Genomic DNA, 133,773 nt, shown 5'->3' with positions numbered 1-133,773 from the left:
TTTCCACGAGTCATTCTCTCTCCCTTCATCCACTGAACATCAAAAAAAAAAAAAAAAAAAGCGCCATTCAGAAAAAGTCTCCCAGACAAGCTAATTCCTTCACAGACCGATGGCCTCTTCTCTGGCCTTGCAAGTATACTACATTGTTTGTTTTCTCCTGCCAAACGGTGCATTGTTGTAGAGGAAAGTTAATTCAGAACATGGCTGCTCTGGCAAGAGATCACATCCAAAGACCTTCTAGGTCTGTCTGATCCCGCTGGACTACAAACACGCCTTTAATCCAGGAGACAGAGGCAAGCAGATCTGAGTTCAAGGCCAGCCTGGTGTAGAGCAAGTTTCAGGTTAAAAAAAAAAATCTTAAATCCAGGTGTGATGGTACATACCTTTAATCCCAAACAATGAAGTTAGTTTGTAGAAGAAAGCACCCATGTTTGAAAGTGATGTCTACTTGAGTGGCAGAAAAAAAAAAAAAAGATGAATCAGAGAAAGACGTGACAGAATAGGATATGGCCAACCCTCGTGAGAAGAGAGAAGAAAGGCTACTTAAAGGTCAATGGAGAGAAGAGAGGAGGCAGTATTACTGGGACTGTACTAGAGAGACAGGTGGCAGAGAGAGAGAACTCAGGTGAAAACCAAATGAGACAGAGAATGAGAAGGAGCCAGAAGACTAGAAAAGATTGCTGGAGTTAGTTTGAGGCCAAGCAGAGCAATTCAGGAGCCAAGAGAAAAGTCAGATTGAGTAAGTCAGCTGGGAGAGGAGTTTGAGCCAGAACAGCTCAGTTGAACCAGCCAGCACAGAGCTCAGAAAGAACAAGAAAGGGTGAGCTTATTAAGCAGTAATTCTCAGAGGCTGCAAACATTCTAAGCCATTTTATGGAGTCCAGAAGCTTCCAGGCTGGTAGAAGGAGGCGGTAAACCTCTGAGACTACAATTAAGTCAGGAGAATAAAAGTTCCTGTTCCACATTGCAGTGGGGCTGGCTCTCTCTTATCTCCATAGTCCCAGCATTCAACAGCAAGTGGGTGGACACTAAGTGGTTTTAAAATAAACTGATGTGTTTATACATTTGGAAGTGACTCTGAAGTGTTCAGGAGATTCATTCCCTTTGATTCAGATCGTTGAAGTTAACCGAAAACTTTATCTCCGCTGTAACATTTTCTTCTAACGGAATTTAAACCCCAATTAGATATTTTTCCAATCAATAGAAAGGAGTTGTTTTTTGTTTTTGTTGTTTTTTTTTTTTAAGCTTGAATCTGTACTTTCAACTGCTCTGCATAGGTAAGTCAGCACATGAAATTATATTCATGTAGGGAATCGAGGAGTAAGTGACTGTGGGCTGTCGACACGGGCACAGCTGTGTCGAGGTCCCGAGGCTCAGACCCAAGCGGGGAATGGCAGCTCCCCGAGGTGAGGTGGATATTTGTAATGCGTGTAGAAACCATCCGCCATAGTCCCCCCAACCCCTACTCCCATTTCCATGTCCTGAATACTGCCCCTCCTCCCCATGCAGAGACTGCTTCTACCAAGTTTAGGTAGCTAGGTCTCCTCGGTTCAACTGTACACCGTGAACCCTGCCTCCTTACTCCTCTGTATGGTCATAAGCCAACGCCACTGTTCAACTCGTATAGAATAAAGACGGTTAGCTCCCAGGGAGCTGCCATTCTTCCATCACAGAGCCCAGTCTGTGTGGTCCCAGCTTTTTGTCCATACCTCTGTGTGTGTTTGTCTTCTCTCCATCCCTTGTCACCCCAGGCAGGTCTATCAAGTTGCTGTGCAAGGACACAGCACCTGAGTGACAGGAAAACACAAGAATCTCTGGTCACTATAGTACTTACATTTTTTTTATGTGCATTGGTGTTTTGCCTGCATGTATATCTGTGTGAGGGTGCTAGATGCCATTGATCTGCAGTTATAGATGTTTGTGAGCTGTCATGTGAGAGCTGGGAATTGAATCTGGCTCCTCTGAAGGACCAGCCAGTGCTCTTAACCACTGAGCCATTTCTCTAGCCCTGTAGTATTTATTTTGAAATTAATATTTTATGGGAATTGAAAATGATAGTAATGAGCCTATTGGCACCTGATTAAAACAAAACTTGGAGCTGGGGAGATGGTACAGTGGTAAGGGTGCTTGAGACTCAAGGGTAGTGGCCCGAGTTCAGGACCCAGCACATAATGTTTTCTAAAAGCCAAGCATGCCCACATATCCCTGTAACTCCAGTGCTTTCCGACTAGGCAGAGACAGGCTCAGTCTTGCTTGCTGACAGCCTAACCCAAAGCAGCGAGCTCCAGGTTCAGTGAGAGAAACTGTCTCAAGGGATTAGGGGAGATGCAATTAGGGAAGATACTAGTTGTCCGTCTCTAGTCCGTATTGCACACACGCATAGGGCCCTCATGTATTCAACTGTGACTAAAAGAACAATGCTGTCAAATTCACCATAGTCAGGTCTGAGCAGTTGGAGCAGGGCTGCTCACAAGTAGTGTCTCTCCACCCCCACGTCTTTGCTTTTCATACACTGGCCTCTTCTTCTTTTGGGGGGAGTTGGGAGGTGGTTGGTTTGTGGGTTTTTTTTTTGTTTTGTTTTTGTTTTGTTTTTTTTTTTTTCAGACAGGGTCTCACTATGCAGCTCTAGCTGTCCTGGAACTCACTATGTAGACCAGGCCAGCTTTGGACTCACAGATCCTCACATCTAACTGCCTCTGGGTCCCAACACGTGTCCTCTTCTTGACATCTCTTCTCCTGTAAAATTCCTGTAGCCTCTACCACTCACTGTATGCTACCCTCCTCTACACGCTTGTGTGAATTTTTTATCACTGTGCTGTGTGCTTTTTCCACTATGCTTTAAAATTCTTACCTTATCTTTGCTTGTCCAAGACCTAGCACAAGGTTCAGCAAATACTTACTGAATATTTTTAGTAAATTTTACAAACATTTACCAAATGTCTACTATGTGCCTAATATTTTCCTTGAGCTATATAGTGCCCCAGATTTCCTGGATATTTTGTGTCAGGAATTTTTTAGATTTAATATTTTGTTTGACCAATGTATCAATTTCTTCTATTGTATCTTCTACACCTGAGAGTCTCTCTTCCATCTCATTTATTCTGTTGGTGATGCTTGAATCTGTAGTTCCTGTTCACTTACCTAGATTTTTCATATCCAGGATTTCCTCAGTTTGTATTTTCTTTCTTTTTGTTTGTTTGCTTTTGTTTTTGTTTTTCGAGACAGGGCTGTTTTTTTGGTGTTTTTTTGTTTTGTTTTGTTTTGTTTTGTTTTTGTGTGTGTGTGTGTGTGTGTTAATGTAGCCTTGACTACCCTGGACTTGCTTTGTTTGAGACTAAGCTGGCCTCGAACTCACAGGGATCCACCTGCCTCTGCCTCTCTGAGTGCTGGGATTAAAGGCTTGCACCACCTTCCCCGGCTATTTTGTATTTTCTTTACTGCTTATATTTCCATTTCAGGTCTTGAACTCTTTATTAACTTCCTTGACCTTTGTTGGTTTTCTTGGCTTTCTTTAAGGGATTTATTAATTTCCTCCCATTGTTTGTGTTTTCCTGAATTTCTTTAAGAGTTTATTCATCTCCTCTTTAAGGACCTCTGTTATCTTCATAGAGTTGGTTTTAAGGTTGTTTTCATGTGCTTCAGCTGTGTTGGAATATTCAGGGCTTGTAGTAGGATAGCTGGGCTCTGGTGGTGCCATATTGCTCTGGCAGCTGTTGATTGTGTTCTTAAGATGGCCTCTAGGCATCTAGGTTTGGGGTAATTATAGGCTTAGGAGTCGATTTCTGAGTTTATTTTTGTCGGGTGGATGTTTTCCTTTTGGTCTGTTTTCTCTTTGGCTTTCTGGCCTGAGTGGACTATGGTTCTGATGACCAGTAAATACTCAGGTCCAGTAAAGTGTATCCACTGGGGTTGCGGTGGCCTGTGTGGCCTCTGGGGTTCCAGATACCAGCATGACCTCTTGTAGAGCAGGGGCCTCCCGGGGTATGGATACCAGCATGGCCTCTGGTAGAGCAGGGGTATTCTGCTGGAGTTGTGGGCAATATATGGAGAAGACAAGACGGAAGGGGGTGCTGTTGGGAAAAGCTAGCCGGGCTCTAAGGAATGTTGGCAGGCTGTGGGTGGAGTCTTACCTGGGTCTCTAGATACCAGAGGAGGTAGCATTGCCTCTAGTAGAACAGGGGCCTTCTAATAGAGCTATGGGCTGAGATATGGAGACAAGGAGATGGCACGCTTTGGGGGGGAGGGAATCTGGGTCAGCTCTGAAGACATGTTGGATGTCTGTGAGCAGGGTCTTAGCTGGGGTTCTGTGTATCAGCAAGAACTCCAGCAGAGCAGGGAGCTTCTGCTGGAGTTATGGGCCAGGATACAGACAACTTACTGTAAATGTTAAATGGCATTTTAAGCCTGTTTCCTTCTTACATAGCTAAAACACTAAATAAGTTAGGTTAGCAACTGGTTCTTTTGTCTTGATACGTACTTTATCATGTGTGAGCTGAGCACTGTTATTGAGTGTACACTGTATTACATTTTATTATAGTGTAAAGTACTCATGGTTATGGAAAGTATTCATCTTTGGCGTTCAATGTTACATTTGTATTACTTTGTCTGAAATAAGTACCATAATTCAAACATATTTTGCTTTAATCTTAGTCAGATTTAATCTGGGAAACTACCCAGATCTTCTTTTAGCCTAGCATTGCCTGAATCTGGGGTAAATGAAATTTCATTTCACTAGTTTTTAGGGGTGAAAGTCTAAAATCTCTCTTTATTCCATCTTCTTTCAATGTGCAATGCTTCTCTTTGAACTATATATGCTATCACAATCTAAAAGTGTGTTTTGCTTATTTTGTAACTTTTCTTGGGATGGAAATAAATTTACAAGAGGGGAAAATTTAGGGATCAATGGGAAAGAAAATTTTTAAATGGGGCTGAGGATTGAGCCCCAGCCTCAAGTAGAGCTAAGGCTTCTCAGTCCTGTAACTAAGCATCTATACATGGCAATTGAAGGAAAGAAAGGTTAATTCTGCCTGCAGAGTTAAGCCATTACAACAGAGATGGTAACCTCTCTCCCCATTGACGTGTTTACTAGCAATTTACAGAAATGCTGCCCTCTGCTTAAAAAATAAAAAGTGGGCAATGTAGTTGAGAGAGTGGTAGGGCCTTCCACAGTCTAGTTGTGTATGACCCAAGGACCTAAGATGCGCTCGCATTTGTGATCATCAGAGTGACCTGGGATAGTAACTCCAAATTTGATGTTTCATGCCAATAAACATTTAAACATTTTAAATTTACATATATTTTTTTTCATTTATTAGGTATATGCGTGTGTGTGTGTGTGAAAGAGAGGTTAGGTGCATAAGCAAGAGTGCATGCATTCTGCACATGTATGCACAGGTATGCACGTGTGTGGAGAGGACAGCTTGTTGGAGTCAGACCCTGGGAGATGAACTACAATCATCACACTTAGCACTGAAGGCCTTTTCCTACTCACTCATCTTTCCAACCCAACATACCAATAAAAAGGGAGCTGATTTATGAGAAAAATCCTCTCAGTGCTCAAGAATGGAAGCACCAAGGAGCACTGAGAGCGGGTAAGACGTTAGCCTACACAGAATTGACTTAAGGGGCTGGAGAGATAACAGTTAAGAACACTTACTGCTCTTGCAGAGGACTGGGCTTCAGTTACCAGCCGACTTTCATGCAGGTGAAACACCAGTGCTCATAAAGTAGAATTGAAAAAAAAAAAAATCTTTAAGACACTTCAAAAAGCCTGGCTCAGTGGTGCATGGCTGTAATCCCAGCACATGGGGAGGCAGAGACAGGCAGATTGAGGTGAGTTAGAGGCCAGCCTGGTCTACAAAGTGAGTCCAAACAGTCAAGGCTACACAGAGAAAGCCTGTCTTGAAAAACCAAAAGGGGGAAAGAAAGACTAAGTTACTTAGAAAAATCACAAAAAAAAAAAGGAAGGAAAAAAGGCTTAGTCTATTTAACATGCTATAATAAATATACCATAGGCTGAGTGATTTTCCTTTCTCTTGAAAAATATTTTATTTATTTATGTAATTTATGTATATGGATGTTTTGTCTTTTTGTACAAATATTTGCACAACAGAAGAAGGCATTGGATCTTAGGGGACTATGGTTATAAATGGTTGTGAGCCACCATGTGGTTGTTAGGGATTGAACTCAGGACCTCTGGAAGAGCAGCCAGCATTCTTAACTGCTGAGCCATCTCTCCAGCCCCAAGCTGAGCAATTTCTAAGCAACACACACACTGCTCACTTCTGAAAATAGCATGTCTAAGAACAACACAGTGGCATATTCAGTGTCTAAAGAGGGTTCTCTCTGCGTCTCATGAACGGTGCTTCATGCTCTATGCTCCATAAGACTCCCTGCACTCTGCCAAAAGTGTGTCTGTGAGTCTCAGCATCTTCTTTGCTCCCCTGCTGGGTAGAATCTTTCAGAGGACACCTATGGTAGGCTCCTATCCTGTTCTCTCTCTTCAACCACTTCTGGCATCTGTTCTCTTTGCCCTTCTGAATGAGAATTAAGCATCCTCCTTAGAGCCCTCCTTATAATTTAGCTTCTTTAGATCTGTGGATTTTAGTATGGTTACCCTGTATTATATGGCTAATATCCGCTTATAAGTGACTATATATACCATGTGTGTCTTTCTGGTTCTGGGTTACCTCACTCAGGATAATCTTCTCTAGTTCCACCCATTTGCCTGAAAATGTCATGATTTCCTTGTTATTAATAGCTGAGCAGTATTCCATTGTGTAAATGTACCACAATTTCTTTATCCATTCTTTAGTTGAGGGATATCTAGGTTGCTTCCAGATTTTGGCTATTAATAATAAAGCTACTATGAACATTGAATGGTGGGGCATCTTTTGGGTATATATGCCCAGAAGTATAGCTGGGTCTTGGAGTAGCACTATTTTCAATTTTCTGAGAAAATGCCAGATTGATTTCCAAAGTGGTTGTACATGTTTGCACTCCCACCAGCAATGAAGGAGTGCTCCCCGACTCCACATCCTCACCAGCATGTGCTGCCACTTGAGTTTTTGTTCTTAGGCATTCTGATTGGTGTAAGGTTACCTTAATACCTAAACCAAACACCCAACAAAGAAAGAATTTCAGACCAATTTCCCTTATGAACATTGATACAGAAATATTCAATAAAATATTCACAGACGGAATCCAGGAACACATCAAAAATATCATTCACCATGACCAAGTAGGATTCATCCCAGGTATATACAGAAATCCATCAATGTAAGCCACACCATATAAGCAAACTGAAAGAACAAAACTTCATCAACTTAGATACTGAAAAAGCATTTGACAAAATCCACCCTTTCATGTTTAAAGTCTTGGAGAGATCAGGGATACAAAGCACATGCCTAAACATAGTAAAGATAATATACAGCCAGCCTATAGTCAACATCAAACAAAACAGAGAAATTTAAATCAATTCCACTGAAATCAGGGACAAGGCAAAGCCTACTCTCTCCATATCTTTTCAACATAGTACTTGAAGTCCTAGATAGAGCAATAAGTCAACTAAAGGAGATCAAGAGGATACAAATTGGAAAGGAAGAAGTCAAAGTATCACTATTCACAAATGATATGATAGTAAACATAAGTGACCCCCAAAAATTCTGCCAAGGAACTCCGACAGCTGATAAACACCTTTAGCAAGTGGCTGGATACAAAATTAACTAAAAAAAAAAAAAAAAAATTCAGAAGCCCTCCTGTATGAAAAAGACAAATGGGCTGAGAAAGCAATTAGGGAAACAACACCCTTCACAACAGCCACAAAAAAAGAAAGAAAGAAAGAAAGAAAGAAAGAAAGAAAGAAAGAGAGAGAGAGAGAGAGAGAGAGAGAGAGAGAAAGAAAGAAAGAAAGAAGGAAGGAAGGAAAGAAAAAAGAAAGAAAGAAAGAAAGAAAGAAAGAAAGAAAGAAAGAAAGAAGTATCTTGGTGTAACTCTAACTAAGCAAGTGAAAGACCTGTATGGAAAAAAAAAAAAACCTTCAAGTCTCTGAAGAAAGAAATAAAGATATCAGAAGATGGAAAGATCTCCCATGTTCATGGATCAGTAGGACTAACATAGAAAAATGGCTATCTTACCAAAAGCAATCTACAGATTCAATGCAATCCTCATCAAAACATCAACACAATATTTTACAAACCTTGAAAGAACAATTCTCAAATTCATAATGGAAAAACAAAAAATTCAGAATAGCTAAAACAATAAAAGATCTTCTGGAGATATTTCCATTCCCGATCTCAAGTTGTACTATAGAGCAACAGTAGTAAAAACTGCATGGTACTGGCATAGAAACAGAATGGTGGATCAATGGAATCGAATAGAAGACACAGAAACAAACCTACAGATACTTTATATTTGACAAAGAAGCCAAAACCATACAATGGAAAAAAGATGGCACCTTCAACAAATGGTGCTTATCTAACTGGATGTCTATATGTAGAAAAATGCAAATAGATCCATATTTATGCGGGAGGGCACTAAGGTGGGGGGTGAGGAGAAGGCTGTCAGGGTGCTCTTGCTCACATCTTGGGAGGATATGCTGGCAGAATAAAGCCAGACAGCTGCGTGGGAGTCACAGGGACTTTAAGCCCTTAAACCTGCTCAGCTGAGACCAAACCACCCTTAGACTCTTCATTTTCGCAAATCAACCCAATCTGTCACCATAAGCTAGCTGCTGTTCCTTGCAATCAAACTGATTCTTAATGCAAGGCTCACGACAAGCCTGAAGGGTGAAGGAATGGGTGGGTAGGAACACTGACGCTTGTGTGGGCTGGAGCATAGCTCAGCAGAGTGTGCGCCTACTGTGAGCAAGGCCCTGGGTTAGGGGGAAACAAAACACAACAAACTCAATTCAAATATGAAGTGGTTCTTTGACCATTGGGAGACTTCTCACTGGTCTGAAAAAGCAGCACAACCAGCTCGCCTTCTGTGCCATATAGCTGGTGATCTCAGCACTAAGAAGCCGGAAGCAGGAGCATTAACAGAGGGGGGTCAGCAGAGTGGTGCAGGAGACACTGTCTCAGAGTACAACAAATCACAGAACACCTCTGTCACCTAAAATGTCACGTTTATTATAAATAGAATATTTCTCTTGTTCTTTATTTAAAAACCCTGTTGTGTTCTGCAAAACTTTACAAATCTTGCTATTATTCCATTGCTGGAGTCTCCTTTGCAGGTATTTCTGCTACTAAGTTACAATAAAAAATTACTTTGTCTTCTGACTTCTTGAGTTTTTGAAAACAACATCACATTGCTTGTAACCTCAGCAGTGTAGAAGAGAGTAGTCCTTCTCAGGCCTGGCTCCACAGCAGAAGAGTCGGGAAGGTTTTGTTTCCCTAGAATCTGAATCGTGGCCTCTCATTCCAACCCTTACTGGAAAGAGTGAGTCAAATTATGCAAACACTGAGCAATACTCTACCAAATGAAGCAACAAAATATTCCTAAGGAGGCCATAAAGCATTGCCTCTTTGTTTTCTGCATCTAGGGGGGCACATATGAGCTCATGAACATCTTTTTTCAACTTAATAAACAGAGAAAATGCTTTCCCTCATATAAAATTTAACTATAGATGAAATGTCAGAAACATCAAAAGGAGAATGAGTGGGAAATTCTATGGTTGAAAAAGGTTAGAACTCCTGTTCATTTAATCATTCACTTAAACATACGCAGAATTCATTTGTAGCCGTCAATTATGCAATTATGTCAATTATAGAAATAAAAAAGACACCATTTATATTCAGCTCAAGTTAATACACTGCCAGGACTAAAGTCAAATTTCCAAAGGGACTCACTTGTTCCTGTTCAGCTACACGTATTCATACTCAATTTTTTTTATGTACCAGAAGGCACTGATCTGTTCTCACCCCTACCTTGTGGTCCAGACTTGGAATCCCAGCTACCCAGCAGCAGGAGGATGACAGGGGCCTGTCTGGATTACACAGTAAGTTCAAAGCTATAACAGACAACTTGGTGATACTTGGTGATATCATAACAGAAAAAAGGGTTTGTTTGTTTGTTTGTTTGTTTGTTTGTTTTTTATGTAGGGGTCTCGATGGGTACTGGCTGTAGTTTAGTAGCAATGGGTATATGTGGTATGCATGAATACTTGAGTTTGATGATAGTACTGATAAAGAAAATTATTTTCTGATACAGAAACTGTGTTCACGAGTTGGGCATGGTGGCACAAACCTTTAGTTCCGGCACTCGGGAGGCAGAGGAAGGTGGACCGCTGGGGAGTTCAAGGCCAAACTGGTCTACAAAGTGAGACCAGGACAGCCAAGGCTACACAGAGAAATCCTGTCTTGAAAAACAAAAACAAAAACAAAAAAGAAACTGCATTTCTTTAGGAATCAATTAGGAATTATCATTGAAGAACTCTGTTGTGAGCCCAGGCTGCCCTTCCAATCCCCTTTGAGCATTGACGTCTGTGGCTCAAGGTACCACCAAGGGCCATGCAGATTCCTGGAGTCTGCATTGCAGCTTGAAGCCATGGAGATGTCCATAGACTCTGCAGCCACTGGGGCCGTATGGATACAGGCTGAGAGTTCAAGGCCAGCCTGGTCTACAAAGCCATTCCAGGATAGCCAGGGTTACACAGAGAAACCCTGTCTCAAAAAACTAAACAAACAAAAAAGAAAATCCAACTTTGTTGCTACTTTTCTGTCATTTGTGGACTTTTCAAACTCCATATGCAATCTGGGATGGCACTCTCATGAAACAGTGAGCCCTAGCTTACCTTTTCCTTGGATCATACCCAGTGCCAATTCTAGTGGTCTGGTGCCTCCAGGAAGGCAAGAAACCTGTCAGCGGGTAAGTCTGTGAAAGATCCAGAGGTGTGGGCTGGAAATGAAGCCACAATGTGAACTTGAAGCATGTAAAGGGAAAGTACAGGAAAGCCAATTAGGTCAGTGTATTAGTTACATTTTTGTTGCTAAGATTAAACACTGTAACTCAAAGAAACTTCAAAGACTTTATTTTGGCTTATGGTTTCAGAAAGGTAGGTCCATAAGAGCTGGAAATGTGACATGCTGGCTGGAGCAGCACACTGGCTGATCACATCTTCATTCAGAGACAGGAAGCTGAGTGCACAGGAAGTGAGGCAAGGCTGCAAAGCCTCAGAGCCCACCCTCAGTAATACCCTTCCTCCTGCAAGGGTCACCTCTTAGAGGTTCCATAATCTACTGGCACAGCACCAACTGGAGACCAATGGTTCAAATCCACAACTATGGGGGATTGTTCATTCACACCACCACAGGCAAGGCAGAGCTTTGGTCTGGGCAGATCCAGTACGATCCTATAAACGGAAAAGGGAGGTCTAGCATGAGGCTAGCCTGAGACACAAGTTCCCTACTTGGAGGATCAGGAAAGGCTTCCACCGGGGAACCTTGGTCATTGTGAAGGGGGCAGCTTATTCTAAAACAATGATGAAAGAGATCAGCTATTGTCCTGTCCCGAACTGATCAGGGTGCAGGAATAGCCAAGGAACTGTCCTGAATAATGTTAGCCACTGCTCCCACCTCCCACCCCTCTGTGACACTTAGTTCTGCTGAAGTGTCTTTCAACATATAAGAAAATGAAATGTGAAATTCAACCATTTAGAAAGAACTAAAATAACCACAGGGGCCTATGAACTGTTGTGCTTGAAAAACCATCTTCTAATTTTTTAAAAAAAAGAGAGACTTATTTATGTGTATGAGTGTCTTGTCTGCATGTACTTATGTGTACCACATGCGTGACTGATGCCCATAGAAGTCAGATCAGTTCCAAGGAAGTTGGACTCAGCTGTTTTACAGTGACATAGTTCTACACAAGTGGTTCTCAACTTGGGGGCTGAGACCCCTGGGAGGGTCCTGCACTACCCTTTCACAGGGGTGACCTAAGACCATCAGGAAACAGAGACATTTACATTATGATTCATGACAGTAGCAAAATTAGTCATGAAGCAGCAACTTCATCTTCTGGCTGTGGGTCAGTACGACATGAGGCACTGTATCCAAGGGTCGCAACATTAGGAAGGTTGATAACCGCTCCTCAGAGAGTCAGAGCTTTTTATTCTGCTCCTCAGAGAGTCAGAGCTTTTTATTGTTTTTTTTTTGTTGTTTTTTTTTTTTTTTTTGTTGGGTGGGGTGTTGTGCTAGTGGCCTGAACTTACCTGGGACATATTCTGGGCTTGTTTCTGTGTCGGTGCTTTACAGTGGCTCTATTTCATAGAGATCTCTTCCCAAACTGATAAAATGTCCTGGGGACAAGAGCAGATTGAGCTGGGCTCAACCTAGCCAGTGGAAACAAAAAGATTACATCTCCACTATACACGGATACACTATACACTGTATACACCTGACACACCTGATCACCTGAACCCCAACTCCAGGCCCTATTTCTCTGCTCCCTGCAGTGAACATACTTCGCTTCACCTTGCTCCTCTCCACCCGCCTCTTTAAGCCTCTGACATTAGCTACTGCCTAACTCACCTACATTTACAGCAAGTTATAAGCACCACTTTTTTTTTTTTTTTTTTTGCAAACAATTCATTTCTGTGTTCAGATATGGGCAATTTCCTACAGCATGTATAGGGGTGGGGTCACACTTTTCGCACTGTATAGCTTTCTACTTCGCAGATGACATACGCCCTTTTAAGATCTCTGTCCTCTTCTACATACTGCCCTACTTGGCTAACGAGACATGTTCAGCAAGTATGTGTTCAATGTGGTTTTTAACCTTATGACTGTCAGATTTGATTCACTCTTACCCCAAATGTATTGAGTTTAAAACATCTACATTCCTATCTAGGAATAACTCAAGGTAAGCAATTTGCCTCTGGAATAAGATAATGATATGAAAAATACCTATTCAAAAAGCCAAAAAATATCAATAAATTAATGATTTAAGAGCAAATTTCCTAAACCCTCGAGGATGAGAAGGGAACTATGTTTGGCTGACTCTTCACTCCACATAGCGGTCTAGGGATTTGTTTCAAACAGTTAGTACATGAATGTTTCTTTCATATGGACAGGATTAAAAGTACAATTATAGGGCTGAAGAGATGGCTCAGGGGCTAAGAGGATTGGTTTTTCTTCCAGAGAGATCTTGAGTTCAACTCCCAGAATGCATATGGCAGCTCACCACTGTCTACAACTGTAGTTCCATAGGATCCGATGTCTTCTGGTGTGCAGACATGCAGACAAAATACCCACATACATAAACAAATAAATCTTTTTAAAAAGATACAAGTATAATCAATTCAACACACGTTTATTAGAAACCAATGTACTAAGTACTGCCTCTTATGGGCTGTGATCACCAACATGTTGCAGCATTCTGCCTATGATCAGAGGACACAGGGTACATGACTTGTAGGAGGGAGGGAAGACAGCACAGAGATGAAGACTTTTACTATTTGAACATTAAAGTAGCACAATCTTCAGGTAGAAAAGCAGATGCTGGGGGCTGGGAGGATGCCCTCAGGGCTTCTCTTTAAACATAGGGGGATATTTATTTATTTATTTATTTGATGCATGTGAGTGCTCTATCTGCATGTACACTTGCATGCCAGAAGAGGGCACCAGATCCCAGGATGGTTGTGAGACACCATGTGGTTGCTGAGAATTGAACTCTGAAAAAGCAGACAGTGCTCTTAACTGCTGAGCCATCTCTCAAGCACCAATGGCTCAGGGTTTAAGAGCACTTGCTGCTCTTGCAAAGGACTCGGAGTCAGTTACCAGTACCCACACAGCAGCTTACAATGATCCAGGGGTTCCCTCACCCTCTTCTGCCATCTAGAGGCACTGCCCACACATGGTACACACACAGCGCACACACAACACGCACAGTAAAAAACATTTTTCTTTTTTTTTAAGAAAGGCAGATGCAGGGCCTTTGAGCCAAGAACATTAGCAACGTAAGTCTATGTCACTACAACTTTGGAACAAGGCTTGCTACTGGTCAAGAGCATCCTGGGAACTCTATGCAGGTGCACAAAGATCAGTTGACTAGAAAGAGTGGGAGATGTCTTGAGGCTAAATTCATTAAGACTTACCAAGAAAAAAGAAAGAAAAAGGAAAGAGAGAGAGTTAAAGAAAAAGAGAGGAAAGAAAAAGAAAGAAAGGAAGGAAGGAAGGAAGGAAGGGAGGGAGGGAGGGAGGGAGGGAGGGAGGGAGAGAGAGAGAGAGAGAGAAAGAAAGAAAGAAAGAAAGAAAGAAAGAAAGAAAGAAAGAAAGAAAGAAAGAAAGAAAGAAAGAAAGAAAAGAAAGAGGTGAGAAAGGATTTGGTAAAGTGCCAGATATTTTGGATAATCCAGGCACCACCACCATTAAACTCCAACAGGAAGGACAGAAATTTGCTTTTTATTAGATTCAAAAGCTTCATGTTGAGTTAAATATTCGCAGGACACAGGCATCCACAACTCTGATTCTCGCCTACTCATACACATTCATCCAGTGTCCTCAAAGGTGAAGATACTATCTTGGATTTTCACTTTCCTTTTCCTAGGGAGAATGACAGGTGTATCTTACTAGACTGCAGGTCCCATGGGTATTCCCATGTATATGCCTTGCATCAATATGACAATACTTTTTAAAATAACATAACCAATCAAAAAATGCTTGGAGAGCTTTCCAGCAAGGCAGACACAGAACACTGTGGTCCTGGCCTCAAGTACTCAAGTACACGTGCCCTTTCAATTCAGCTGTTTCTCATCAGACTGCATGCTGCCTTTGTATGAATGTACTAGGGAAGAGGGGAAGAACCTTAAACACCGCCACATATTCACAGCACTTTAAACTAGTGGAGAAAAATCAGACCTATTATGGAAAGTAGAAAAGACTGCGGAGAATGACAAAGTAAAAGCAAGGGATGCGTTCATCTAGCCATCCACTGTTCCAGTGGCCAGGCCTGGAACAGCAGCTTGCCGACAGAAGACTAGAAAAGGAAGGTGTTCCGAGGACAAGCAAATGCCCTGAGAAAAAGAAACAGGTGCAAGAAAGCACACTTCCTTCCTTCCCTGCCTGGAGAGAGGCAGACAGAGCCCTCCTGCTCACTTCCTTCGCTCTTTTGGAAGCTTCAAGAATCACTCACTTTGTTAGTTACCTGACCAGTTGGTACAACCACAAAGGTCAAGGAATTCTTTATATGGTGACCTTATTAACTGTAACACTTCTAAGTTAAGCAACGTCGGACTCATGGTAACTCAAAGTCTCCAGGTCTCAATTTCTAAAGCCCAAATTCTTCCTCCCCTGCACTAGTTTTTGCTTGTTTTTGTTTTGTTTTGTCGAGATGGAGTCTCGCTTGCCATACAAACTCTGGCTATCCTGGAACTTGCTCTGAAGGGCAAGCTGGCCTCAAACTCACAGAGATCCTCCTGCCTCTGCTCCTGGTGCTGGGATTAAAGGCGTGCACCACTAGGCCCAGCTTGCCCTGCTACTCTTTAGTAAAATTTATATTTTTTTCTGTTTCAGGACTAGGGACCGAGGCCAGGCAGGAGACACCACTGAACTACATCGCCAGCCCTTTTAAGTGTGGGGGACAAGGTCTTAGTAAATTACCAGGCTGCCCTGAATGATAAATGATAATCTTCCCATGTGTTTGCCGAGTAGATGGGAGCACAGACCACATGACACCTGGCCAGGATGTGCTTCACTGAAGCATAAGCAGCCACAGCTGAGTAAAGACCACCCGCGAATGAGAAGCCTTGGTGACACCCTGCGCGCCTTGCATTCATTTGGAAACAGATGCTATTTGTTTCCATAATCTTCTAAAGAGCAGGCCTTCATACACAAATTAAAAAGAAGCACTATACAAATTAAAGTTTGCATTATCATAAAGTGCAAAGAACTCTAGTACTTATCCAATCCAAGTATACAGGGTGGTGGGAGAGCAGAATGACAACTGCTTTATTATTAAAAGTTACTCAAGATCCTTAAAGCACACAAAGTAGCCTATGTTCAACTAAGAAAATGCTGGTACATGTACTGAAAAATATATAACACAGATTTTTCTGTCTTAACATTTACATTCTATTTAAAAAGTAGTTACTTTACATATTTTTGCAATTTGTATTTATAAAATATATATATATATACCCGCCCTATTCAAATCCTCAAGCATGAGCTTCCATTCCTAATCAAAAGCACAATCACTCTTGTGATTACCGAAAGAATTATGGCAGCAGCAAAATGAACAAATTCGATTTGACCTGAACATGTACTTAATTCTTGACTACTAAGTAATTCAATAATGCACTCAAATAATTCTGTATCCTGTGCCTGGCAATTTGCATTTATCTGAAAGTTCTGATGAAGAGGCCTGAACCTCTGTGGCAACTGGCAAAAATCTCGGAATGCTTTAACAGTACTGTCTCGGGCTTTGAGACAGTGACAAGTTACGTCTCACAAACGTACAGAGTTTTCAGTATGCTTTGTCTTTGAGAAAACAACTTACATGATTGCATCTAGTTCTGAAAAATCCAGGCTAGGTAGGTGCCAAGAGAGAGCAAGAACTGACTCTTTCTCACAAGTACAACGCAGATCGGAGGGCTGGAGAAGCGTCTACTCGGAGATTCCTTGCACCAGACAAAGCAGCTCAATTCAACTTTATCAACAGAAGATTTTCAAGACAATCATATAATCACTCATCACCAAACAGAAGTTATCAATAACGAATCTGAGAACTGAAATTACAACTAATACCTCACTCCCCAGATCAACACAACTGCACAGACAGCAAAGCCTGAAACGTTCAGATTCAATGAGTCTCCAAAGATAATGATGCCTAAAACCCCATCTGAGTTAATGAGCAATTTATGTTGAGAAAAAAGTCAAATAATTTCAGTAAAATAACACATTTAAATATAAAAACAACTTAATTCACTTAAGAAATAGTAGACTCTGGAAGAGTCACTATCTAAAAGAAAACAAGTACAAATTTCTGTGTCACTACTGAAAATTTCAACCACAGTTCATAGTCAATTACTCAATATATTTAGCTACCTGCTGATGAGGTACAAAAACAAAAAGAAAAAAAGAAAAAAAAAAAGAAAAACCCACGTATCTTATTTATAGAAAGTATTTTTTAATTTCTTAATATTTTCAGATATAATTTTAACACTCACTCTCCCCTAGATCCCTTAACCTTAAACAAAAACTAAATTTCTAAGTTAGAAAAGGAAACTGGGGAAGACACTGAGCATCTATGAGGAGTAAGGAAGTGACCGAAAGAGGTGGGAGGGGGTGTCCCTAAAACCTATGAAGGACAGTTACAGAGGGTGGTGGCAGCTGCTGCAGCTGCCGCCACAGATGGCGATCATGCCGAGGCATTAGGGGTCTTGCTTGGAGCAGCACACAACTGGACTGCGGCTGGCTGGCGTGCTCTGTGGTGCAAGTGGCCTCCCAGCACAGCTGCCACTGACTGACACCCCCAGCCCTGCAGCGGGCTGATAGTGAATCCTCAGAAAGAATCTGAAGATTTCCAATGAGAACCAATTTACACGTAAATACAATTAAACATAATTATATATGTTAAGCTTTCAACTAAGATATATTAAAAAACTAATAAAAATGAGAGACAAATATAAGCAGCAGTAACCATGAAAGCTGAGACCTAGCCACACTGAAATTTTTTTTTATTAAAAAAAGAAAAAAAAAAAAGCTTTGAATACACAGTACCTCCTCTTCTACTCTACTTGTAGGAAGTTTAACAAGTTTTAAAATTCGAAATTCTCAAAAACTGTAGGCTGTAAAAATAAAATAAAATAAAAAAAGACTACATTTCCAGAAATAACACATTTACACACCATTTTCATATCACTAATCATTTCCATTACTGTCAATTTATCTTTGATGGAACAACCAGTTATTTGATAAGTTTTGGAATCTCTAGAAGTTATTATCCACAGGAGGTAAGTAATGGTGTGTGTGTGTGTGTGTGTGTGTACTTGCATATATTTAAAATTCAGAAGTAGAAAATAGTAAATCAACTATTTATATACCCACTCAAAGTAACAAGGAATACAGTCTTCCTCCAGTTGAACTGTCTCCTATAGGGCTTAAAAAATGTTTATTTCCCCACTGGCTAAAAGGAAAATTACACATTATAAGTTCTTTAGAAGTAAATATTAACTTCTTAAGAGAAGAGCCACAAAACTGGAAATAACCTACAGCATTTTGTCTGTATTCGGAAGGGCACCAAGTTCATAACTGCAGAAACAACAAACAGCATACATCACATCTTCACAAAATTTGGCAAAATAGGAATGGCCTAAAATAAATGTGGGAGAGACAGACACAGCCTCAAAGTGTGAAAATATAATGCTGTAGGTTAGTACCTATTGGAGGAATTTGCAGGGAAGATGGAATGAACAGTGAATTTCATATAAATTTCTTGCAATTCCAGTTCCCTTTCAATAATATGTTATAGAAAATATTTGTTTTATTAAAAGCCACAACTTGCCCTCACCTGAACAATGACCCAGATACACATCTTTGAATGTTAATGTCAAATAACTAAATGCAAGTGTTAAAGACTTTTCAATGACTGTTAAAAGTCAAGGGAGTAATGTTAATCTGATTCTGAATTCTTAATAGTTGATGCTCCTTATTTTAGATATATTATTTTCTTCACTTGGATCCAAAAACGAACTAAAATTGGTTTTCAACTATTTTCCATTTCATTTGTATCTATTTTATAGTAGCCGTATACAGAGAGGTATATTAAAACACTGTTACAAAAACACAACTGAAGCTATTAATCTACACTACAGCACTGTAAATGTTTGACCTGGTGTGTTAATTCCTTTGGTGAATACTGCCTCAGGCCATTTCTTATGACAGGATTTTAGTAAGAGGACTACAAACAGGTAAGAGGTTCTCCCCGTGTTCCCATCCCCCCAATCAAGTTCATTAGTATTTCAGAGCAGTGACATAAAGCTAATTTAGAGCTGTAATTTCGTATTAAAAGCAGTGAAAAGCTAAGAATTTAAAGATTTTTTTTTCATGTTAGATAGGCCAACTAATAAAACTGGTAATGAACACTGCGAGGACAAGAACAGAGTCGAGACAGAGGAAAGGGGTTTCTAGTCTTTAAGAAATGGTGATTGCTGCCTAGCAGTAGAAACAGTGTCCACAATCTGGTGGCTGGCCATGGTTTTAATTTTTTTTTCAAGTTATTTCTACAGCAGACAGAGTTTTGAAGTCTACCCGCCCCTGAGTTCAGCAGTTATAGTTTCAGAGTGTAAAATTATATGCCCTTAATCAACAACATGTACAAAGCTACAAAGTGTCATCTACACAGAGATGAAAAACAATCTTTAAAATACTCTTTACCAATTATCAATTGGATGATTTTCATGGGGTTACATATGTCAGACCTTTCAGCCAATTGGCTTTTATTTTTAAGCCCAAATTGATTAATATATTCACTGCAGGATATTCAAAAAGAGGGCAACAGTAAGGCATTAGTAAAAATAACATTGTCATAGAAACAGATCTTGCATATGTGAAAAGGTCATTTATAAAATACATTAATTGCTTCTTAAAAAGACCTAGTTATAGCATCATTAACTTACATGGTACATGGTACTTAGAATGGAACCTTTTCAACAACTGTTTTATAGATCAGAGAAATCAGATAGATAGATAGATAGATAGATAGATAGATAGATAGATAGATAGATATAGATAGAGACAGACACAGATAGATAGAAAAATTCATCTAGCTGTAAGCAAAATCTTTTCAACAAGCATAACAAATTCTTCCAAGAAAACCTATACAATGGTTATGTGAGACAAATAAGCAAACATATCATTTTATAGTGTTCATTTGCCAAATTCTTAAAATAAAAATGTCCACACTCTTTTGTTAAAACATTAAGCCTCTGTCAAAAATGTATTTCTCATTTTAGGGTACAGTATTGAAGGACAAGATGATACAAGAAAATTTACAAGAAAAGAAACTTGACAAAAGCCTTTCAATTAAAGTATTGTAACATTCAAACAACTTAAAACGTAACAAAAGAAACAAGATTACAAACAAAATGTTTACGGATTTTCCAAACATAAATAAACGAAATAGTGTTTAGGCAATAGGGCTCATGCTGATGGCTAGCAGGAAGTAACAGAGTATAATAGACTTGGATTAAAAAAAAAACAAAAAACAAAAAAAAAAACAAAAAAAAACAGGCCCAAATAATGGATGGCAGTAATTTAGTCATCACTGCCATTTTTTTTTTTTTTTTTACTTCCAAAATAAAGCCTTGGTTAAACCATTCACACCCTATATTATTCACACCTTTACTTCAGAGATTGAGGACTATATACAACAAATGAATTTATTTTCACCATAGGGATAACATATTGTACCTCTCTGCCAATGTTCCTCGAAAACCTTCCATGTCAAAACAATTTGACAGCAGATATAAACAATTAAATAAATATGCAATGATCTTTCTTACGGTCCTTGAAAGACGCATGTTATTTCATGCTGTTAGCCTCAGGATCACAGTGCATAGAATCCAAATATAAACAGTTGGGGTGACTTTCAATGTAATACTGGATCCCTCACTTTCCTTATAATCCCACAATAACCGATAAATTCATTTCACAGGCCCTATCATGCATTAATCACTGAGTGGCAGGAGCTAAGAAAACTCTTCCTGTTGCAACGTCCATTGCCGGCAATGAACACCCCCAAACCACCGAGGAAGTCACTGTTATTGCACAATACATGAGGACCTGGAACTTTTCCAAAAGCTTAAAAAAATAAAAATAAAAAATGGAATTATATTTGACATTTCCTGACACCTGCATTAATACTGTATGACTAATAAAAGCATGTCAGTTGCCTGGACTGAACCAGCGATCAACATGCGCCCAGAATGCACACGAGTAAAAATGCAGTAAAAGGAAGTAGTCTTCATTGCCTATAGGTCACTTCCAGTCAAAGGTTAAAGTTCAAAGACTGAATGATCAAAGTGCTCATTTTCTCAGTAGGACTATCTTCTGCTACGAGGATGACAACAGTGGCATCAACAAGTATCATCTTTAAGAAAAGGAGAAAAAGAAAGTTAGAAAGTTATACACGTGTAAGTAATCTACAAGTTAATCTCATGGAGAAATAATATCAAAAGGCAAGAACATGGCTGACTGAATTATATAATAAGCAAACCGACCTTTACTCTTTCAAGAAAATGATAGTTTGTTAAAAAAAAAAAGAACCTTTAAAATAATACGATTAGTATATTAGTTCAATTTAGAAAAGGAAATTGATATACTAAGGTAGCACATACTCAGGACACATCTTACAAGTTTTCCTATGAGCAATACTTACTTAAAACAGTATTGACATTTTACACTAAGTGATATAGCACATGTCTTTAGTCTACGAGGCAACTCCCTTCAACAATAACATACAGCTTTCAATTCAATCAATAGACATTTAATGCCTTTAATGTTCTTTCAGAAGACCAATTTTCAGAAAGTATGTGTATGTATACACACATACACACACACACACACACATGCAAAGTCATTTAAAACCCCAAAGAATTATTCTGTAATACCTTCTGGTTGCCCCAACATATTATTTTTTAGGTAGTACATAACTGTAGGGTCTATGACTTATTCATAAAAATGTATCTGAGGAATTTGAGAATTTGTTATTTTTCAGAAAGAAGCTTTGGACTAGCAGCAACTCCAAAGAGTTATGAAAGCTTGTAGAGGAAATCGCAGGCAATACCTGTCAAATGTTTTAGGAATAATTCCATGTCATGGCTGATGCAGTGCTAATAAAATTCTCCACTAGTAAAGACTACACGAAGTCTGTTATGGTAGGGGAATTCATGGGTATAATGTACATGATAAAATAAATGAGATTTTAAAAATAAATCATAGATTGGCGATATAGCTCAGCAGAAATACTGGGCATAGTTTAATCATTAAAACAAAGAAAAAAGGAAAGAAAAGAAAAGACAAGAAAAGAAAAGAGAAAAAGCATGTCTACAGCCATAAGCTCAATCCCCAGCATCAACAAATAGACAAAGAGCCTGGCAGATTTTGAGTAGGTAGCCAACTTGGGCTACAAGGCAAGACCGTCTATTAAAACAAAGGCTGGCAGTAGTGGCACATGCCTTTAATCCCAATGCTGGGGAGGCAGAGGCAAGTGGATCTCTGAGTCTGAGGCCAGACTGGTCTACAAAGTGTTCTCAGCATGGTAGGCTTCTGGAAAATGTGCTACTAAAAAGATTAGAAATTCCCTAAAGCTAATCTCTTATCCCAAACTCCATCTTGAATCACATGTTAAAATAAACTTAGGTCTGATATGGTTTTACCTGCCTTGAACATCTTAGTTTTGAGGAAATGCATTAAGTTCTAAAGTTTAAATTCCACAATCTCTAATAGCAGGACTCCCAGGGACTTGAAAATGGGTATGACAGGGAACAATGGAGTAACGCCCATTTTGGGTCAAGACAAATATACGACTATAAAAGATTGTGAAAGACCATAATAGTCTTCAGCTTCTTGGCTAAAATACCTGTGGCAATATAATAACTTGGAAAAAAAAAAAAAAACTCTTTTATAATAATGATTTCAATCTTCTCCAGAACTACCAAAAGCCTCTACTAAAACCACATTCTCCAATATAACACAGACTGCTGACTCCAGCTACCTCCATCACAGCTAACTTCACTGAGCTTATAGAAATGACCTAGAGAAAGGTCATTACATCCGCTACAATTATAAAAGGCACATTGCACTGAAAACTCATTTCCCCAAATATCACCAAGGACACAAGTCTAGAAGGACAACACATTAAAGCAGTTCTGTGATATGCAGTGGAAGGCTAAAAGCAAAATGGACAAAATATTCACAGTTAAACTTTATCTCCTAAGAGCTTAGGAAATTCATTTTCCTTTGCAAATGGATTCAAGAAAGGCTTTAGAGCACACAGGCAATAGAACCGTCTGTCACCCATTAGGAGGGAGAGGGTACTGCTAAACCACTCAAGTTTATTTCAGGAATTTACTGATTTTGTAGCCTTGAGCCAAAAGAGTTCACAATTAGTGTAAATTTGTGAATCTATGGACAAAGGCTATAGAGCAGGAATACAAAGAGGTGTTTTGGTTTTCATTCTTGAGACATGGCTCAATTAGCCCACACTGGCTTTGAACTGGAAATGCAGGTAAGCAATTGATACACCCCACCTCCTGAAGCTGGGTGACACGTGTGCCCCTACTCCTACTTCTATGAGGCTGGGCATGAACTCGGGGCTTCTTACATGCTATGCGAACATTCTATTTTCCGGGCCCCTAAGAGTTCCAAATCACTAATCTGAGACAATTTTATGCTCCTGTCTTCCTAAATTCTGTATAATGCTACAGGAATGCTCCAGGTAGAGCCCTAAAGAAAAGATTCTTCAATGTCTTCCCATACTAAACTCAACTTTTTGCTACACACGCTATCTAAACATTATGTTAATGCATTCATTGCCTATAAACCTATGTTTCTGATGCAAATACTCAAGTGTAAGACTTACCTAATGTTTAACTGACCACATCACCTTATGAGTGCTTTAACAATTAAGGGTCTGGACACCCCTCTGGAAAATTATTGCATGAATATTTTTAATACTGATTCCAGGAAACAAGCTCTTATTATCAATGGATTCTGGTTGTGCACTTCAGTGTAATACTTTTTGAGTTAACAAAATGATACTTTGTACCTTGGCTATGAACAATTTTTGTCTGACAAAAAAACAAAACAAAACAAAACTCTGGAGTCTACAGTGTAGCCCTGACCTCCCAGCAGCTCTGGCTATCTGCACAAGACTTGCACAAAACCAAGCCAGCCAACGTTCTGCTCAGAAGCTCTCAGCCCTCATGGAGGCGCTATCGAGAAGTGACAGCTTTCAGGAGAGAGAGAGTCAGTGCGCCTCAACAGCGTGGCCCTGGTAGATCTCCCACACTCCAGCGGCTGGCCTCACGCTGAGGAGATGAGAATCCCAAACTGGACTCAGCAGGGTATGTAAAAAGGAGAAAGAAAGAGGGCATGAGGTTGGAAGGAGGGTGAGGGTACATGGAAAGGTGGGGGTGGATCTGGGAGGAGGTGATGTGAGTGTGATCAAAATGCACTGTATGAAATTCCCAAAATCATTGTTAAAAAAAGTAACAAACAAAAAAACCCCTGAGTTCTAAATCATTCATTCATTCAGCTGGGCACACAGACACAAATCTAGATAAGGAAGATTCCATGTCTGCATCATGGCAAATTCTCAAACTCATTTGTATACTCAAGTGAATCATCTATTTCACAACCTATTTTGATTAAGCTTTCAGTTTCTGGCCCTAACTGTCTCTGCTTAATTTATTTTTCAGAGCAAATGAACCCCTGTGTTAAGTGGCAACATGGTATGCTTGCATCCAATCATACATAGCCTAATTAGAAACTAAAGAGTCTTGGAAAGTGGTCCTAATTTCAAGTAACAATAAAGAATGTATATTCACATGCCAGTACAATCTTTATATTCCAAAACTCTGCGTAATATAATTACTTTTTAAATAAAATGTCCACTCATTTTAATATATCCCAGTAGAATGAAATACATTTTTAAAGATTTATTTATTTTATGTTAATGAGTGCTCTATCTGCATGCACACCTGCTTGACATAAAAGCTCTCATTATAGATGGTTGTGAGCCACCATGTGGGTACTGGGAATTGAACTCAAAACCTCTGGAAGTGCAGACAGTGTGTCTTAACCTCTGAGCCATCTCTCTAGACACCTACCTTTTGTTTCAATAAACCACTGTGCACTAAAAGCCATCAATGTGAGGTATGGAGAATTCAAATGCAGTAGCAGGAAGCTGAGAGGACTGACTTAATCTGTAGGAGATTCTAAATAATGATGTAGACAAGTGAAATTTAAGCTAGGAGTATTTCTGTGAAGATCCGACTGTTGTCTGGTAGCTCCATTTCCTGCTCAGGGTTTTAAATGATTTCAGACTTGTAATTTTCCACTATGAGTCCCTGCACCCTGCCCACAGGAAGCCCCCTTTACAGCACACACATTATCTCGACTAGACCTCTCTGCTTACATCACATCTATACTATACAATGCTGAGCCATGCGTGCTGTTAGTGCCACACAGGGTGGCTGGAGAGCTGGATGCCTAAAACTTAGTCTCTTAAAACTGAAATGTTAAATTCAATGTATGGGTGGGCATGTTCGCATGTGCATGTGTGCAGACAGAGACTCCGTGGGCACATCTGTGTGTTGAGCCTCGGCCTCACACATATTAAACATACACGTGGACACAGAGACACATCCCACTCTTGGCCTTGAATCTTTTGGAACAACTTCAGAGGTCACATAGGGAAAACGATCTGTCCTTATAATCCTTTGAGAATTAGATAACACTAATGTCCTGACTGGCTTTTGTTTTTTGTCAACTTGAAATAAGTGAGAGTCGTTTGAGAAGAGGGAACTTCAATTGACAGAGTGCCTTCATAAGACTGGCCCCGGGACTGCTTTGATTAATGGCTGATGAGGGAGGGCCCAGCCTACTATGAACTATGTCACCAATAACCAGGTCACCCTGGATATGTAAAAGGAAGCGGGCTAAGCGAGCCACAGAGGAGCAAACCAGCAAACAGTGCTCCTCCGTGGCTTCTGCTTCTGTTCCTGCCTTGAGTCCCTACTCTGACTTCCTTCAGTGACGGACTGTGCCCTGTGTGTAAAGCTCTAATAAGCCCTTTCCTCCCCAGGCTGCCTTTGGTCATGGTGTTTTTTCACAGCAACCCCTAAGACAGCTAAGAAATAACAAAAGTCTGTAGGGTTTGATAATATGCCCATCTAGTTGCAGCTAAGTTGAAGAGGGGCCAGTACTTGGGCTCCCGAGTGCATGGTTAGCCTGGTAAACACAGGGGTTCTCCATCTCAGAGATAATGCAAAAATAAAAAAGCACAAAAATGAATACATATACATGAGCTGGATATGGTGGCACACACCTGCAATCCTAGCACTCAGAAGGCAAGAGGATGACCACAAGTTCAAGGCCACCCAGGAGAGCCAGGACTACATAGTTAGGAGAAAAGGGATGGAAGGGAAAGAGGGGGGAAAGGACAGAACACTGATGCACATTTCTTGAAAAATTAGTGTTAAAGGAAGAACATGAATAGTGAAGATATGAAATTGAACCTACTAAGTAGGAAAAAGATAAACTGAAAAGTTCCAACAAAGCTAACTAATGGGTTATACTTTCTGAGAATGGATATGATTACTGCTCCATGCAAATTCAACTATAATGCTCAAGTATAATGATAATGTTATTTATACTGCCTGTAACTACCTGGGCATTTAGATGTACATGAAGAAAAAGACAATACCATAACCCAGCTGTTTTAGCTTCTTATACAGAATGGAAAAATTCAAACATGATGCTCTGCAGCTTCCTAGTTGGAAGATACACCGTCTGTTCTACTATCTCAACTAACAGCAAACACTGTCCCTTTCTTGAATACATATAAAACTTACATCTGCAGTACATTTGTCTCAAAGGGGGATGGTACAAGATTATCCAGGCATTCAGGGTTCGTGTAGGGAAAGAAAGGATATTTAAAAATACAATGAGAGTCGCTGTTAGCCAACAAATCAAGGCTACGTTAAACAGAATCATATGTGAGTGAGAACGATGGCTCAGTGGGTAAAATGTTTGTTGTACAAACCTGACCTCCGCATACAAGCCATGGCATGTGCTCACAATAATAGTAAGGTGCTGCTGCACACCTGAACTCATAGTGTGACTGCGTATATAAGATCTGTACCTGACAGTCAAAATGACGCCATGGATGTCAATGGGGCCTGACAAAGTCTCATGCCTACTTGGTGAAGAGGCATCAGCTTTCTTAAGAGATGTGGACCCTGAAAAGCTACCCTTGCTCTAGTACAGCAATTCCAAACCCTCTGGGGTTCAATGACCCTTTCACAGGGGCTGCCTAAGACCATCAGAAAACACAGATCTTTACATTATGATTCATAACAGCAGTAAAATTAGAGCTGTGAAGTAGCAACAACTCTTGAAGGTCACCAAAACATGAGGAGCTGTATTAAAAGGTCACAGCATGAGGAAGGGTGAGAACCACTGTCCTAGTAGGGGCCCTACACCCCGGATTTCCTACAGCACCGTGGGGACACAGTGGATTTAAAAGAACAAAGAGGTGGAGGGAGAGCACGCGAAGCTGGGAGAGACGTGTCAGTGGGGAGAAGGGGAAGAGTGGGAGGGAAGAGGATGGAATACATTTGAACGAAAGATATAATGTGCATGTATGACATCCTAAAAAAAAAAAAAACACACCACATGGGCTAGAGAGATGGCTCAGTGGTTAAAAGCACTGCCTGCTCTTTCAAAGGTCCTCAGTTCAATTCCCAGTAACCACATGATGGCTCATAACCATCTATGAGATCTGGTGCTCTCTGCAGAGTTTAAGCAACCATGCAAGCAGAACACTATACATAATAAAGAAATAAATGAATGAATCTTAAAAAAAAAATAAAAAAAGACACCACACAAGGAAAAAGATGGTAATAACATGACGTGTCACAAGCAGTATGGAAAACTTTGTTCTTTTCTTGCCTATCTATCTTCTGGCATTATAGTCATGCTGTAACTTGCTAATTCACAATTAAGTTTCAGAAATCTTAAATTTGTAATTACTGTGCTATATCCGTTTTCACCTGTGCAATAAATCACTCACTTATTCTTTTGAGGTGGGGTTCAGGCTCAGACTCAAACTCAGGACTTCACATCTGCCCCCATATTCCCACGCTTTCCACCATGATGATAATGGACTAAACTTCTGAAACTGTGAGCCAGCTCCAATTAAATGCTTTCGTTCACAGCAGTTGCCATGGTCATGGGGTTTCTTCACAGCACTAGAACTCTGACCAAGACAAGCTGTTGGGTCCAAATTGCCTCCAAATTACAAAAAGTACCAGAACTGAGTGCATAGGGCATCAGAACTTCTACTTCATATAAAGAGTTCCCCACAGTTAGCTGTATTTTATGATAAAATTATTGTGGACTTCAGTTGGTCACAGCTGCACACACCTATAATCTCAGCACTTAGAAGGCAGGGGCAAGGAGAAAAGCTGTAAGTGCAAGGCCCGCCTGGTCTACATAGCTAGTTTCAGGAAAGGCTTATATAAATAAGCAAAATTGTCTCAACCCTCAAGTTGATACCTGGAAGATATCAAATGATATTGTTGAAGTTATTGAAGTAATGCTAATTTTGCTTCTTTTATGATAGACATGATTTTGTTCTAAAAATTTAGTCTAAGCTGGGTGGTGGTACATGACTTTAGTCCCAGCACTTGGGAGGCAGAATCAGGAGTTTGAGGCCAGCCTGGTCTATAGAATGAGTTCCAGGACAGCCATGGCTACACAAAGAAACCCTGTCTACAAAAATAAAAATAAAAATAAAAATAAAAGTCTAATATCAACATTTTCCAAGATTTTCTAAAATGTAGTATTACAATATCTCAATTACATGCCCCCACTATTTTCCCAAGTCTTACAAACATCTTCTAAATAAAAATACCCAAAATTTGTCATTATAACTTAAAACTGCTCACCATGATACCACCATTTTGTTTTCTTTGGATTCTTGTTACATGTTCGCACATAAAAGGAATTATCTGGTGGTCGTCTCTGAAACAAAGACAGAATTTAAATAGGTAAATTCTGAAAAAAAATCACTAGGACAGCAGTAAGTTTAGCAAAATTATTATAGAACGTATGAAAACAACAGAAACAGTAAAAGCGTAACTAGAGAATATACCTCAGCTGTTTTAAGAAGGGAGTATGGGGGAGATCAGTTCATGTATGACATCCAGATTCTTCGTACTTACCTCTCCCATCAAGTCATCTAACGACTACTTACTTGATCTAACTAGACAGAAGGCCTACCTAAGGTTGTCTGAAGAACTACAGCAACTTTCAAGTACCCACATAAGCTTATCATTTTATTATATTAAGGACAGATCAAATGATTCTGAATTAAATAGTACCTAAGAGGATACATGTTTTAATGCTTGTGTGGAACAGTGGCCTTGCTGTTCTTCATCTGCCCTCACAGGAACAATATGGAAAACCTGGCAGCTCTGCAGGACAGCTAGGCAAGAGTGATGCACACCACACCAGATGAAGGCTGGGAGAAACTCTGCCTGAAAACTTCTGGATATGAGCCAGACATGAATATGTGACTTTCTGTCAAGAGTTCAAATGTCAAATTTATTCTAATGTTATCCTGAGGGACAACTTCCAACAGCATGACAGAGAGCCTCACCCTTTCTTCTGGCCAACTTTTATAACAACTCTGATAAAACGATGCCTTTCTCCCTACTCAGTATCTTTTGTAGTGTTTAGACTTAATTGGCTATTTAGAGTAATGAAGATGAGAGATTAAAAGAACTCTCTCTTCTACTGAGGCTGATTAAGAGGTGCATCATTTAAGAAGGCGCCAGCCAGAAAGCAGTAGGAAGTGTGACGGATAACACAGACGGGCAGGAAGAGAGCAGCCCATCCACGTGACGGGAAGCTTCTAATGCTCATGTACTTGACTGTCAGCTGACCTTTACGATGCCCTTAGGAATGCATAGCAATGGTAATTTCAATCAACAACCACAAAAAGACTACTTGGGTAGAATCTGTTAACTACTCCAGGATTACCCTGATACAATTTGAGAAAAAAATTTTAATAATTAAAAGTAACTTACTTCTTTTTCTTGTTACCTAGCACTTAGTAGGGTAAAAACAGCAAGCATCTAATAAATGTTAAACTCACAGAAATTCTAACTCTTAAATTATCATCATGGTTAAACCTATCATACAACAAGTCTACTAAAAATAGTTTATCAATAATTTAAGTGAAATGATTAGTTTTATACTATGTATATTACAGAACACACTAGCAGCAAACCAAGCAGTGAGTAGAATGATGAGGGTTAAAGGATGAGAGGTATACTGGGCAACAGTCACTCTCCAGCATTTGGTGTAATATGTTCCATATGAATGCAAACAAGCCAATGACCATCAGGCCATGCAGAGCAATTGATAATCACCAGTGACCATCTCAATCTCAGTGCACATCAAACCCTGTAGTCATTACCTCACTGTGAAGAATCAAAAGGACACGGGAACCCTTGTAAGAAAAAACAGCTCTGTCCCACAGAAGAAAAGCTGTGTGTATGTGTGTGTGGTGTGTGTGTATTGAAGCAATAAACAACAAAGACTCACAGCGACTCCTATGGTTAAACAAAGCTTGATTACAGCCTCAAAATGCAGAAAAACTGAAGTTAATGTGCTATTAAGGGGCTGGAGAGATGGCTCAGCAGTTAAAAGCACTGGCTGTTCCTTCCAAATACACTGTCCAATTCACAGCACCCACACGATGCCCCGCAAGCATCTGTAACTCCAGTTCCGGGGAATACAAGGCCCTCTTCTGGCCTCCACAGGCACCAGCCAAGCTCATGGTGGATAGACATGTATGGAGGTAAAACATCTCCACACATATATTATACATATAATAAAATAATTTTAAGTGTTATTAAGATGCACATATCACATTTCACCTAAAAGTATCATTACACATTTTAGTATTTCTGAACGGGATATGTCTTTTATTCAAAAACATGTCAAAATTTAATGGTAGGGTGTTTTCTTGTACAATACATAAAAACTGGATAAATGGCTCTTACAATTGAAAAAAAGAAAAACAAAATTTAGCCTATTATTCTCTGTACCTATTTGAACAGAACAAAAACAAAATCTTGTTTTTGAGAAAGAGCACCAGAAAAATTTTAACATATATTATGTGTGAGTGCGTGTTTGTTTGTAAGCACATGTGTGCACCACACTGCAGATGGTGATCACAGAAAAACTTTTAGGCTGTTTTTGCTTAAATGTAGGCTCCAGGGATCAACTGTCAGGCTTACACAGTGAACAGGCTCAGCTGTTCACCCATCTCGATGCACCCACCCTCCAAAAAAAAAAAAAGCCCTCTTTTGATTTATCATTTCAAGAAACTTACTTAATGAAACAGGAACTCTGGGTGTTCCAGATTCTAAACAACCTATTGTTTAAAAATGAACTATGATATCTTAAAGATTCTCTAAATTCTAATTAATAAAACAGCAGTGGATCTGCTAATGACACGTGTACAAGCCAAGGGCTCCTTATTTTAAAGGTATCTAAAATTTAGCTCATACCATTTTTCATCTGGTCTTTTCCCCCACTTTCATTAGAGACGGAATCTGTGGGTGAATAAAGGAGAACAAGAGGGAAGGTTCCAAAAACTCTACTGGTAATTTGTGCCTCCTTCAATCTAACCACTGAGATGGGAAAGGTCTGGATTCTGGGAAATTCCGAAAAATGCTACCTTGGGTAGGAAACTGGCCAAGAGGGCTAAGGAATGAGGGGCTGTTCCTTTCTAACTTTCCCACTGTGAAATCTAAAAACAGGAATGTGCTGTACACATGTGCTCTGTGCTGGAGCATGAAAACAATACTCAGAATAAGAACACGCGCATGAATGTCCTGTTCAAACTGACTAAACAAGAGCTATAGACTTATTACTTACTGCCCACACAATACACTATGCTTTAGAAATAGAAATAAAACACCGAATTTGACTTCTAGTCTATTTTGAATGAAACATAACAAAATAACTTATCCGTTTATTACTAAAAATGTCATCCACTGTAATTTAAAAACAAAAAGCGTGACTATTTCTTCCGATACAAATAATTATATTTTGAAACTGTTAACCTACCTATACTGAAAGAGGAGACATTACCTGGAGTAATCGCGAAAGTCCTACCTTTTCTTTGCAGCTGGAAAGCATGCTAATAATGCTAAGACAGACTGACTGGACTGAGAGCGCTGGGGACCAGTCTTCTGTTAGAATGGATAAACAGATATGACCATTGCTATACACATGAGGATGAACGGGAATATTTTCACCAGTAAACATGACCTAAGAAAAAATAAAATTCCATTAACGCTGAATATTCTCTAGTATTAACAACCAAAATATTCTCCAAATTTATTAAGTATTAATTTTTAAAACATAAAATACAAGCAAGCAGATTTCAGAAAGGAGCAAATGCTCACTCATCACCAACAATTTAATAACAGCCTCACTGCACAAATTACCACGCAGTCGTAGGGAACTCTCATCTCTCCTTATAAAGTCCACTGTAATTTTCCAAATTTATTTACTAGTAAATAGCAAACTACATGCATAAGATGTTTTTGTTTTCTCAAATTCTACTCGTTACTCACTGAATACTCATTACTCATGCCTTTAATCCCAGCACTTGGGAGGCAGAGGCAGGTAAAGCTCAGTGAACGTGAGGCCAGTCTGGACTTCTACATGGTAAGTTCCAGGCTAGCTCGCTTGGGCTACATGCTGAGAGCGTATTTTAAAAACCAAAATACAACATAACAAGGCAAAATCCCAACTGCACTAAGATTCCAAAAGTATTTAATTTTAATACAATAACAAAAATCAAACAAAACCAAAAACCTTTTTAGGTTAAAAAAAAAAAAAGACAGCTGAGTCTCCATTGGCTGCTGTCTCTCTCCTTTGTCTTTTACTCATTCATGCTCCTTTACCTTACCTTGGCATGACTGTAAATGGTCTTCCTCTGCCCTAACACTGCAAGTAAACCCTCTAAGCATCCACATAGGAAAGAGGATAAATCCACGTCTTGAAGTAGCATTGCACACGTCCCGAGACAATTCAAAGGCAGCAGATGGGCCTTGGAACAATTACACATGCTCCTCTCTATTTTGTAACGCCGGGTCCTTGTACATGCTACACAAGGCTCTCCTCTGAGCCTCGGCACTAAGAGACACTTGATGTTACATAAATTCCAAGTAAGTTAACTCCCCAGTCTTCAATACATTTTGTAAGGTAGTCATACTATATTAATTCTGTAGTTTAGCAGTCATTCCTAACTAGTGATCTTGCCAAACAAAGAAAATCACCAGTATCATTTGAATGAAATGACTTATTCAAGGTATGTGGAAGACTATTTACAGGAGACACACATTCCATGTAAGAAGCTACAAAGGCTGCAAATAAGGATCAGTAAAGGCTCACTATGTGTGCCAGGCGTGGTGGCACAGGCCTGTAATCCCAGCACTTGGGGAGGCAGAGGCAGGTGGATGTCTGTAACTTCCAAGTCAGACTAGTCTGCAAAGCAAGTTCAGGGCAGCCAAGGCTACATAAAAGCCCTGTCTCAAAAAAAAGAAACAAAGAAAGACAAACTATGTAGACATTAGCTAAAAGAAATACTATGCAACTATATTAATAACACACAAAAGTGATGTCCATCAGTTAAAATTTCACAACCATAGCCAGGCGAGGTGGCACAGGCCTGTAATCACAGCACTAGGGGAGGCAGAGGCAGGTGGATCTCTGTGAGTCTGAAGACAGCCTTGTCTAGAAAGTGAGTTCATGATAGCCAAGGGCACACAGAAAAACCCTGTCTAAAAAAAAAAAAATTTATAACCAGGCTGGGTGTGGTGGTGTACCACTGCAGGAGGAACTTTACTAGAGCCTAGAAGTTCAAGGTCAGTCTTGAGAAAAGAGCAAAACTTTCTCTGAAACTAACAGTAACAACAACCAGTTGAGAAGCCTGAGTGCCCACATGCAAGCTAACAGTTTTCAATCTAGACTAATGGCCACAGAACCTTGCAGAATACCAAGGAGAAAGTGAACTTGAAATTATGACAGAAACTGAGGAAACACTTGTTGCTCTACAGAAGACAGTCAATGAAATCCATTTGGCTAGAGGGAGGTATGCCCACATTTAATATAGAATAGATATGGTAAAATTAAAATGCACTAAAGTTTTTGGAGATATTTTAAGTATCTAGCCACAAATCTGACTTTAAGATTCTTACAAACATTCACATTAACAGACCAATCATCCAGCTGGTCTTGGTGGTGTACACATGTAATCCTAGCTCTCAGGGAGGCAAAGGCAGGTGAATCTCCGAGAGTTTGAGGCCAGCCTAGTCTACAAAACCAGTCCAGAACAGCGAAGGCTAAGAGAGAGACCCTGTCTCAAGTGCCCCCCAAAAAACAACAACAAAAACTTCCATGTAACAGGGAGTCTGCTAACTCTGTAAACATTACTAACAAGCAGGCCTCAGTCTGTTGGCCAAGGTGAACTAGCACTTTTCAAAAGGATCACCTTCAGACTTGCTTTCCTCAGCCCTGAAGATCTGACAGTGGTGACATATGCCAGCAGCAGCACTTGAATTTATGAGCTCAAAGCCAGCCTGGTCCTCCGAGTGAATTCTAGAACAGCCAGGGCTACACAGAGAAACCCTGTCCTTATCTCAAAAGAACAAAAACAGAAACAAACAAGATTTGGCTGCCCACCCACCTCTGCCCTCCCCAGAAGAAAGGTTGAAGCATAAAAGCTAAGTCTCACAATGAGAGCAACTGACTACTTGTCTTACATGATTGCAAAAGGTTCATTTTTAACCTGACTGCGTTCTCCTAAACGCCACTTATGTAGCTGATGTCACTCACTGCTCTTGCCCTAAAAACATCCTGCTTTGAGAACTCTTGAATTCTACACTTAAGTCTGTTCACAACTGCTTTTTAGTGGAATTTCAGAAGTATGAACCACACACAGCTTGTTACAACATATTTGCTGTAGATTGTGTTACACATGTCTAGAACAGGAATTTATAAACGTCATGGAACACAGATTTGTTCTGGGTTATTCATTTTGTCCTAAAGAGCCATTTAACCAGCAGAGTTTTTAAAGAGAACACAGGCAATGTCTTCAGAATTTATTCCCTGGTCACAATTGTTTTTTAAGGTTATCTCCCCCACCTACCAATCCACCCACCCACCCACCAAAGTCTCTTAATTAAGAAGTCTATGAAACTAGTACTCTGAAAGTGCCAAAATATTAAAAAATAATAATAATAATAACATGGCTATCAGCAATCACCAAAAACAATACCTAGGCAACCAGAAGCAAAGGTCATAGCACAGTAACTATGGTCATTCAAAAGGAAAGCAGAATTCTCCTTCGAGTAAAAATGGATAACAATATCCATGAGCCAGGAACTGTGCAAGGACCTAAAGAAAATCCCAGCAGAGAAAAAGTGATGAGTAGCAAGGGCATTAGGGCAGAAGCAGTAGACAATCTACAAGCAGAGCAGAGAGCAAGACTAAACAGCTCTCATATCAGAAGCCAAGCAAAAGTCGAGTCCCTTGCTGGGTGCAGGGGCCCACAGCTGTAATCCCAGTACTCAGAAGACGGAGGCAGAGTAGGTTGACAGCCAACCTGGACTATGCAGTGAGACCCCGTCTCAAGAAACCAACCCAAGGGCTCAGTGGTTGAGGGGGCTGGTGGCTCTTTCAGGGGACCAGGGTTCGGGTCCCAGCACCCACGGGAAGCTCATGCCTGCCTGTGGCTCTGGTTCTGGAGGATTCAACGTCTTCACACAGACATGTGTGCAGGTGGAATACCAACACACATCGAATAAAAATAAACACTGGGAAATTTTTTAAGAAAGAAAGAATGAAACCAACTCAAAACAGAACTAGGTAACCTCCATTAGGTTTTTAACATAGTCCAGGCAAGACAGGCGCAGCCAGGGTGAACTTGAAGCAATCAGACAAGGCATGGCTTCTTGCACATATTAAGCAACCCTTAGTTCCCAGGCACTTTAGACGGTTGTCTAAGCGGGGAAGGGCTGCTTGTCCTTCCAGAGGTAAATTCCTGAAATAAAACAACTTAAAAAAAAATAAAAACAGTCTGTTCATGTAAAAGGCATTACCAAGTCTTTTCCATTTCCATGGAGAGTTTCAGTATATTCTCTGCCATTCTGGTTCTCCACCCATTATGGGAGCGTAACCAAGGCTAAATTTAAACACATATTGTTTTCCATCTTTATCCAGTCTACACATCAAAGAAGAAAAATGGCATTTCTGTTGTTTTAACTCAGGCAAGCAAGTACTGGAAACTCAAAATGCTGTTGTTTCCGGATTTTTAAAAATAAAATTGGGGTAGTCTCATGTAGCTGATAAACTATCTAGGACGGACACAAGACCACTGAATACAATTGATCTGAAACTAGAACTCAATTTATTTGGCCTTGGATAAAAACCAGATATACAATCACACTGTTAAAAGTTAACTGAAAACTATATCCCTTCCTGCAGAATCCCAACCGAGGAAAATGGTATTTCAGAGAGGAAGTAAAGGTCCAACTCTAGGATGTAGAATTAGAACTTTGAATCCCAAGACTGCATAAGAAGACATCCAGAATGCCTCTGTAGTTTTAATCACCTCCTTATTGCTGTAGCTCATTTTTAAAAGTAGGTAAGAGCTATGCTACAACTACACTCGGGACAATTTTGGAATTGTATATATGCCTAGTCCATATCCAGTCTAAAAATTTAATGAGGCCAATCTTGGGTTAACTTTTGAGCACCACGAATGTAGTACCTATTACAATCCAAACAGAGGCATCAGAATGATGAAAACCACCACCTCTCAGGTTTGGGGTGGAGGGGGCAGGCACAGAGTCTTCCTGTCCCCTAGGCTGTCACAAACCCCTGGGCTCAGGCATTTCTCCTACTGAAGCGCTAAAAGTCTCTGGGACTACAGGTATATGCTGCTTATGTCTGACTCACTACTCAAATTTGACAAGTCGTAACAATTTGATCTGACAGCTGCTGATCTCTACAATAATCCAATATAAACCAACTACAACTAGGCATTTAACTCTATACTTCAGCATGTTTACAGTTTAAATCTTGGCATTACTACTACTAAGGAAGTGAGGGATGGAATGGAATTCAGGTAACTTTTATATACAAAATTCAAGAATTTCTCAACATCAGGCCCAATAATGAAAGACTTTACAATACTTATTTACAAAGAAGATACAACAGTGTTTCATGAGCAGCTTAGAAAAAAAAAGTTACTTATGTCAAGCTAAGTGCAGACAGTATGCACACAATGAACCAAACCAAACAGGCAGGAAGTGCAGCTCAGTGCTCCTACACCTGTAATGCATAAGCCCTAGATTATCAATCCGTTTCTAGCATCAGGGTAGAGAGGGGGTAGCCAGAAAGTCAACCAAACACTAGCTGTGATTATAAAATCAAGTCTACCTACCACACAGTTACCGAGGCTTCCGGTCAGAGATAACATGAGGCAAGGTTTTCTCTTGTGATTAGCATAGCCATGCTGGTGGCCTATACACACCTAGAGCTGGGAGTCGCCACTCCCAATCCTAGCATTTGGGAGGTAAAAACAGTAAGACCAGATGCTCCAGATTGTCCTTTGCTACAAAGCCAAGTTTATAAGCCGGCCTAGAATACATGATGGATGTTGCAAACAATCAAAATAAGTAAATGAAACATAAAAATGGAATATGATATAAATAAGGTTGATAATAACTGACAAAAGTGGCTAGGGAGATCACATACATACAGACAAATTGGTTGTTTTTAAGGAACGAGAAAGAGAGAGAGACAAAAACATGTCTCAAACATAAATAGTAACCTGATAGGCTAGGGTCAGACAGAAGGGGAGGAGGACCTCCCCTATCAGTAGACTAGGAAAAGGGCATATGAGAAGAAGGAAGGAGGGAAGAATTGGTAGGACCTGAGGGAGGGCCACATCCTGGATACAAAGTGAATAAATTGTAATAAATAATTAATAAAAAAATTTTTTAGAAGTATAAATGTCAGGACTTATAATAACCAACAAAAATGGCCAGAGAGATCACAAACACATACATGTAAAATTATACAGATGAATTAGGTAGTATTTAAAAATATGTGTGTGAGAGAAAAAGAGTCAGACATATAGGTATAGACAGACAGACTGAATGATGAAAAAGAGGCCACAAATTTGAAAGAGACCAAGGGATGCATGCGAGGGAGTGATGGGAGGAAAAAGGGGCATGTGATGTAAATATAATTTCAAACAAATTATTATAAAAATGACGGGATTGAAATTTCATGAGTTTCCAATCTCTCCTTTAGCATTCAAACAGATCATTAGCATCTATGATAACAGTTTTTCTACTTTTTCATGATTATCATCACTATGTAGCTCTAAGTATACCTCAAAACAGAGGTCCTCTTTTTTATTAATTTTTAGTTTTATTTTCTGTGCATGGGTGTTTTGCCGGCATGTATGTCTTATACACCATATGCAAGCATTGCCTGTGACGGCAGAGCTGGATTTCCTGACAGTTGTGAACTATGTGGGTGCTAGGAGGGGAACCCAGGCCCTGTGGAAGAGCAGCCAGTGCTCTTAACAAGCGGATTGTCTGTCCAGTCCCCATAGACAAACTTCTTACACACAATGAAGCTAAGTTTGGGAAGTTAACCATTCCTTTGTCATTTATTAATGTAAACACTCCTCATTCATTCTGGCATATTAGTGTTCTCTTTTTTTAAGAAAGCGTGAACACCTGGGGAACTGGACCATGACTATATAAAAAGAGCATCTGAGCAGGTCTACAAAAGGATGGGGGTACAAACAAACACGCTCTGATCTGCAGTGAGCAGAGAAAGTGAGGGTCTGGGTGAAGGGATCAGAAACCAGTGGGAAGGAGCCCAACAAGCTGGGTCATCCTGTTGCCCTGTCTCTTCCAAAGCATGAGTACGGCTTCAGAACTGAAGGGACAGGGACTCCACCTCCAAAGCAAGCATTGCCCTACTGTTATGTGCTAAAATAACTTCTCAGCAAAAAATGCACTTGAAAAGTTTAAAGCTAGTACACCAAAACATTTACAAAGCTCTCTCAGTATCTCAGATGTTTCCTTGAAAAAGACTGTTTTGACGAGGGTTCGTAAGTAGTGGGCATTAGAAGGGTGGGAAGAACCAACGTAAAAAACGAAAGAGGCAGAACGAAAGAGCATCAAGGGTCAAGATATTAAGCTTTGAGAACTCTACAGTTGACCGTCTGACCACATCTCCCAAAGCCTGTGAAATAAATAGCCAAGTCCTTCCTACTGTAGAATCTTCTTTAATCAAACCGTAAGCACTCCCACGCTCACATCTACAGCCCTTTGGTTTATTTAAGCACAGATGTACAAGAGCATATGCGGCGAGATCTAAGACGCTGGGTCCTTTCATGCCCTGCCCTGTACATTTCACATAAACCCTTTGTGTCCTCTGAAGACCAGTTCAACCAGTTCAAGTAGGTTTTCCTCTGCCTCCTTGACTGACTCTAAATTAGCTACTGCTTTCCATTTTGTTTCAACGCATTTCATTGTCCTTCATGGAGTTTTGACTCCTTTATTCAAATGCCTATCACTCTACCATCACTCCTGTCTACTGATGCAACCTCTAAAACAGGAGCAGATTGTGTTCACCTTCCCTACCCTCCACTAGCACCTGCTGCTGCAGGTTAACCCCATCTCCAACCTGGTCTCCAACCGGCTAAGTCTCTTTTCATTTTAGATATGATTCCATAGCCCTGCTCAAAAAAATTCCATTTCACTAGAGCAAACATCTGGGCTACAAATATACCTAAAAGGTTCTCTCTTGTCCATATCCTCACAAGCTTTTGTTTTGTTTGTTTGTTTTTGTTTTTTAATGAATGAAAACTGACTGAGATAAGATGGAATCTCAATGTAGTTTTGATTCGCATTTCTCTAATGGTTAGAGAAACTGAACACTTTTCCTAACCTTTACTAGCAATTTGCATTCCATCTGATTGGACTATCTAATTTCTTTCTTTTTTTTTTAGGATTTATTTACTATGTATACAATGTTCTGTCTGCATGTACACCTGCATGCCAGAAGAGAGCACCAGATCTCATTACAGATGGAAATTGAACTCAGGACCTCTGGAAGAGCAGTCATTGCTCTTAACCTCTGAGCCATCTCTCCAGCCCCCTCATTTCTTATTATATAGTTTGAGGTGTTTCTGTATCTCTATGCTTTCTACATCGCTATTACATTCTATCAAAAGCACAGCGTGCACACATTGTCTCCCTCTCTATACGCTGTCTCTTCGCCTGATGCACTGCTTGCTTTGCTCTGAAGAGGCTTTGTGCTTTCAGGAGGTCCCCATCTGTCAACCTTTGGTCTCACTTCTTGAGCAGCTAAGCATGAACTCTACTGAGCATGCCCTCCTTGCCCCACCTCTCTCCTGCACTAGCTTATTTATTGCTTACATGTCTTCCCCAAAAGAACGTAAACTCTACATGAAAGGGAATTTTGTTGTTGCTCCTGTCATGAAATTCTTGTGTTGTTTTCCTTTTTCAAGTTAAACAAAATTATTGGTTTGGATTATATGTCTATGTAAACATATGGAGGATATCAGGTGTTCACGCTCCACTTTTTTTTTTTTTTTTTTTCTTTTTTTTTTGAGGAAGGGCATCATACTCAACTTGGCACTCCCTGATTCAACTCAGCTGCCTGGTCAGCAATCTCAGGGACCATCCTGTCTCTGCTTCCCCCGAGTTAGAGGTCACAGGTGGGCACTGCTACATTTGGCTTTTATCTGATGCTGGAGATTAAAATCGGGTCCTCGTGTCTATATAGCAACACTCTCCTTCCAAAACTATCTTGCCAGCTTTTTATTTTGCTTTTTTGAGACAGGGTCTTGTTTTGTTGCCTAGGTTAGTCTAGAACTCTCTGCTCAAGTAATATTCAACCTGAGTACTAGTGCCACAAGCATATACTGCCCCAAGGAAAATTTGCAATAGGAGCCATACAGATCTGAGTCCATCTTATATATTCAATCCTTAACAGACAGGTGAGTTATCCTTAACAGAAAACAAGTAAGGAAATGCTGACTTATCCAGATAAGAAGTCCATTAGAGGCAACTTACTGTCTTTTTAGTCTCTATATTCTCTTCTATTTCTTGGTATAAAGGTAAGTGTTTGGCACAGGTTAAATGCTAAAGACACAGTAAATTAGACAGCCATAACCTACAAGTTATCATAAATACAGCATTTACACAGAAAGGCACTTCCTGGGTAAAAAGGCTGACCTTAACTGCGTATCAGTGGAAATGATGGTGAGACAGTGCTTCACCTCTGCTTCTATAGTAACTGAAAAATAGTACTTTTTTCTTCTTAAGATCAATAGCTCAAGCCAAACATTATTATTTAGGCAGGCAGCTTTTCACAGCAAAATGGCATATAATGTGAGAAACTAATCATGAATAAGAAGAAAACACATCAAGCCACACAGAGATGGGATGGCCTGTATACATCACAGATTCAATAGTGGGCATTTCACAATGATTCAGGGACCCTCCAAAAATTTTATTTTTCTAAGGTGTCATACATTCAGTGTTGCTTAATTTGTAGGAAGATGAAAAACTGGTATCTAATAACTGCCAATTCCTCTGTTTCCTCAAAATACCCTCCCTGTATTTGGGGAATTGACCTTAAAGGAATATTTCAACCACTTTCCCAGCATAGTGAACACCTAGAAAGGTTCAGTTATTGGAAAAAAATCTTGCAATTTACATGTACACAAGTCTTGATTGTTAGATCCGTTACATTTACTTTAAAGCCATACAGATGATGTGATTAATGAAATAATTTTAATAATTTTTTAAAATCCCTACTCTTAGAGTAGTTGTCATTTTCTTAACCAATATGAATTAGAATGTAGAACTTCTACAACATGAATACACTATAAATAAGTTCTTAGAAAAGAATACTAGCATTTCAAAAGAATGGGAATAATTGCTCTAAGGCCTTTCAGATTCCTTATATAATTTTTTTTCTTTCCTAGAGATCACTATAAGGACGAGCAGATACTTTTTCCATGCTAGTAATGTATCTACTTGGCAACATAGCAGAGAGGAGAGAAATGACTTGGTTTTGACTCCTGATTGCTCTAACAAGTAATCAAACCATTAATAAGACCTTTCTACAAGCTTTAGTTATTTCACTTTAAAACAAAAACAAAACAAAAAAAAAACCCTTGACTCTATGTCTCATAACTACTTTATTAAGAGCTATTAGGTGATAGAATCAGAATGGAAGTTATATTATGTTAATAAAATGTAACTGATAAAAAAATAAAAAATAAAAAAGGAAGTTAAATTATGAAATATAATATATAAGCATTAACATATGGTAGAATGAAGGGAGGTAATCTGTGCAAGAAATGGTTAAGTTTTAACACGTCCATAAAATGACTTGATAGCCAAAGTAAAGACTTGATCCTGTTGAAAATAATTACCTGCAGGTTTTGCTAAGGAAGGGAAAAATGGAGTAGGGGTACAGGAGGGCATGTGGGTGGCCCATGTGTGCCATAAAGAGTGAAGGACTGAAATGAAACAAGCACAAGGTTTGATCTCCAACATTGCAAAAGAGAATTCTTAAACATACAGTTTAAAAATATACATATACAGATAGTGAATATGCTTAGCAAGAAATCTAACTGCGGAAAGGTATGGAATACAAATAGAAACTACTGAAATAATAACTACTGAGACAACCCAGGTGAAAGCTAACACCTTGTGCTATAGCCCAGATAGTAAGATAAGAAAGGAATGGGCTGACTGAGAGACTGCAAAAGGATTTGAAAAGCTGTACACCAGTGAGTGAAAGGAGACAATTTAAAACAATGCAGAAGGCGAAGAGAAACCCAACATAAATAAAATATATATATTCTATTTCACTCCTGGAACGGGTTATGTTTAGATGTAGTAAATCTGAAATGTGAGCAGGGCATTGTCAGTGTTGGTGCGCTCTCTTAATCCCAGCACTCAGGAGGCACAGGGAGCTGGGTCTCTGTGAGCTCCAGGCCAGAGCAAGCTCCAGGACAGACAGCTACACAGAGGAACACTGTCTGGAGGAAAAATTGTAGTCCAAAAGACTTATGAAATTTTAGAAGGATATGCACACACAGCAGTGATCTGAGTTAGCTGTTTAACGTATCTTAACATCAAAGAGTAAGATAGTGCTGAATAGCAAATATAAAGTTAGTAAAATCAAAGGAGCAGGGAGAAGAGCACACTATGACTCTGCGAAGGCTAGAGAGGTTAAAGACAGTGAAGACCCATTCTTGGTGGGAAGGCAGACAGCTATGCATCCCACCCGTCCACAGGTGCCTAGAGGTCGTGACAGCAGAGTCCCTTCACCTCAAAGTTCTAGAACATGCCCAACTGAGCCTTGAGGCCTAACAACCTTCTGCTCACATGCCATAAAGTATCTAGTTAGCCCTATCTCTTTGTACAATTTCCTTTACAGCATAACGCAATAACCAAGTCCTTTGTTTTCTCTTGTGGCAAAGAAAATACTTAAGCTATATGCAGAATGTTATGTTGAAGACAACAATGAAATATGACTTTGCTCAAAACAGCACATTTTTAATCACATACCAAGTTAAATTTTAGGTACTGGGTTCATTTTCCAGAAGACCTCATTAGTTAGCAATAACACAGGGTTGGCAGTGTGACATTTTAGCAACACATCTCATAAACTTCAAGCTTCAAAATATGTATTCAAATACACGTATGTATTTCAAATGCATACATTTCAAAATGTATTTCAAAATGAAATACATTGTTTTAATTCGGTGAAGACTAAGTAATTCTAGTAATTCTAGTAACTCATCATCTTCCAAGTCAGGAACCTGGAAATCATCCCAGAATCTCCTCTAACCTCCAATTAATGATTTACTAGTTAAATACCTCTTAAAAACATTCCCTGGGGCTGGAGAGAGCTCAGCTGTTAAGAGCACTTGTTCTTCCAGAAAGCCCAGGTTCAATTCCCAGCACCCACATTGCTGCTCACTAACACGTATAACTCCAGTTCTAGGAAATTCAAAACCCTCTTCTGACCTCTGAGGGCATCAGACACACATGTGGTACACAGACATACATGCAGGCAAACCACTAATACACATAAACTAAAATAAATAATAAATAAATAAATATAAATCTTAATTATTAAACCACTAATTAAACTATGTTTGCCTCAAACTTCAGGCTGACTTCATGTATTTAACATCTGTAAACACACTTGTTTCTGAAGGCTGAAAACCAAAGACACAAGCCCTTCTAAAGGAGCCTTTGCATCTTTACCAGCATGATCACTTGTCCTAGAAAGAGTGTCTACAGTTATTTTAAAAATGCTACCTTTTCAGCAGGGTGTGGTGGTGCAGGCCTGTAATCCCAGCACTCAGGAGGCAGAGGCAGGTGGATCTCTGTGAGTTCGGGGCCAACCTGGACAGCCAGGGCTGTTACACAGACTACAACAAAAATGCTAACTTTTCTCTGTTGCCCTTGAAACCCATGGATGACAGAGAAGCTGAAGCCCGGGGAAGCACTTGGCAGCAACAAAGCCTGTGCACCAATAAACTTCATAAAATCTTGACTTCCGTACATCAGTGCGAAAACAAGGCTAACCACATATTTCCACGGGGTTTTCTGACATAGGTTTTACTTAGGCAAAAATAACCAACTTAGCATCTGCTATACTGTAAAACTACAATAAAACATTACATGCAAGGCATTTACCTGAGGAGAGTCAAAAGGGTATCGACTACTAAATTTAAAGAGAAGTTGAAATTTTTCCCCTTCGTATAAGGTTCCTGGTGCACCTTCCATGTCTACAATCCACCTAGGACAGGAGAAAGGAAAACAGTAAGGAAACAAATTTGAAACAAGGTAAAAAGGATTGGGCAAAAGGAAAAAGAGATCATGAGACGCCAGGCACCGGGCGGAGTCTAGCGGTGCACTTCACCCAGCAACTCTCACACTGAGGATCTCTTTGTGGAGAACTTTATAAATTTATTATTATGTGTATATTATATGTGTTTGAGTAATATTATTACGGGAGAGGGGGGCATGCACAACCACAGCAAAACACATAGCTTTGTGGAATTGACCCTTTCCTTCCACCTCTGTGTGGGTTCCAGGGATTGAACTCGGGTTACTACCTTGTGCTTCTATCTTTCTGAACCTCAGTGCAAGGTTGGTTGTCTGTTTGACCTATGCATGTATGCTATATGTGTGCTAGTGCCCATGGAAGCCAGAAGAGGGCATCACATCCCCTCAAGCTGGGGTTAACGGCCTGTTGTGAGCCACCACTGACACAAAGGTCAGGGCATAAACTAGGGCACTCTGGAAGAGCAACACATCTCTTAACTGAAGAGCTATCTCTCCAACCCCAGAGTAACACTCTCTTCCCTATCCAGATTAAAGAAATTACGTCAAGGTCAGAGTCAGGCTTGTAACCCAGGTCTGAAACAAACTACAAACAAATAAAAACTCCAAAGTCTGCTAATATCAGTCTATAATGTGCTCTTCCCTTCAGATCACACCATCTTATTTTTCTTTCCAAAGACTACTTGCTACAATTCCTGAGAACTTCTCAGACAGTATCAAGCTCATTAGTCACCTTCCTGTATTAGAAGCAATGGGAGAAAGTGCTATCAACAAAGGCTACAGAGGACTGTAGCTGAGAAACCTATCTCTTATCAGCATTCTAAAGAAGGGAAGCTAAATTGAACCCCATCCATATACTTGGAAGGTTACAAGCAAGGCAAGGTTACAAGCAAGGCTTTCTACTGCCTTTCCCTGCTAGCTCACTTTTGACACTTTAATGTCGCACACACAGATTTCTACGGCATTTATGTAAGCTAGTTTTGTCTTCAGGTTTAACTGTCAGGAACATAAATGTTTTTGTTAATATTCTGTAACCAATGCTAGCCTTTAGAAAAGGAAATAGAAAATAAAAACAGCAAAGATAAGGCAGCGTTTAGACTTGAATGAAAGTCACTGGGAACGACTATTGAATTACAGCTGTCACATTAGGTTACTGTAGCTGGCCAAATCCTTTAACCTCAAGCTTCTCAGGCACAAAAACATTCTGATTTTAAATATAGGAAAACGTGGATTGAGGCTGCACCTCAGCAGTAGAGCACTCATCAAGGCCCTGAATTTGATACCCAGTACTGCCAGCCAGTATCATCCACTCTTCTATCCAGATAGATAGATGTCCAGGAAGAGCAGAGAAGACAGAGAATATTGGGATAAGGTTCTACTCATGTCTCATGTGGTATGGAACTAGGAATGTATAAAATAATAACATGGGCTGGGCTTAGTCTATGAAAGAAACCAATTAAAGTACAGAAACCCTTAAAAAACATGACAATTCATTTTCGGAATGTATGCTGAGTACCTTCGATATAGAAGGATATAGAAGGGAGAGGGAAATGATAGTACCTATGTTTAAAGGAAAAAAAAATACCTCACACATTTCTACCCTCAGAGGTGGTACACAGTAAATTAAACAAAACACAAAACTGTATAAAAAGCAAAAAATCTGTGAGGGCATACAGATCAGTGATAGAGCCCTTGCACAGGATGCTAACAGGCCTGGGTTCCATACCCAGCTCTATACTCACACACAAACACACACACACACACACACGCACACATGCATGCTCGCTCTTATTTAAAAAAAAAAAAAAAAAAAGCAAAACCAAAACTAGGTCTTTTTTTTCCGCTTCAAAATCCATTTTTCTCCCAGCTGTGCACATGTACTATGCAGGGTGGCAATGCAAGGAAACAGAATTTCCTGGTGCTCCTTCAATTTCTTTACCACTGGCAAACACAACCAATTTACTCATGACATAACAAAGCAGAGTTTTTAAATGACAGCAAGGCAAACATCATTAATCATGCAATATTTGCACGAAACAGGTCAAAGACATGATTCCTAATACTATGTGCAATAAACTTTTAATCTTTGCTAATTAAAAAAGTAATATATGCTTACTGAATTTAAAAAGAGACTAGGAATAGCCACGGCTACATTCGGGGGGGGGGGGTGTATTTTATTCTTACGGTTTTGCAGTTTACTACATCACTGATGACGAGATATAGAGTACTTTTTATTATGTGCACGCTTAAATTATATAATTTTTTGCTTTATTCATAATTAGTGCGGTGTCTACTGTGTGTGGGTATGGGTACGCATGCCATGGCATGGGTGATGATCAGTGGACAACTCTGTGCAGTTGGTTCTCACCTTCCATCTTTATGTGGGTTCCAAAGATCATCAGACTTAGCAGCAAACACCCTTAGCAGCTGAGCCATCTCACCAGCCCAAATCATACAAATTTGAACCATCAAGTCCTTAGGTTCCAATCATGAGCATATGCCTCGGATGTAATTCCAGAAGCAAACATACCTTTCTCTAATGAGTCTCCACTCTGTAACCATTCCTCCTTTTTAAAACGTAATGAATTGAATTTGTTTTTTCACACATTCTGGTTTCTAATAAAGAAATAGGTGTATATATGCTGACCCACAGAAGAGATGGGTTCTACGGTCGAAGACAAGCAGCATGCTAATGCCGTCTTTCCTTGGGGCATGGGCTGTTCTTCAGATTTCACCATGTGGCCCTGAGTGGTCCTGAACTTTCGGGCTCATTCTCCTACCTCAACCTGGCCAGGACTACAGGTAGGTAGAACTGCACTCAGCCAATAAAGCCTTTCTACACAATTTTCAAAGATAATTGCAATATATGACTAAACAAAATTTCTACCTTACAAACTGACTACAGACTATAGGGACAGCATTTCACTGTGTCACCCTTCCCTATCAGTGACACAGTTTCTAATTTATCCTTACAACTAGAGATGCTTTAAAAAAAAAAAAAAAAGTACAATTTGTGCCAGGTAACTCTCTTCCCAGCTTTGTTCTTTCTTTAGCACAGCACGGGCTATTTTACTGACTGTGTCTACAGTATGGTATTCATAGTTCTTGAAGGGTTTCCTGGGCTGCAGTCTGGATGCAGAGCGCATGTGCAGCACAGAGCCATATGGTGGCACATACCTGGCTGTACTGCCAGTGTGCTGGAGACGAAGGCTAGTCCCAAGCTACACCAAAAATAAAAACATAGTAATAAGGGACAAGAGAGACACAAGCACTGTTTTAAGAAAAAAAGGAAGCTTTACAAATTATGTGACAATAAACCTATGGCAGCACAGTAAGGTTAAAGAAACAAATACACAAATATATGGAATAAAATCTTTTTCCTATATTTACCTAATGATGTAACTGAAGGCAATGAAATACAAAAATAACTTTTTTAAAAGTGAGTACATACTTGTACAGCACAAGCAAGAAGGCCTTTAAAAATCAAATACTCACTGCGTAATTGAGTTTTGAACGCTCTTTTCGTTTAAAGTCATTCCAGGAGGTGGATCATTTTGCAACGCCAACAGTTCTTTTTGTAGTCGTTTCTAGAAAATATCAATAGTTTACACTTAACATCTTTCTTCCATCCTGTCTAAAATCGGTGTGATTAAATTTCCTCCCAGTGCTTGAACCTCTTTCTTTACAAGGTCCTCGGATCTCTACGTAATGTTTCCGGTTAGTCCTTCAACTAAGCTCAGCCCCACAATTCAAAGGCAGGTCGGTGTTTTCCCACGGTGCTGCGGTAAGGCGGTTCTGAAGGGCGGCCAGGTACCGCCGTCCACAGCTTCCCAGCTGTGCCTGCCACTGAGGGCGCAGGGCTGCCGCGTGGGCTAAAGACCTACTGCTCAGCATTCTTCCTCTGCTGCTTTCCAGTAACAAACACTCTACTCTGTAGCCATGGCGACAGATAAGCTTTCCAGGGAAATTATGAACGTAACTCATTCCATAAAAGCCTTCTGAAAAACAACTTCAATTCAACTTGTAACCTAATTCTGTATTTATCTTCTTAAATAGGATCATCTGAATACGATTCACTCTCTTAAAGGCTATTTTCACAAACACTTTTCATCGTACAATAGAATAAGGCTGTTTTTGTTTTTGTTTTCTTCACACACTAAGTTTCTAAATGGCTTTCTGTTTTGTACCTTTTACCTGGACGACTCCAGTGTTCGTCTCCTCCCCCAGTTACCATCAGCAGACGTTCCTTCTCGGTGTATACAGGGCAGGGCAGAAGCCACAGGGCAACTGACAGTGTAACCTGTGTTCTGTGTTCCGAGTTTTCAGCTGGCAGGTACGAGGCTCTGAGCTTAATCCTCACACCACAAAAAACCATAACTAATGTTACAACTGTATGCAACATCATACAGAGCCTTTTAAATCACACTTCATGATTTTATCTGGAGTCCTAACTCTGCTCCTCTGGAAGACCCATCTCTCCAGCCCGGCATTACTTACTATGTATTTAAATGTATGTGTGACTGCACATATAACAGTCAGAGGACACGTGGGGGGGGGGGTCGTTTCTCCTTCCACCATGTGGGGTCTCGGGGACTGAACTCAGGTCGTCAAGGCTGGCTGACCAAGCACCTTTCCCCACAGAGCCGTCTCCCTGGCTGTTTAATTTCTAAGTCTTTGGGGATTTTTTTTTGTTGTTGTTTTATTTTATGTGTATGAATTTATGTGTATGCCTACATGTATGTATACCAATATCATCATGCATGCCCAGTGCACTCGGATGTCAGAAGAGGGCATCCAGTGCCCTGGGAACTGTAGTTAGAGATGATCGTGAGCCACCATGTTGGTGCCGGGAAATGAACCAGGTGCTCTACAACATGTGTAACCGCTGAGCCACCCCTCTAGCCCCTAACACCTAATCCTTGGAGTAAAAGAACAAACACAAATATTTATAACTAGCAAATGGTTTCTTAAATGGTCACAGTCACTCCATTCCAGAACTCAGGAACCTGAAGCAGACTAACAAATTTGCAATCAGCCTGGACTACAGAGTGAGATACTATCTTCAAAGACAAAGGGGAGGAAGGGCAGAGGGAGGGAAGGAGAAAACAGCACAGAGAATGGGAGAGGGAGAGAAAGAGAGTTCAAATAATGGAACCCTCCCTGGCATATCTCAGAGACACCCTACTTCAGTGACCTCATTTTGAGAAGAGCACTGTGGAAGTCCTCCACATCTAGAGGACTTTACTAGAGAAGAGTAAAGATGTGGTGACCGAATGAGCCTGTTCCAATGCCCATGCAAACATAAGCTCATAGTGACAAGACAAATGTGAATGCACTAAAAGCAGCCCTGGCATAATCAGGAAAGGAGAGCAGTTGATAAATACGCAGACTAAGATTTTTCAAGCATCAGCTGTTAAAAATGAATGCAGAAGAGCTCTTTCTGGAGCCTAGCACCGTGCTCCTCACCGTGCTTACTGCGTGTGGCCGGATCCACTGATGGCAACTGCTGTGGTATTGGTAAGGGTCATAAACTCATCTAATGCACTCTGACAGCCTGATGCTCTTGTTTTTGTCTTGTTTTGTTTTTTTTTTTTTTAATTGTGATATATTTACTGTCAGTAATTTGTGAAGCCTGGAAAAGTTATAAACACCCCATTTTCACTGAGGGAAAAGCAGACAGGTCTGTGTCTAACCACAGTGCTATATTAGACTACATTTTTACTACAGTCTTTGCCCCTTTGGTTTCTGTTAATTTTTCCCAATATTATGTGCTTCGATATTAGCTTGAGATTTTTCTGTTTAACACAGTGGTATAAGGGGTCCTTCAATAACCTATAGTTATTCAGCATATACATTACTATTTTAGAAGACTCAAGACTACATCAAGAAAAATATTCCCAGTTCTAAACTATGCATTTTTTTCACTGCAATTTAAAAAAAGCTCTCTCATTTCTAAAGTGGCTCCATTTTTACATTACCTCACTTTTTAAAGATTTTATTTATTTACTTTATGTATATTAGTGCTCTTTCTGCATATATACCTACATGCCAAAAGAGGGCATCAACTTCCAGTATAGATGGTTGTAAGCCACCATGTGGGTGCTGGGAATTGCACTCAGGACCTCTGGAAGAACAGAGCCATCTCTCTACCCCCTAATTCATTTTTCTAAAGACTCATTTGTTTGTACATTTGTCTGCTGTGTGTGTGCAGATGTACATGCTGGTGAACACAGAGGCCAGAAGATGCTGGATTTCCTGGAGCTAGAGTTACAGGCACTTGTGAACTACCAGAAGTGGGTTCTGGGATCCTAATTCTGGTCCTCTGAAAGATCAGTCAGTACTCAACGCCTGAGCCATCTCTCTAGAGCTCCATTAATTCATCTTTCGTGTGTACCAACATGTGTTAGCTCTAAGGCACAAAACCAGGACGAAGTTCTGAATTGACAATGGTAACAATAACACAACAATTGTCAAAACTGACAGTAAACGATGTAAAACAAAGTATTCTATATGGTTTACAAAAATGGAATGATTAAAGAACAGGTGGGCAGGGTTGGAGAGATGGCTCAGCAGTTAAGAGCACTGGCTGCTCTTCAAGAGGTTCTGAGTTCAATTCCCACAACCACATGGTGGCTCATGACTATCTAGAGTGAAATCTGGTGCCCTCTTCTGGTGTGCATGAAAACAGAGCACTTGTATACATAAAATAAACAAACCTTTAAAAAAGAGAACAAATAAGTATGTGTACTGATGTTTAAAAAAAAAAAACAGGTATCATATCTTGTAAAAGTTTTATCTCACTAAAACTTGAAAAAGTGTCTTTTGTTGTTATGGTTGTTTCTGTTGGGCAGCTAAAGAGTAGGAATTCTCACTGAAGGAAAAGAGCAATGCAAACAAGAGAAAGAATACATTCAAAATGAAGGAGCAGCTAGCTAAGGTGGCCTATGCCTTTAATCTCACTAACTGAGAGGTAGATCTCCTGAGTTTACAGCCTGGTCTACACGGCTAATTCTAAGCCAGCCAGGGTGACATATTAAGACCCTATCTTAAAAAAAAAAAAAAAAAAAAAAGAGTGTGGACACAGGGAGGAGTAAACTGTGGTAGGGAGGTAATTTATGAGAATAATGTAGTAGGTAAAAGGAAGATTAAAAGACTGGCAGTGAATAGTTCATGTAGTATTAGTGAGGCCCTGAGTTCAATTCCCAGTACTGTAAAATACCAACAAAACTTTCTCCAATTTCATCTAACTGACACTGAGGGTGGAAAGTAAACCACAGGACAGGAGAAAAAAAGAACCCCCTACACAACAACAGGATTACACTTACAACCGTATTCATATCCCCCCTTTTTTTCAGGCAGGGTTGCATGTAATCCAGGCCTCCCTAGAACTTGTTTTGGAGCCAAGAATGACCTTGAACACTGGCTCTTCCTGCCTTCCCTTGCTGGCTTTACACGTGGAGGTGTGTGTCACCATGACCAGCTAGTATTCTAATATTTAGAAATGATTTTCAGTAATAGCCTAGCACTAAAATAACACTATCCAAACAACACAGACGAAAAACTTTCTCTCAACTGAACTCTGGGTTCATTTTCTACAGACCTTAACTTCTGTTATTTGTTATGTTTTCCTCTTTAAGGAAAGGGAACGCCCAAAACAACCATTTTCATTCTTTAAAATAGCACTTTCAACAACCTGAAAAGGATCCAGAAAGTGAGAAATCTGACAGGTGCAGCTCCCAATAGTAAGCAGCACAATGGGGACCTGTAAGTACAAAACTTACTGGAACTGAGGTCAGAGGACTGCCTGAGGCCAGCCTGGCTATAGACCCTCGTGAAGGAGAGGGGTGGGGTTAAATACTTTTCCATGCCCAAAAGGTACAGGAGAAAACAGCTATATACTGAAAGCCAGACTGTGTCAAGGGCTAAGATGGCTTCCATTTCCAGCACTGTGGATATCCTGGGTAACTCTAGAAAACAACAACAAAATAAATACAGTAACCCTGAAATCCAGGAACAGTCTGTCTTTTACAGTGTTGACTTCAACCAAACCTCAACACAGCATTTTTACAACAACACAACCAATAATGGGAGGAAGGAGAAAATACAGCACATAAAGTAAAGCACATCTCAGCCAGCCACGGTGGCACACACCTTCAATCCCAGCCCTATGGAGTCAGAGGGAGGCAGATCTCTGTGAGCCTGGCCCCCAGAGTGAGTTTCAGAACAGCCAAGGCTGCAGAGAAACCCTGTCTCAAAAAAAAGTGAGAAATGAAGAAAAGCACATCTACTGATACTTACTTCACACAAAATTAAAACTGAAATGTTTAAAATTTACATAAAAATACACAGGATACAGTGGGTTCACACCTTTGATCCTAGTACTCAGGAAGGTACAGGCAGGTGGGTCTCTGAGTTTGAGGTTAGCCTGATCTATGTAGGGAGTTCTAGTACAGCCAGGGCTACATAATGAGGCTCTGTCTCAGAAAAATAAACAGGGGCTGGAGGGGTGACTCAGCAAGTCTAAGTACTTGTTCTTACAGAAGACCTGGGTTCAATTCCCAGCACCCACAGGGAGACTCACAGCATCCAGACGTCCAGGTCCTTCAGTGGGCACCTGGTGTGCACATGGTACAGAGCTACACAGAAAAGCAAAACTTCACACACATAAAAGTGAAATAAAACAAACAAACAAATAAGCCTATTAGACAACAGGAACTGTCTCTAAAGTGAAATTATGAGCAGAGGTGGAGAACAGCCAGGACTCCTCTAGCCCCCACCCCCCAACGCCGCCATGCAGTCCTGGCAGAGTAAGGGCTATCCAGAGGGCCAGGCGCCACTAAGGTGAGCAAACATATGGTGGAGAGATGGGAGAGAAGAGAAGCAGAATGGCTGTGTGCACACTGGAGACTTGAGGGTAGTGAGGAACAGCCTGATGTGAGGAGCCTGTGCTGGCACCCGAGGCCATGGTGATGTCCCAGCCCACACTTCCACTGAGGGCTAAGTCTGGGCCCATGTTATCACCATGTGGATGTCCCTGGTCTGGGCTGCTGTCTGGGGCCATGTTGACGTCTGAAGGCAGGACAGAGGTGGCTCTCCCCGCCACCAGCTGTGCCTCGGTAGCGGTGGCCCTGGTGGCATGGGCTTGGGTGAACCAGACCCGAGGGCATGAGTGCAGCAGAGTTGTCCCTGCTCCTCACCAGCTGCGGCACTTGGGAAAGCAGCCTTTACATCTCCCCTGGGCAGCACAGTAGAACTGGCCCTGGTGGGGTAGGCATGGAGCACACTGAGGGCGAGGGCATCGGTGTGGGAGAGCTAGCCCCAACTATCAAGGGTCAGTGCTGGAAAGATGGCTCTGGTGGCATGAGCATGGGAGAGCCTGTCCTGACCCTCACCTGGGCAAAGCAGGAAAGCTGGTCCTGGTGGCACAGGTGCAGGAGAGCTGACCAATTCAGCTACCACCCAGGCCCAGATCCAGGCCCACCCTAACATCTACCCCATCGATGAGGTGCTAGCGTGAGTGAAGGGACCAGTCCTGCAGAACCAAAGCTGCAGGATCTCCATGATACAGGGCAACAACAGGATATCTGAGAGGCGTCCCAGTAAGGATCCAGTACTGATGGTGTGGCAGAAGCCAGAGGCCAGGAACCAGACTAATGACTCATTGCAATGAACATTTGCAAGTAAAGCTGTTCGGGCAAAAGTGTGAGACACTGACTGCAGCTTCAACAGCAAGATTTTGTTTGTTTTTTGGTTTTTGTTTTGGGTTCCTTTTTACTTTATTTTTTTCCTTTTGGGGGTTTGCAAAGGCAGAGGACAGATATGGAGGGATGGGGAGATAGTGGATTTGGGGTACATAATATGAAATTCAAAAAGAATCAATAAAAAGTTAAAAAATGAGCAGAATGACACTATTTTCCAATTTTAAAAATTATCTTTAGGGGGTGGAGAGTTAGCTCAGAGGTTAAAAGCACTGGCTGTTCTTCCAAAGGTCCCAAGTTTAATTCCCAGCAACCACATGGTGGCTCATAACCATCTATAATGAGATCTGATGCCCTCTTCTGGCCTGCTGGCTCACACACAGGTAGAATACTCTATAACTAATAAATAAATAAATCTAAAAAAAAAAAAAAAAAAAAGAATTATCTTGAGTACGATGCACGCATGTAATCCCAGCACTTGAGAAGCAGAAGTAGGTGGATCTCTGTGAGTGAGGCCAGCCTGGTCCACAAAGTTGAGTCCAGGTGGACTGCTGTGAGTTCAAGGCCAGCCTGGTCTACAAAGCAAGTCTAGGACAGCCAAGACTACAGAATGAAACCCTGTCTCAAAAAGAGTAAATAGACCAAGAAATTGCAAGGGAGGCTGCAGAGGAGTGCAAATGTATAAGGAAAATGACAACTTTCCCTTCCCCAAGCCAAAATCCCAGGAACACTGAGGCTGCAGAGACCAATGACTCCCTCTCCACTCCTCAACACACATACATCACGGACCTGCCAGGCAGAGGGACCCAAGAACCTCACCTTCCAACTCAGCCGTTGTGCCATCTGCAACTGTGCCACTCACAACCCTGGTCAGAGATACTTGGCTTTGCAGAGGGCAACAATTAATACAGAGACCCGGAACTGGTCAAAGCGCTGAGAAAGAGTTGATTGTGTTGCTCAGCCCTAAATGGGATATGTACATCAATTCCTTTCCCTCAAGGCCCTGGAACATCATGCAGAAGAGAAGAAAACAAATGTAAAAGCCAGAGAATGAGGAGATATGCTGGGAAATCCTGTCTTCCGCCTTGACGTGGTTGTTATACTCACAAACTCACAAGAGCTATGAGTGCTGACCAAGACCTAACCAAGACCCAGGCAGTCAAAATTCCAGAATGGACAGAAGAGAGGTACACAAGGACCCAAACCCCAGCAGTCGATGGCTGCTGAGAAGGGGAAAGTCACACTCCTCTGCTGATGTGACTACTAGTAGCCAATACCCAAGTGCATGGCCTCACAGACCTAGGTGCATACGGGGGGGGGGGGGTGGGGGGGAAGGGGGTAAGAAGAGGAAGAAGAAGAGGGTGGTTATGAGTAGAAAAAAGCATACATTACAAAGTGATGCATTTTTTAAGATAACGTATGGCCAGGCATAGCGGTCCCAGTCCTTGGAAGGTGAAGACAACAGAAGTTCTCCCACATAGTGAGTTCTAGGCCAGTCTGAGCTACACTGCACAAAAACCCAAGAAACAAGAGTCATGGGTCAGCAGCGAGTACTTGCTGGTTTTCCAGAGGGTCCACTTTGGTTCCTAGTAGCCCTGTTGGGCAGCTCACAATTTGGTTGTAACTCTGGCTCCATGGGATCTGAAGTCTCTACTGGCCTTCCCAGGCACCTGCATACACATGGCAAACATAGACACATGGTGGGGAGTGGGGGGGAGAGCCAAATTAAATAAAATAAATACCATACTTGGGTGGTGGTGGCACACACCTGTAATCCCAGGACTCAGGAGGCAGAGGCAGGGGGATCTCTGAGTTTGAGGCCAGCCTGGTCTACAGAGCAAGTTGCAAAACAACCAGGACTATACGGAGAAACCTTGTTTTAAAAAGCAAAACAAAAATCTAAGTACAGCTTTTAAAATAAATACCTTATAAATTCTTCTAGGCACACACAATTGTTAAGAATGAATTCCTAACAGCTATAGCAAACCATGTCAATCTGAGCATACTTGATACTCTAATTCTGCTCCACAATGAAGTTTCTTTGCAGAATTGTGTCTGCTCACAGAAAAATGGCCATTAAACAAGAAATTTTGAGAAAATTTGTAAGATTATTAATGTTTTATTATAGATGAGAAATATAGTTCTTTGATAGAACTGTAATTATGTAGAAAAACAAGAAATACATAAATATTTCTATAGTTTTAAATCTGATTCTTAAATATCCTCCAGAAGATTAAACTTAGAAATGTTTTAGGTCTCCTGAACGCTACATTGGAAACAACAACAAATTGTATTATAACTAATCCAGTTTATAAGTTGTTCATCTAAAATCCCTATGTGGTAATGTAAAGACACATGTTTAACTGAGGCTGCATGTTAGAACTAACTAAGGAGGGGCTGGAGAGAGGGCTGCTCTTCCACGGGACCTGGATTCCACCCCCAGCACCAACGAGGCAGCTCACAGCTGTCTGTAACTCCAGTTCCAGGAGATCCAATGCCCTCCTCTGGACATCTCAGGCAATGTACACAAGTAGGGCGCAGACACACAGGCAGGCAAAACACCCAGGCACATAAAATAGTAATAAATCTTTTTAAGAAGAAGAAAAAAGAATTACCTAAGGAGTCAAGAGAAAATTCCAAAATGCATGCCAGGGCAATTGACTCATAATCTGGGGACTTGTCAGTTTTCCAGCTGACTTCAATATGAGGTCAAAGTTGAAAGCAGCTGGTTTGAATTGTGTGGGCCAACTTGAAAAACAAAACCAAACACAGCAGAGAGAAGTCACTAAACTTCAGGAGAAAGTGAAAACAAGGAACTTGGCTGCAATAGCACATTTTTGCCAGCTCTAACCTGGCTTACACTTCCAACTCAAAGACGGCCTGAAACCTAAGACAGTCAATTTGCAGTATTCACTGTAGTTTGTATCTTAGCAAACACTGAGTTGGTGAATACGGAACTCGCTGCTCTAGAGGGGACAGAATTCTCTTGTGCTCTAGTGCATCAGTCAACCACTAATAAACCTCATTCTTACGAGTTTCTCTTTAAAGATCCCTTACTGGGTTGAACATACAGTTCATCAGCAGAGCCCTTGCCTAGCACACAGGAGGCCCTACACTGAATACCCAGCGCAACACACAATAACTAAATAAATACATGTCGCTCATTTACTATACATTGTTAATTCATTAACATCAAACTCGCAGCCACAGCACTGTAATTTATGCTTGAGTGAATCTTATCTGACACAAGCATTTTCTCTAAGGCACATGATAGCATGCATGAACTCAAGACCCCTAAATAGCACTTTAATAATAGGCTTGCAGCTAATTTTAAACAGAGAAATCATCAACAAAAGCACAAAACTGCGAAACACAGGGCACCAAATGGACCCCAGAAAGGATGCTTGCTGTCAGCAGAACAGTGCCTTGTTTGACCTTCAGTGTGTGCTTAGGGGAACACACCTTCACTGCAAATGTGATCCCCAAACACTTTCAGAATTGATTCAGGGCTTCAGATAAATTTAAACAAGTAGGTGGATTCAAATACAGAATCTGTAAGAACGAGGACCCAGCATCATCCGGCTCCCAAAGTCCAGCATACCCAATTTCCTTATGATTCTCCTTAGTGTAGCACAAAGTAGGCTTAATTCCTACATTTTATTTGCACGACTGAAGTCAGATTTTATGGAGTCCTTTATAAAATGTAACTACAGTTTAAACAAACAAAAAAGGTTAAGTTTATAACCAGAACACTCACTCTGTAAGATATCTGTCCTGTGGCATTTTTTAAAGTCTAATGCCAGTGTACCTTTTTTAATTAAAATGAAGACTAACACAGAAATACATGGAGTCTTAGTAATAGTCTGTTAGGATAAAAGTCAACTTTCTAGTAGGGCTACAATATAAATTCTCTGCAGTGGCTCTCCACTTACCGGCTTGACACCATCAAACCTGACGAACTTTCAGTGTGGACGACTTCAAAACGAAAATAAGCTGCTGTGTAAATACTCAATACATCCTACACCATATTCAAAAGGAACTTTACATTAACCCAAAGACCTAAATGCATGAGTACAATTCTAGTCTTAGAAAATATAGATGTAGGTGGAGTGGTGGCAAATCACCTCTAATCCCAGCCCTTGTGAGCCAGGGCAGGCTGCTGTGTGTTTACAGGCCAGCCTGGTCTACATGTGTACAAACTCTTACAGGGCTGGAGAAATGGCGTGCTTGCTGAGGACTCTAGTTTGGGTCTTAAGCACCACATCAGGTGACTCACGTGGCCTGTAACTCCAGCTCCAAAGGATCCAAGATGCCCTCTTCAGGCCTCCATCAAGGGCACTCATATGCACACACCCCCACACAGACACACATGCACAGACATAACTAAAAATAAAGTCCAGGGTGGTAGCCCACACCTCTAACCCCAGGAGTTCATTTTTAGTTGCAACATGGCTTCTTCCATGTAGCCTTAGCTGTCCTGGAACTCCCAGAAGACCAGGCTAGTCTTGAACTCAATAGATTGGCCTGTCTTTACCTCCTAGCTGCTGGGATTAAAGGTTACACCACCACCCAGCTTTAATCCATGCACTTCTTAAGAGGAGGAAGCCAGGGGCAAGAGTGATGGCTCATTGATCAAGAGCACTGGCTGCTCTTCCAGTTTAATTCCCAGCACCCACATCACAGCTTATAGGTGTCTGTAATTCTAATTTTAGAAGATCCAACCCTCTCACACAGACATACATGCAGGCAAAACACCAACAGAAGAAGAAAAACAGGAATCTCTGAGTTCCAGGCAACCCTAGTCTACACAGCAAGTTCCAGGCTGGCCAGGGCTACAGAATAAGAACTTGTCTAAAAAAAATTATGATAAGTAAATAAACAATTTAATAAAACCTTCTACAACTGGACAATAAACACAACTTAATTTCTCAAATGGAAAACGGATTTGAACACATACTTCTTCAAAGAAACCATACAAACGCCAATACAAAATGTTCAACATCATTAATCACCGATAAATATAAATTTAAAAATCACAACGAGATGCCACTATATAATAAGATAAACACACATGCTACTATTAGCCAGAATGTATATAAACTGCTTATAAAAATATAAAATAGGGCAACTGCCCTGGAAAAAGCAGTTCCTCAGTGTGGTACTGTGACTTACATACTTTATATTTGTCTTTCAGTATCTAAGGGTTCCACATTAGAAGGTTCCATATTTTCAGATTTATCCAACTTTGGATCCAAAACATTTAGCGGGGAGGATAAGCCAGGTGTGAGGAGGTGGAGGCAGAGGCAGGAGGAATGGCTGGCCTAGGTTAGAATGAGTTCAAGGCCGGTCTGAGCTAGAGAGTGTGATCCTGTGTATGAGGGGGTAGTGGGTGGATGAAGGAGGGGGCTACTTCTGTACTGAACATATTTTTGTTATTATTCACAAAGAAATGTAGTATACTGTCACACACCATTATACTGAATTAAGCTTAAGTAAGCAAGAGGTGATTTAAAGAGATAAGTTTTAGCAGTTGGGAAGCTTAGTCGAGGGGGACAGAAAGTTTGAAACTAGCCTAGGCCACCCAGTACATAAAATACTGGCACACTTACATAATCTGCATATAGTATATAAAAATGTTATGATGACTTACAAAGGATTTAATCATCAAAGAATTTTGGTATGCTAGCTGAGCAGTAATGGTATACACGTTTAATCCCAGCACTCAGGAGGCAGAAGCAGGCAAATGTCTGTAAGTTTGAGGCCAGCCTGGTCTACAGTTCGAGTTCCAGAACAGCCAGGGCTACACAGAGAAACCCTATCGTGAAAAAACCACACACACACACACACACACACACACACACTACAGGTATCCTGAATTGAGCTCCTATCCCCACGTAGACACCAAGAGATAGCTGTATTAGATCATGTTACACAGTGTGTGGAACATAATTCCTAAAACCCTTGGATTCTTCTTACATGTTAGTGTAACTTACATGTGAACTGGAGGCTCCAAGCTATCCTAAGGAGGAAGACTAATCAATGAAGGCTGCAATCAAGGCAATGATACAGTTAGGAGTTTGAGGCCCACCCTCCCAACCTCTAGGTAGAGGCTAAAAGGTGGACGTGATCATCAGTGACCAATGAACTACAACAATCATGCCCCTTAAGGAAACTCCAAAAACCCCCAAGAGGATTAGGTACACAGCTCAGTTGCTAGACTGCTTGCCCAGCATGCATTCAAAGTCCAGCAGTGTATAAACAGAGCCTGAGGGGCCATCCCTGTAAATTCAGTTATATTCAAGAGACAGTGACAGGAAGATCACCAGTTCGGGTTCATTGTCAACCACACAGTGGATCAGCACATGAGAACCTGTCCCAAGGAAAAAGACTAGGTAAGCGAGGCTTGGAGAGCTTCTACATTGACCAAGAAATTGCCTGCATTCAGACTCTAAAACTCGGGCTCCTTAGGAATCTCTCTATCACTTCCTCTGGCTTTTTATTTGTATTCTTTAAAATGCCTTCATTGCTGAAAATGGTGGTAAATGCCTTTACTCCCAGCACTCTGAAAGCAGAGGCAGACCTCCGTGAGTCCGAGGCCAACCTGGTCTATATTAGAGTTCCAGGACAGCCAGGCTGTATAGAGAGGCCCTGTCTCAAAATAACAATAGCAACAAAACTTTTCAAAGTCAGGGGTGGTGGCTTGTGTCTGTAATATCAGCACTCACAACTACGACAAAAACGCCAACAACAAAAACCACAAATTCCTTCATAATACACAACCAACTGTGCACACTGTCCTGGAGTACTGTGAGCCAATGCAAGAAAATTACTGAAGGGGAAGGGGAGTTAGTTAGCTGAGACTCTCCAATTGGGAGGCTAGTCTGACAGAAGTCGGAAGTAAGTTGGAGGCTATGCTTGCAACTGGCATCTAAGCAGGGGTAGTCTTGTAGGACCTGACTAACTCTGGCAGCAGATAAATGCTTTCTGGAGGAAATGAAGTCAGTAGTAAACTATCAAGTGTTTTGAGTACAGAGCATAAAGTTTTCTCTATGGACCTAGAAAGTTAAAATACAGCTAGTCCACTCCTCAATACACATCTGAAACAAATCAAATATGCACAAACAGAAAAATGTGAACAGCATGATCACAGCACCATTGTTCTTCCCAACCGGGAACAATCTGAGCTACCAACTGATGAATGAAAGCAGGAAACAAAATGAACGTGGCAAAAGGAGAGACAAACCCCTTAAAACCATAAAATACACTATTGTTTATCTCCACACCCTCTGATAAGATCTGCAGCACAGATAAACTCCAAGATGCACAGCTTCCGAACCCAGCTATCCTGGCCTGACGCTGGGGCAAAGAGGGACATGGGAGTGACTACAAACACACAGGCTCCTTTTCCGGTTGATGAGAATATGAAAAACAGTAGTCATGATAGAGAGTAAATCAAAAACCTTGCAATACACACTTTATAACACAGGAATTTTATTTTATTTATTTATTTTGGACAGGGCGTGTTCCATATATGACCCAAGCTTCTTGTGCTAGACAAAACTTCACCACTGAGCTAAAACCCAGCCCACACACTTCAAGTTAAAGGAAAAAACTAAGTCTTTCAAAGAGACATGAAGGATCATAATTTTACTTGGCTAATTCTCAAATTATGAAGGTGACTGATGGAGAATGTACTCTAATTGGAATCCATACTTCTATTCTTCCTATGATATGGAAATAAAAAGCCCTCATATGACAAATAATTATAAAAGAAATCTATTTTGTTTTCTGATAGTCAAAGACCAGAAATCAAAAGAACAAACAAAACTCGTGCACAAGAGTTTACATATGGAGTCCTGTGGTACCATAATTAAAACTCATAAACACCTCAAAAAAATTCATGAAATAAGATAATCTGCAATTTTATCAAATAGGACCGCTTACCATCCCTATCTTAAGCCTAGTAGAAAAAAAGGTTACACAGCTCTTAAAATGCAAAACTAGAATCAAATCCAAATTTACTGGATTCCAGAAGCTGTACTCATTCATTCATTCATTCATTCACCATTTACAGAGGGCCTCCTATATACTAGCCATCGTTGCACGCCGAGGAAATGGGGAGCTAATTAATTTTCAACAGACCCTAATTCTCAGGTGCTTAGAAACGTGAGTTAGTGTGAGGGAGGAGTGCTGTTTGTACTAGGTAGTCCAAGGACCTCACTGAAGAAATGCTCCAAGGATTTGAGTTAGGGCTGGGGGGGGGGGGACGGGACGGGATGGGACGGGACACGCCTGATGGAAACAGCAAGGAGCCAAAGCATAACAGGAACCTGAGTATCTGGGAAAGGATACTTAGTTCAATGGTTCTCAACCTTCCTCATGCCGAGACCCTTTAATATAGTTCTTCATGTTGTGGTGACCCCCACCATAAAATTATTTCATTGCTACTTCGTAAGTGTAGTTTCGCCACTGTTATGAACCATGACGTAAATATCCGAGATGCAGGATCTCTGATATGCAGCCCCATGGGGTTTAGGACCTACAGGCTGAAAACCCCGTTCTTAGTCCTATCACAGTCTGAAGAAAATAAGGAAACCAGAATCAGGCTGTGACTGAAGTGGCCATTTGCCTTCTGTTCAGAGTGTAATGAATTGGAAAAAAAGACAGTAAGAGTTCAAGGATGAAGCTAGAAAAATCTTCTGTGAAACTGCTAATATAAAATCCAGATAGGAATGATGATAATGTAATATACAACATTTCTCAGTCTCTTTTGTAGACGGAAATGCCATAATTTGCAGATGGTCTGATGATGGGGTGGGATGACTCTAAGGTTCCTAGTTCAGAAAAAAACGAAGTTGGCAAGTACCAGCAAGGAGAAAACAGGTTTGGGGAAGAGAATTTTAAAAAAGCAATTTGATAGCTGAATGGTACATGCCTGTAGTCCCAGCACTTGGAGGGTTACAAATTCGCAGCCACCCTGGGCTACATATTAGAAGATCGTATCTCAAAATTAAATAAAAGCAGTTTATACAAGTTTACCTGTTCCACTCTGTCTTACACTACAATGCATCTTGTTTTCTGTAGCACAGATTTCTCAGGTCTCAAAACAGCCTCCACTCTGGAGCCTCTGATTCCAGAGTTCAAGTTCTTTATTCGTAATAGTTTTTGCGAACACCTCTGAATGACATGAGTTCTTTGTTTTATTTCAAACATCTCAGAGGTATGAAATACTTCTTTGTGATGAAAAACCTGTACTCAAAAACTATCAAGTGAGTAAATTTCTAAAAACAGCTGAAAAACTAAAACAAGTCTTTTACAGATATTAATCACAAGCAGACACCAATTACAGAGTGATGCAATGGCCATCATCAAGTACGTGAAACCAAAGGGCATCATCTAAAAGATGCCAGGTCACCCTTTCAATTCTCCTCGACAGAGAAGAGTATTTTTCAACACTGAAAACTCACCATTATTGCTTTCTCAGTACACAGCTAGCGCACACATACTTTGATCCCCAAAGTAACTTCATTATGACTGTTAACGGATATTCTCCCCCCACTGACTTTTGAAAGAGGGCCTCTCTGTGTAACCCCAGCTGTACTGGAACTGGCTGTGTAGGCCAGAATTCTGTGACAGATCTGCCTGTCTCTGTCTCCTGGGTGCTGGGGATTAAAGGTGTGCACTACCACAACAGCTTCCTTTCAGTTTCTTAGCGACTGAGGCTGGAAATCACTGTACTGATAAAGACTTGTTTCCTCTCTCCTTCAGTGCTGGGGGTGGAACCTGGACCCTCCAGTGCACTAGGCAACTGTGCTACCCCTGAGCAATGAATCCCCAGCCCATCTTAACTCCTGACTGACACGCTAACTAATGGCCCCAGTAACTTCTCCACAATGCCAAACTTCGTAAAATCATTACCTACAGATGAACATCATTGCTAGATTTCAGAACTTGGTTTCAAATCTGTTTCATTAGTTATTATATAATTTTGAAGAGGTCACTTACTTCCCCAAATAAGAAGCTTACAGAATGGCTAAGTCACAATAAAAGAGTTACCTGACTTTTACAAAACTGCAGTACCAGATTGGGAAAAAAAAGTATTTAGAAAAAGTTTTACAAACACATACAATACAGTGAACAACTTTCTTTACTAGATAATGTGAATCTGAATTTTAAAGTATTACTGTATAGCTCTTTAACCTTGCCACTAAAAACCTGCTTAACAGATTTCCCTGAAGTAAAATTAATGGGGAATGTGCTATCCATGAATGCTTCTTCAAGTGGCAAGTGATGGACAAATATTTATTAAACTCACAAGCTTTTAAAAGATTAAAGCACTTTTATCCGGGGCTTTCATGAAGTCACTGAGGAGGGGAGTATGAAGGGTTAAAAATCTATACAGTCCTAAGACAAATACGCAAGAGATCCCATAAAGCCTAAGTGACAGAACCCAAAAATAAAAAGAACAGAATTACCATCACTTTTTGCTTTTGATCACTTACGTTTGTCATCTACACAGAACACCCTCAGTTCTACACTAGGCAGATTCCCTAGTCCAACCTTGGCACTTGCTTTGACACCTCTGGCTACCCTATTACTAAAGAATCTAGCAAACCTCAGACATCAGAATCCAAGTTCCCCGACAGTCAATAAGCTTCAGGATCCCAGATGACAATTTTCCAATGTCTGATTATGCTATAACCTTAATTATGACATCAACAAGCAGTAAGGGAGCATTTCATTGTCAAGGCGACCAGACTCCTACGACAATATTGTAAGAGCCCATATACTACCTCTCTCAGTCTCTCTAGCGAAATAACTTGAGCCAAGTGTTGTGGACAATCCAAGATCAGATCCAAGTAAGTGGCAGAGGACGGAAACTCAGTGCTGTCAATTCTGATGCACACCTTCATTCCAAGCACTCAGGAGACAGAGGCAGGAAGATCTCTGAGTTCTGGTCTACATAACCAGTTCCAGGACAGCCATGGGTACATGGTAAGACACTGTCTCAAAAAAAAAAAAGAGAGAAGTGGAAAGAAGAAAGGAAGGAAAAAGAAAGGAAGGAAGGAAGGAAAGAAGGAAAGAAGGAAAGAAGGAAGGAGAAGGAAGAAGGGAGGAAGTTGTCCACAAAGAATAACCATTTCTTATAATTACATTATTTAGAGTTGACAAACATCAGCTAGTATGTGCTAAATTCCTAAGACCACAGACATAAAAGGCATTAAATTAGGAAAGCACATCAGATAAAATTTTGGTAGTCCACTGCCTTACTCAGCCACCTTGTTCAAACTAGGTTTAAAAAAAAACGTTGAGACAGGGCGTCTTTAGGTGGCCCTGGCTGTCCTGGAACCCACTGTGTAGACCAGACTGGACCTGTACTCCGATATCTTCCTGCCTCTGCCTCCCAAGTACTAGGATCAAAGGCTTAAGCCCTATGCCCAGCTTCAACTAGGTAAATTTTAAAACTTCTAGTTTAAAAAGGAATCCGAACAAAAAGGCTATAAATACTGAACGAAAGAAATATGTATGAAAATCAAACTTTAAGTATTTCAAGTATTGAAACACAAAAATGCAATTTTAGGGTTTGGCTAAAATTAATACACTAATATTGTTATACTTTACAAACATTTTCAGAATCACATAAAAACACTAATAAAATAATGCTTCTACAGTCTATGGGGGAAGTTTTCAACAACACTCATCTTTCAGGTGCTAGCACTGAAACATATTACAAAGAACCTTTCACTTAATTTTTTAAGATTTCTTGAATTACCACAATCAAGTTTATGTCTATTTCTTTATCTCCTACCGATTTTAAGTATTACCGTTAACAAACCGTTCTTTTAAGGATGAGTTCTTAAGCTAGGTGAGATGGCACACACCTGTGATCCTAGCACTTAGGGAGACAAAGGCAGGTGGATCTCTTGAGTTTGAGGCCAACCTGATCTACCCAGCAAGAGTCTACGTTTTAAAAATGAAAATAAAGTACGTAAAAAAAAAAAAAAAAGCACACGCCTTTAATCTCAGCAGAAGCAGGTAGATCTCTGAGTTCAAGGATAGCTCAGTCTACAAGAGTTCCTGAACAGCCAAACCAAACCAAAACCAAAACCAAGACAACATAAAAGCAATTATAACTCAGCTTTAACATCCATATCCTCTAGTAAGAAACTGAAAGACTGTCCTAATTTGGTTTTACTGAATATAAAAATTATTTGATTGCTATCAAGTGATCAAATCCCACATCACACATGCACAGTATCCATGTTTTTGAAAGACAGCTCCTATTGCAGCTTAACTAATCTCTTCTTCAGCAATAATAATAACCCTTGTGGTTAGATACGGAAACCTAATCTTATCTAAAATACTTGCTGAGTTAATGAATACATTTGATCATTTAGTTGTAGTGTTATGCTTAATTAAGTTATTTTGAAAAGAGCTAACTAATGCTGTTAAGATGGTCAGGAAGTAAACAAAGATACTGAAATTACTGAAAAAAAAAACCACACTGAGTGTCCTTCAAAGTAGGCTATGGAGCTGGAGAGATAGCTCTCCAGCTATGTCTTGCAAAGGACCCCAGCTTATTCCCAGCACCCGTGCGGAGCAACTCACAAGCACGTGTAACTACAGTTCCAAATCAGACATGGCCCCGCAGGCACCTGCATTCACAAGCACACACCCACACAGACACAAAACACATACAATCAAGAAATAAAAATACAAGCTGGGTGGTGGTGCACGCCTTTAATCCCAGCACTCCGGTGGCAGAGGCAGGCCCATCTCTCTGTGTGATGAGGCTAGCCTGGTCTACAGAGTGAGTTCCAGGATAGCCAAAACTACACACAGAGAAACCCTACCTCAAAAAACCTAAATAAATAAGTAAATGAAATACATCTTCGTCCAAATACTATTTCCAAGAAAAATTATCAGATTCTTTGAAATGCATATAAAAACGTCAAGGTTTAACTTTAATTAAAACAGAAAGGGTCAGTTCCTCACTCTAATCAACAGACAAAGGAATGACACACTGCTGCTAGAGGCTAAGGTAGTGGTTGATGCACAGAAACAGGCATAAAAAGCATTTTCCCTACCGTTAAAGTCTCCGAATAAATTCCAAAAATATCAATCTCTCTTACAAACAACTGCCTTTTCCAAATACTTTAAGTGGAAAAGCTAACCAGCTCTCCTGCCAAATACAATCACACGGCCAAATACAATCACAAGGGTGGTGGATTTTAATCTTTATCTTTAGCCTTAAATAATGCCTGTATCTTAAGACAGATCATCTTCAAGTGTTCATAACAAATGTCTTAAGAGAGATAAGACTCTTAAAGCAATCATATAGCCCATCCACTGTCCAACTAGTGTTCCACAGTTCCTTTTTTGGCCTCAAATGACGAAACTTCTCTACCGTCTCTGGGGAGACGGGTAAAGTATAACGTTTCCTGAAATTGTTCTTGTTTCGCTGCACCATTTCATGACATCTCTTCAACTAGAAATGTTACTTGCAGTTTTATTGTTCTGCAGGAGAGGCCAGAAGGACAGGCAAATGCAAAAAGAATATTGTAAGGAAAGCAGGTTGAAAGAGGATGCAGTGAAGGGGGTGGGGGTGTGTGCGTAAGAATGAAAAACATTTTTAGCACAGAGAAGCGCCAACAGCGAGATCTTGCTTATTCTCCTAGAAACAAAAGCCAAAAATTCTTCTAAGGAAAAATGTGGTTCCCTCTTTCCTCAGGAGGATGTTATTAAAACTCCTAAAGGCGTTCGCTGACACTCTACAGGAGTTTACCCTCTTCCTATGTGCTTTAACACCTCTAGCCCTAACTGTAAATGAAAACGCTGGCTACAGATAATGCAATCTCTAGATACTACAACTGTGGTTGCCATCTTTGCCTGAAAAAAAAAAAAAATCTTTTTCCTTGGATTTGGAAGGGGGGGGGGAAGGAGTGCATTAAGTTGAAAGACAAGAAAACCACCGTCAAGTCAGACTGATAGCACAGCCGTCTTCTACCAAACTAAGGTTTTAAAGGTCTGGGGAAGAAGGGCAAAGGAGCCACGGCCTTACCGAGTCCGCAAGGGTGGGGCATCGAAAGAAGAAAAAAAAAATTTAAGAGGGCGAGTTTCTCCCGAAGCCGAAGACCAGGCCTACGAGCTCGCATCCTGGGTGGCACAGGACGCTGGGGACACGGACGAAGGGCGGCTTCGAAGACGAGACGTGGGCTGCCGGGGAATGCCCGGGAGTGCGGGCTTGACAGAGAGCAGGCACCCACGGGGCACGGGATGAAGACCGGAGAGCAGCGGGCAGGAGCCCGGGAATCCGACGCTGCGCGTGGGAGGCCGGGCAGAGGCCGCGGATCGCCGTGGGCAGGCGGCCGTCCTCGGCCCTCGGCGAGGCGCTCTCCGGCTGCCCCACGCTCTGCCCGTCTGCGGCCGCCGGGAGCGCGGGCACAGCTGTTTTCACCCTGCCGGGGAGCGCCGGGGAGGAGGGGGGAGCATCCCCGCGGCGGCCGAGGAGCCCAGCGGCGGCCGTCCTCGCGCGGGGGCGCGGAGGGTAGCCTCCACCGCGGGGCGCACGCCGAACTTCGCCCTTTCTTCCCCTCGGCCGCCTTTATGCCACAACTTCGGGGCCGCGACTGTCCGCGGCCACCGGCCGACACCCCCGCTCCGCCCGCCCGCCCGCCCGGCGATCCCCCGACGCCCCGAGGTCGGGGAAGGCCGCCCGGAGCCGGGCCCTGCGGTCCCGGGCGAAGGCCCCTCTCCGATCGCTCGCCCCATCTCGGTGGCCCCCTCGCCCACCCCGTTGCAGCAGCTCCGCTCACCTGCATTGACGCCATGATGAAACCATCCCCCCAAGGCCAGCGAGGCCTGAGACGCAGGGGGCGGAGCCGCCGTGCTCGCGTCACGCCGCGGGGGCCCAACATCCCGGGCACGGGGGCGGGGTCGCCGATGGGAAGGGGCCTGCGCGTCCGATTGGCTGGCGCGCGCGCACCCGGGGGCGGGGCGGGGCGGGGCGGGGCGGGGCGGGGCGGGGCGCCTTGGGTACCTTGCATCTCAGCCAGTTTACACGCGGGCCCACCCTGTGCTCGGGCCGCAGCATGGGCTGAGGTCACAAAGCTGTTTGGATCCACCGGCTTATTTCTGAGGGGGGAGCAGAGGAGGGTTTTCCAGCTACAGATGTAAGATTTATAGAGCTTTTTAATTTTTTTTTTTAAGCCCAGCTTCGTATGAAAAGCTACTGCGTTTTCACTCCTGAGCCAGATTCAACTTCGCCTGTGGATGCTGTCTTGGCAGACCCGGGAGGCTTCTACTTTGGAGGGCAGAGTCACAGGTTTCCCCATAGGACAGAATGAAAACTGAGACCAGGGCAACGCTGTGATCTTAAAAGCAAGAGCAGTTGGATTTGTAGAGTTGAAATGTGCTTGGAAGCAAAGAGAGAATAGCAAAGTTTTCTTTTGTGTGCAATATTCCAGCTCCCTTACCCAACCCTGTGCCTTGTAAAGCCCCCGTATTCTGCAGTAATCGTTGTTACATCATTTAACTTTGATTAGCGATTTGACTCGCCGGGAATTATCAGTATAATCATAGTTCCAGTAAGACGATCTTTGTGCCATGCTTAGATTTCTCTTCAGCCTCTTCTGTGGTGGGGCAGTTTCATCAGCCGACCCATGAAAGAGTTTGGGTAGGAAACGCTGAGTATACAGAATTTATTCTAGGAATGCACCAGTTCTGCCAACGTTTATCAGAAGTCACATTTTTAAAGCTCTTCCGGAACCGAAGATGTCATTTGGTTTATAAGAGGAAAATGGAAGCCAAAAGCTTGCACCTCGTGTCCTAGCTCTAAAAGAGTCAAGGAGGCTGACATGTTGAGGAGAAGGCTTTTGCTTTACCCGAATGGAAATTTAAATCTTTATTTTTATTGACTTGGCTTCTTTTTTAGACATTTCTCTAAGATATAAATATAATGGTAGGATATCACTCTTCACACTTAAGATAGATCATGATGTTCTCTGGGAACATCCGTAAGGAAATGTGTTCAAAAAAGGAAGAGATCTTTAAATATGCCAGTTATTCTATGGCATAATCGAGACAGCTTATCCTCATCACCGAGACGCTTTCCTTGGGTATTCCTGCCCTCCCTAGTCTCTTCACTCTATTACCAGAAATGCGCTTTCTCCTTTTCTACGGAAAATGTGATCTTGAGGGAGTTTGCATGACTCGGAAATCAAGATTCAACCAGAAGCATATCGGGTGTCCGTTCAGTTGTGTCATCACCATTACAACAGAATGAAACCCACATAGACCGGTGAAAGAGATAAGCTTATAGGAAAGTTTCCCAACTATTGTTCCAGACACCTCTGACCCTGTGATTTCAGGTTGTAATTTACCAGCTAATGTTAATTTTGTGTAAGTGACAAAAGGTGACAAATACCCTGCCAGGCAAGATACTCAGAAGGGAGAAAAGTAGTTACAGGAATTTTGGTGTTGCTTACAGTAGGTCTCAGCCTCATGTGTGTTCAAAGTATCTTCTTCACAGGCGGGGGGAAAAATCAGTCATAGCCTAGGAAACTCTAAGCCTATCATCTTTATACTTTAGTTAATACATAATAGAGGGATGGGGTGTATAGTTAATGGAAAAGTCCATGGTTAACATGTAGGATTTGATCTCCAAGCACTGAAAGCAAAACTAAGGCCAAAAGTACACAATAGAATGTTCCCAGCATGCTCAGGAGCAAAGAATGTGGCTTTCAGGTGGTGTAGAGGGATATTTTCAGTGACTATAAAGTGTTCTCTAAAACTCTTGGCTGCCCATTATTTGATGAAGATGCTTACATTTCTTTCTCAGCGTGTGGCTTAGGAGACAGGCAACTTTTTAAAAAATGCCTGATAATACCAAAAGGGGAAGAAGAAGTGAATCTCTAACCATAGAGTTGGAGTTGACACAACCGTGCTAGAAAATGGCTCAGCAATAATGAAGTAAAAGAGAAGCTGTTGAAAAGCAGTATTTGCAGCTGGGTGTGATGTGGTGGTGTTGTATGCCTGTAATCCCAGCTCTCAGGGAGGCAGAGGCACCTGGATCTCTGTGAGTTTGACCCCAGCCTGTTCTATTTGGAAACAAACAAACAAGCAGTATTTGCAATAAAACATAAGTATTAAAAATGCAATGTGTTAATGTCACGTAATGATTCAAACAAATTGTAAAAAGATACCTTTGAGACAACTGGAATAAAAATATAATGAATATTAAGGAATTGTTATTATTGTTCAGCTAGGCGCATGCCTTTAGTCCCAGCACTCTGGCTCAAGGTCAACCTGGTCTACAGAGCAAATTCTAGGACATCCAGGACTACTCAGAGGAACCCTGTCTCTAAAGGGAGGGTTGTTATTTATAGAAAATTTAATAATGGTGCTAGTCGTGGTGGTGGTGCACTACTTTAATCCCAGATTCAGGAGGCAGAGGGAGGCAGATCTCTGGAAGTTCAAGGCCAGCCTGGTCTACAAAGCAAGTACAGGACAGCCAAGGCTATGCAGAAAAACAAAAATCACACACACACACATATATATATATATATAAACATTTTTGAGGCAGGGTTTCTCTGTCCTGGACATGCTTTGTAGACCACTCTAGCCTCAAACTCACAGGGATCTACCTGCCTCTGCCTCCCAAGTGCTGGGATTACAGGTGTGGGGCACCACGCCCAGCTTAAAAAAGAAAATTTAATAATGGTATGTAGTAGAAGTTTTGGTGTCTTTAAAAACTCACTTATTTTTTTAATTCTAGGTGTAGGATATGGGGCTGCTTTAGAGTGGCCACAGCAGCAGACTATTTGCCTAGTGCAGGCTCTGAGAGCGGTTTGATCTTTGCCGGCTGCAGATAGTTTAATTCTGAGAACTCTGGAGAGGGAATAAATGCCAGAACCTGGAGAGAGATGGGGAAGAGGGTCCTCAAAGAAGGCTGATGATGCTCTCGCCTCCCTGCTGCTCCTGGTTGCTATTGATGCAGTTTGATGAGAAGAAGTTGGAGAGATCCTGAAACAAAGGTTAGACTTGCCCCCAAGGAACCCAAGAACCCTAACTAGCAGGAAGTAGCTAAAGAGAATTATGTTCCCTCTACCCACTAACCTGCTTTCTCTCCTACCTAATATTGGGGGGGGGGTTGGAAGGTATTAGGGTGGATAAAGGAGAAGGGAAGAAGAGATACAAAGAAACCCCATTAAAATATTTAAAATGCAGATGCTTACAATGGTATTCAGTCTTTCAGTTCCACAGCAAATATCAGCTGGGAAGTAGAGGCAGGTCTTTCTCATCTTGTGGGGGAAAAAAAAAAAAAACCAAACAGATTATAATAGGTGATCAGGTGTCTGGATTACCCCTTCCAGGGGGAAAAGAAAAAGAGATAGCAGACCTGGATAGCCACTGCCACTGCACATTCTGATTGGACGGAGGAAAGATGAGACCCTCTAGTAATATTGGGGAACCCACAAAAGACACTGGGTCACAGCTGCGATGTTTGTAATGCAATGTATCTAGATGGTTTGGGTCTATGACTCCCTAGACCAGAATGTCAGCAGCAATCTGCTGAGGCTTTGCTCACTGAAGTACAAGGAGGTAGGACAGAGGCAAGGGTCTTCTTGCCTGAGTCTGTCTCTAAGGAGCCGTTCATGGTTGAAATGGAGGCATTCAACAACAAACAGCTTGCTGGAGGTTAGAAAAGGCATTAAACGAGAATTTGAGGTTTGCATTCTCATTCTAGCCCTGTCATTAGCAAGTGTAGAGGAATGTCATACCTCCAGTCTATTTCCTATGGCACAACCTGTGTGGTTTTCTCTGTATTTCAAATTTTGTAGAGCTAGTAAAACAAAATTAAAAAAAAAATTTTTTTTTCAAGTTAGGGTTTCTCTGGTGTAGCCCTAGCTCTGTATACTAGGCTGACCTCAGACTCAGAAATCCACCTATCTCTGCTTGCTGGGATCAAAGGTATGTACCACAATGCCCAGCTTTTGAAAATGGAAACCTTAAATTGATTTGCTTAACATGCCATCGTAAGGGGCAAGGAGCATAGTTCAGCGATGCGGTATTCTTGCCTGCCATGCTCAAGACCTGGGGTTTCCACCCTCAACACTGCACAAAACAAACACAATAACCAAAAACTCTAAGACACAATTGAAACATCATTGTGAGTTTGTTTGTTGTTTGTTTGATTTGGTTTGGTTTGGTTTGGTTTTTTTCAAGACAGGGTTTCTCTGTGTAGCCCTGTCTGCCCTCTACTCACTTTGTAGACCAGGCTAGCCTAGAACTCACAGAGATCTGCCTGCTTCTGCCTCCCCAAGTGCTGGGATTAAAGATGTGGGCCACCACATCGGGCTCCATTTTGAGCTCTAAATCATAGGAATTAACTTGGATTCCTTGTAATTCATATAGAAGTATCTGGACTTTTAGTGGTTCACTGCAACTGTCTAGCACCATAGGTAAGTGTAGTAATGGCCAGCACTCATTTTAGGAAATGGTCAAAATTCAAAGTTCAGTTTCTACTGTATATGCATTACTTTCATAGTATCACAAAATTCAAAAATTAGTGCTTGAAACAAACCAGGGATTATCTGGGCTTCATTCTTTTCCCTGAGCCTTATTTTTCCCCCAGATTTCTTTAGATAGGCTTTTAGTGATTATTTGAGATGGATATGGTTCCTTTTTGTTTTTCTATAAACCTCTTTAAAACCCAAGTGAGATGCATTCTCTTAGATCATCATGAGACATGAGTCTCACGAAGTCAGTCAAGCTAGCTAGAGTAGCCAAGCTGTACATGGAATTTATAGATGACACCAGTCACCCTATAATCTGAAACATGAAGGGCCATGTGTGAGAGGGTGATGTGCTTACTTGTTGGCATCAGAAAGAGGTTTGCTGCTGGGTCTTGGATGTCCACCACTTGGTCCACGAGATGACCTGTACCTGTCAGATAAAGCATTTATATCACATGTTAAAAAAAATCAAATGATGTAAATACTCATCCTCACACACACAGATAAGTGTACTCCTCACCATCGGTCAAGGCAACTAATTATCTCTGCAATAGACAAAGACGGTGCAGAAAACCACAACCAACCAAAGTGAAGAGTTGTACAGCCTAGCCCGACTGATAATCTACAACAGAACTACTCCCTCGCCTAAGATCCAGGGATCACTGCAGAAGAGAGGGTGGGAAGGTTCTAAGAGCAGAGACTTGGGAAGTTTACTATGACACTGTGTCTCTGAGAAATGTCAGAGAAGCTGCAACCATCAAGTCTCATTAATATGGCTTCCTAAACATGACCCGGACAAGAATGGCTCCAATAAACATGCTCACGAGTGGGGAACGTGAAAGGCCTCAACCCTGGACAAAGAACTACAGACAACTAAGGAATGCTGAGAGCTGGAGAAATAGTCTTCCTCAGGGAAGAGCACACCAATTGGCATCTACCAAAAGGTCAAACCTGAAAACATATACAAAAATAATAATATACAGACTGAGCAGGTTATATTTATATATTTACGAATACACACACAGACATCACCACCAACGAAGAAAAATGAGCCATGAATCTGAATGATGGCCAAAGCTCACACAGCAGGGGTTGGAGAAAGGAAAGAGAAGAGGGGAAATTATGTGACTAGAATCTAAATGCTATTAAATACTAGAAGAAGTTTAAAAATCTAATGAGAGCTAGTGAAATGGCTCAGGGGGTAAAGGCACTTGCTGCCAAACCAGATGACCTATGTTAGAACCTCAGGACCCACATGGTGGAAAGGAAAAACTAGTTCCTGTAAATTGCCCTCTGACCTCCACACTGGTGCCCATACACATTACATATATCATACACATACAGATCATTCACATACATCACACATGCACAAATATACATGCATCATCCATGCATCAAATATTTGACATTGAAAAAAAAATGAGCCAAGCAGCTGGGCATGGTGGCACATACCTGTGATCCCAGCAATCAGGAGGCAGAGGCAGGCTGATCTCTGTGAGTTCGAGGCCAGCCTGGTCTACAAACTGAATCCAGGGTAGCCACGTCTACACAGAGAAACCCTGTCTTGAAAAAAAAAATATATATATCAGCTAGCAGTAATGAATGCCTTTAAATCCAGCACTTGGAACACAAGGTCAGGTGGATCTCTGAGTTCAAGGCCAGCCTGGCTACAGAGCAAGTTCCAGGACAGCCAAAGCTACACAGAGAAGCCGTGTCTAACAAAACAAAACAAAACCCCTAAGATAATGATTAAAATAATATAAAATGGAATCTATTGACCTACTACCCTTCAACGGCACCGCCTCCTCAAGGAGCTAATGTCTTTCCAGTCAGCTACTCTATAGGTTCTACCAACTTCCAAGAGTGTCACAAGATGGGAACTGAGCTTCCAATGCATGGACTTTTGAAGACCATAAAACATGTGAATACCCAAGAAATGAGTGCTTCCCTTCTGTCTTCCCAAGTAATCCTAAAATGATGGTGCTAGCTACCCATTCATTGCAGATGCTGCTGACTGCAGGAGAGTCTAGGAGTGTTCAGAGACAGTGGGAGCAAGCGTCTTTGGGGACTGTAGGACAATAACTATTGATTTATTTTCTTTTCCTTTTTTCTTTTCTCTTTCTTTCCTTTCTTTTCTTTTCTTTTTTGGTTTTTCAAGACAGGGTTTCTCTGTGTAGTCATGGCTGTCCTAGAACTGGTTCTGTAGACCAGTCTGGCCTCTAACTCACAGAGATCCACCTGCCTCTGCCTCCCAAGTGCTGGGATTAAAGGAGTTCACCACCTCACCCAGCCCTTTTTTGTTTTGTTCTGTTTTTGTTTTTGTTTGGAGACAGGGTTTCTCTGAATAGCTCTGGCAGTCCTGGAACTCTCTCTCTGTAGGCCAGGTTGACCTTGAACTCATAGAGATCTGCCTGCCTCTGCCTTCCAAGTTCAGGGATTAAAGGCGTGCACCACCTTGCCATGCTGAATATTTTATTTATTTTATGTGCATTGCTATTTTACCTGCATATATGTCTATGTGTGTAAGGGCTCTGGGAATTGAACCCAGTTCCTCTGGAAAACTGCCAGTGCTCTTAACCACTGAGCACTCTTGCCCCCCTTTTTCCACCTTCTGAGGATGGAATATACCACACATTTATGTGAGTTTTGGGGACCCAAATACCAGTTCCCAGGCTTGTATGGTAAGTGCTTTAACCACTGAGTGAACTGAGTTAATTTCTGATGTGTGATGTTTATTATATTTGAGATTTTAAAAATCTTTATTATTTTACTGTATGGTTGTTTGCGAAATGTATATATATATCTGCACCAGATGCATGCAGTACCACAGAGGCCAGAAGAGGGCATTAGATCCTCTGGAACTGGATTACCGACCACTGTAAGGTATCATGTGGCTGCTGGGACTTGAACTCAGATCCTCTCTGAATTTTTTTGTTTGTTTGTTTGCTTACTGTGCCCACTAGCCCTGCAACTTTTTCTTAGTAATGGAGTTTAAAATGTATATAAATAAAAAGATAAATGGAATAGAATTAAACACTGACCCATCTCTCGAACCTTCTATGTTTTCTTGTTGAGGCTGTGGAAATATTCTAAAATAAGATTGTACTCATGGTTGTACTGAATTATACACATATAGCAATCATTTATATATGTAAAGTTATACCTTAATAAACTTGTTATAAAAAGAGAGAAGGTGTGGTGGAGTACTTCTGTGATCTCAGCAATCGATTTCAACCAGCTCTTCTGAGGCTGAGCAGCCTGGCTACATAGCAAGACCACAGAGAACAGGGAGAAAAGGAGAAGCAAAGACGGGAGAAGAGGGATGATGGAGGTGGGGGCAGGGAAGGAAGATGAGCCTGAGTAGCAGGCAGCTGTAGTACTAGCCAACTGGGAAGCTGAGGCAGAAACACAGAGGCAGGAGTTCGGGGACCGCCTCTTTTAAAATCACTCTTAAAGAAACTGTTAATTGTATTTCAGGTTGTGTTCGTTGTTTCGGTTTTGTTTGTTTGTAATTTATTTATTTATGCATTACATATAGTGTTCTGTCTGCGTGTATACTTGCACTCCAGAAGAGGTCACCGGCTGTCATTGTAAACGTTATGGCCTGTCTTCTTGTTGCTGGCAATTGAACTCAGAACCTCTGGAAGAGCAGCCAGGGCTCCTAACCTCATTTCTGTTTGTTTTTTTGAGACAGGGTCTCATAATCCTGGTCAACCTGTTTTCATTGAGTAGTTGAAATTGACCTTGAAATCTTGATCCTCCTGCCTCCACCTTCCAAGTGCCAGAATTACAGGCGTGTGCATCACACCCAGCCACAGGAGAACTTGGCTGTCTTACTGCAGCCTCTCTGCTGAATCTCAGTCTGTTTCCCCTAGCAGGGTAAGGGATCGAGAGGTCTTCTGGGTTTGGAATTCTTCACTGTGAAATGGAGTGTTGCATATTTCTTCATCGATATCCAGATGAACAATTTTCCTTATCTAAACCTGTCACATTTGGTGGCTTACACCTATAATCCCAGGTGTGAGGCAGAGGCTGAGGCAAGATAGTTACCTCCAGTTCAAGGGCAAAGTCCAGGTAAGCCAGAGCTACATAATGAGACCCTGTCTCAAGCAAAACAAAAACTTCATAATTTTGTCCTAATTTGCCTTCCACTCTTTTTGCCATCCCCACCATTCTAGCAGTGTTCACCTGACATCTCATTCTTGTATCATGCTTCTTCAGGCCTATATTGCTTATGTCTAAATGAGTACAGATGTTTTTGCTTATCCTTATTCCTTAAACAATACAGTAGAGCAACTGTTTACACAGCGTTTACATTACATTACGCCATGTAGAGCTACTCCGCAGATATGTATAGGTCATATGTAAATAATAAATGATTGTATATATAACGACAGAACATTTGCATATTCTGTTGTTTGCAGGGCAGGCTTGGAAGCGCACTGCGTCCTCTGCAGACACTGAGGGCCAGCTGTAGAAAACGAATCGGGCTGTCCACATGAACGTATTGATCAGTGTTACATCATTAAAAGCAAGACAGCCAGATATTATGTGCCTCCTAAAATAGTACAAGAGGAAGTAAACAGAATGGGTTATAGCTAAAAGAATCTAATCACGATGTTATATCTCATGATCAGTGTTTATGAGAAATACCGGATGAGGAAGGTGCATGAATAAGAACTTGTTGAATCATATCTTGAAACTGCAAACAGCCAAAGTCAGATTATAGGAAATTCATCAAGACAAATGAGTCAGTTTCTTCCACAAATGTCATAAGAGGGAAGAGGATGGAAATAAAACCTCATGGATTAAAAGATATTTAAGACACATAGTAAACAGACGCAAAATGCTAGCCTTGTTTGGGTCCTAATTCAAACAAAAGAACAGCAAAAGTATTTTTGAAGCAATAGAGATTTCGCCACAGACTGGATAGTATTCTAAAAAAAAAAAAACATTAAAAACCGATTAATGAGGAAATGGTGGAGACTTGAGTTGTGAGCGTGTGCCATTAAACATATAGGCAAAGCTGATGGTTTCTGAAGAAAACCAGAGTGACCAAAGAAATATTCAACAATATGCAGCCAAATGAGAAACACAGCCGCTGTCTGACTTGTGGTATGGTTTATGTCCAAATAGTTCCACTGTGAGTTGAATATAGCTACTGTTCTTGTTGCTGTGACCAAATACCTGAGGAACAACCTAAGACAGGAAAAGTTTACCGTTGAGGAGCTGGAGTCCGTCGTGGCAGGCAAGCCGTGGTAAGGCTGCACTGGTGGAAGCCTGTGATACACTCAGGCCGTGCTCCCACCATTCTCTCTCCAGCTAGGCCCCACCTCCTCAAGGTCCCACGGTCTCCCAAAACAATGCCACCCGCTGGTGACCGAGTGCTTAAACACATGAGTCTGAGGGACACATTTTACATGCAAACCATGGTATCAAGATCACAACTTCCAAAAGAACACATAACCTTGGGTTGAAGACAATGCCCACGGAGCTTGCTGTAGAGGTAGAGAGAATGGCTAGAATCTCTGGGCAGTGGTCACAGATGTAACAAAGCACATCGTTCTTGCAGAAAATACTTGAACCAGAACTAATTAGGTGGTTGACAGTTCTACAGATGAATGGAAAAAATGAATGTATCATCATGCATATTAGCCTTTAGAGACTGTGGGTTTGAGGTTTATGAGTTCCAGGACAGCCAAGACTGCATGGAGAGACCTTGTTTCAAGAGAGAGTGATAGAGGTAGAGAGGAAAAAGAACAAAAAGGCTACATACAACAAACATGTAGCCAACGTTATATTAAGTAGGGAAAAACTCAAAATCAGAAATAAACAAGATTGTCCACTTTCCCTGTTCTTACTCAATACAGTCTCAGTTAGAGCAACAATAAAAGAGAAGCAAATAAAACAGATACAAACAGACGAGGAAGAAGCCAAAGGATTGTATGTAAATGATATGATTCTATACATAAGAGATTCTAAAAATATACCAGAAGACCCTTGGAACTGACCTCCACTTCCAGCAAAGTGGCAGTTAATTGCAATATAATTATATTACAAAATCATTAGCCTTCCTGTATGTCAATGACAAGCTAAGAAAAACTCAGGGAAGCAATCCCATTCAAAGTGGCCACCGAAGTGGTGGCACACGCCTTTAATCCCAGTGCCTGGTAGGCAGAGGCAGGTGGATATCTGTGTGTTCAAGGCCAGCCTGGTCTACAGAGTGAATTCCAGGACAGCCAAGGCTACACAGAGAAACCCTGTCTCAAAACAAACAAACAAACAAAACAAAAAGCAAACTGGGCTCAAGAACAAACAATAATCCTTGGCATACTGAAAAAAAAATGTGAAATGTTCTGTTTTGTTTTGTTTCCAAGACAAGGTTTCTCAGTGTAGCCCTGACTGTCCTGGAACTTGTCCTGGCTAGCCTTGAACTCAGAGCTTCCCCTGCTCTGCTTTCTGAGTGTTGGGATTAAAGGCTGGATGAGAAAAGTTAAAAAACAAAAAACAGAACTGTGAGTTCGAGGGGAGGTGCAGGAACGCTGGACCACCACAACATCCACTGGAATGAGGAACTGCTGGAGCTTGTGAAAAAAACCGGTCCTGCAGATGGAAAGCTGCAGGGTCTCCAGGACACAGAGAAGCAGCAGAGTAAACTATGTGACACACTGCGGCTTCCACGGCGAGATGCTTTGGGGGTTTTGTCTGGTTGTTTTATTTTTTATTTGAGGGGCAGATCAATGGAATGGAAAAGAGAACACAAATACAGCTTTGTAGCTCTCCGGCCACCGTGACTTTTGAGAAAGATGTCAAAATATGCATTGAAGATGCTTCAACAGATAGTGCTGGTAAGTGTGGCTTGCCTTCACAAAGAAGAATGAAATGAAATCTGTATCTCTTTGCCCTGCACAAACATGAGTTTGTTCGGTTCCTAGCACCCATGGGGTAGCTCATGGCCATCTGTAGGCGTTCTTCTGTCCCCAGAGGGCAGCGTGCATGTGTGCACAAATATATACAAAACACTAATGCACACAAAATCAAATAAGTCTATTTTTTTTAATTGACCATGGCACTAAATAGAGAATTCTTGAAAGAAGAAATACAAGCAGCTAATAAGAATTTTAAAAACGTTCAGTAGCCTAAGCCATCAGGGAAATACAGAGCTACATTGAGATTCCATTCCACCACAGTCAGAATGGCAATCATCAAGAGAACAAAGGACAGCAAGTGTTGGGGAGAATGCGTGGAAATGAGAATGCTTATCCAAGGTTGGTGGGAGTGTAAATTGGTGCAGTCTCTATGGAAATCAGTGGGGAGATTCTTCCAAAAACTAAAAATAGATCTCCATATGATCCAGCTATGCCACTCCTGGGCACACACCCAAAGGACGCAATATACCCTACAGTGACGCTTGTACACCCATGCTCATTGCAGCTTTATTCATGAGAACTAGGAAACGGAGTCAGACTAAATGTCCACGAACTGATAAGGGGATAATGAAAAGGTGGCATATATGCACAATGGACTTTTATCCAGATGCAAGGAAAAATGAAACCATTTGCAGAAAAATAGATGAGACTGGAGAATACTAAGTGAGGTAACTCAGGCCCAGCAAGAATAAGTCTCATGTTCTCGCCCATGTGTGAATCCTAGCTTCAAATTTTGCAGTTTGTTTAATTTGGAGTGTCTGTAGAGGTCAGGAAGCTAGAAAGTATCCATAAGAGGAGGAGAACATGGGGCATTAATGGGGAGAGATTAGAACACACAATATGAAAACAGAGGGGGAAGATCCTGAGAATTAAAGTTTTAAGTGGCTAAGAAGATGGAATGATGGGCTGGAGAGCTGGCTCAGAGGTTAAGAGCACTGGCTGTTCTACCAAAGGTCCTGAGTTCAACTCCCAGCAACCACATGGTGGCTCAGAACCATCTATAATGAGATCCTGTGCCCTCTTCTGACATGTAGGTGTACATGCAGGCAGAGTAATGTATAAATAATAATAAAAAAAAACCTTTAAAAAAAAAGATGGAATGAGACAAAAAAAAGGGGGAAGCGGGGCTGGACTATCTAAAACCACGGGTGTAAGAAAAACTTCTAGAAACACTCATTTGTAAGCTAATTTAAAACTATTACACCAATATGTAACATATACATTATATAATATATATAATATGATATATATATATATACACATTTTGTTTTGTTTTTTGTTCTTAAGAATTTATTTAATTTTATTTTCTGCGAATTGGTACAAACGTATTAGAATCCCTAGAACTGAAGTTATAAGACAGTTGTGAGCTGCCATGTGGGTACTGGGAATTGAACCTGGGTCCTTTGGAAGAGCAAGCAGTACTCTTAACCCCTGAGCCATTTCTCCAGCCCAACATGTTATATATTATAAATAGTATTTTAAAGGAGTTTGAACACAGGTACTTAGCATGAGTAGACAATATTTTCCATAAAAACATGCACAATTAAGTGAAAAATCAGTGCCAGGCTTGGGTCAAGGAGCCCTCAAAGGTCTCCCCAGAATAACACTGGCCTCTTGCTCTTGGTTGCTCATCAGAACTAGATGGTAAGACCCTGTTGCTGAAGACATAGTTTGGTTACGGGACATAGAGAAATGGAGTTGGAACTGACCTGAAAACTTCCCTGCTATCCAGCTTTCATGGTGCTGGAAGGTGCTGTGCAGGCTGCAGGAGGAGATGGCTCAGGAGTTAAGAGCATGTACTATTCTTGCTAAGGATGTTGGTCCAGTTTCCAGCACCCACATCAGACAGCTCATAGCTGCCTATAACTTGGGCTGCAAGGATTCTGACAGCCTTCTCTACCTGGCCTTTGTAGGTACCTGCATTCATATGTACACAATCTCCCTTCACATATACTTTAAAAACGAAAAACCAATCTAAAACAAAAAGAGGAGCTCACTGTAGCCAGGCTAGCCTGGAACTCTCTGTAGCCCAGGTTGGCCCTGAATAAAAGTAATTCTCCCTTAGACCCTAAGAGTGGGGCATATGGGCATTAGCTAGCATACCAGCCACCAACAATTTTTAAGGATTTTAATTTTTATCTGTTGTGAGCATTGCTATTGCAGTTATCCCAGTAGCTATAAAGGGGAAACCTTCATTTTTATTAGTATTTCCATATGACTAACGATGTGTGCATGGTTTCATGTGTCATCCGGGTCATTTGTGAATCTCATTTGTCATGAAAGAACATCAAGATTTAGATGGGCAACCAACAATCTGGAACATAGCTTTTATTTCCTTCAGTATTTTCTGCAGTTAGGGGCCTGGACAATGTACTGACAATCTCAATGAGGCTGAGGGATACATCTTTTACACAGAGGTGGATACTTAAATATATCACATCGAAGGAAAATAAACAACAAAACCTTTAAAAAAAAAAAGACCCAGTAGAATATAATTAAGTTACTGCCTTTGAGCCAGGTGGTGAGGCCACACGCTTTTAATCCCAGCACTTGGGAGGCAGAGGCAGGTGAATTTCTGTGAGTTAGAGGAAAGCCTGGTCTACAAAGTGAGTCCAGGACAAGTCATAGCTACACAGAGAAACCCTGTCTCAAACAAACAAACAAACAAACAAACAAACAAACAAGTTATTGCCTTTGCATATCAATAAATTAAATTCAACGAACACACTGAAAACTACCATTATACTAAATGTTAAGGAAGAAGACATAAAAGCCAAACATCCTTAAAAGCCTTACCTCCTATTCTGGGCACAGTGGTGCATGTCTGTAATTCCAGCACTTGGGGAGGCAGAGGCAGGCAGTTTGAGGCCAGCCTGGTCTACAAAGCAAGTCTAGGACACCCAAGGCTACACACTAAAACACTGTCTCAAAAATGAAAAAACAAAACACACACATACATACACACACAAACCAAAAATCAAACCAAAAAAGCCAAACATCCCTGGTTCTAATTCTTTGGTTTTTCTTATTTTTGTTTTTTGGTTGTTTCAAGATAGTTTCTGTGTAGCCTTGGCTGTCCTGGAACTCACTCTGTAGATGAGGCTGGCACAGAATTCGCCTGCCTTTGCCTCATCAATGCTGGGATTAAAGGCGTGCACCATCACCACCTAGCAAAAGCATTACTTTTATGTCCAGAATATGAAATCTTTTGATGTGATGCTAGAAACAAGCAAACAGTTCAATATGCTCTAAGCACAGAGCTTAATTAAACCCTATCTACCATGAGCAAAATGACAGAACTTACCTTCTGCATTGTAATAGAACAGTTTTACAACATTGGGGTGGGTGTTGAGGTTTACATTTGTAATTCATGTATTTGGGAGGCTAAAACAGGATGATCAAACCAAGCTCAAAGTCAATCCGGGCTACAGAATAAGACCCTGTATTCCCTTCTCCCAAGGCAAACAAAACCAGTTAATAGTTTCACAAAACCAACAGGTATATTTGAAGTCATATTAAATCTGATTATTTTTATTTCCAAGGGTCTGCACTCCTAAATCTGTGATATGACATGCTCCTGCACTAGGTTTCTGGCTACATTAGTGTTGTATAGACATATCCTCTGAGATTCTGAGGCAAGTTCCCAGGATACCTATAGGGAAATGAAACAAGATAATTCTAAGGGGAGGGGAACCATGCCATCCTGCAGAGAAGTTTAAATTCAAGTAGGAAACAACACAGTAGCTTCAGGAAGTCTAAAGCTGACCAGATTCACCAGGCAGGACTGCTGAGACATCCTCAGACAGGTCCAGCTGCTTAGAAGCAGCAGTGATCAGGTGAGCTGAGCTGAATGGGGCACTTTCCAGCCTGTTGAGCTGCCTGCATTTTGCACAGGCAGATTTCTAGCTTTCATAACTGTTACCCATGCTGGGTAAGCTTCTGGTGACGAGGGGGTACCCCCCACTCATGTTCCTATAATATTAATAAAACTCACTTGTTTACCAAACTAGATATTGGTAAATATCCAGTGTCTCTGCCCTTGCTTCCATAACTGGGGTGAGTAGATGTTTGCTCATGTCCCCCCAGAAATGTCACACAGCAGTGAACAAGCTATACTGACTCTAAGTGCTAGTACTATACTGATCCAATCTCTAAGTTTAGAATTTAAAAAAAATGACTTGCAAAATTTAAGGAAAGGCATTTCTCATCACTTCAGCTATTTAAAAATATATCAGTGAGTTGCCAGGCGGTGGTGGTGCATACCCTTAAATCCAGCACTCAGAAGGCAGAGGCAGGTGGATCTCTGAGATCGAGGCCAGCCTGGTCTAGAATGAGTTCCAGGACAACCAGGGCTGCACAGAGAAACCTTGTCTGGAAAAACCAATACATACACAAAAATGGGAATTGAAGAGATGTGTTTTCAGAAATGTTTACTGCTCTTCCAGAGATCCAAGTTTGTTTCCCATATGCACAGGTCACTGCCACCTGTATGTAATTTCAGCCCCAGTGGATTTGACACCCTCTTCTGCTCTTTGAAGGCATTTGTACATACATGGCACACACATACACACAACTAGGAAAATAAGTCTAAAACCAACAACAAAAAATTTTGGTAGTAAGATGGCTCAGTGAGTAAAGGTATTTGCCATACAAGCCTGTTGATCTTAGTTAAACTTCCAGAACCCTTATAATGGAAGAACCAGCTCCACAATGCTGTCCTCAAACCTAAGCCTGTTGATCTTAGTTCAACTTCCAGAACCCTTATAATGGAAGAACCAGCTCCACAATGCTGTCCTCAAACCTTCACATGCTTTTTAGACACAATAAATACACTCAAATTAAAATACTGGGGGTGAAGCTTCATGCCAGAGTACTTGCCTGCTACACACAAAGCCCTGGGCTTGATCCAGTCATCACAGGAAGAGAGGGAGGGGTACAGAAGAAACTCAAATGAGAGAATGTACACAATGTAAACTGACATTTTAAAAGGACATTAAAGATTGGGTCTTTCCAGGGTTCAATTCCCAGCACCCACAGGGTAGCTTACAACTATCTGAGTCCAGCTCCAGGGGACTGGACGTCATCTTCTGGCCATGGGCAGCAGGCATATGCGTGCTGTACACATACATGAAGTGTCTTCGGAGAGCTGGAGAGATGGTTTGGTGGCTAAGAGGACTTGCTGCACAATGAGGGTCAGAGTTTAGGTGCCAGCACCAACAAACACCTGGACTAACTCCAGCTCCTGGAGATTCAATACCCGCTTCAGGCCTGAGCTCACTTGTGAGCACTCACAAAAACACATACACATATAAACCGCTTTTAAAAAAATCGTATCTTTTAGGGACAGAGAATGTAGCTTGGTGGTAAAGGGCTTGCTAGAATGTTTGAGGCCTCGAGGTTAATTCTCAGCACCGAAGGGAAGAACCAAAAAACCTGGCCTTTTGTTCTTAGCTAGACATACATGAAGAAACCATAAACAAATTTAACTCAGGGAAGATCAGTAGATACATGAACAATACATTCCAGATTGACCTCATATTAAACATACTGGTACAAACATCACAGAACATATTTCCTTTTATATTAAGTTACTGAGAACCAGAGCTAGAACTGGACAGTGTCTCTCTATAGTATTTGTTGTGTAACATTTAATACCTAATCTAGGAAAATGAACAAAACGTTTTCCACCTAGATCACAATTTTTGTCACCTATTATGTTACAATCTTGGGGAGATAACTGCATTGTCCCTCACTAGAGGACAAGGCTGGGCAGTGGTGCACACGTCTCAGCTCCTGGGAAGGCTTGGGGCAGGGCTGGAGAGTTAGTTTCAAGACAGCCTGGAGAAGTTTGTTTCCTGTAAAAATGAGGCTGGTGGCAATAGATACGGCTTAGTCATAGAAGACATATTTGGGGCTGGAGAGCTGGCTCCGGGGCGAAGAGCATGGGATGCCCTTGTAGAGGACCCAGGTTCAATTTCAGCACCCACTGTTGGCTCACAGCCATCCACACCACCAGTTCCAGAGGCTCTTGACACAGTCTTCTGAACTTGGGCATCAGGAACACATGTAGCACACATACACACATGTAAGCAAAATACTTATACACACATACTTTTAAAAGCATATATTCAAGGCCCATGTTTGACCCTGTGCCCTCCCAACACCACCACCAGGTTATAAATGTAGCAATGAAGAACTGTGGACTTGTTCCAGTTTGCATGGCATCAACACAAGATACAGCTGACTTCTAAACTCTCAGGTTGGCGCTATATTATCACCTAATCAACTTAAAATGTTTTTTTGTATGTGTGCCTGCTTGCACATGTGTGCAGGTGCCAGGACAGTGGAGAATGTGAAAATCCTTGGAACTGGTGCTACATACAGGCAGTTGCGACCTGCATGCTGTGGGTCCTTCACAAGAGCAAGTATTCTTTAACCGCTGATCCTTCTCTCCAGGCCCGTAATATTCATGTCAGCACTGCTAAATGTGGATCTATTCAGGCCCTGTTAATTTGTAAGATATTTCCAGGAATTACTTCAGTGAAACTTGTCAAGTCTTTAACAGCAATTTAATCTCCTTCAGCAATTTAATGTCCACTCTCCTTACAATAAAGATCTACCACTAATCACCCACATACAAGAGCTCTTCATGTATTTGAGTAAGCTGAACAAATATTACTGCACTTAGTATCAACAAGAACCTAAGGGAATTGATAACTACAAGAAAAACATGTAACTTAAAAAGCAAAACCCGATGAGTGCAAAAAAAAAAAAAAAAAGTGTTTTTTTTCAGTGCTGGGGATTGAACTGAGGGGCCTTAAATATTTGGGCAAGTGTTGGTCCACTCCTCCAGGCCCCAGAATAAAGTATAGTTGCTAAGTATCAGAAAACTATTAACATCTTGAATGCTATATAAAACTAAACTGAACCAAACAATTTAATCACATGGCAAGACATCCTGAAGGAGAATTTTAGTCTTTCATGTACAGGAGACAATGCTAAAGAGGTAAAGGAAATTATGCTAAAGAGTAAACACCAAGTGTTGATCATACCTTTTCAGTAAATGCGGCCTTTATTAACACAATATCATTTGCTGTACCATATACAAATTTGCCTAGTGTATTCCAATTTTTATGTCCTGAAGTTAAGGTTACTTCTGGACCTAACACATAGAGTAAACCCACATTAACTGGTTCAAGCTAACTTTTCTAGCTATTGCCTTTTGAAATCCCTCTTTTGGCCTTTAATTGGAGCAGACAGAGCAAATACATGTTAGAGGCTGACTGGAGGGCCTTGTCATGGCAGCACTACTGCCGAGCTCTAAATACACCTAGCCCAAAACATAATTCCTGTATTTCCCACTGTATCTGCACTAAACCTATGAGCCAGTACATTACTAAAGATAACCAATTTACATTTAACCATTATCTGTATGCTGCAAAGTACAATGTGCAGGTTTTGTTTTTTTAGAGGAAAGGTTATCTTATGATCCTGACAGCTTCCAGAAAAACTGATCTGTATGAAATCGGTCCAGTGTGAAGGCTTGCACCGACAGGCCACTGGAGGCCCCATCCCACCAGCTGCAGTGCTCTTCCCAGGCCAAGACAGAGATCTAGCCAACGCTTTCAGATGTTCTGTCTGCTCAGTGCAAAGGCTGAATGTGACTGCAGAAGACCCACAGCTGTTAGCACGGTTGGCTGGAAGATATGCTAGGAGGGGTAGCTCTGGCGGTACATCTATGTGTATTACAGGGCTCTCACCACATCCCTCCATTCTTATTTTTACAGCATTCTAGGAACGCAGGAAGACTAGAAGAGCTCCAAACACCTACATTCTAAGTTTAGATCAAGCTCATGAAGTGTTGTAGGACACATTTCAACACATACAAGCGGAATTCCAAGAGACCATGAAGAATGAAAACTCCAGGAACCCTGACAGCTGGCGGAAGTCACGCTTCAGACTGTTCAAAACGCACAATGCACAGGAACTTAGATCAGCATTTACTTGACTACATAGCTACAGTTCAAACAGTTACTATTCCAAAAGTTATGCCTGGTAATGTTCCAAAATTGCTTTTAAATAAAGTTCTTAAATTGTAGCAATAAACAAAACACAAGATGCACTTAAACAATACTGCAGTTTATCAAAAAACACATAAGAAATTTCAACTCTTATTCTTTGAATTACAAAAATCAAGGATTGGCTAAGTTATAAACATAGTTTTCATGTAATTATTTGCATAACTCTAGTAATGCTCAGTGGCTTAAGATCAGAACCGGTTCTTAAAAAAACACTAAAAACATAAAAATACTTAGCCCCTGTAGAATATTTACCTGTAGAGTATGTTCATCTAGGCTTACATTCCAGGATTTGCTATATCACTTATAATTTTAAAGATCACATCCAAAGGAGAAAGCAAACCACCTACAAACTGGCATTATTTGTTTATTTCTTGGCTTGTGATACGTCCTTAATTTGTTGATGTAGCAAACAAATTTCAACTCTGCTATGCAAATGACAGAAGGAATCTGCTCAGCAATTAACTTTAGAGTTCAATTTCATACAGGCAACATGCTATATGTGAAAAAATTACTAACTGAACTACAGGTATTAAATACTGAAAAAATTAACAGTTTATTATAATTTATTTTATTTAACAATCTAGGAAGTTCGCGGCCATCAGCAGTTCCAGTGCAATTTCAGGTGCAATTGGGAATTCAGGAATCTCAGTGGAGCTGTTAGTGTAGCGGACCTTGTAGGTAAAATACATGCATACTTTTGATAGCACGTGCGAAGGGATCTCTCTAAAATTGACCTCATTGGTTTCGTTCTCAGCAAACTGCCCTGTAAAACAAAAGAGCTACAAGTTATGGGCTGCACAGTGGCTGTTCTTGTTCTCACGAGACTCTTTAATGCCAACAAGCTCACAATGTGACTGCACTTGAAGGAGAGTCTTCCAGTTAAAGCATGCTGAGACAGGGTCTCTAGCACAGGAGCACAGTGCGGCTGGCATTCTCACCAGAAGATACTAGACACACAGAGGCCGAGAGAAGAGAAGTGAAGACTGGGAGGAGAGCACGTGAGCAGGAGAACTGTCAACGCTGTCAACGCTTCAGGGATATAAAGTTCTGTGCTCTAAGCCATATGGTACAGGGTACTTTGTTAGGCAGTACACTAATAAATGTCACAAGACTGGCTGTGGTAGCAAGCACATCATCTAACTGATTCCTCAGTAGATGCGCCCCTTTAAAAACCTCTAACTCAGCCGCATTTGAAGGCTTCATGTAGTGGTACATGTATGCAACCTCATCTCTTAAGAGGCCAGGGCAAGAGGACTGATTTGAGGCTGACTCAGGCTGTTCAGCTAAATCTAGGCTCAAAAATCAAACAATTCACAGCAATGGGATTTCCTTGTAGACACCTCCTTTTTGAACTAATGCTATCCAAAGCAATTCCAGTAGTGCCTCAAAATATCTTGACCACACAAATGTTATTCATATCATTTGGCCTCAACTAAAATAGAGACAATGCTCTTTTTGTTATGTTTTTGTATGTTTTTCGAGACAGGGTTTCTCTGTGTAGCCTTGGCTGTCCTGAACTCCTTTGTGGACGAGGCTGGCCTCAAACTCATAGTGATCCACCTGCCCCTGCACCCGAGTGCTGGGATTAAAGGTGAGCAGCACCGCACCTGGCTGACAATGTTCTTTTAGCCTTGCTTGTCCTGGATTTCACTCTAGACCAGGCTGGCTCACACTCAGATAGGTCTGTTTCTTGCCTCCCAAGTACTGGGATTAAAGGTGTGTAACCACCCACTGCTCACAGCACTCTTACAGATGTCCAACACTAACATAGGTATATGCTAAATAAAAAGACATTTCATATCTAAAATATATTTGTAGAGAATGCAACAATTTATTATTGTTGTTGCTGTTATTGTTTTTTTTGAGACAGGGTTTTTCTATGTAGCGCTTGCTGTCTTGGCACTCACTGTGTAGACCAGGAGGGTTTATGCAGAGAGTGTCTGCCCTCTTCCTCTGAGTGTTTGGTTTACAGGCGTGCACCACCACCGCCTGGCAAAAGAATGCATTCAAAAGTTCCAATTGCCATTAGCTGAAAGTGAGGTAGGATGAGAAAAAGGACTCAAGGTTGAAAGTAAATTTTGCTTGGCTAGCAGTTAAAAACCCTTTTCTCCTGACTAGGGAGGAAATACACTTTAGTAATACTGGAGAGCCAGCTTTTTTTTTCCAAAGGCAAAAATCATATAAAATCAACTGTCTTAAATATTACAGTTTAACGGTGTTTCGTTTTCACTGTGTAATACCTCTTGCCTCCACTACTACACACTTATTTATTTTTCTCCCAATGTGGATGGCCTTACTGCGAATCCCTGGCTGTCCGGGAGCACAAGAGATATGCTTGCCTCTGCTTCCTGGGTGATGAGATTAAAGGTGTGTGCCACTCCAAAGGTGGAAGCAGGAAGATCATGGGTGTATGTGCAAGAATGTTGAATAAATATTTAGAAGAAATACAAATGCCTGGCAAATACATGAATTGGTATTCAATATCAGTAGTTACTAAGAAAATACAAATAGAAACTTTACTGAAGTATTTACTTTGCACTCAGCAGAACAGCTATAAAAATGAGCCAGCAGTTGAGTATACTGCTCTTGCAGAGGATCTGGGTTTGGTTTCCAGCATCCACTTGGCACAGTCATGACTCTGGTTCTAGAGGATCTGATGCCATCTGTCTTCTGGCTCCAGGAGCTCCTCTTACATGAGTGACACACATAAACTCATATAGGTATACACCACACATATATAACTACAGTAAATAAGCCATAAGAAAAAAAAAAAAAGATAAATCCCAGTCAGGGTGCTTTATAAACTAGAAGACTAGTATGTTGTGAATAAAAAGGAAAACGATTCCACCTCTTCAGAAACACTTTGAAAACACAAGGAACAACCATATGACTAAACAGTCCCTCAAAGAAAGAGAACTAAAAGCTGGTGTTTTAAACAGCTTTGTTTTTTTCTTCTTGGGGGGATTTTTCGAGAAAGGGTTCCTCTGTGTAGCCTTGGCTGTCCTGGAACCACTTTGTAGACCAGGCTGGCCTCAAACTCAGAGAGGTCCCCTGCCTCTCTGAGTGCTGGGATTACAGGTGTGTAATCCCAGCTAACTAAAAGGTAAACATAAAATGATTGTCAACTATCATGAGCAGATAGACTCAATGTAGCACATTCCTAACAGAATGCTACCAGTGTCTCCACTACCATGTGAATGAACTTTGAAAGCATTATGCCATGTAGGTGAGATATTGCATAGACTCCAGAATAGGGAAAAGAGAAAGCAGACTGGGAACAGATAAAGCTGAATGAGTGTAGTGGGGTTTTTTGTTTTTTGAAAATTAAGGATTAGTTTTGGAATTAGATATTGTGATACTTGTACAGAATGGAGATGTAATAATTGCTGCTAGATTTATACGCTTTCGGTTTTTTTGGAAGTTGGGAAATGTGAAAGAATACTAGGTCAGAGCCAGGACCAGTGCTAAGATTACAGGCACCTATTTTTACATGGATTCTGGAGATCCTAACTCTGGTTCATATCCTTAACTACCTTGTATTTCCAGTCCTTTTGGTTTATTTGTTGTTGTTTGTTGGTTGGTTTTCTGAGACAGTGTCTAGATATGCTGCCCAGTTTGGCCCGAAACTCCAAGGCTAGAAGCAATTCTTCCAAACCTCAGCCTCTCAAGTAGCTGGGCCTAGTGGTATGTACCATTTTAACTGCTTTCTCTTCCTTCATGTGCTGTGTATCGAACTTGAAATACATTTATTAAACACTGTAAGAATATATGAACGTGAAAACACTGTATTCACTTACCTGGCCCACTCAACATGGCCTTTATTGTTCCTGATGTTAACGCATGCTCTCTTTTTACAATAAATTCATGACCATCAGAAGATATTAATTTGACATACATGGCATCAGGGCCTTCACAGCCACCATAGGTTTTCTCCTCTCCATCTGAGACAAAGCAACAAAGTAAGTTTCAATCATATAATGTATTGAAAGGTTGTCTGGGTCCATACTTAACATATGTGACACACTCAGGTGGACTGCTAAGCACGGAGAAGGAAAGAGAATCAACTTGGCAGTAAGGAAAGTTTATAGATGCTACTCTACTGCTGACCCTGTTGGCCTCATTTTCTGCTCAGGATAAAACAACCAAATAAATGAATGAATTTTAATAACAAAATGAATACCTTTGTATACTCCAAGGTCTTTTGTCACATATATAACTTTTACCAATATACAGGAGCACCTTAAACCTTATTCTAAAATTTTAGGAAGCCCTATAAAGTAGAATGAAGATGACTCTTCTGGTTAGCCACAAACATCCACACTCAGAAATTCATAAAGATTAGGATTAAAATCTCCATTGTTGTCAAAGATGTTTCATGTGAATCTAAAACCATGGAAACAAGATGATTTTCAGTCTTTAAAATAAAAAAGCTAGATCTCAAAAAAGCATAATGAAAGACCTTCTCTTCTCTCCTGAAAAAGTAGGAAACTACTTAAAAAAAAAAAAAGACAAGTTAATGTAATAAATGACACTTGTTTAAACTTAGATTAAAAATAAAAGGAAACTTGCTGTTGTGAAGAACACTATCACAGTATTTGGGAAATGTAAATAGAGTTTAAGTATCAGGGGAGATACAAGCTGAGCCTATATAGTGAAGTGGTATCAAATAGAGCAAAATGCTAGCAATCCCCCAAAATTTAAAAACAAACCTAACTGTATAATTATGTAAGTGTACGAATGTGCTTGTGCTACAGGGCATGTGTCGGGGCCTGAGGACACCCCCCCACCGTGTGTATAGTATATGAGTATATTAAGGTATGCTTATCTGTGCAACAGGTCATGTGTATGGCCATAGGTGCCTTTAGTTGAGAGGAAAAAAATAGCTCCCAGTAATTGAAACACAAAGTCACCTCTGAATAACTTACCCATTATGTTCTTATAAAATTCTACTTGATCCCACAAGAACCTTAGTCGTTTCCTGAAAATGTAACAAAGCATGCAAAAATTAATGATGCATTTTTATTTCCCATACATTACTATTTACTATGTTACTGATGCTGATCACTAAGACTCTCCCTCTTTATAGAAGGTCATGATTCCACACACTCTCAGTCAATGGAAGGTAACAAAATGTTTTGTGAACTTCAGCTTAGGCTTCTCAGTTCCACAAAGATTATTTAAAAGTAACCATTGGAGTCGGGTTTGGAGGCTCACCCCTGTAATCCCAGCACTCAGGAGGCAGAGGCAGGTGGATCTCTTGTGAGTTCAAGGCCAGCCTGGTCTACAGAGCCAGGAGAGCCAAGGCTACAAAATCTTGGTTTCTAGTGCTGCAGCTCAGTGGCAGTGGGGCTGTGTACAGCTCTAGGTGCCAAATCTACCACTGGGGTGGTACAGGACCGCGTGCAATCAGCGGCAAGATACGGATGGAGACTTAGGCTTGTAGCAGAGCACTTGTTTGTGCCAGGTCCTGCCTTCCACTCCAGCCCACACCATTTGACTGATGGTGCTGAGGAAGCTGTAAAGGACATGTCAAGAATAAAAAACATGGGAAAAAGTGCTGCTCATCAAAAATGAAAACAAGCCCAAAACACCAAAATCCCTGAACCAAAGAAAAGAACCAAAAAATCCCCTGCCATATTGGAAAGTTCTAAATCAGTTCTCTTCTGAAGAAAACTGTGAATTCAGTTGTCACCAGAAAAACAGTGTTCCCCCTGGTTTTTAGAATGTAGCTTTTAAATTATTTTATTCCTGTTATACCCAGCTAATTACACTTCTAACTAAGCAGCTGACAAGTAGTGAGCCTTTAACTACTTCAAGCTTGTTAGAGGAATGACAATGGAGGGGAGGGTTGTTCCTCAGCCTTGACAAGAGAATGAACTTTAGGTAGAATCAAGCCAAGATTGACTTAACTCTTATCATTTTAGCTATGTTTAATAATGGACACTGATGACATGTCAGCTTCTAAGATTATTCCATATGCCTCCCTTCATGTCAATGAACTGGGAAGGCAATCCTTCAATGGACTAGGGATACAGAAAATTCTATCCTGCATTTACATCAACATTAAATTCTATCCTGCGTACACTTATTTGGATGAATGATCATGTAACATAGCCAAAGGAATGAACTACCTTTCATGCAGCATGCAAGGAAATTCAGGCTTGCTCTCTTACTAAACAATGAAGTTTTAAATATTAAAAACTTTGGGTAGGGCGCTGGAGTAAACAAGAGCTGGTGCTGCTCTTCTAGAGGACCCAGGTTCAATTCACAGCACCCAAATGCTGGCTCCAACTCCTCTCTGACCCGCGCAAATAAAACATTTGTACACATAATTACAAATAAATACTTAAAATTTTATAATGTGGGAAATGCTTTTAAGATTTTATTATTTATTCTTAATTTATGTGTATGGTTGTTTTCTCTGAATGTATGCCTGTGCACCCTGTATGTCTAGTGTCCTTAGGAGTTACTGGATCCCCTGGAATCGAAGTTCCAGATAGCTGTGAGCTGCCAAGTGTGTTCTGGGGATTTAACTCAGGTCCTCAGGGACAACAGCTTGTTCTCTTAACCACTGAGCCACTTCTCCAGCTCCTAATTTGGGAAATGTTAAATTACAAAATGACTTCTACAAAGATTTTTTTCAGTAATTTCAATAATTTTGTACCATTTCTAATGAGATAAGGAAGAGAAAATGACCACACTGGCAAGGTAATATAACCAATATAACTTAAGGGCTTACTCACGGGTAACCACTGTAGTAATCACCTTTCAGATAAACATCTTTAAAAATAATTCTTCTGAAAGAGTATCATTCTCTAGAGATCAGACTTCTACTTAAGTGACTGCATTACGGTTTAAAGCCTGATTTTTTCTTTTCTTTTTTTTTTTAAATTATCTTAAATTTTTTATATTAATTAGTTTATTCACTTTGTTGCCCAGCTGTAGCCCCCTCCCTCAGACCCTCCCAATCCTGTGCTCCCTTAATGCCTGTCAGATTTGACCTTACTTTTTTTTTTTTGAGGGGGGCGTGTTTCAAGACATGGTTTCTCTATGTAACCCTGGCCTCCTAGAGACCAAGCTGGTCTCGAATTCAGAGATTTGCCTACCTCTGCCTCAGAGCACTGGGATTACAAGCATGTACTACCATCTCCTGTTTTGTTTTGTTTTAAATAACCCTTTTTCCTTTTCTTTTTAAATGACTTTTTATTTTATTGATTTTTAAACATGGGGTTTCTCTTTGTAGCCCTAGCTGTCCTGGAACTTGTTCTGTTGCCCAGGCTGGCCTTGAATTTGCAGAGATTCACCTAATTTTGTATTTTATGTGCACTGATATTTTACCTGCATGTATGTCTGTATGGGGTATCAGATCCCCTGGAACTAGAATTACAGACAGCTGTGACCTACTGTGTGGGTACTGGGAATTGAATCCTCAGCCTCTGGAAGAGTGGCCAGTGCTCTTAATTATTGAGACATTTTTCCAGACCAGAATTTAGTTTTTTTATTGTTTGTTTTGTTTTTGGAGACAGGGTTTCTCTATTTAACATTCCAGGCTGTCCTGGAACGTGCTCTGTGGACCGGCTAGCCTTGAATGTAGAGATCAGCCTGCCTCTGCATCTGGAGAGCTAGGAGTAAATCAACACCCCCTTCAGCTTTAACCTGGCCATAGTCGAAAAAAACAACAACGAAAACTAAACTAGCTCCAGGTGAACTAATTTTTTATTTCTCCTGGAAGTCGATGACACATATCCTTGGACGGTTCTCTAAAATTTTTAAAACTGTACTCCAAGCTGGGCTTAAAGGCTATCCCACCCTGTTTCAAAATAAACAAAAAAAATAAATAAAAATAAACCCACCAAAATCATTATTGTATGGACATCCTCTTGTAAACATTCTTTTTAAACACGAAAAAAAAATAGGTTTGAAGTACAAGAATTTCAAGTGTCAACTTTGCTATCTAGATGATCACAGTAAAACACCCAGGTTGTTTATTTAACTAGCAGTAGCTAAGCAACCATGTATGCAAAGTCTCATCTCAGAAGGCCTTTGGGAAGCAACACCTTCTCTACACACTTACTATGGTAAATCAGGGCCAGCATGTATGCAACATGGACTTTAAAGGAGTGGCGGAGCCCTATCACCATATGGTTAGGTGTGTAACTCTGATAGCCAGAAACTCACATGTGAAGAAGAATCTGAACACAGTCCTCATAAGGAAGAGCTGAGACTATCACAATAACAAAATTCTGCGACAATACTCTTACGCCTAACTTACTCATACTCTAAATAGTCTTAGCACACACCTGTAATCCCAGCACTCAGGATACTAAGGCAGGAGAAGTCAACCAAAGTCAACCCAGTCCCAGTAAACCAAAACCAAACCAAAATCAGCAAGAATACCAAATACATTGTCAAGAAAACTAACTTAAGTTCTTTGTTTAAGTAGATGTTACCTAAAGAGAAGATTAAGAAGCTCAATGTGTGGCTACAAATCTTCAACAGAAAAGACAGACTGTTTAACTGGGGTGATTGATGGAGGTATTTTAACCAAATTGAAAGAACAAGATTCAAGGAATGATCAATTCCACCCAGTCAGATAGTCTGGGAGGTACACAAGAGTAACTGCATTGTTGAAAACAACAGTTTATCAATACACTCACCTCACAAACACTAAACTAATGAGCACTATGCCAAGTGCTGTCCTGGGTACTTGAGACAGATCACAACAAAGATTTTACCTCATGAAAAAGTGGCAGGGCAAGCCCAGCTTCCTGGGGCAGATGTGAAATCCTAGCTCTTGAGATGGAAGCAGTAGTACCAAGAGTTCAAGGTCTATAAGATTACACTGTGAGTTATTAGGCCAGCTAAAACTACTGAGCAAGACTGTCTCAATCACAATTACCACTCCCACCCAAAAGGGGTCTGCAGGTATAAGTATATCAGAAAACCAAAAAATAATGTGTATGATGGAAGAGGCTCTATGGGGAAATAAAGCAGAGTAAGGAAGGCAGGAAATGAGGACGGGGAAAGAAGGTTGTGATTCAAACCTCACTAGCAGTTGACAGAAACCTGAAGGGGGTAAGGCAGTGAAGCATGGGTATCTGGGCCAAGAATCCTTCAAAGAGGAAGAATAACAAGTCCAGGAGAGAAAGGGTGGGAAGTGGCCAGAGACTAGAGAATTGGGTCTTTTCAAACACAATAGTGATGGCCAAAAAACACAAGTTGAGACACAGACCAAGACATAGCGTTAGGGTTCAGCAGCTAAGAGCAGTGAACGCACTTCTCAGAACTGGAACTGATTTCTAGCTTCCCCATATCAGCTTACTACCGTCAGTAACTACATAAAATAGATTAAAAAAAAAATAAAAAGAAAAGAAAAAGTAATTCTGGCAGCGCTGGAGTTAACAGCATGCACTGTTCTTGCAGAGGACCTGAGTCTGGTTGTCAGCCCTCGTTATCAGCTGGCTCATAGGTATCTTCAACTCCAATTCTGCAAGCACCTGCACTCACATACATATTCCCACCCACACAGACTTATATACATAAACTTAAATCTCAAAGAATTCTGAACAACGAATTGATATACAAAACACTTAGAATGATGTCCAGCACACAGTCAACACATTAAATATTATGATTCTATAACCTAATTGGAGGTGTGTGTGCGCTGTGGGGAGGGAGCATCCTGTTCAACTATAAAAAATTGTAAAATCTGAGCTGGAAATTGGCTCAGTGGTACAGTAATTGCCTAGCATGCCCAGGCCCTGGGTTTAATTTCGGAATCAAAGAAAAATAATAACAATTCTCAGTTCAAATAGGTTTGCTTAAAAAACAGAAAACATTAGAAAAACTTTATGTATACAGTGCTTTACCTGAATTAGGCATGTGTGCCATGTGAGTTCAGGAGCCTGAGGAAGCCAGAAGAGGGCGACAGATCCCCAGAATGGTCCTAGCACAGGGCAGCTCACAACTGTCCCATTCCAGGGGATCCCGCACCCTTTTCTGGCTTCCGTGGGTACTAAGCAAACACACATCTGCAGGCAAAATACTCACAAACAATAAACAAACAAACAAACAAACAAACATTCAACAGAACCTTAAGGCCTCACAGCCCTGCCTGTTCCAAAGGCTGTCTGCTTCACCCCTATATTAGATCTGCCTCTTAAAGACAATTATCTCTAAATCTCTTTGCTTCAGGTTCAAAAAGTATGAGATATTCATTGTATGCTGAATAGTTCCTATATATTATAATTTCGGGTTGGGATTTAGCTCAGTGGTAGAGCACTTGCCTAGTAAGCCCAAGGCCCTGGGTTCGGTCCTCAGCTCTGGAAGAACAGAAGAAAAGAAAAGAAAAGATACAATCTCAACAACCGAGAGTATGAGGAAAGTTAAAAGCCTGTCTGGGCAACTTGGCAGCATAGCAGGCCTTCGAGCTCGTGGTTCTCTTGTCCCAGGCTGGGATTTTAGGCTTGTGCCATTAGCCTTCACATCTTTAATCCCAGCAAGACAGGACCTCTGAGTTTTGAGACCTTATCTCAAAGCAAAAGAAAACGGGGCTTGGTACAATGTAGCCCAGCTGATACTGTACTTGCCCAGCACACACAAAGTCCCGATTCAATGCCCAGCACTGCATAAAACTGGGTGCAGTGAGAAGCCTCTTATACCAGGCAGGCAGATGCACCATTATTATTATTACCCAAAGCAACATAGGGAGTTTTGAGGCCAGTTGGGCTACATACATCTAAAAAAAAAAAAAAAAAAAAAAAAAAAAAAAAGTCAATAGGGAGCTTGCCTAGCTAGCATTTAAGTCCCTAGGACTGCTCTCTAACACCCCAACAAAACAGCACCACAGACAAATCAACTGTCGGTTCTTTTGTTCACCTTACCTGCATCTACACGGCACACACTGTGTCCACTCTTATTCGTACTACCTCCTCTCCTATCTATGGATTTTACTTGTTATGCTCACTCTCACCCCCTCCAACTACTTTTCTATCCTCTTTGGTGCTGAGGATTCAACCCAGTACCTCACAAAAGCAACATACACCATTTACTTTTATTCTGAGGCAGCTTCAAGAATTCAGGATCTTCTCTGCCTCAGCCTACTGGCTTCTCATACTTCAGGCCCATGCTTCTCACCAGCTTAAGTTTCACTCACATCTTTTTTTCTTTTTAATTTTTTGAGTCAGGGTCTCACTATTAGCCCTGGCTGGCCTCAACTTTTTCTATGTGGACCAGGGGACTGGAACTCACAGAGGGATCCCCGTGCCAGTCTCCTGAAAGGTGTTCCCCCAGTTCATCTTTAACCCACATGTATATGGGACTGTTCTGTCCGAATGTACGTTTGTGTATCATGCATGTACTTAGTCCCTGAAAAGGCCAGAAAAGGGCATCAGGTCCCCTGAAACTGGGGTTAGCCAGTTCTGAGCCACCACATGGGTGCTAGAAATCAAACCCAGGTGCTCTGGACCACTGAGCCATTGTCTCTCCAGCCCTTCATCCACAACTTTTTTTTGTGTGTGATAGGCTCTGGCTGTCCTAGTACTATGTAGATCAAACAGCCCAAAACTCAGAGATCCTTTCCTGGGATAAAAGGTGAAAAGGCTTTGAAGAGGCTCATAATCAAACAAGGCACAGCAGCACAGGTCTCAAATCCCAACACACAGGAAGCTGAAAGAAGAGACCTAGGTCAAGGACATGCCTGTGCTAGCAAGTCAGACTCTGCCCCAAACACAAAACCAAAGAACCAGCAGATCACATTTAACTGCTTTCCTTTATCACACAGCCTAACACCACATATTCGATACCCTCCAATCCAAATAGTTAAATATCATCCCAGACTACCTAGCTCTACACATACTCTGAGTGAGTCATAACATCCAATTTGCCTTTATAGATTAGCTCTACAGACCAGGCTGGCCTCAAACTCAGAAGTGTGATTAAAAGGGTATGTATTCTAGGCATATCTTATCAAACAGTCTTACAGAGAACTTCAGATAAACCTGTCAAGAAACCATTGTTCTCTTTCAGTCTTCTGATTTCAGTAAACAGCACTACTGTTTACAAATGATTAGCAAGGGCAAAAAGATTAATTTTGGCTTCAAATTATATTTCAAATCAGATGACTTTCCACCTACATTTCTAGTTCAGGCTATTTTTTTAATCTTTATTATTATTATTCCTTAAAGATTTATTTATTATGTATACAATGTTCTGTCTGCATGTCTGCAGGCACACCAGAAGACACCAGATTTCACTATTGGTTGTGAGCCACCATGTGGTTACTGGGAATTGAATTCAGGACCTCTGGAAGAACAGCCAGTGCTCTTAACTTCTGAGCCATCTCTCCAGCCCCTAACTGTATTTTAAATGAACTATTTTTAAAAAGCTACCATACCTGGGCCTGGTGGTATACACTGTAAACCCCAGCACCCCAGGCAGAGGCCTGGGCCTCTAAGTTATGGGCCAGCCTGCTCTATAAAGTGAGTGTCGGGTCAGCCAGAGCTATAAAGAGAAACCTTATCTGTGAGGAGAGGAGGGAAAGTTTACTATGTTCCAAACATTTGTCTCCTTGAAATTCCTTGAATAGGTCAAGTTTGCTCAGACTTCAAGGTCCTTGCATTTGCATTGCTGCTGTCTGAAGTTCTTTTTTTACCTCTCAAAAAATGGTCCTTCCCGGACCAAAATTTTACCTCAGCCATACTGAACCCTGATCTTGTTATATTCCCTCCTCCCAACCTTTTATTTTTATTGACGGAGGGAGGATCAACAGGGCTTCACCATGTAGTCCAAGCCAACTTGGAACTCAGCCTCCTGAACACTCTGATTAAAGGTGTAAAGGTTTTACTTTTTTTTTCCCCTTTTTCTTTTCTTTTTTTTCTTTCTTTTTTTTTTTTTTTTAGCCAGGGTTTCTCTGTGTAGTTTTGGCTATCCTGGAACTTACTTTGTAGACCAGGCTGGCCTCAAACCAGATCTGACTGACTTTTCCTCCGCAGTGCTGGGATTAAAGGTGTGTGTCACTAAACCGGGTTCCAGGTTTACAGGTTTCTAACATCATGCCTATCCCTACTGGGTTTTCATACTTACTACCTAAATCTGTGTGTGTATATATATATAAATTTATACACTGTGTGGGTATAAATTTTCCAGTACTGCATGTCTTCGTCTAATTTTACTTAAGAACGTAGCAATAAAGCATTTAAAATGCATTAGCACATCAAAGCATACATTCATTAAAGACTTTTTTGTTTATACTCCAATCTGCCAACCCCCTCCCCCCTCGAAAATCCAATCTTTTCGGAAGCACTTCCTAACCTACATAATTTCTTAAGAACTTAATGTATCACTTAATGTATCTATCAGCTGGGTGTGGTGCTACATTCCTGTAATACCAGCATTACGGGGAAGCAGAGGCAGGTAGATCTCTGAGTTCCAGGCCAGCCTGCGTTCCAAGACAACCACGTATTGAAAAACCAAACAAAAAGTAACGATCACTTCTGCATCTATACCACAGCCCATGCACACTGCAGTATTATCATCTAGTAATGAAACAGATTCTCTCCATTTTATAAATGGATATAAACTGGGCGTGGTGGTGCACACCTTTATTCTCAGCGTTAGGGAGGCAGAGGCAGGTAGCCACTCAACATTTACATCGTGTGTTTCAGGCTACCAAGGTCTCAAAAAAGAAGAAATGGACATCTGTGCATTTTTAAAAATAGCATTATGAGGTAATAAACCAAGTTTTTTTGGTGTGGTGCTGGAAAACCAACTTAGGGCCTTTGCCTCTGAGGCAAACATAATATCAGATTATAGTCCTAGCCTGCAGTATTAAAGAAATATATTTAAGATGGGAAGCCATGTGTAAATTAAATAGGGGGATGAGGATACAGAGTAGTGCCACTCAAGAGTGCTGATTCAGCATAGTTGAGGTCAAGGTTAAGCCTGGCACGATGAAAAAAAGAGGGGAGCAGGGATGGTGGCCCACACCTTTAATACCATAGGAAGCAAGAGTGGATCTCTGAGACCAGACAGGTTTACAGAGACTTCCATCTAGACAAGAGTACTCTGTGAGCCTCAAAAATAAATAAATAAACAAATAAATAAATAGAGAGGTGAGTGGGAGTCCCAAATCACTGCTACCGATAAATAACAAACATACACGACGAAAAAAAAAAGATAACCACAGCTGTTTCCTCATAGTGAAGACTCAATCCACTTATGAACTACGATGTCTCAATAACATGAATTGTAATGTGATTTACCATTTTAGGTCACTTATCAGAAAATAAAACTCTATTTGGGGACTAAAAAGCAAAGATGATAGCTTGAAAGAAGTTGTAAAACTAATTCGATTGCTCTCTCTGAAAACTGCAGAGTAGGATGTTTGCACTAAATGACACAACCTCCATGCTCACAAAACTACAGAGAATTCAGCTCCGTAAGGCAAACTACATGGGCACTGTAACTGGCACTAGATACTGCCTTTCAGACAAAACTGAGAGGTAGGTAGATGCACAAATGTGACAATGTACCCAGTCAGGCAGGCATTGACTAAGTTCCCCAGGACGTAAACTTTTTTTGGGGGGGGAAGGGGTCCCTAAAGCTGAAAGGGGACAACACTCTCTCCTGGGACTTAGCCACTGATCTCAACAGTTAAACAAATACAAGCGCACATGAGGCAGGCAAAAAGGAAAAGCGACCCGACCCGGCTGCCATGCTCTTAACGCCACCCTGCCCGCGCTCCGCCCAGAGAAGGCCCAAGTAGCCCGCACCTCCTGTTCGGCCTCCCCTTTCCAAACCCACCGAGCTGAGCTAGTTAAGGTCCCGCCAAACTCCTCTCCCCTCCCCCCAAGCCAGGAGCTGGGGAGGCCGAGGAGGCTCAGAGCTTCCGTTCCTTCCCCGCCCAGACGGGAAGGGCTGAGCAGAGGGATGGCCAACGCGCCCAGTTCCAGCTGCCCAAACTTTCCGAGCGAAATCAGAGCCCGGTTCCCACCCCAGCCCGACACTCACTGGCCAGTCCCGCAGCCACCGCAGCCGTAGCCCCACGTACCGCCACAGCCCCTATTCAGGGCCGCCCCCCCCCACCCCCAGCTGCCTACCCCCTGGGTTCCGGGGCACAGGAAGGAATTACTTCCGTCGCGTCACAGCCGCTTTCTGCAACGCGCGGGAGATTGGTACCTGGCGGGCGGAGACGCGGTCTGTTAGTAGCTTGCGCCTGAAGGAAGTGAGTTGTGTTCTCGCCCTTTATCTTCAGTAATACAGGACAATTTAAGAGACATCGCTAGCAAGTCTCAACCAATGAGATTCTAGAACTTCCGGATTCCCGGCATGCTGCGCCGTCCGGATCCAATTTCGGCCGGGAAGAGCTGAACCGGCGAGGTAGCAGTGCATTCTGGGATATGTAGTTCCTTACGACGTTACGGCTAGTACGATGTGACACTGCATCTTGGGACTTGTGGTTTTCCGTGTGTGGTATTGAAATTTTTGGTGGTCTTAAAGCTTGTCGTCCCCCGCCCTCCACGTCGTTTCTGTTTAGGCAGGGGATGAAAGATTACCAAAGAAGCCTAAGATGCGGAAATGCCGTTTGTGTGCTAAGGAAGATCGTACTATTGAGGAAGCGGCATCTGGCCTTTGTGAGAAGTAATACTCAGCGGCGAGCATCTTAACCAGCTCGGGGACTGTGTTTGCCTCTTTTCCTCTCTTCCTGGTATAGGTCAGTGTTTACTGAAAATATGCCACACCCACTACTCTCCTTTTGATTACAGTATAGTTGCCTGTCACGATTACTCAAATCAGGACCCCATCATTCTGGCTCTTCACCCCCAAATACCCACCCATTTTCGAACCCCCTCAACCAAGTCTTTGCATTGGCTTTTCCGTGGTTACCTAGGCACCTTTCCTAGAAAGCTGAAAACAACAGCAACAACGAAAACCAGCTCAGTTGGTTTTCCCTCTGCTGTTTTTATGGATTGGGCTTGAAAACACAGATTCAAGATGTTTACAGTTCCTCAACTCCTTGCAGTTGTGTAATAGTATCCCAAAAAGGAAATATGTATGTGCGATCTTGGAGTTTCTAGGACTAACAACGCTTTCCAACAGGGCTTTATTTGTTCTCGAATCTCCGCCCTCCATACAGGGTTTCTCTGTGTAGCCTTGGCTGTCCAGGACTCCCCTTGTAGACCAGGATGGCCTCGAATTCACTGAGATCCGCCTGCCTCTGCCTCCCTGAGGGCTCGGATTAAAGGCGTGAGTTACCTCGCCCTGCAGTTCTTGAATTCTTAAAAGAGCGTCCCCAAGGTAACCCTGGTTAGCCCAGACTAGCCACGTATTTGGGGCCATCCTACCTCCTCCCTCTGCCAGGAATAGGAAATAGCAGAAAATGATTCTACTGTAGCCTCAGAGTGCTGTTAGCTCTGAAAGGTTTGTCTTTCGCCCTCCCTCTCTCCCCCACCCCTCCCCACAGGGTTTCCTAGACCTGGCTATCCTAAACTCCTTTTTGTAGACCAAGTTGTCCTTGAACTCACAGAGATTCCACCTGCCTCTGCCTTGTGCTGGGATTAAAGGCATACACACCCACGCCCGGTTTTTTTTGTTTGTTTGTTTGTTTGTTTGTTTGTTTTGTTTTCAGTTGATTTGGCAGATAGGTATGCCTTTATGAATTGAAGGCAAAAATGGAGCATGTTGCCCTGAATTAATTTTCAAAGGCTTTGGAGAAATAATAAAAGTGTTATGGTTGAATCCATAGCTCAAAATACTTTCATGGGAAGAAACTATTCCCATGAAAGGCATTAGGTAGCAGAAGATAAAAATAAGGGTTAATCTTATTAAACCAGAGTTAATCTCTCTTTAGGCAGTAAGGGTGGGGCCAGACTTCAATTGTGTATTTTGACTCTGGATTATTTTTATGGTGGAGGGGGAGATAAAGAAGTAGACAGAGAGTGGGTTGATTCTGCTGGGTTAGCCTGAAGAAAGGGGTGGAGGGTTGTGGAGAGATAGCTCAGAGGGTAAGAGCGCTGGCTGCTCTTACAGAGGTCCTTAGTTCAATTCCCAGCAACCACATGGTGGCTCAAAACCATCTATAATGAGATCTAGTGCTCTCTTCTGGCATGTAAATCTTAAAAAAAAAAAAAGACAAGAGTCCTTCTTAAAAGACACATAAAAAGCCACTGGGCCAGACAACTGGGTAGTATTCCTTTCTTGGAGCTTAGGAGGAAGGCACATTTGTTCCCATTGTGTGGGAGAAGCAGGCAGATCTCTGAGTTGGAGGCCACCTGGTCAACATTGCCAGCTTTCAGTCTGGCCAAGTGCTATACAGTGAGACTCTGTCTCAAAGAAAAAGAAGGAAGGGAGGAACGGATGGAGGCAGGAAAGAAGGAAGGAAGGAAGGAAGGAAGAAAGGAAGGAAGGAAGGAAGGTAACCTATACATGTTCTGCTTGCTCCTTTTTGAGTTTCTTTATGCTTTGTGTGTGTGAGAAATGGCTTGGGATGGCTTTGGAGACCTTTGATCCTCAGGGGTACAGTAGCTCTCTAAATTAAGCTCACCAAAAGCTTAGAAGGGCCCCACCACTCTCAAAACAACCAGCATCAATAACCTAACTTGCTTTGTATCACTAATTTTAAATGTCTGCTAAAGCTCAATGTTACTAGTTACACATATGCCCCATCATGACTGTGATGATTGCCTAAGTTGTTTTCCAGATTTTGAAATTGGAAGCTGGTTTTGTTTTGTTCAAAGAGTGACTGTCTGACTAACCTTGGGCCTGAATTCTTAGCTGTCAGCACCCAAGTAAGTCAGCTATCTTTAGGGACAAACTCTTATATTAATGAATCTTCAAGTTATTTTTTCCTTAGCCACACACATACACACACACACACACACACACACACACACACACACACAGAGAGAGAGAGAGAGAGAGAGAGAGAGAGAGAGGGAGGGAGGGAGATCATGCCCAGAAGCATGTTTGTGCCAGCCATCATTATGATCCATACTGACTATGCCCACAAGTGTTTCCCTGTTTTTCTTCTTTAAAAAAAAATTATGTGTATAAATCTTTTGCCTGTATGCATTCCACGTGCATGCCTGGTGCTCATGGAGGTCAGAAGAAGGCATCAGATCCCCTAGAATTGGAGTTATGAATTACAAGGAAATTTGAGCCCATGAATGCTGGGAATTGAACCCAGGTCCTCTACAAGAACAAGAACTCTAAACTGCTGAGCCATGTCTCCCATCAGGCTTCCTCAATAAGCTGAATAGTCAATTTATAGAGCCAGAAAGTATGTGGCAAGGGTGTCTACATTCATCAGGTCAGTCTTTTATGAAAACAAAAGACTGTCCACCATTCAAGGCAGTCTTTCATGCAAATGCAGAACCATACTTGCACCATATTGGTAGTCTTTTCTTCAAATGGTGAACTATGTTGGTACTAATCTTAGACTTTCTGCTGGTCTAAATGGCTGGTAAAATGGCTTCAAGGTTATCTAGAGTTCATGGCAAAGAGCCCCGTGTAAATTGAAACAGTCATGACTGGAATATAGTTCCTTCAGGAGCCAGAGTTGTGCTTTGGCAGAAGCAGTTATTGTCTTGTAGTTTCTTCAAGGCATTTGTGGAGTAGTTATAGCAGCCTGAGGGCATTAGGGCAATTTGGCTGGTTATTTAGCTTGGTAAGCCTTTGCTCAAAGCATCCAGGGCACGAGGGAAGCAGCCAAGGAGTTGTCAACTGAGTTCCCGAAAACCTTACTTTATTTAAAGAAAAGATAAGGATGGACAGGAATACATAATAAACAGTGTTTTTTTTTCTTTTTAATTATTTAATTGTGTTCAAAAGTGCTTACGTTCTGTTTAAGTACAACTAGGATAGGTGGATTGTTCTAACCTGCATCATCTCTTACCAGCTAGGGTAATGTTTTTCACCCTTCTTAATTCTGTGACCCTTTAGTACAGTTTCTCATGTTGTGGTGACCCCAACTATAAAATTGCTACTTCATAAATGTAAATATCTGTATTCTCCAGTGGTCTTAGGTAGCTCCTGTGAAAGGGTCACTCGACTTCAGAGTTCATGATGCACAGGTTAAGAACTGCTGAACTAGATGATCATTTTTCCAGATGCAGCTGACCGTGAATTTAACATGAAGACATTCAGGTCAAATTTACCAAGTTCACCTTTGGAAACTTATGTAGCATTTTGTAAAACAGTGTATTTCTATTACATTACATCACTATTTCTAGCTTACTTTTAGGTGTTTGTCCCATTACACATTTACATCATGGTTTCACAAATTTATTCAGTAGCTGTACTCCCTCTACTCTGTTTTTTGTTTTTGTTTTGTTTTTGTTGTTGTTGTTGTTGTTGTTGGTGGTGGTGGTGGTGGTGGTAAGAGTTGCAGTTGAGACAGGGTTTCCCTGTGTCCTAGCTGTCCTGGAATTCTGTAGACCAGGCTGACCTGGAACTCAGAGATCCCCTCCACTTCTGTCTCCCCTGTACTGGGGTTAAAGGCAAGTGCCACCACACCCAGTTTCTCCCTCTACTTCTAAGTTCTGGTACTAGGCACTAAGTATCATCTGCCTTTGGGAGAAAGGTACAGTGTTAATAACAAAACCAACTCTGACCTCAAAGGAGAGAGGCAATAATTTATTCTGTAACCAAATGAGTCACCATGGCTGGGAAACACAGATTTAGGTCACCCCAAAGTTCCACATTCCAGGGTGGAAGAATTTTCATGAAGCTTTCATAGTAACAGAGCAAAGAAAGTCATCATTCAAGATACTTTTCCACATTAGTGTAAACATTGGGTAGGTTAAAACAAAGTGGGGAAGCCAATTTTAGGCTTCAACTTCTATTTGACAATACTCTTAGCTTTTTGGTTGGTTGGAAAACAGTACCTTGTGCATTTCAGATGAAACTCTGTGTGTTCCATGTGATTTATTTGAAGGTCTTGAAGATGTTAGCTACAGAGGATAATAAATGGCTATTAAGAGATCTGCAGAACCAGATGGTTGGTGGCACACAGCTTTGATCCTAGCACTTGAGAGGCAGGTGAATCTGTGAGTTTAAGGCCAGACTGGTCTACAGAGCAAGTTCAGGACAGCTAGGTCTACACAGAGAAACCCTGTTTTACAAAAGAAAGAAAGAAAGAAAGAAAGAAAGAAAGAAAGAAAGAAAGAAAGAAAGAAAGAAAGAAAGAGAAGGAAAAGAGAAAGAAAAAGGAAGGAAGGAAGGAAGGAAGGAAGGAAGGAAGGAAGGAAGGAAGGAAGGAAGGAAGGAGAGTTCTGGGGTCTGGAGAGATGGCTCAGTGGTTCTGACTATTTTTCCAGAGGACTTAGGTTCGATTCCCAGCACCCACATAGCAGCTCACAACTATCTGTAAACGTTCTCATACAGACATATATGTGCAGGCAAAACAACACACAGGTCAGAGGTGTTGTCTCACACCTTTAATCCCAGCTGTAAGGTGGCAGAGGCAGGTTGGATCTCTGTGAGTTCAAGGCTAGCTTAGTCTACAGAGCGAGTCTAGGATAGCCAGTGCTACGCAGAGAAACCCTGTATTGAAAAACCAAGAAAGAGATCTGCAGATGGCCCATAATAAATTGGCTCCGGATTTGCAACCCTGTAGATTGTCCACATCAGTGCATGGTAGGCAAGCTGCATTCCCCACCACGGTACGCTATGTATTTAACAGGCAAAGATGGGCAAAGAACAAATGAATATGTGGATGTGAATATCTGTGAAAAAACCAAACTATATTATTTGAAAAAGTTCCATTTTCTCCTATATCGGTAGTTGAATTAAATTATCACTCATTTTGTTCACAGCTTATAAAGTATTACATTCTTTTTGGGCTGACAGGCTACAATTATTTCTGCGAGGCTAGCATCATTTTCCTAAATCACGTTTTAGCATCTAGAAAAATGATTTCCATGAGGATGAAATGTCTAGCTGGGCTTCTGGGCTTTGTCTTTTTCACAAGCCTACCTATTCTCTACTTGCACACGGCCAACCGAATACTCAGAACTTGGGGTCCAATCTAGGCAGGGGGATGGAATTTGCGGATCCTTTGCTGCCGGGAACCCAGTAGTTGGAGGAGGTTGCAGGCGGGCCACGTAGTCTGCGCACGCGCGGGCACCAATCCGGCCTCTTGTTCAGCTTGAGGGGGCGGGGCCTCGCCGCTTTGGAGGTGTGCTGTAGTGGGAGGTTTTTTTCTGGAGTCCTTGGCCGCTGCTGGAGGCCGTCATCCTCCACACCAAACAGCATGCTGCTGCTGGCTTTGGGCGGCCGGTGGGCTGCGGGACTGCTGCCCGCTGGGAGGAAGACGACGTGGAGTGTGGTCTCCGCTCTCCGAGTTCCCGGGCTTGCCTCCCGGCGTGCGGCCTCCCGCTCCGGGCCCTCGCGGCTGCTGCACGGCGGGCTCCTGCCGCACGGCGGGCTCCTGCCGCTAGCGCAGCCTTACGGGCCCCCCGGGCGAGCGCAGGTCGGCCTCCGTGGGCTGGGGGTGGCGGGGAGCGGTCACAGCGTGCGGTCTGGGGAGCTCCGATGCTCCCGGGCCTGCCTGTCCTGAGAGCCAGTGCCGAGGGGACACTTCCTGGGTGGGCCCGGGAGGAGCAGGCCTCAGCCGGGACGGGCTGCAGCTGGCAGTGCAGGAGTGGAAAGCCTGTGGAAGGAGTAGGTGGTTCTCCTTTCCTGGCCGTTCAAGCACCGCAGGTGGTTCCCGATGGGGTGCTTTGTGATACCTCCTGCCTCCCCCCCCCCCCTTTTGATTGGTGTTTTCGAGACAAAGTGTGCCTGTTTTGGAGCCTCGGCTGGCCTGAATTCGCCGTGTAGACCAGGTTGTCCTCGAAATCAGAGACCCGCTTACTTCTTCATTCCCCAGAGCTAGCCCTAACCGTGTGTGCCACCACGCAGGGACTAATTTCTTTCCTGCCTTAGAGCTGAAGGTCAGAAGGGTTGATGGGCTAAGAAATTGAGAGATGCGGGAAAAAACTAGCCTCATTTTGAGTTCTGTGTCACTTGTCTCTTTTTAAAAATTTCTTTGATTACCAAGAAAAAGGTAGGGTATGGATGTTACTCTTATCCTCCTCTTTAGGGAAACAGTCTTTAAAATATATATATATATACTGGGCCTCGAGAGATGGCTCAGTGGTTAAGAGCACTGGATGCTAGGTTCAATTCCCAGCACCAACATGGCAACTCATAACTGTAACTCCAAGATCTGACCTCCACAGATATACATGCAAGCAAAACACCAATCGACATAAAATAAAAAAAAATTATAAAAAATAAATACTGGTTATTAATATAAGCACAGACTTCATAACCATAGGATTAACAAAATAAGCCTAGCCTGTGAAGGCTCTTCAGGACCCTAATTTGATCTCTGAACGGGTGTGTGCGCACACTTGTATACACCCACCTGCCAAACAACAAAAACCTCAATTTACAGTGTTTTGCTTGGATTGTTGTTTGTTTTTGTTTTTTTGAGACAGGATTTTTCTCTGCAACAGCCCTAACTTTCCTGGAACTGCCTCTGTAGAGCAGGCTGGCCTTGAACTCACAGAGATCCGCCTGCCCCACTGCCTCCTGAGTACTTCCGTGCACCACCACACCCTGTCTGTTTTGCCAACAGTTATTTTTGCATATGTGTACATACATTTGGAGGTCAATGTTAAGTGTTTTTTTTTTTTTTTTTTTTTTTTTTTGGAGACCAGACCTGCCGCAACGCAGAGATCAGCTTGCCTCTGCCTCCTGATTGCTGGGATCAAGAGTATGTGCCAGCATTGCCCTGCAAGATTTTTATTTTATATGCGTTGGTGTTCTGCCTTCATGTTTATCTGTGTACCACATGTATCAGAGCCCTTTGAGGCCAGGAAAGGGCGTTGGATCCCATGGACTTGGGTTTCAGAAGGCTGTAAGCAGCCATAAGCCCTCTTCAGCACTGAGCCTCTCCATCCCAAAACCTGATTTTTAAGAGAATAGATGGATCCGTCTGAATGTGGAATTCTCTGAATGGCTGGACTGGCTAGCCAGTGAGCCCTGGGGGTCTAGGTTACTTTAGAGAATTCTTTATGAGGCATTTTAACAAGTTTTCTTCATTATACCTAAAGGAAAACAACTTTGATAAAAATTTGTTCAAACAGCCAGTTACTCAAGGGTTTCTTGTTTCAACAGCCCCCTGTTTGTTGGGAAAGATGTATCCGCTGCTTACATACACAGCCTGATAAACCAGAAGATGGGAGGCTGATTTATACCGGCAACCTGGCCCGAACAGTCTTTGGTGGGTAATGTGAAGTGAGGTTATTTCCTTATTTTTCTTTTTGAGATGATATCTAATTACATTTTTTTCCTTCCTTCAGATCTTCCCATATGCCCATCCTCACTCTCTTTTAAATTCATGGCCTCTTATTTTCACTAATTGTTACTGTCTGAATGTACATGGGTATGCATCTATATTCCTAACTATATAACCTGTTGAGCCCACACAGTGTTACTTGTTTGTTTTCGGGGCTGTTTTGTGATGGAAAACCAGTTGGCGTGTTCTCCCCTGGGGAGGACCACTTCTCCCACGCCCAGCTTTACTCAGTTGCCTATAGTCTTTGCTTGGGATTGAGACCACCTGGTCTTGTCCCTGTCCAGTAAACCTTTTAAAGCATATGTTAGCCTGTGTTTTTAGCATCACTCAATTATTATAGCATGTTGAAGACTAGTTTTTCCTTGATGCCTATTGATACAACGTAGAGGCTGAGACTTACCTTTTTAGGAGTTTTAAAGATGTTTGAAGGCTGAGTTGTTTGTTATGATCTTACAGCTAGGCACTGAAGTGTCCCTTCTTTGGCTGTTTGTCTGAGAATATTTAACAGGAAAATAAAAAAATATTTGACTATTCTAAGGAAAGTGGAAGAAGGTTCTGGTTTGCACTGAAGTATCCCTCACAAGCTCATGTGTTAATCTAGCCTAACTCTCCAACTGGTGTTTTGAGAAGCCTGGAACTTTAGAAGGGCCCTCTTCTAGAAGGGGGTCACTAGCTCCTGGCCCTGCCTCTCTGCTTCCAGTTTGCCAGGAATGTCTTCCACTCTATGCAGTTGTTGGTGCGATGTTGCCCACAGGTGTAGGATTAGGAAACTGTACGTTGAAAACTCATCTCAAGAGTCAAAGTTGCCCTTTCCTCCTTCTAATTTGCTTTTCTTCGGTATTTGGTCACAATACAAAAAACTGTGACTAAAAGCCTGGCAACACCTCCTCTTTGTTGTTTTTTGAGACAGGATTCCTCCATGTAGTCCTGACTGTTCTACATGCCTGGCCCTGGTAATACCTCTTTAGAATAGTTGTTTGAGGCTGGGTGTGGTGGTGCAAGCCTTTAGCTCAAGGTTCTATCTGAGTTTGAGGCCAGTCTGATAGAGGTAGATAGTGAAACTTTGTCTTCAAACAAAACAAAACAAACAAACAAAAAACAGTAAACACATCTGGCCCCATGGTAGTCCAGACTTTTAATCCCAGTACTCAGGAGGCAGAAGTAGGTGGATCTCTGAGTTCGAGGCCAGCCTCCTCTACAGAGTGAGTCCAGGACAGTCAAGGCTACACAGAGAAACCCTGTCTCAAAAACAAAACAAAAACCTTACTGAGTTGAAGGTCTATTGATTTGTGCTGTATTCTTAACTTGACTCTTCTGCAAAGGAGAAAGTGGAAGATTACTTTTTGTATGGATAAGCTATTATGCCTGTGGTAAGAGTGCAACTGGGGTTCAAAGTTCTACAGTTGTGGAACAGGACAGATAGATGGCTTAGTGGTTAAAAGCACTGGCTGCTCTTCCACAGGACCAGGTTTCAGTTCTTAGTGCCCACATGGAGGTCTACAATCATCTATAACTCCACTTCCAGGAGATCTGACTCCTCGTCCCCCCAGACAACAGGCATACATGGGGCACACAGACATGTAGGCAAAACATCCAACACATAAAATGATTTGAAAACTTTTTTAGCTCAGCGCTGGTGACATACACCTTTAATCCCAGCATTCAGGAGATAGAGGCAGACAAATCTCTGAGTTTGAGGCTAGCCTGGTCTATAGATCAAGTTCCAGGACAGCCAAGGATACACAAGAGAAACCCTGTCTCAAAAAACAACAACAAAAACAAAAACAGAACAGAAAGTACAATTGTAATTTATAGAGGAAGTTACTGCCTGAATCTTTCAGTGTTGTGGATAGTAGAAAGTTGTTATGTCAGGCCAGTGCTTCTCTCTGTGTGGGAACTCGGGGAGAAACACGGAGAGAGTGCTATGATTCTGGAAGTTACCCAGCTGCTACATGGCTAACTCTTGAAGGCTTTTCCTCAGTAAATCAGCCATAGATAATTAGGTACAATATTAGCTAGGCATTGTACCAGGGGCCTTCTGTCAGAGATACTACTTAAAGGTAATGCAGAATCTTAAAGTTGATAGGAAAGAAAAGATAAATATGATATATAAAAAAATAACAATCACGTTTGCAGTGTTATAAATTAGATGTGACTTCAGGTTAAGGAGAGAAAGCTAGAGCAGAATGGTAGCATCAGGATGGCTTTCAGTTAGGTCTTGTCTGATAAATAGAGTCTGAATGTGAAGAGATATGAAAGGGCACGTACATCCCAAATGCACAAGTACAAGCAGAGCCAGGAAGGCTGTCGTGGTTCATATTGACTGTCAGCTTGAAGGGATCTAGATGGGACTCTGGGCGTGTCTGTGAGAGATTGCCTCACTTCGTTGAGATGTGGGGTCCTGGGCTGAATAAAGGAGAAAGTGCGCTGAGCACATGTATCGCTCTGTTCCTGACTGTGGATAGAGTGTGGCTGGCCACATCAAGTTCCTGCTGCCACACCATCCTATCTAGTAGTTTCTGTTTAATATCTGAAAACAGTAGAAATGTATTTTTTACAGTTCTGAAGGGTAGAGGTGTAAAAGTGAGATGTGTGCTGGGCCCTGCTTTCTTGAAGGCTCTAGGAAGTCTTCTTAACCCCATCCAGCTTCTGGTGGCTCTGGTAAGCCTTAGCATTCCTGGCTTGTAGCTTGCCCAAGTGTGACTGCTGCTTGCTCTTCCTGTGGCAGCCTTCCCTGCATCTCTCACTTTTTTCTGTCCTTATAAGGGCATTTTCGTTAGCTATTGAGCCCACCTTAATCCTGCATGATCTCATCTTGTTCTTTAGATCTGCAAAGAGCTTCTTTCCAAATAAGGACACATTATGAAGTTCTAGTTAGGCATCAGTTTTAGGGGATACTAACTTATTACAGTGTAACAAAAGTAATAGGGAAAAATATTTTGGAAGGGGTAAGGAATGTTAAATAGGAGGCAACATAGTCCTCATTTATCTCTTGCACACTGATGTCATATCAGTCCTCATTTATCTCTTCCCACTGTTGTGGGAAGAAGAAGGGAACTATTTTTAAATTACTAGCAGTATAATTAAGCTTTCAGTCCTTAGTAGTATGTAAGAATGGCTGCTTAGTTCCAGCTTCCTGAGCAGTAAGAAGTCAGACTTCTGTTTCTGTCATTTTGGGGGGAAAGGGAGTAACATAAATTTTAATTATAGGTATCTTATGAATGACATTTTTGTACCAGTTTTCTTAAATTGTCCTAATTTTCTTAAGGGCCATTTACACACTTGCCCTTAAAATGTCAAGGTTTTTTTTTTTTTTTTTTTTTTTTTTTTTTTTGTCATTCCACAAACATTTTGTACGTTGGGGATAGTAATTTTTCTGATAATAAGTTCGAAGTGTTTCTGTCAGGGACAGGCTATAGCTCAGACTGGCCTCAAATTCTTAAAATAGGCTGGACTTGAACTGATTCTTTGCTTCCACCTCAAACGCTGAGATTATTGGTGTCTACCGCATATTGATTTTCTTTCATTCTTCTTTCTTTCTTTCTTTCTTTCTTTCTTTCTTTCTTTCTTTCTTTCTTCTCTCTCTCTCTCTTTCTCTCTCTCTCTCTCTCTCAAAATATAGTCAGACTGTCAGTTTTTTGTTGTTCCTGGAACTTTAAGAAAGATTTATTTTAAATGTGTAAACTTGTGTATGTGTGTCTTGCGGGGGTTGGTTTTTCAAGACAGGGTTTTTCTGTGTAGCCTTGACTGTCCTGGACTCATTATGTAGACCAAGTTGGCCTTGAACTCACAATGATCTGCCTGCTTCTGCCTCCTGAGTGCTGGGATTACAGGTGTGTGCCACCATGCCTGGCCTGTCAGTGTATCTTTATGGGAGTATGTACACATGAACACAGGTGCTCTCAGAGTCTGGAGCTGTTGGAGCCCTTGGGGGCAGTTGTGAGCCACTGGACATAGGTGCTGGGAACTGAGTTTTCCAAGAGCAGTACCATGTGTCCAGGCTCCCCATAGACCTGCGGTGTAGTGGGAGCTGGTGTGACATCTGCTTTCACCTTCCTTGTTCTGAGGTTGCACATGTGCCATTATGGCCAACTTTGTTTCTGTATTTTGAGTCATACTTAAAATTTTTCTATTTCAGGTTAAAGGACTTCATGGATACCTTTGTGATTTTTTTTTTTTTCACCCACATTTAAATCTCTAAACTCTTTGGACTTTTCATGGCTTATGGTATAAGGATGAATTGAATTCTTATTTTTATTTAGTTAGTTAGTTTTTGGTTTCTTGAGACAGGGTTTCTCTGTATACCCCTGTCTGTCCTGGACTCTCTTTGTAGACCAGGCAAGTCTCTTGTGTGGTGATTTGGGTGCACAGCTGGTTTAGGATTAACAGCAGCGCTACTAAAAGATATATCAATAGTAAATATTAATGTACTTTACAACAAATGGCGCCCAACTAATCTAATTATCCACACCCTTTAAATCATACTTTATCATAATTTGGTGGGAGGAATAAGCTCCTAGTGATATAACGTAAACTTAAAACCTAAAAACTCCCAGGTCATTTACTGTCTCATTAAGAGAGACTCTTAAATAGGCCCTGAAGCAAAGGCAGCCTCCTGCTTTTTTGTTGTAGTGGTGTTTAATAATTATTATTAATTATCTTTTAGTAAAGCCCCAGGTTGGGTGCCATTTGTGGTACATTAATATTTGCTATCAATAAATCTTTTAGTAGCACTGCTGTTATTTGTGTACCCAGATCACCACATAAGAATGGGATTTATTTAACCTAGATCACAATGCTGGGCAATAGTTGTTCCATCCTAAACCTCCAAGCTCACATAGTTTCCTACCATTCAGATTTTACCCGTTATATTTGCTTTTAGTGATATCTTAGGTCCAGTTCACCTTTCCAGGTCGTTCCAAGACCTCTCCCCCTGCCTCTGCTCTCCTCTGCCAACCACTCCTTCCTGTCCTCTGACTCCTCCCTCCTCCCTCCTCCTCCTTCCTCTCCATTGCTCAACATTGTGGCTGGTTGTTTTATTTTGGCAGTTATGGATGGAATGATTATTGTATTTGCTTCGTCAGCACTGTGACCAAGTACTCAAGAAAACGATTTCATGGAGGAAAGATACATTCTTGCTCACAGTTTTAGAAGGTTTGGTCATGGTTGCTTGGTCCCATACCCTTGAACAGAACATCAGGGAAGTAGGAGTATATGGCAAAGGAACTAACTTTTCATGACATAGGAGAAAGAGACAAGGGGCCAGGACAAGGACCTGTCCCCACCAACTGACTGAACTGAATGCAACAGCCAAGTTCCACCTCCTAAAGTTTCTAAAATTTCCCAAAATTGTGCTACCATCCAGAGACCAAATATCAGCACATGAAACTAGAGGACATTTTTCATTCAAACTGTAACAATGCTATAGGAAGAAAAGGTTGGAGGAGTTAATAGGATAGATCATTTAAGAAAACCTAGTTATTAATCTACTTCTATTGTTTTTTCTCTTTAGGTGTGAAATTTTTTTCTTATTCTACAAGTATGATCAGCCTTGTATTCTTACCATACCTTTTATCACAAAGTAATGTGGTCTTTGGAAGTCAGCCTTTGCAAATCTTATTTTATGGAATCATGGGAAGCTTCACAGTGATCACTCCCATGCTGCTTCACTTTCTTACAAAAGGCTATGTCATCCGGTTGTACCATGAAGCCACAACCGACACTTACAGAGCCATCACTTACAATGTTGTGCTTTCGGAGACCAGCACAGTGTTTCACCAAAATGACGTGAAGATTCCAGAGAGTGCACATATATTTACCACCTTCTATGCTAAAACAAAATCACTGTTAGTTAATCCAGTGCTCTTTCCAAACCCTGACGACTACAACCATCTAATGGGTTATGACAAACCATTCACTTTTGATATGGAAGAAGTCAGTGAAAAGAAACCGCAAGAGGATGACAAATGAACCTGACCTTGCTTGCTTTTAAGTGTCATGTATATTTCAGTGTATAATAAGATTGTTTTTATTTTGTTATTGTTAGTAAATGATTGTAAAAAACAGTGTGAGGGTGGAGGACACAGTGCAATTGGTATAGAGTTTGCCATCGTGAGGTCTTCGGTTTGACTTTTGTCATGTAGCGGGGAGTGCTTGTTTACACTTGTAATCCCAGCATTTTTAATCCATGGGACATGGAGGGAGGAAGATCAGAACTGTGGGATCGTCTTGATCGTCTTTGGCAATGTAGTAGGTTTGAGGTCAGCCTGGACTATGTGAGACCTTGTCTTAAAAATGAAAAGTTGAAACTGAAAGCAGAACTTCTGAATAATTTTTAGATAGTGATGTTTCTATGTAATAAAATATGTTTAAGAACAAATAGTTTCTGTTTAAAATGTACATACTCATGTGTATTCTGGTATATATATAAATGGCTACATTCATTCATTCATATCTTTAGACAGAGTCATACTATATAAGCTTGGATGCCTGAAGCGTGGTATGTAGATCAGCATGGCCTTGAATTCATACAGATGTGGCTGCCTCGGCCTCCTGAGGGCTGGGATTATTGGTGTGCACCACCACCACTAGGCCATGTTTGGGTAATATGAGAGTGGGTGCCTCTAAGCTGAGGATTGGATACTACAACTGGACTTGAGTTTTTCTGTTTGTGTTTTCCTAAGTGTACGAATATTTTGAAACTATTTTGTAAAGTTCATAAATGATAAGCAGTTATTCTGTCTTTTGTTTTTAAAGATTTAGTTTATGTGTATGAGTGCTCTATCTTCATGTACACCTGTGTACTAGAAGAGAGCATCAGATCTCAGCATAGATGGTTGTGAGCCACCATGTGGTTGCCAGGAACTGAACTCACATCACACCTCTGGAAGAGCAGACAGTGCTCTTAACTGCTGAGACATTTCTCAATCCCCCCCCCCCCCGCTTTTTTTAAGTCTCCTTGAGACAGGTTATGTAATCCTATGTATCCCCAAGGCTACTTTCTTTTGTTTTGTGCAGCCCCAGCTGTTCTGGAACTCTAGATCAGGCTAGGCTTGAACTCACAGAGATCAGCCTGTTTTCTGCCTACCAAGTGCCGAGATTAAGGTTGTGCACCACCCCTGCCTGGCTCCCTAGGCTACTCTCCCCACCCTCCCTTTTCCTTAATTTATTTAATCACTTTACAGTCTGGGTGCAGCCTCCCTCATTTCTCTCCTCCTAGTCCCACTTAAACATCCATTCCTCTCTTCCCTTTTCTTCAGAGAAGAGCCCCCTCCCCTGTGGGTACCAACCCACCCTGGCATATCTAGTCTCAGCAAGACTGAACACCTCATTTCCCACTGAGGCTAGACAAGGTAACCCAGCTATGGGAAAGGGATCCAGAAGCAGGCAACAGAGTCAGGGACAGGCCCTGCTCCAATTGTTAGGTGACCCACAGAAGAACAAACTGTACATCTGCTACATATATGTAGGGGGCCTAAGTCTAGGTCATGCAGGCTCTTTGGTGTTTCAGTCTCTGTGAACCCCCATAGGCCCAGGTTTGTTTACTCTGTATGTCTTCCTGTGGTGTCCATGACCCCTCCGGCTCTCTCAGTCCTTTCTCCCACTCTTCCATGGCTGGCAGCTCCACCTATTGTTTGGCTGTGGGTCTCTGTATCTGTTTCTATCAGCGGCTGGATAAAGCCTCTCAGAAGACACTTAGGCTAGGATCCTGTCTTTGAGCATAGCAGAGTTACCATTAATAGTGTCGGTTGGCTCTCTCCCATTAAGAGAAAAACAGATCTTTTATGGAGAAGCCTAAAATTTGTGGCAAGCCATGATAGTAAATTTAATTGTGTATGTAGGCTTGAGCATCATAGAGGTCATTCTGGAGAAATGTAATTTCAAATCTCACCTTGTTAGAAGTTTAGATTGAGGCAGGAAGCCATCTTCCTAGGACCTAGAGCCTGTTTTCTGATCAGCCAGTTAAGCAGATGGAACTTGGACGTTCAGCTGTGCCATCTTGACATCCGTTGGGGCCTCTGCCTCCTTTTTTTTGTTTTTTGTTTTTGCCCAGTTAGGTGCCTATTGTGATTCCAGTGGTGAATGAGACGCATTTCTAGAAGTTTTCAGTCATCAACCTGTGTTTTACTGAGATGTTAAAAAGTCCTGGCAGGAATGAGGGGACCCCAGAGAGACAGCCAAGTCTTTGTCTTCTGCCGGTATTCAACCACTGACACAATGGACTCCAAGGAAACGAACTCTGTCCAGGGGTCTCATGCTGGAGGACGGAAAGGCAGGTGTCCTCGCATGAGGGGAGTTTGCCTCCCCAGAACAGATCTGGCAACTTGAACTCCCGGAGCTAGGAGCCACAGAGATGGGTCAGCTGTGCACAACTGCGTGGTTACAAATACTGTTTGCATTTAAACACTGGGCCTCTTTAATTGCTGTCCTCCCTAATATGATGGCAGTAGCAAGAGAGGCACATGCAGTGTCGTGCTGCCATCAGCAGCAGCCTGACAGATTCTTTTCAGAGACCCATTCAGGAAAAGGAAGAAACGAGTTTCACAACAAGCCAGTTTGAAGTAGGCTCAGGATTTATTAAAAGACATCATTGACAGGTTAAGCACAGTGGTTAGATCAGCTGCTTGGGGAAAATGAGGCATAGGAGAGTGTGTGTATGGGCTTTTCAAGGGAGAGTTACACATTTTAGTATTATAACAGCTGCACACACATACACATGTATAATGATTTTGGTTCCTAAGGTTTACATGACAGAATCACAATAAGTTAATATAAGAACAGCTGACCTCAGGGATGCCATAAGATAGGATATCCTTACTTTAAAATCTTCAGAGTTCTAGAGAATATCCTCAAGGAGAGGGAGATCTTAAGCTTGGCAGGTTGCTATTTTAACATTTACAAATACCTCTGTAGAGGAAATACTGTCTCTGTGTTGGCAACCATCACAGGAAGCGCTAATCGAGGCGGAATTCTCAGTTGGCATCAACCAGACTCCAGAAAGAGCGGCTCTTCTTTTTTTTTCCTTTTGTTTTTCTAGACAGGTTATAGCTCTGGCTGTCCTGGCACTCACTCTCTAGACCAGGCTGGCCTTGAACTCAAGAGATCCCCCTGCCTCTGCCTCCCCAGTGCTGGGACAAGGGGTGCACCACCACCACCTGGCCCAGAAAGAGCAGCTCTTCTTTCTTTCCATCTTCCTCAAACTTTGTCTTCTCACTCTCTTCCACTGTGTTGTATGACTCTCCTCTGCATTTCACTATCTCTCTTCAAATGATGCTATTGAGGACAAGCGGCCAAGCACAGCTTTTTAAGGTTGTTAAGGCCCAGGTTTTGACCCAAAACACTCCAGTAATATTAGGTCCAACTAGGAAAAAGAACATTGGTTTAATTATGTCTTGTCTTTCTTTCTTTTCCTTCCTTCCTTCCTTCCTTCCTTCCTTCCTTCCTTCCTTCCTTCCTTCCTTCCCTCCCTCCCTCCTTCCATCCCTTCCTCCCTTCCTCCCTTCCTCCCTTCCTCCCTTCCTCCCTTCCTCCCTTCCTCCCTTCCTCCCTTCCTCCCTTCCTCCCTTCCTTCCTTCCTTCCTTCCTTCCTTCCTTCCTTCCTTTCTCTCTCTCTCTCTCTCTCTCTCTCTCTCGACAAGGTTCCTCTGTGTATCCATGACTACCCTGGAACTCACAGACCTCACTGCCCTGGCCTCCTGAGTGCTGAAATTCATGACTTGCACCACCATCACCTGGTCCACTATAAGAGCAGTGAATGCTCTTTACTGAACCATTTCAGCCCCAACATACTTTTATAACTTGTTTTATTCCTAACAGCCTCCTCCCGCTGCCTCTGATGGAGAGAGAGACATGTTTACAATCTTTTTCGTTGTTTTGAGACGGGGCTGCTTACTATATAGCACAGGCTGGCCTTGAACTCAGTATATAGCTCAGGCTTGCCTCAAACTTGAGCTGTCTTTCTGCCTCAGCCTCCTCGCTGTCAGGGTTCCAAGCAAGCACCAGCATGCCCACTTAATGTTCGAATTTTTTACAGGCGTGGACCACCAGGCCCAGTGAAAAAGTTAGACACCTTGTGTGGGGGCAGGGAAGCCCTTGAGTGCATTATTTTTAACAGAGTTTAACCATTTAACCGCATCACTTTGTAGTCCCAAACTACAAAGTCCCAAACTTTGTAGCCAAGTAGTCCCAACGTCCCCTGGTAGCTGGCCACGGGCAGGCAGTCTTTTTTTCCCCCCCAAATCAGTTTTAAAAGCTAGTTTCAATCCTCAGATCACATATTACATATGTAGTAATTCCATCTATCCATGAATATACAAAGGTTATAGGACTAGGCAAAGTTCCAAGCGGCCATATGGGTAAGGCAGAGGCAGAGGCATCGCTGTTACAGACATAAGACAGTTCAGGAGAGAAGATAGTAGTCTCGGCTGGAGAGCTGCTGAGGGCCGCAGAGCTCCAGCAGAGAGAAGTGCAGCCAAGGTACACAGGTCACGGAGACGGATGGCAGATGCACAGGTAGAGGGATGCACTTGGCTCTTGTCAAGTGGGGGACTGAGTCCAGTGTTCTCTTACTGTGGGTCCCTTGAGGCACATACCAGGTGACAGATGACAGGTTGGTGGGGATACTGCCATTGCTGTGTTGGGATCTTTATGGCATCCAGGTAAGGGCACTGCAGCTTTTGTGTCATTCTTACGTGTTCTTTGCTTAGTTTTTCTGATTTATTTATTTATTGACCTATTTATTTGAACTCTTGGTCTCCTGTAGCCCAGGATAGCCTTGAACTCACTATGTAATCGAGACTAACTTTCAACCTCTTGTCCTCTTGCCTCTGCCTCCCAAGTAGAATTCACTAGTGCATTGTCATGTATAGCCTGATAGAGTTTGTTTTCTTTTGGTTTCTCTGTGTAGCCCTGGCTGTCCTGGAACTGGCTCTGTATACCATGCTGATCTGAACTCACAGAGATCCACCTGCCTCTGTCTCCGACTGCTGGGATTAAAGGCGTGCGCCTGTCTAGTTTTAATATACTCATGTGCTACAAGTTCCTCAGCTCTTGTGAAAAGTCTGTGGGTGACACCTTTTCACTTCCAGGGGTAAAGATGTTTTTCAGCCTGTGCCTTTTGGTTCCTGCTAGACATGAATATTCACAATGACATGCAGGGTCATTCTGCTTCCATTAATGCAGTAAAGGTGGAGGCAAAAGCTGCTCTGTAAAATGGAGTCATCAAGGTCAAGGCACGTCCTGAAAGCAATCAAAAGCCCCCTTTGGCTCACCTAATTACCATGCCCAATTAAAATAAAACACTTCACACAGAGTTTCCCTTGTACCTTTATAAACCACCGGTTGACCACGGGCCATGTCTGTCTCCTCTGTCCAGAGGCAGCCCTTTGTCCTCAGGGACAAATACCCTTCCTCCCTCTCCCTTCTTCCCTATCCCTTCTCCCTCATCTTCTATCGCCTGTCTTTGCCTCTCATTCCCTGCCCTCTGTCCCTCTGGGACAAATGAATCTCCTTTGTGCTGAGAACTTGGTCTTGGGGGTCCTGAGCTGACACTTTTCCTTTCAATAATTTAAATTTTGTATTTGTTTTATACTATCCATTCATTCTGCTTCCCAAGTACTGAGATTAAAGGCACGTTTTACTACACCTGGATGGTTCTTTCTTATTTTTCGAGACAGTTTTTTTTTTAATTTATTATTTTATTTATTACAATTTATTCAGCTGTAGCCCCCTCCCTCCCTTTTCTCCTTCCATGCCCATCCCCCAGTCCACTGATAAGGGAGGTCCTTCAATCTGACCCTAGCCTATCAGGTCTCATCAGGACTGGCTGCATTGTCTTCCTCTGTGTCCTGGTAAGGTTGCTCCCCCATCAGGGGGAGGTGATCAAAGAGCCAGTCACTGAGTTCATGTCAGAGATAGTCCCTGTTTCCCTTACTAGGAAACCCACTTGGATACTGAGCTGCCATGGGCTACATCTAAGCAGGGGTTCTAGGTTATATCCATGAATGGTCCTTGGTTGGATTATCAGTCTCAGAAAAGACCCTGTGCCCAGAGTTTTTGGTTCCGTTGCTTTCCTTGTGGAGCTCTTGTCCTTTCCAGGTTTCCCTCTCCTTTTATAAGATTCCTTGCACTCCGCCCAAAGTTTGGCTATGAGAGACAGGGTTTCTTTGTGTAGTCTTGGCTGTCTTGGACTCACTTTGTAGACCAGGCTGGCCTCGAACTCACATAGATCTAATTGCCTCTGCCTCCTGAGTGCTGGGATAACAGGTGTGCACCACTGTGCCCAGTTTGGTTCTCTCTTTTCACAGGTGATTTCAAGAGACAGAATCAGGTCACCAGGTTTGTCAGCTGGTGCCTTTCATGCTGAGCTGTAGAGGAATTTTAATGTAGAACATGGCTGCTCTGGCAAGAAATCACATTCAAAGACTTTCCAGGTCTATGTGGTCTGGCTGTAATAAAAGCATGCCTTTAATCCAGGAGACAAAGGAAAGCAGATCTCTGAGCTCAAGGCCAGCCTGGTCATAAAGCAAGTATCAGCACCCATGTTTCAAAGTGATGTCTAATTGAGTGGCAGAAAGAGTAAAGTGATAAATCAGAGAAGATTTGACAGAATATGATACACACACAGACACACACAGTGAGAGAGGAGACAGGAGACAATTTTACTGAGTTTTACAGCAAAAGTTGAATAAGAGAACAAGCTAGACATAGGTGAAGACAGAACAAGCTAGAGAATGAGAAGGAGCCAAAAGATTAGAAAAGATTGCTGGAAGTAGTCTGAGGCCAAGCAGAGCAATTCAGAGGCTAAGAGAAAAGACAGATTGAATAAGTCAGCTGGGAGAGGAGTTTGAGCCAGAACAGTTGAGTTGAACCAGCCAGCCCAGAGCTCAGTAAGAATAAGAAAGGGTGAGCTTATTCAGCAGTAATTCTCAGAGGCTGAAAACATTCTAGGTCTGGGTTAGATTGTACAAAGGTTAGAAACTTCCAGGACTATGTCTAGGTTAGCAGACAGGCAGTAAGCCTCAGAGATGACAATTGAAACAGGTGAATAAAAAAAAAGTTCCTTTTACATTGAACTAACATGTCAGTCCAGGATTTTTGTCTTCTTTAAAGTAGTGTGTGTGCCAAACCCAAGCACTCAAGAGGCAGAGACAGGTAAATCTCTGTGAGTTCCAAGCCAGCCTGGTCTACGTAGTGGGTTCTAGGCCAGCCAGAGCTACAGAGTGAGACCCTGTCTCAAAAAATAAAATAAAAGACAGTAGAAAAGGGTTTGACTTGTGATGTGATAGAAAAGAACTGTCTTCCACAAGCTGTTCCCTGACCTCTACACAGGAGTCAGGGCATGGGCCCCTCACCCCCATTTTTTGTTGTTTTATTTTTCAAGGCAGGGTTTCTCTGTGTACCCTTGGCTGTCCCAGACTCCATTTATAGACCAGGCTGGCCTCGAACTCAGAGAGATCCACCTGCCTCTGCCTCCCTGAGTGCTGAGATTACAGGCAAGAGCCCGGCCTCACTCCAGTTTTTAAAAGAACCAATTAAAATAGAAAAACACAGTTCTAGTGTAAGTCCTTTTATTGACGTAATATTTTTTTATGTGTTTGGTGAGGTAGGCAAGCATAGAGACTATTTTAGTAATTTGGGCCTTTATTTTGATTAGGTTACGTATACCCCTGATTCTAATAACACAGGTGGCAGCCTAGCTCCTTCACCTATGTTTACTAGGCATCATACCCCTCCCCAAACAATGCACCTTGCTACCTTGGACACCCACCTGTATGGGGCTACACAGACTCCGTCTCTGAACAAAGGGATAGGTTTGTCGTTCTCTGACAACCATCACACTTAGTTTCTATTCTCATACCTTCCCAATGTATACAGTATGAAGAATGGACCCTCCCATCTGGCCTGAACTGGATTTGGGTACATGCTTAGTAAGGCAAACTGAGCAAACTTTTAGGAAAAATCTGTCTGCCATCTTCTGCGAATGCATATTTGGGTATGTATGTAATTAAAATCAGGTCCATTATGAGAAGGGGCACGTGAGGTAGGAAAGAATATTATATGTTAACCTATCAATCAAAATAAAGAACCGTCAAAACGATGCCCCTTAGTTCAAGCTCCTCCTTCCTTTGGGCCCAACGAAAAGAAGCCCTGGGCAGTGACCGCTACCCTGGAGTATCCTCATGTGGTCCATGCCCTCTCAGCACACTCTGATCCCTTCTGTTGCTTTGCTTTAAATAAGGTTGCCTGCTACTTTTCCAAATCTGTGTGGGCTGTTCAGTGTTACCACCAGAACAGGATTGTAGGCCACAATCCCAAGCCTTTTGGGCTGCTGGTCCTACACTAAGATTCTGTAAAAGATTTGAAGTAATAATGCAGCTGAAGGAAAAGAGTCTTTCCAAAAGAGAGTCTTGAAATGAAATCCACACCAGAACAAAACCATCACATTTTCTTACTGGGACTCACGTTTTTACCTCAAAATGCTACTCAGGGAAAGAGCTACCCCACCTCAACACCGCTGCCTCAAGCTCAACCCCCTTTGAAGGTATTCTCAACGGGGTAAGGTCCCCGCTGGGAATTACAGCTGGCGTCCCTGCGTGGGGGTGTCATCTAGCCTGTCTATTTTGTGGTTGAATCTGTTTCTGAGTCGAGAGAGAGAGAGAGACCAGTCAGCTTAGCTAGCTAGATGAAGCTTTCTAGGCCAGGAGAAACCTTTGTATGACGAGCTTGTGGGAGACAATAGCATGTACATAAAAAGTAGTGCATATCCTCTTAAGAGATCGGCAGACTTTCTTTCTCTACAGAGGCCCTATGTAACTCTGGCTGTCCTCGAACTCACAGAGAAACGCCTGCCAAGTGCTGAGTTTAAAGACGTGCGCCACTACGACCAGTGGACTTTCTTTTAAGACAGGGTTTCCTGTGGGGCAGTTGCTGTCATTGAAAACTTGCTGTTTTAAAGTGCTAGTTACTTTCATCTACATTAAGTGTTCAGGAACAGTGTGTTCTAGGTCATTTTTTTTTTCTCTCTCTTGCCTTGCAGGAAGTGCACACATATGAAAACAAACGCACAAACAGTCACATAAAATAAAAAGAGGAAACAGTTGGATGGGACCTTTGAAATCACATGACTGGTGACTAAGTTAAGTCTTTCCTCCTTACCGAGGAGTCCGATGATCTTCCTTGCTTAAAGTGTCGGATGTGTGTACTCATGTTGCCGTTTATTCTCTTTTCTACGCTGCTTTCTCCCGCGTTTGCTGAACCTGAGGAGATACAGTGGATCTGCAACTCCTCCGACGCAACCTTTTCCTACAGTTACTGTGGTGAGTGACTCGGCCACAGAGAACTGCGGCGCCGGCTATTTTAAGAGAAAGTTTTCACAGCGCCCGAAGCTGGACACTGGCGGGAAAGCCTCGGCTGTCCCAGCCTAGGGGAGGAGGTGGGGCGGGGGTGGGGGTGAAGGTGGGGTGGGAGGTGGAGCAATGCAGACCAATTCCGGGTGCGGATTTTCTCCCCCCTCTCAACCCTCACATCCCTCCCCTCCACCCCGTACCTGAATTGTTTGTTTTTACCTCCCTGAGTTTCTGTGGTCGGCTCTTTCCACTCCGTTTCAGTTCTAATGGAACTGTTGGCTCCCGAGTCCCAGCCCAAACACAGACCGGTTCTTCCTGAAAAGGTAGAACCCTAGCTGCTTCCTGGTACGGTTTTCTGCTCCCACTACTGGTCCTAGAGGGCTCTTGAAAGCATCTCTCCTCCTCACCAGCTGGGTGACCTTGGGCAAAGTACTGCCTCACTTTTTTTTTTTAAACTTGTAAAAAAAAAGTGATTTTAGAGTTCAGAGTAATAATGATTTTGGATAATTATTATTATTACCCTATATCAAAATCTGTTTTGAGACGGAATCTCCCTACGTAGCCGTGGTTGGCCTGAAACTCACTTTATAGATCAGACTGGCCAGGAAATCACAGATACCTGCCTGTCTCCACCTCCTGGGAGTAAAGGCATGTGTCACCACACCCACCTTACTTTATTATGACTTTTTCAGACGGGGTGGCCGTGCTGGCTGGCCGAGAACTTGCTCTATAGACCAGACTGGCCTGGAACTCACAGAGATCCACCTGCCCTTGCCTCGAGTTATTTGCTTATTTTTGAGAAAGGGCCTTATTCTGTAACAGGCTGACTGGAACTTATTATGCAGGCTATGCTGGCCTCAAATTCCTGCTCCCGTTGCCTCAACCTCTCAGGTGCTGGAACTGCAGATATTTTTCAGTTTGCTAAACTCTGGCACTATTGGATCATAGCTAAGGCTGTGGCCACTCTATACCTTCTTATTAATGGATGTCTGGGATCTGAAGACCTAGCACTGGGCTGGATAGTTGGTTCCATTTGTTTTTCTCTTTCTGTTGATTGCTTGGTAGGTTGTCCATTTTCTGCCCCCTCTATCAGTATCGGCATGGCTGGAAGGTGATGCCTTCCAAAATGCCAGTTCTTTGAACAGCTGGATCGAAGCCTAATCATCTAAAATCGGAGCAGGGACTTTATCAATGCACTATGAGAACTCCCGTAGTTCGGTGGTAAAGAAGCCTCCGTAATCACAGCATTTTCCAGTGGGTTATTTTGGGGGACTGACTTGTGAAACACTCTGACTAGGGCTAGTATCTATTCACCTCTAGGGCATTAGGAAGGTCCCCATTCTGCTGACCTCTGTTTTCCTCTCCTTTTCAGCCCCCTACTTTATCAGCTTATTTATTTTCCTGTATGTGGGTGTGTTCCTAGGTGTATATATGTGTGTATGCTGGTACCCTCAGAAGGCGGAAGAGGGCATTGGATTCTCTGGAACCCTAGCTACAGGCTGCTTTGAGCTGCCTGATACGGTGCTGGGAAGTGAATCTTGATCCTCTGACAGTGCTCTTAACCACCGAGCCCTGTGTAATCCCTAGTCTACGTCTTTTGGTACTGCATGGTGATATGCCTAATTAGTAACATATAATTAATATTATTCAGCTTTACTCTTTTATTAACCAATTAGCTTCCGTTGGCTTTGGTTGGTTCTTTTTTTGAGATAGAGTCTCTCTATGTAGCCCTGGCTGTCCTGGAACTTGGTATGTAGAATAGGCTGGCCTCAAACTCACAGACACCTTGCCTGTCTCTGCCACCCGAGTGCTGGGACTAAAAGCATAGGCTACCACACCTGGCTTCCTTTGTCTTTTGATGAGGCTTTCTGAGGTTGCACCTGACCCTTTGTTCTGGAACACTGATAAATCTTGTGGACCTTCCCTGGAACCCCCTGACACGAGGCTGGAAGAAAGCAACAAGGGCTCTCTACCTTACAACCCTGCAGGTTGCCAGAATAGCAATGTCAGTCCTCAGCCTCGAGAGTCCTCTCTACGGAAAGCACACACTTTCCATGTCTATACCAAGTCCACACCTACCCATGAAAGCATTGGTTTCTCTAGAATCGGTATTCGAGTGTTGGCGACAGTGATGGCTAAGTCTGTCCTGACTGTGAGGACATTTCCAAGAAAGAGAAGAGAGATTCTTATCTGGGCAGGCATAGTTATTTTGGCTTGTCTTAACAAATCACTAGCGAGGGTGAGGTGGGGGAGCACGCTTAAGCAAGAAACATTTGTTTTGGACTGATCTGGAATCCAAAATCAAGATTTTGGCACATTTAGATTCTCCTTGGCTTGCTGAAGAAGCGCTATGGTTGCATATTCTCTGCCAAACTCATGTCAAAATCTATTTGTCACTGTGATAGCATTAAGGAGTGGGGCATTTTTGTTGTTTGTTTGATTTTTAAAAGATTTAGGTATTTATTTTGTGTATTCAGTGCTCTGTTTTCATGCACACCAAAAGAGCATATCTGATCCCAATATAGATGGTTGTGAGCCACCACGTGGTTGCTGGGAATTGAACTCAGGACTTCTGGAAGAGCAGCCAGTGCTCCTAACCTCTGAGCCATCTCTCCAGCTCCTTGTTTGTTTTTTGAGCACGGTTTTACTGTAACCCAATCTGACCTAGGACTCAATCTGTAGTGCAGGCTAGCCCAGACTAGCCTTAAAATTCATGTTCATGGAAAAGCTGGGGGTTGGGAGTTTCCATCTTTGTACATGCTGAGTGAAGGGAAGAACCAGGATGTACTGTCTGTCAGCTCAGCCTACTGTTTTTGGTCTTTCTTGTGTAGCTAGGTTGTGCCAGACTATTAGAACCTCAAGATGAACAGCCTGGAATTCAGTCTTTTGGGGAGCTGGGTTGGAAATGCTAGGGTAGCAGGCACGTAGGTGAAGCTGGAAGTCGGGAAGCCACTTCCTAATTGTGTGGTTGTCCTGGGATAAGGGACTCTAAAGAGAGGGTGTCCTGAATCTCTGTAGTAATGCTGGTGAGTACAGTTTGTGTGTCTGCAGGTACTGGAGTCCTTTTACTACTTTCTGCTTTCACACATGGACTTTGTACTTGAGGGGATAAACCTAGGTCCTCATTCGACTTACGCTTCGGCTGTCACTCTTCTGAAGAGAGAGATGTTTACAATCTTCAGTTGTTCTCATTATATAATTTTAACACACACACACAAAACACCTTTTGGGGCTGATATTCAGAATGCTACCTTTATTGAATGTTGTTTATAATGATGTACTAACATTTTCCTTACTTCTTTTAGATGACATGAAATTCCCTTTTTCAGTTAGTGCTGAACCCTGTATAACACTGAAGGGTACCAGTGGATTTTTGCATATCAAGTTCATTCCGAGTAAGTACAAACTCTCATTTTTGTAATCAGCCAAAGGGCTCTAAAAATTCAACCAGAATAATTCTGCTCCAAAGATACTTGTGTTTGTTATGTACTGCTATTTTATATGTTTCCATACTCTTAGTCTACACATATCTATTGCCTTTGTGGGGTCGTAGTCTGGGCACGCCATACCCCTGTCATTCAGGATCCCTCATAAAGCTAGAATCAAGATTTTGACCAGGTTGGGGGTCTGCTATGGAAAGAACTACTTGTAAGGTCATCTGCTTCTTGGCAGTATTCAGTTTCTGGATTCTGGGTATTGGCTACGTGGACCTTATTACCATTTTTCTTGCTTCATCAACGATGGCAAGAAATAACAAGATGAGAGAGTGCTAAACGGCTTGATCAAGGAAGTGGCACTCTGTCATTTTTACTGTATTCAAGACCAACTCAGAGTCGGATGGAGGGTTTTCCAAGAACGTGGGGTAGAAATGGAAGAACTTCAGCCTTCTAATAATGGGTGGCCTTTGTCAACCATTAGCTATTCAGATGGTGAGAAATATTGAGTTTCATTGGAAAACTGGTGTGTGGAACTGGAAATCTGGTTGTGAGCCAGATTTTTTAATTATTATTTTTATTTCCCATCTCCTTCTCTTTCTCCCTCCCCCATGCCTGCATTTAAGTGTGTGTGTGTGTGTGTGTGTTGCAGAGCACATGCATGAGCTCATGTGAGGGCGAGTGCCTGAAGAGGGTAAAAGATGGTCTTGGCTGTTTTTAAACTGGAGTTACAGGATGTTACAAGCTTCCTGGTACAGGTTCTGGGAACTCAACCCTAGTTGTCTTAAGAGCAGTTAGCACTGTTAACACTGAGCCATCTTTCCAGTCCCAGGACCTTTTAGTCTTTTTTTTTTTTTTATAATACTTTATTTTCAGATTTACTTCTTTTATTTTATGTGTGTGTGTTGTCTGTGTGTGTGTGTGTGTGTGTGTGTGTGTGTGTGTGCGTGTGTGTGTGTGTACCACATGCCTGCCTGGTACCTGAGGAGGTCACAAGGAAGCATTGAATTCCCTGGAACCGGACTTACTGATAGTTATGAATGACTGTGTGAGTGCTGGGAATCTGCCCTGGGTCTCTGCAGGAGTGGCAAAGTGCTGTTAACTGCTGAGCCATCTCTCCAGCCCCAGGACCCCTTATTCTTAAAGATGACATCTTTGGGGAATGAAGCCTAGCAGGTGTGATGCCTTCAGTTCTCTCTCCAGCCTGAGGAAGGGAGGATCTTTCTAGAACAGATATAGTGGTGATGGGATGAGAGTAGACAGTGTGTTTGCTTTGGTTCTATCTTGCTCTCCCTCTCTGTTCCATTACTTCTCAGCAGGTAAGGGCCAGTGCTGGTAGTTCTGTGAAAATACAAACTTTTTTGTATTTTGTCCTTTCCCAGAAGCCAGTCAATCCTGCTTGCTTCCTCTGAGTCCTCGGGTTCGGGAAATGAATGCTTTTTTTTTGTGTTGTTGTTGTTGTTTTGTTTTATTTTTCAAGACAGGGTTCTATGTGTATCAAAAGCTCTGGCTGTCCAGGACTTGCTTTGTAGACCAGGCTGGCCTTGAAATCACTGAGATCCACAGCCTTATGAGTGCTGTTTTTAAAGTCATGAGTCACCACATCTGGATCCCAGGAAATGAATTCTAATCTTTAATACTGTGGTCTCCATTCTCAGTATAGACTTGGAGCATGTTTTATACCTTACAGAGTGCCATCATGTAAATAAAAAGCTTTTAGAAAAGATATTTTTATTATTTATGTATATGTGTATATATCTTTGTATGTGTTTGCCATATGTGTAGGTGCCTGTGGAGGTCAGAGCATAGCATTAGATTCTGTGGAACTGGAGTTACAGATGGGTGGGTGTGAGCAGTCCAGTATGAATGCTGGGAACTGAACTTGGGTCTTTGGAAGAGCACTCTTAACCACTGACTCATCCCTTTTGCTCCTAATAACAATATTTTGTTGTTGGGGGTAGTGATGCTTTTCTCTTATCTTTTGCTTTATGAGTCAGGGTGTAATTACTACAAGCCAGGTATGGTGGTGCACGCCTTTAATCCTCGCACCTGAGAGGCAGAGGCAGGCAGATCTCTGTGAGTTCTAGGCCGGCCTGGTCTACAGAGAGAGTTCCAGGACATCCAGGGCTGTAATACACAGAGAAACCCTGTCTTGAAAAACCAAACTAAACAAACAAACAATTTACTACATAGCCCAAATTGGCCTTGTTCTTGTGACAATTTTTCTGTCTCTGCTTCCCAAGTGCTGAGATTACACCTGTCTCACTAAGTGCAGTACCATGCAGATAAGCTTAAAGAAACATTCCCTCTTTCTCAGATTGTAGAACTCCAGTATATAAGAAAAAAAGGAAGCTGAGAACTTGAGAATGAAGCTGGGTATGGTGGTACCTTTAATTCTAGCACTGAGGCAGAGAGGAAGGTGGAGCTCTGTGAGTTCAAGACCAGCGTCATCTTCAATGAGTGCCAGGACAGCCAAAGTCACATAGTGAGACTGTTAGGGTCCAGAACACACTGAAAGAACAACCGTAGACTCAAGTAGCATGCAAGCAAAAAAAAAAAAAAAAAAAAAGAAAGGCGTTTATTCTGCAGAAGACCAGTATGCCGGGGCCACCATCCAGGCAGAATGGCGACCCTAGACAAAGGTGCACAGGGGCATTTCGGGGACAGTTAGGTCATCTTTACT

General features: G+C 41.8%; 4 protein-coding genes across 8 annotated transcripts in view; 2 read left to right on the top strand and 2 right to left on the bottom strand.

Moving 5' to 3' along the window:
- Nucleotides 1–13,291: 13,291 nt before the first annotated feature.
- Nucleotides 13,292–69,375, bottom strand: Ube2w (ubiquitin conjugating enzyme E2 W). 2 transcript variants are annotated; one of them, XM_060385815.1, is made up of 6 exons: nt 69,255–69,375; nt 48,236–48,327; nt 44,591–44,693; nt 31,890–32,069; nt 28,670–28,745; nt 13,292–21,084 (listed from the first exon to the last, which is right to left on the bottom strand). In XM_060385815.1, the coding sequence occupies exons 1-6, from the start codon at nt 69,354–69,356 to the stop codon at nt 21,071–21,073; spliced, it is 567 nt and encodes a 188-aa protein (XP_060241798.1). In that variant the 5' UTR covers nt 69,357–69,375; the 3' UTR covers nt 13,292–21,070. The 2 variants fall into 2 exon arrangements, with proteins under 2 accessions (XP_060241798.1, XP_060241799.1); XM_060385816.1 differs by having other exon boundaries at nt 13,546–21,084; nt 31,914–32,069.
- An 18,562-nt stretch (nt 69,376–87,937) lies between these two features.
- Eloc (elongin C) lies at nt 87,938–104,281 on the bottom strand. Of its 3 annotated transcripts, none has more exons than XM_021652124.2 (4): nt 104,143–104,281; nt 93,891–93,943; nt 92,763–92,906; nt 87,938–89,728 (listed from the first exon to the last, which is right to left on the bottom strand). In XM_021652124.2, exons 2-4 carry the CDS (start codon nt 93,892–93,894, stop codon nt 89,538–89,540), a joined length of 339 nt encoding a protein of 112 aa, XP_021507799.1. In that variant the 5' UTR covers nt 93,895–93,943; nt 104,143–104,281; the 3' UTR covers nt 87,938–89,537. The 3 variants fall into 3 exon arrangements, with proteins under 3 accessions (XP_021507799.1, XP_021507797.1, XP_060241797.1); XM_021652122.2 differs by lacking the exon at nt 104,143–104,281 and adding an exon at nt 103,975–104,071; XM_060385814.1 differs by lacking the exon at nt 104,143–104,281 and adding an exon at nt 104,015–104,038.
- A 5,833-nt stretch (nt 104,282–110,114) lies between these two features.
- Nucleotides 110,115–118,688, top strand: Tmem70 (transmembrane protein 70). 2 transcript variants are annotated; one of them, XM_021652115.2, is made up of 3 exons: nt 110,115–110,434; nt 112,129–112,234; nt 117,822–118,688. In XM_021652115.2, exons 1-3 carry the CDS (start codon nt 110,216–110,218, stop codon nt 118,277–118,279), a joined length of 783 nt encoding a protein of 260 aa, XP_021507790.1. In that variant the 5' UTR covers nt 110,115–110,215; the 3' UTR covers nt 118,280–118,688. The 2 variants fall into 2 exon arrangements, with proteins under 2 accessions (XP_021507790.1, XP_060241795.1); XM_060385812.1 differs by lacking the exon at nt 110,115–110,434 and adding an exon at nt 110,470–110,664.
- An 8,699-nt stretch (nt 118,689–127,387) lies between these two features.
- Ly96 (lymphocyte antigen 96) overlaps nt 127,388–133,773 on the top strand; it is a 20,543-nt gene continuing 14,157 nt past the window's right edge. The window contains exons 1-2 of the mRNA XM_060385813.1: nt 127,388–127,626; nt 130,962–131,051. Coding sequence (XP_060241796.1) covers nt 127,503–127,626; nt 130,962–131,051 — 214 coding nt within the window. The 5' untranslated portion in view covers nt 127,388–127,502. The remainder of the gene's footprint in view (nt 127,627–130,961; nt 131,052–133,773) is intronic.

Source organism: Meriones unguiculatus, chromosome 6 (assembly GCF_030254825.1).
Source record: "Meriones unguiculatus strain TT.TT164.6M chromosome 6, Bangor_MerUng_6.1, whole genome shotgun sequence".
Lineage (NCBI taxonomy): Eukaryota > Metazoa > Chordata > Mammalia > Rodentia > Muridae > Meriones > Meriones unguiculatus.
The sequence above is the reverse complement of the archived record's forward strand: the minus strand, read 5'-3'. Positions and strand labels throughout refer to the sequence as shown.

Bases quoted from the DNA above. Each gene is read 5' to 3' on its own strand.
- Eloc (XM_021652124.2), bottom strand. The intron at 89,729-92,762 runs GTAAGTGAATAC...TTTGTTTTACAG, and splicing joins GGCCATGTTGAGTGGGCCAG to GGCAGTTTGCTGAGAACGAA.
- Ube2w (XM_060385815.1), bottom strand. From the start codon at position 69,356: ATGTTGGGCCCCCGCGGCGTGACGCGAGCACGGCGGCTCCGCCCCCTG. The intron at 48,328-69,254 runs GTGAGCGGAGCT...GATATTTTCTAG, and splicing joins TCATCATGGCGTCAATGCAG to AAACGACTACAAAAAGAACT. The intron at 28,746-31,889 runs GTAATGTCTCCT...TCTTTGTTTCAG, and splicing joins GACTTTCGCGATTACTCCAG to AGACGACCACCAGATAATTC.
- Tmem70 (XM_021652115.2), top strand. From the start codon at position 110,216: ATGCTGCTGCTGGCTTTGGGCGGCCGGTGGGCTGCGGGACTGCTGCCC. The intron at 110,435-112,128 runs GTCGGCCTCCGT...TTGTTTCAACAG, and splicing joins GGCCCCCCGGGCGAGCGCAG to CCCCCTGTTTGTTGGGAAAG. The intron at 112,235-117,821 runs GTGGGTAATGTG...TTTTCTCTTTAG, and splicing joins CCTGGCCCGAACAGTCTTTG to GTGTGAAATTTTTTTCTTAT.